A 144,179-nucleotide genomic window follows, 5' to 3' on the forward strand; every position below is an offset into this window, starting at 1 on the left:
ATTATAATAATAAAATAATAATAAAGTAATAAATAAATAATAATAATAATAATAGTTATAAAAGTTAAAATGAAAGTTATTAATATTTAAATAGAAATTATATAAAAAGTGAATGAGAGTTATAAGCTTGCATGGGAGTTAGTGTACTTCTCTATTTTTCAAGTGTCAACAACACGGGGGTTAGTGCATCAATTAAGCACATGGTGTCTACAACCCTAGGGCTCATCTTGAAGGTTGGAAAAGACCCATACTTAGTTGGTGACACATTCCAGCTGTTTCTAGAAGCATTCTAGATGTTTCTTGGAAGCTCTTTATATTTAGGCATTCATAGAAGCTTAGAGAGAGCATTTGGAGTGCAATTGGAGCATTGGAGGACTCAAGAATTTTGAAGAAGGGAGAAGCTTGCTCTGCAAATTTTCTGAGGAAGAGCATTTTAGCATCAAAATCTGGGTAGATTCTTGTAATTTTACTTATGCTATTTTCACATCATGCATTCCCTATCTTCTTCATGTCTTCCATATGTTTTCTGAGAAGTTTCATATTTATATGCATTCTATATTGCAAATATCTTATTCTTAATTGTAGATATAATCTTTGTGAAAAACATACATGGTTATATATTCAGATCTGCATACATATACATATCTATAAATATATATTTATATATATGCATATGTATACATTTATTATGAATTTATTATAAAATTTGAATATATATATATACATACATATACATATATATATATATATATATATATATATATATATACTGATATATATATACATATATACCTATGTATATATAATGCACCGAATTGAGTGATTAATAAAATCGCAGTAAAAATTTATCAATTTGCATCACGATTTATATCGCATGGAACAAGGTTTATATATAATATGTCGTGGGCACATTTTATACCCTGTGCCGACGGAAGGCAGAGGCCTGTCGTCGCAGGTCTGCGGTGATCGTCGCAGGTCTGCGGTGACAGGGGTACCACGTACCCGCTGTCAGCGCAGTGCCTATGACCGCAGGTACTACATACCGCAGCATGATTTTGGGGGGGTTTTTAATTGATGTTAATGATATGGAAAAAAAAATAACAATAACGTTTATGTTAAAATGTTATATATATATGTGTGTGTGTGTGTGTGTGTGTGTGTGTGTAATATGTAAATGTGTTATTTATAATTTGAGTTATTATTTGATCTATGGCTTATATTGATGGTTTATTTTCATAAGTTGACTCTTTAATAATTTTCAACTATTTAATAATTTAAATGTTTTAAATTATTAAATAAGGAATTGATAGTTGGGTGGGGGATGTATCAAACAAATGTTATTAATTGGAAAATGGATTTTTTTAGTTCTAATAAGGAAAACTTGTATTCAAAACAATATATGTGTTCCTCCATTCATTCTTCAGATTTGGAAACTTAAACTAAGATCTCTACATTCAATTTGTAAAAGCAAAACATGTGTCTACATTGTGTATTCTTTATGCTATTGTTTTGGGTTTTGGATTGACTAGTGTTGACTAGTATAGGACGTCTACCAGAGGCTTGGGGGTTATGTGATTGTGGTGATATGATGATGTTTTAATCTCGATCTTTATAAACCCAACCATGGTTATGTGATGGAATGCTCTATGTATTGGTTGTGATTACTGATTTTTATAGTTGAGATTCTTATGTATGAGACACTTGACTTAACCATTATTTTTGGTCATCGATCAGTTATCCTTGGTTATTTTTCTAGTTTCCATGATGGGACTATTATGTGGATTTATTTTGATGATGTCATGATGTGACATGTTTGACTCAACCGTTTTTGGAGTCTTCGATCAATATGATTGAGATATATATATTTTGGTTATTGAGAACCATTGGATATTTGATTATCAGTGATACTTTAGTTGCCAATAGAGAGCTGTTGTGTTCATGATTTTCTATGGATGTTGCTCATGGAGATTTGATGCTTTTATGCATATTTGATAATTTTGTTATGAATTATCTTTTGTGATTTTGAGATTTATGAGTCCATGAGCATTAGGGTAGGATATCTGCATGTAGTGATGAGAAGTGGCTTTCAATGGGGGCCGAGGCCCTAAGAGGCTGCCAGGGTAACTCATTATAAGTTGGATTAATAAGTGATAACATTCACACCTAATACTAACTGAATGAACCTAAAAAGATAAGTTTTCTATTCTTTCCCATGCCTTGAGTTCTTGTATAGGCTAGGATGGGAGTAGTGAGATGCATGGTTGTGACCTTGCATTTCGTAGTATGCCTCGTCAGTATGAGAGGATACTAGTGGCCGCATGAAATCAGTATGGACCCGTGGAGTTTAGCTAACTGCCAGGGTAACTTGTACGTGATAATTGCGATGACACTTTTTCGCTTGCATAGTAGGTTCCTACATGTCATTGTGTGCCTCTGGGATTAGATGTTAGATTTTGTGTTTGGAACCTTTGAGTTAGTATACTTTTAGGATTCCTGGACTTATGGAGATTTGTGCTATGTGATTTTGATAGCTTGTTTGGGGCTTGAGATTATCTCCTTAGCACGGTGGGAGTGGACCATTTAGGTACCACATGGTCGGGTGGTAGTGTATTTTCCACTCTTATTATTTTGAGATTCATTGAGACATCGTGGCTGATGCGTCCTTCATGATGGTGGATATGTATCCTTTTTCATTGATGATTAGCATATGTTAGATGATGTTATCTTATGCTTTTATTTGCATGTTAGATTACTTTCTATATATGATGTATTTATTAGGAGTGACATTCCTACTATGTAATACCGATGATCTCTTCGGTGATTTGGAATTATATGCACAGAGGGATGGCTAGGATCCACGATGGTCTAATGATGCTATTGACGGTTGGGAGGAACCATGCACTTAGTTTATTATGTTTGATCTTTATGATGGATGTATATGTTCTCTTTCATGTGTATCATGTGACTATCTCTACTTTGATGTATCATGGATTAGAATAGGATGATGTACCTTATTCTATGTATGTATATTTTTGAGCTTGTCATACCCTGTGACATGTACAGTGGATGATTAAGTATTTGAAATGTAATGTATAAACATTGGGCTTATCATTATTATTTCATGTGGATGTTGTACTAGATGGATTCATGTATGTGATTCAACGTTAAGGGATCTTAAGGAATATAATCTGTTATTTATGTTATGTTTACTTTCAGATGGACATTGCTATTGCTTCTGTTATTGTGCATAAGTTATATGTGATGTTTACTTTCATGAAAAAAAAAATGCTATTAAACTTAGTGAAATTCTAGGTTAATTCTTTGGATCGCTTGGCAGGGCATTACAATCATAAAATCTCTTCCCACAATAGTGGTTGGATATGACATGATTTCTACTAAGTTCATTTTTGTGTATACATGTTGGAATGGAGCATTAGGCTCATTGGGTTCACCAAAAATTTTGGCATGGTGCTCTTCGGAATATCCGTGAGGTATGAACTTAATGCTATTGTAGCTTGAGCTAAAGTGGATGAAAAAATGACCTTCAACCCTAACATTCCACTGTAACAAAAAAAGGTTTACTGACTCTATTCTAATCAAATATTCACTTGGTTTTGCAGTCTCATCATAGGCCTAGAGATGGACCTTTTGTAATGAACAACATATTTACCATCCTCAATTTCATCCCTGCCAATGTCTTGCTAACATACAAACTCTACTACAAAGGCCTTGTGCCAAGTCTTTGTTTTGGTGCTGTATGGACTGCCCCTTACCTTGTCTTCTATATTTTTATGAATTCGATCTTGGAAAATTGTGCAATAATGATTTGGGTCATTGTATATTCCATCATCTAGATAAATGATGAACAAGACATTGTTGAAAATTTACTTTATTCTTATGTTTACATCTGAAGGGTTTTAATGGGTCTGAAAACTTTTTCCAGGGCATAGGAGTCACCATTGGTGTGGTTGCGTATATACTAGTCCACGACGGCCTTATTGATAGATGTTTTCTTGTTGGGCCACTTGGTGATATTCCATATCTTCAAAAAGTAGTGGTGGCACATTAGGTTTATGTTATAAACCCTCTGCTCATAGACAATTTAGTTTTGTGAGTGTTGTTTTAAAATCTTTACTTCATTCATAAATCAGAATGTATATATTTGTGTAGAAAAGAAATATAACATCTATTCTTAAAATCTTAGGTTTATGAATAATTCATCTTATTTGACTTCATGTTATAAGTAAAGAAACATCTATTCTAGACACAATATTTGTAGAACAAACATACACACATGCATGTGTGACCCAATTTTCTAAGTTACTAAAGGAGATTCTTTTTTACTTTAAGGTTTAAAAAAAATGTAGAAACATAACCGGTGCATAAATAATCATAAGTTGATTTTAAATTTACATTATGAAAACCATAAGTTGTAATCAAATTAATTATATTTTTTAGAGCATCTTTTGAATTAGCATATCACCTTTGTCTTTCTTGAATTTGATATTTTGAGAAAACATTTAACCCCTTCCAATCAAACAGAGGACCAAGGTTCCTATAATTATGTATACTTCAATTTTTTTTTCCCTTGACTATGGTTTTTTCTTGTTTACTAAATCTATTTGTACTTATTGCTAATATAAATGTTTTATGTTTTATTTTTCTAGATCTCTACTTTGGCAGCAATTTGCTTTAGCAGGAGTAGTTTTGGGTGGAGCTTTGTATGCTCTTGGTGGCTTTGATGGTTGAAAATACTTGAAGTAAATTCACATTTTCAATTTTTAAGTTACATGTATGTGCATCCAAATAAGGTGATTTTGTAATCAATTTACATATCTTTGATGTGTTAGTGTTATTATATTTAGTCTAGCTGTTTACTTTAACTGTTAAATTGGGGGGAAACAATAATAAAGTGTACATAACAAATGAAAGACTATTGGTCTTCACATATACACCCCACAAGAAGTATGTATGTGTTTCATAGCAGATTGGTAGCATAGGGAAAATGTGGGGTACTTGTCGAGGTGCAAATCTTCAGTTTTTTAGCTAGTGCCCTCAGCTAGTGCTGAAACATCAGATTTGGACCATGGCATGGATTTAGACAAGAGTATAAAATAAAAGGGATATCTATCTAATATTGGAGTTGCAAGTGCCCTGATGGACATGTACGCAAAGTGTGGAAGTATACAATAGGCACATGAATTATTTGATAAATCACCCAACCAAGATGTGGTTTCATGCACTACCATGATCACACGATATGCACAAAATGGTTTTGTTGATGAGCTTTTAGGGCTTTTTAAAGAGATGCCTAAACCAAATTTGATATCATAAAATGTAATCATTGCTAGATGTACTCAAAATGGTCTTCTGAAAGAGGCTCTAATGCTATATAACAAAATTCCTGAACCAAACATGGTTTCATGGGATTCAATTATTATGGATACACAGAATGTGGTCTTGTTTGGAATTCTTTTGAGATTTTTTTGGAAAATTCTATGTAGGTGTTCAATTGAATCGGATCACATTTTCTAGTATTCTCCCATCATGTTCTCAAATTGAAGATTTAAAACACAACATCTATATCCATTAGACCAAAATTAAAAAGGAATTTTTTCTAGATGTTATAATCAAAAGTGCCCTAGTGGATATGTATGAAAAATGTAGAAGGTTGTAGAGGGCACACAAACTATTTCACAGAAAGCTTGAATGAGAAGTGGTTCCATGGAATGTAATAATTGTGGGATATGCACAAAGTGGTATTTTTGGTGATGCTTTACTTATTTTTAGAGATATACCTCAATCAAATATGGGATCATGGAATGCAATCATTGTTTGATGTCCTCAAAATGGGGTTGTGGAAAAAGTCTTGGATGCTTTTAGTCAAATGCAACAAATTGGTAATAAACCCAATTAGTTCACTTTTTCTATCATCCTCTCAACTTGTGATAAAATTGAAGATTTGAAAAAGGGCATGAATATCAATCTAAACATAATAAAAAATGGAATTTTTTCTAATATCATTTTTGGGAATTCCCTGATTGACATGTATGCAAAATATGGAAGTATAGGGAAGGCATGCGCATTGTTTGATAGAATGCCTTAGTGTGACATGGTCTCCAGGAATGCAAAGATTGTAGGGCATGCACAAAATGGTGATCTCACTAAGGTATTAAGACTTTTCAAAGAAAGGCCTCAACCAAAAGTGGTCTCATGGAATGCAAGAATATCTAGATATGCACAATATGAACTTATTGAAAAATCTATGGAGCTTTTTTAACAAGTACAATAAACTAATATCTAACTCAATTAGTTAAACCTCATTAGCATCCCCTTGATTTGTGCTAAAATAGGAGCTTTGAAAAAGGGCATGAACATCCATGAAAGCATAATTGAATGTACGTTTTCATCAAATGCTGGAGTTGGGAATAGGATAATAGACATGTATGTAAAATGTGGTAACATATAGAAAGCACATACAATGTTTGACAAAATGTGTCAACCTAACATGGTCACGTAGATTACAATCATTGCAAGATATGCACACAAAGGGTTTTTTTGAAAGGGATTTGGAGCTTCTTAAAAAAGTACAACTATAAGGTACAAAGTGTGACTCTGTAACCTTTTCCAGCATCATCCCTATCTTAATCCTATATCCAAATAATGGATCACATTATGTCTTTCTGCAAAAATGGGGAGATCTAGTAATTTTCAAAAGGTAAGAGGATTGATAAAAGATAGAGGAATAAAAGAGCTACCTTGATGCAGCTAGATTGAAATATGTAAAATGGTCCATTATTTTGATATAGGGTTAAGATTTCCCACAAACATATGAGAGTATGCAAAGTTGGAAATTTATTTTGCAACATGAAGACAATGGATATATTCTAGAATGAAGAGATGTATTCATTGATGCGGAGATGTAGTCATTGATGTGGGTACTAATGTCATCTTCACATGTGTTTTGATGACTTTTAGTCTTTGGTTGGAATATATTGTGTACATATAAATTTTTTTAGTTGTCATTTGGTTGATTCTCTTTTTTATTTTTATTTTTATGTTGGTTCATTTTTATTTAAAATTGATGAAAGATTGTAGTAATGCAAAAATGAATATTGTTCTTGATCTTATACTATTTTCACATTAATATCTTGTGGAGATTATATTTTTTTGGACTGTACAAGGTTTTCATAAGTGACCCAATATTTGATTGTTTTGCAAGAAGAAGTGATAGTGATTTAGAAGTATTTATGAAGATGAAAGTGACAAGGACACGAATCAAAAGACACCCATGGTATGATGATGGATTGGAAGGTTTCCATTTGAGAAGGTATTATTCTATTTTTTTATTCTAGCTTATAACTCATTTAAGACCTTCTTGATGAAAGGTTGAGACTGCTAACAAGAAGAGGACTTTGTTGGAATCATCTACAAACCCTAAAATTGCTACTGATAAAAAGGAAAAGACAATAGTAATTGGTGAAGCACAAAATTTAGGTTAGTGCTTAAATACTTTCTCATTAACAATGTGTTGATACTTTGAAATCTAATTTGATATTGAAACTTGAGGGAAGTTTCAATTATTTGAAAGAAAATGGCTTACACTCAATTAATAATAAATCTAAGTGAAGATAAAGTTATTTTAGACTAAATTCTAGCTGATATGGGTGATCAACCTTATTTTTGTCTACTTGGTTACCTTCTACATCACTATTCCCTAGCAAACTTCATTAAGGAATTTGTTAGATTTCGCCAATGTTAATGACTGAGTAAGTAGTTATAATTCCAATTGAATTATGTTATAGGTTTTAGCATTTGTAAGAAATCTTATGTATTCCATATGGATGATGGATTTTCCTTTGTGCTTGGTTAAAACACGACAAATAGACTAGTGGCTTTTTTGTCTATAATTGATATGAAATAGAAAAACAATGAGAATTTGTGCAGTTATTGGTCTTCCTATTATGTTTATCTTTTATGATGACAAAGAATTTCAAACAAGGAGGGACCCATTGTGGATACATTTACATCCTTTTTTTCCTTAGTCACTGATTAGTTCTTTTTAAACATATATGCACTTGAAGTACAAATATTTTCAACCAAAAAAGAGAATTATGGAAGAAAATAATAGAGCTTTAAATTGTCACATTGTTAAGCAATTAAGATTCACGAAGGAATTTACTAAGATTGCTTCTATTCGCAAATTTGTCTCCAAAGATTCAAGGGAATGATGGGATGCCATATCTTTTTTGGTTTGAACTTGTTGCAACACAAGACAAATGACAACCTATCTAAGGGTTTCACTTTGGCTTGATTAAATCATTTTGCTAAGCTTACTGCATTGAACTGAGGATATTCAAATGAACTCAAAATCTTTGTTGTTTTCATGTGTCCAAATGGAATGTATTATATATATAGTTTTCTTTTGGTGGTTGAGATTGACTCCACTAGTACATACATTTGGTAAACAATTATTTTTTGCTTTTGTACACTAATCAATTGAAATTGTAGAAGCTACTATGAACTTGGGGATATTTGATTGAGCTTAGTCTTTATTGTAGTCATATCCTTCTAGGCCAAAAGAAGCAGCCAACAATCTATTTCCTCCTAGGGTTGTACATATAATAGTTAAAAAGGATGCAATGCTACCCCTAATTACTAGACATTGAAGAATTGCCTAGTCCAAAGCCCTTAAATAAACAATGTTGACCATGTTGAGTTTAGAAACCTTATTCAACATGCTTTTACTTATTTTTTCCGCTTCAACTTCTACAACAATAGTCACATAGGGGATAGGAGCCCACAACAAAGATGAAGATTGTTCATCTATGGTGCAAGTTAATCAGTGAGAAGGAGTTCTTAAACCATATTGTGGGATCAAAAAATACAAAGTGCCTCGCACTCTTGTAAGTGTTTCAATATTCTTAGCTTCTTTGAGGCATTCTATAAAATAGTTCACATGCCTTACCTATGATTTGACATTTCACATGTATCCTACACTCTCTCATCTGACTGATGATGGATTACAGAGAGTGATCTGAAATGATGATGCTAAAAAACACACACAATCAAATCCAAAATGAACTTGCATTAAAAATGGATTGTGGAAATCTGATATTGTTAATTTTACATGCATGTCTACCAGGACAATCACAACTTAAACATGTATAAATCTATTATATATATGTTTAAGTTGTGATTGTCCTAGTAGACATGCATGCAAAATTAACAATATTAGATTTCCACAATCCATTTGTAATGCAAGTTTGTTTTGGATTTGATTGTGTGTGTTTTTTAGCATCATCATTTTAGATCACTCTTTGCAATCCATCATTAGGATGAGAGAGTGTAGGATGCATGAAAAATGTCAGATTGTAACAAGGCATGTGAACTATTTTATAGAATGCCTCAAAAAAAAATTGACCAAGCATTGGTCAAAATTTTGACCAATGCTTGGTAGAAAATTGTCAAGCATTGGTCAAAATTTTGACCTATGCTCAGTAGAAAACTATCAGGCATTGGTCAAACTTTTGACTAATGCTTGGTCAAAAATTGCAACAAGAATTTTAAAAGTTTTTGACCAACATATTGGCCAAAATTTTGACTAACCAGTAAGTTGGTTAAAATTTCAATGAGAAAATTTTTGACCAGCTAGTTGGTCAAAATGTTAACTAACCTAGGTTGAAATTTCAACCAATATTCATCAAAAAATGAGGTCAAATGTACTAGTGTAGGGTTGCCCTAGTTAACAAAATATGTTGTTATGAGTTATCTTTGTGCCTGATTACTATTACTATTTAACATTATTCTATTATTCTGTTATGCATGGTTTAAAGTAAAGAATAATATCTAGTTGATGACTAAATTTTGTAGATTATTGATTCACCCCCCTCTCACTAATCCCTTTTTCTAACAATTGGTATAAGAGCACAATTGCTTTGAAGAGGCTTAAAAGCTTGAGTAAAACCCCTATCAATATGGAATAATTGATGAACAACCTTGAAGAGGCACTTGAACAAATTGATCTCCTTACTAAAGAAAGAGATATGCTAAAGGATAGATATGAAGATGCCAAATTATATATTGGAAAATTGAAAGAAAAGATTGAACATCTCACATCCAAGCATGAATCTACTGAATCTAAAACTAGTGATGATGATTATTCTAAGATAAATATATAGTATAATATTTTGAATCATGAATTAATGATTACAAATCTGAAGTTGACTTTTAGGAGTGATCCTAGCAAAGTTGAATCTAATTTGAAGATTGAGAATGCAGATCTTAGAGAAAGTCTAACAAAGAAGACATCTGAATTTGAAACATTGATAGAAGATCATGAAGAACTTCATAAGTAAAATACTATTATGAAAGGTGAACTTACCCAGTGTAAGCAACAACTTTAGAAGCTTTATTTTAGTAGATAAAAGCTTGATGATTCTATGTAAATATAGAGATCTACTTATGATAAGATTTGTTTTGGTTATCTATTTAACATGTCTGCAAAGAAACTTGAGATTATATTAGATCAAAAAGAAAAATTAATAAATTTTATTATAAGATTGAATCTACTCAATCTTCTGATAAACCTAAAGAAGTTGAACCTGACAAGGAAGTTGAAATTTTGGATGAACCAGAGCAAGTGGAATCTCCAAAGGAAACTAGGTATGAATTTAGAGGTAAGTGTTTTTCATGTAATGAATTAGGTCATATGAAAAGAGATTTTACAAGTAAGTCATTTAATCATGTTAAAGATTTTTATTGTCATAATTGTCATGGTATGGGTCATAAAGAAATTAATTATAGGAAACCTAAGTATGATAATGGTAGAAGGAATAGTAGAATGTCTAGAAATACTAAACCTATAGATAGAAGAAGATCTAATCAAAGGACATCAAGTGAAGGAAGACCTTATGTAGAAAGAAGACATATTGTGTGTTATAAGTATAACAACTTTGGACACATAGCTCAAAATTTTCATGCACCTAATGATTAGTAGAATCCTAGAAGAAGAACTCTAGTATGTTAGTTATGCAAAAACTTTAGGCATACAACAAAGTATTGCAAAATGGATAGAAACTTTGAAGATACAAGGAAAAATGGGAGAAACTTTAGAAATAGAAGGAATAATGGAAGAAACATCAAAAATAACAAAATCAACCATGAGAGGATTTTTAGAACTAACAAAAAAAGTGAGGAACAAAGAAATGTAGTCAGTGAACTTCAAGAAGAAATAAATGAGGCATTTGTAAAAGGATTAGATATCTCAAAAGATAATCTAGAAGATTATGAGATAGGAAGATTGAAATCAATTGTCGAGTTTGATTCAATTAAGTTGAATTAAGCTTGTTCACAGCATCAAAATTTGATAACTTCACCCAAAGATTGAGGTAGGGGAAGTGAAGTTGGGAAAAGGTGTTTTGAGATAAGTTTAGATGGTATCTAAGCTTGTTTATAATTTGGAGCTTATCTAAACAAGTTATGAAGGAATTAAGAATTACTGGTATTATAGAGAAAGTTAATTCTATAGCAAAATTTTAAAAACTATGTTTTTGATGAGAATTTTGTGAAGTGAAGTCTATGGGTCTTTGACATGATAAATATGTGTTGCATAAAAATGTAACTAAAGAATAAACACTAAGAAACTAATGCACATTCCTACATTATCATGCAAAACCTCAAAATATGAAAGATAAACATGTAAAAAGCAACATGAAACAAAAAAGAGTATAAACTATCAAAATATCACTATGCAAACCTCATGAAACCATCAAGTGTAGATGATTTCATTGTTGTGGGATGTGGTTGCTCATAAGTCTAGAAGCATAACAATGAGGTAGATAGTAGATGTGAAAATGAGGAGAGGGCTCTCCTTTTATAGGAAAATGGATGGCTAAGATTGAATGCAAGATGGAAGGCTAGGATCTCTCAGGATCAATGAGGTGTCAATGAGGTGGAGGACAAGTAGACTCCACATGGATTAGAGTTTTGACCATTCAAAAGGGGCAATATGCTCATACATGTGTGAGCAACCTTTGATGGTGACATGTCAATGACAGGTGTAAGAGGTGTGTAAGATCATGTTTCCTCACACATGTGTGAGACACCTTTGAAAGTGACATGATCAATGAGGTGTGAGAAGCATGGCTTCTCACATATGTGTGAGACAACTTGATTCTCATGCAAGAGGACAAGCGTGCAAGAGGAATTCAAGATATGAGGGGTGAGGAAAGTGTGAAAATCTCTCACACATGTGTGAGGATTCCTCACACATGTGTGAGAACACACTTAGGATTAAGAGGTGATTAGCTAGGATGATTAGGAAAAGGAACCATGATTAGGAAGTGGGTAGGTTTGGCAAGATGGGTTAGTTAGGCTAGTGAGGTTAGGTGATGGTTAAATGTAGGAGCCATGTGCTCAAATAGGATTAAATGCAATATTTAATTCCTAGTGGGATTAGGAAAGGAATTAATTAAGTAAATGACATACTTTATTAAAGTGAAAGGGGTTAGATGCAAGTGGGAATAGGTTAGGATTTAAATAAACCTTAGTTTATTTAAATCAAGGTAAGGCAAAATGTAATTAAATAAATGCAAATTTATTTAATTAAAATAGGGGAATTAAATAAATAATGAATATTTATTTAATTGGCTAGGAATGGGCTTTGGACAAATTTAGGTGTCTACAAAATGATAGCTATGGAAAACGTCAGATAGCATCTGAAAATTGGATAGATGATCTTGAATAGTTATTTGATTGCAGAATGTAATTGATATTTTTTTTTATGTTTGCAAAGTATGCAATTAATGCAAGTTCAAGTTGATTAAATAAATGGAGTACTGACTTAATTTCTACTTAATTACAATCACATTCAAAGTAGAGGAGCACTCAAAAGTGACTTGTTAAGTTGATTTCAAAGTAAACCATATTTTTAGAAAAGGTATTTTATTGATTATTTGTAGAATTCTTCCAATAAAAGTTCACATTTGTTGGAAGAATGGATATGTATATAGTTCATAATTTTGAGAATGAGGATAGAACTAAGTTGAAGGTTGTTTTCATGAAACTCATAGAAGGAAACCCCAGTTTAGCATTATCCATTATGCCAAAAAAATTAGTTTATTTGGAAGATGTAGGTAGTAATCTTAACAACAAGTTTGAGTCTATTGGGAGTGAATATATGAACAAGTATATGGAATTAGTTTCCAATCACAATATGACTATGAAGCCTAGATTTGAACATTCGATGGAACTAGACCTATTCAAACATCATTTCTACAGTGAAATGGAAATAGATCATATTAAGTAGGATACTTGATGGAAAAATATGGATGGAAGATAGTGTAATTGATATTTTAGCCAACCTTATTCATGAGCTAATTGGTCTTAGTAAACAAGGTAGTGTACCTATAGGTAAGAAATTGGTCAAGAAGAAAGTTGAGCTATACATAAGTAGTGTATAATGGAAAGGCTATGGTGATCAACACCATTAAGAAAGATGATGTAAGATTCTTGGGTAGAACCATTTCCTACTTTGTATGTGCAAGTTCAAAGATTGATGAATTATCAGTTGGATTCATCTATGCAACCTACAAGATATGTGTAGAAAATGAACAAGTTAATATCATTAAAATTTTGAGAATGCCACTACTTGAGAACCTAGAAAGATCAAGAGGACTAAGAATTGTGTATTTATATTTTAGTCACTAATTAATCACATATTCTTTCATGTACTTCAAAGATTTCCATATTTTTCAGTCATAGAGATAATGAGTAGTGACAAGTGTACAATGGAGAAGATCACTGATGTATGTAGAAGACATCCAATAGATAAGATATTGGATAGTACAAACTATATTATGAAGACATTTTAGAATGAAATGAGGCAGAGATTTAGAATTGCACCTACAATTTTAGATAGATTTAAAGATGGCATTTTTATTATGGTTGATATAGATTTTACTTATATCCAAGTAGTAGAACCTTAGGAAACATTTCTTGATCCTTTAGGATATGAATTGAGTGATGATATTGCAGTTGGTTATATTGATTTGTTGTTGAAATTTGAGAAGGATAAAGAAGAATATAGATTTGGAACCTATGATGAGATTACCTAGTTAGCTCATTAGGCATCTGTGGAGAAGGCATCACATAAGGAGATAGAGTTTATAATGAAGAAAGCTTTATCAAAGGCTAGAATGACTAAGAGTGAGTCACAAGCAGTAAGGCAATACATGAAGCAAGGTATACTGAATCTGCAACCATTGTCAGTATCTATTATAGAAACATTGTCGAAACAAAGCATTCCATATGCACTAGTATCTGATGTGCAGCCAAGTGAACCAATGAGAAAATCTGAGAGATTAGTTGAAGTTGTGACCACAAAGACTAAAAGTTTCAAGCAACAAGCCACTAGACCAAGCAAGAGATAGAAGACATTGTTGACAATTGTCAAGTCTAGCAAAGAAGAAGAAGAAGAAGAAGAAGAAGCCAAACAGGTAGAGAAGGTAACAACTTCTAAGTAATTAGCAGGTAAAGCTCAACAACCCTAGAAGCCAAAGATAGAAAATATTAACTCAACTATTGCAATTGAAGGAAACTTTGTTCAAATGAACAAATTCTATGATTTATATAACAATTTTGAGAAGGATTAGATAGATATCTCTATTATGAGATATATTATAGTTAACAGTCTAAAGCTAAAGGATATTGAAGGCATAGTAAACTAGAAAGCCTATGACATACATACTAAGAAGAGGGCTCTTGCTAGAGAAGAAGATCTAGAACTTCAGAAGTCTATTCTAAGGACTATTTGTTGGATATAATTAATTAATTGTGTATTGCCTTTGATGTTACACAAATTTCATATCATTATTAGTCAATATATGCCAAGCTCACTTGGGTAGTGAAGATAGTTTTATGTGTCTATTGAGCATTCCTATGATTGCCTAGTTCAGAAGGTAGTATCTACCAAGTTCACTCAAGCATCAAAGAAAAGTATGCAGAAGGTAAGTGTTAACCAAGCTCACTCAGTTAATGAAGGAAAGTTGGATGGAACCAGTGCTAACCAAGCTCACTCAGTTACCAAAGAATTTTTGCAAGTTTGCAGTGTTAACCAAGCTTCTATTGGTTAACAAAGGAAATTGAACCTGAGTTAGTTTCTACCGAGTTAGGTTGGCAAACGAAGAATTTTCTTATTTTGGAATATTAAGATTAATTGATTTATCTATTGATTCCAGTTGACTAAGGTGGTGAATATTAATTGTTCTAAGTTGTATTTTAGCTGACTTGATAAAGAGGAAGATATAAATATAAGGCCAAGTTGTGATTTCAAAGTGTGTGGATGAAACAAAGTATGAAGATGCCATTGAAGATTTAATGATGAGAAGAGGGAGTGAATTTGAGGATAAGAAGAATATCTAAATTTCTTAATAGAGTTGACTTAATAGTTATTTACAAATACTCTAACAAGGTGGTAGTTTTATTGAATTTTCTAAAGACCTCTAACAAGGCCACTCCTAACAGGGTGATTAAATCCTTTAATAGGGTCACACCTACTATTGTGTTTTGTAACCTTTAATAGGGTCGGATCCTAATAGGGCTCACTTTAGAAGAGTGAAAATAGTAATAAGTTACAATTTGTGGTTTTTCCCAAATTGAGTTTCCATGTTAAATCCTGGTGTCAAATGTGGTCATGCTATTTTTTTTTATATTTTTGCAACTCAGTTAAAGTAATGGTAATAATAAATAACATCTAAAGTTTATATGGTAATCATTTACCAAGTTGATTATAACATTTTATGTGTGTTTACCAAGCTTTAGTAGTATTCAATTTTCTATTTGCATTCCTATATTGACTTCTAAGAGATCTGGGATTTATTTTAGTAGTAACTGATTCACCCCTCCCCTGTTAGTTACTCCTCTTATATTTCCAACAATTGGTATCAGAGCTCTTGGTGCTTGTAGAGAAAGTTTCAAGGAACTAAGCTAAATATCAAGATGTCTTATAGAAGAGAGATCCCCAAGCTAAGCAGAGACAATTTTGCAACATGGAAAGGACTTATGAGGTTACACTTGGCTAACATCAGCGACTTAGGATGCAAGTAACTTGATATTGAATACAAGAGTCCCAATTGAACATTATCGGTTGAAGATATTGTTGAAAAGAAGAATCATAACATCATGATGATTGATATTGCATATGCTCTTAGTTATTCTGAATTTGATGAAGGAAAAGACTACAAGACAACTTATTAGATGTGGATCAAGCTGAAAGATATATATGGAGGAGATGATAATGTAAGAAGAGCTAAGGCTAAAAGTCTTAGAGGTCATTTTGATTGGATGAGAATGAGAGAAGATGAGAACATTGCCAAATATGTAGAAAGAATCAAAGCAAGTGTAAGTGCAATCAAATCATTTGGAGGAGACATTGAAGAGAAAATAGTTGTAAGAAATGTACTTAGAACACTTCTTCCTATTTATGCAACTAGAGTATCTACTATTAAAGAAATGAGATGTGATCAAAAAAATAAAATATCTTTGGATGCTCTAATTGGAAGATTGACAACTTTTGAGTTAAATAAATTTGATAACTATGTTCCTAGTTCAAAGGTTATTGAATCTACTTTTAAAGCCAAACTCTCACTCAAAGAAAAGGATAAGAAATCAAAATCCAGTCAATCAAGAAGTGAAGAAGAAGGAACATCAAAAAAGAGTTCAGATAATGATCTTGAATTTGTTGAAGCCTTACTTGCAAGGAAGTATTCCAAAGGAAGAGGAAAGTATAAAGGTAAATTTCCTCTAATTTGCTTTACTTGTGAAGAAGTTGGTCACATTGCTGCTAGGTGTCCAAATAAGGAAATCAAAGATGAAAAGAAAGATAATAAGCATAAAGGCAAGAAGGATTCCTAGAACTACAAGAACTACAAGGACAAAGGTAAGAAATCTTGTTTTACACCTAAAGATTATGATAACAGTGAAGACAAAATGGTATATATTGCTGTGAAAGATGTACTTAATGATGAAGGAGATAAGATGGCACTTATCTCTCATGTTAGAAAAAATGATATATGGATTATTGATAGTGGTTTTTCACATCATATGGCTAGAGATAAAACAAAATTTGAGCACATGTAATATTATGATGGAGGTAGAGTGAGATTTGGAAACAATGAATCTTGTAACATAAAAGGAAAATGATGTATTTCATTGACTAAAGAACTTGTATGTGACAATGCTTATTGGGTTGAAGGACTAAAGCATAATCTACTAAGTGTGACACAATTGAATAACATTGGATTCAAGGTAGAATTCATGAATGGATAGGCCAAACTACTAGATGGAAAGGGAAATCTGGTTGGATCTAGCAAGCAAACAAAAGGTAATCTATTTTATCTTGATCTCAATGATTGTTCATGTTTTAATGCTCAAGTAGAAGAAAGATGGTTATGGCACAAAAGGCTATGTCATGTAAACATTGATAATCTGGTTAAGATAAGAAAACATAAAAGGGTAAAAGGTATTCCTAGATTGAAGAAACCTAATATGGGTCTATGCAAGAATTTCCAAATTGGTAAGATGGGAAAGACTAGTTTCAAAAGAAAAAACCTATCAGTTAGAAGAAGTCTTGAAAATTGTTCATACAAACTTATGTGGACCTATTGGAATAGAGATTTGTAGTGGAGAAAAGTTTATCATTCTTTTTGTAGATGATTGTTCTAGAATGATGAATGTAATGCATTTAAAAGAAAAATTAGAAGCCTTTCAAATATTCAAGTGGTATTTGGCAAGAGTAGAAAAAGAAACTAGAAAGAGGTTGAAATGTTTAAGATTAAACAAAGGTGGTGAATTCATTTCCAATGAATTCAATAAATTGTACATTGAAAGAGGAATCAAAAGACAAGTATCAACTCCTAGTACACCACAATAGAATGGTATAGCTAAAACAAGAAACATATCTATCATCGATTATGCAAGAACCCTAATTATTGAAAAGAATTTTTCTCTCAAATAATTGAAGGAAGCTATTAGCACTATAGTTCATCCCTTGAACAAAGTACAGTTGAAGAAAGATTCAAACAAAACTCCTTATTAGCTATGGTATGGCTACAAACCTAATGTAAGTTACTTGAAAGTATTTGGTAGCAAATGTTATATCTTGAAATAATCTAGAAAAGGAAAATTTGATGTAAAAGGTGATGAAGGTATATTTCTAGGATACTCTTGTAGAAGTAAAGCATAAAAATGTTTGAAATTTTCTATCCATAAATTTATAGAAAGTGCACATGTTAAAATTGATGAGTTTACATAAAGGAGTGAAGAAGAAAGCAACAAGGAGCTTGAAGATTAAAGAAGTTTTTTTACTATGAACTTGATACCTTGCCAAATCTATCTAAAAGAAAGAAAGCTTCATCCCTTGGGTCCCCAAAATCTCCAAAAGTTATCAAGTTGTAGATAGTGCAACTTGAGATATAGTCAAAAGGATTCAAGTCATAATTAGAGGCAACTAAGCTAGTTCAAACTGAGCCTGAAGGACCCAAGTCATAGATAGAAGGACCCAAGATTGAAACTATAATTCAAGATAAAGATGGAGGAACTCATTCAAAGCCCAAAGAGCTTGCGTTAGCAAGACATGATAGAAGGCATCAAGAACCTAATGAGATCATTGGAGACAAATCTAATGGAACAATGACAAGAAGCAAATTAAAAGGTACTTGTTTACTTGCTAAATTTTAACCTAGAAGTGTTAAAGATGCTTTGGATAGTGAAAGTTGGATTGAAGCAATGAATGAAGAGATAGCCTGGATAGAAAATAATGAAACTTGGAATCTTGTTCCTAGACCTAAGGATAAAAATGTAATTGGTACAAATTGGGTATTCAGAAATAAGTTGAATGAAGATGGAAAAGTTTCAAGAAACAAAGCAAGATTGGTGTGCAAAGGCTATTTTCAAGAAGAAGGTATTGACTATGTGGTGCAGGAGCACCTAAGACATTCAAGGGACACAAGGGTAAACAAAAGACTCCAAGTATGAAGATGATTCATTCATATCATGGTGAAATCAACTATGAAGTTCTAAAGCCTATTATAGCATCAAATATGCAAGAAGATGTAATTCCTAGGTACTAGAAGTCAAAAAAAAAGGATTAATTGAGCATATGGATGTAATAAGGATTTAAAATAAGTTATTTTTTCTTTAGACATGCTTAATAAGACTATTTAAGCCTCTCGACAAGGTTGGAACATTCAAAATGTTCTTATAATATCAATTTTGTAATGTTGTTAATTCAAATTTTTGACTTACAAAAATTAGTTGGATTTTGGAGGGAAAAGAGTTTTCATTATGTTTTAGGCACTTAATAACTCCTAAAATGACCAAGGGTGGTTAGTAAGGTTATAAGGAACTTTATATATTGTGGAGGAGTCACTTGTATGGACAGGGAGCAATATTTGTATGGATTGTTCACAATTTTGAAAGAAAAATCTTCATTTTTATTAATTTGCTCTTTTTTTTTGGTGTTGCTTGAAATCCATTGAATCTTGGATGATTAAAGGGAATTTATACATGTTTATACACTTAATAGTTTTTGCATTCATTGGTGTTGATTGCAACAACATTTTTAGATTTTTCTAAACCAAGTCTTGACAAAAACCTTAAAAGAATGGTCTTTCCATGAATGTATATCTAATTCTCATGGAATGAAATTAACTACATCTATATTATACTATACTAACCCTATAACATGCAATTTTGAAGGAAGGAGATGAGTTTCTTGGTGATCACCATGCCGATTTGAAGAATTTTTCATTGGAATTTCTTGATTTGCTACAACAGTAGGATTTTGGCCTTAAGGAGGGGCTACTTTTATGTTGGATTACATCCATACATGTCAGATACAAGGTGTTCCATCCATCAATTTCTAGAGAAAGCATTGGGGAAGTGTAGATTGAAGAAGCCCTAGTGTTTAGGGGTTTTGAAGCACAATTTGGGGTTTTTGCACTTGTAGGATTTATTGAGTCAAATTGATTGTATATTCCTTTGATTCAACTCATTTTATGATACTTTAAAAGGTTTCAAACTTTAGGGATAATTTTATCTTATACTTCCTTTGTAAAGTGACCTCTTTTGTGTGTTTAAGATAGGGTCATTGTGTAGAACGACCATATTGGTCCAAAAAACCACACTTAAGTTTTATATATGTTATGTATCTATCAAAAGGGTATCCAAATATGGCTTTTATTTTCCAAATCCTTTGGAACGTGTTGGAGTTAAGGGCTAAAAATTGTTGCTGTTGTTATGGTTTAAGGTTTAAGGTCTAGAAAGGCTAGTTTTGGGTTTGAAGTGTTGGGTTTTGTTGAGGGTCCTAAAACCTATTGAATCATCTTAAATTTGATGTTTTAAGATCATTTCCATCACTTTGGAATAGGGCTAGGTCTGGGTTAAACATTCTTGGTGTTGGAGGCTTGTAGGTCATTCCATCCCTTTGAAAATACATTGAAACTTGCATATTCCTTTCTCTTGTTGTTTGGACCTTTTTACCCACCACCATCCATTGAATGAAGTGGTATAAAAGATCAGTTAGTAGGTCCTTTAGTAGGGAGAAAAAAAAGATCTAGTTTCAAACATGCTTCCTAAGGGACAAATGGCTAGGGAGATGAAAGAGCTGAGACAGGAATTGGAAAGGGAAAGAAGAGAGAAGAGGGAACTTGAAGCATCTAAAGAGAGGGAAGCAAGATAGTTAAGAAGAGAAATATTTCAAATGATTGCAAGGATTGAGCCTTGGAGAAGGAGAGGCATGAACCTAGAAGGGAAGCGATCCATGAGGAAGATCTTTGAGAGAAATATAATGAAGAAGGTAATCATGATGCAAGACAAGAATGAGAGGATCATGAAGCAACAAATGATCCTAATGATAGAAGATTTTTAAAGTTGATAAAGGTAGTACAAGGTATCGGATTAAAGTCAGGAGTGGATTTACCCATCTATTGAGGCAAGATGGAAAGTGAAGAAGTGCTTGGATGGATAGAGGCACTTGAAAACTATTTTAATTTAGAGGACATAGAAGAGGACAAGAAGGTGAAAGTGGCAAAGGAAAAGTTAAGGGGAACAACCCTTACTTGGTGAACAAGTTTACAAAATGAAAGAGTGGCTAGAGGCCTAGATAAAATTTCAAATTAGGATACGATGAAGATAATGGTAAGAAGCCAATTTTTACCATCTAACTTGGCTATACAAATGAAAATGAGAAGGAATAACTTGAAGCAGAGAGATATGGATTCATGTCCTACACTAAGAAGTTTCACACCCTAAGCATAAGGGGAAGAGTTGAAGAAGAGGATGAAAAAGTTACAAGGTATATGAGTGGAATAAAGTTCAACATACAATATGAGATTGGTTTAAACATTACTAGGACCCTTGGGGAATATTTCCAATTAGCCATCATGGCAAAGGAGAAGTTGAAGAGAAAGAGTGAGAGGCAAAACAATAGAGGAGGACCTTCCATGTGAGGAAGGGGAGGAAGAAATCACGTTGATAGTTCAAGCAATCAAGATGAAGACAAAGGGTCTACATCTGAGACAAGAGGAGATTATAGAGGAGGAAGATTTGGAGGTGGAAGAGGAAGTGGAGGCTTCAAAGGAAGATGTTTCCATTGTAATGAAGTGGTCCATCAATCATTTAAGTGTTCTAAATGGATTGATCTAGATAAAGGCAAAGAAAGGAGAATAAGCCTATCAAAGGAGGAATAAGAAGAAGAATCTAACATAATACTACCTGAGGAAGGGGAATGTCTTCTTATGAGAAATGGAGGATTAGCATTACCACTAGCACAAGAAGGTATATTTAGATCTAGATGCTTGATAAAAGGTAAGGTATGTACTTTCATCATTGATTCAGGGGCACATAGTAATCTAGTTTTAGTTGATATAGTTTCTAAATTGGGTTTGGCATTAGTAAAACATCCTAATCCTTATAGTGCCACTTGGGTAAAACAAGATTTGAATGTAAAGGTTGATCAAAGGGCTCTTGTAAATTTTTAAATTGGTCCATATCAAGATCAGGTTTGGTCTGATGTCATATCAATGAATTATGGACATATGATATTAGGAAGGCCTTGGAAAATTTCCAAGAGAACCTTACATGATGGATATTTTAACACATAAAGTGTGCATAAGGGAAAGGAGAAATATAAGTTACAACCATCTACTTATAGAAACCAAGAACCCATCACTATGTGTTTCTTTGATAAGATACCATTGCAAGATTAGTATAAAGACAAGAGGGGCACTGGTTGGGCATAAATTCACAATCATAGGCCAGACTATCCTAGAAATCATAATACCTTGAGAGTATTAAAACAAGGTTTGAGGGTCATGAGTACATAAGAGTGGGCACTATCCACTATCCTATCCTTGGGAAGAAACACACTAATCAATGGAAGAAGTTATAGGTGTTTGGAAGGTAGGAAAGGTGGCATAAAGTTCAAACAAAGACTCATTAAGAAGTTGCAATAGTGGCACATTCCATTAGTCGAAACATAAACATGTTGATTTTTATGCTAATTATTTTCATAAGGTGTATGTCAGTTAGAGGAAGAGGTTGATAAAATTGGGAGACTTCATGTATCCACCAAGACATCAATACCATGGAAGGCAACATCAGTTTGGCAAGTCTAAGGCACACATTGATTCTTAGGTCAAGAATTTCTTTAAAAGTGGGAAGTATGGTGTAGGAGCACCTAAGCCATTCAAGGTACACAAGGATAAAAAAAAAACTCCAAGTGTGAAGATGATTCATCTATATCATGGTGGAATCAACTATGAAGTTCTAAAGCCTATTATGGCATCAAATATGCAAGAAGATGAAATTCCTAGGACCTAGAAGTCAAAAAAAAAGATTAATTGAGCATATGGATGTAATAAGGATTTAAAATAAGTTATTTTCTCTTTAGACATGATTAATAAGACTATTTAAGCCTCTGGGCAAGGTTGGAACATTCAAAATGTTCTTATAATATCAATTTTGTAATGTTGTTAATTCAAATTTTTGAATTACAACAATTAGTTGGATTTTGGAGGGAAAAGAGTTCCCATTATGTTTTAGGCACTTAATCACTCCTAAAATGACCAAGGGTAGTTAGGAAGGTTATAAGGAACTTTATATATTGTGGAGGAGTCACTTGTACGGACAAGGAACAATATTTGTACAGATTGTTCACAAATTTGATAGAAAAGTCTTCATTTTTATCAATTTGCTCTATGTTTTTGGTGCTGTTTGAAATCCATTTAATCTTGGATGATTCAAGGGCATTGATACTTGTTTATACACTTCATTTCATACTTGGTTTAAGGGATTCTTAGTAGTTTTTGCATTCATTGGTGCTGATTGCAACAAAATTTTCAATTTTTTCTAAAGCAAATCTTGACAAAAACCTTAAAAGAATGGTCATTCCATGAATTTATATCTTATTCTCATATAATTCCATTAGCTAAATCTGTATAATACCATACTAACCCTATAACATGCAATTTTGAAGGAAAGAGATGAGTTTCTTGGTGATCACCATGCTAATTTGAAGAATTTTTCATTGGAATTTCTTGGTTTGCTGCAGCAGTAGGAGTTTGGCCTTAAGGAGGGGCTACTTTCATGTTGGATTGCATCAATACATGTCAGAGAAAAGGTGTTCCATCCATCAATGTCTAGAGAAAGCATTGGGGAAGTGTAGATTGAAGAAGCCCTAGTTTTTTAGGGTTTTGAAGCATAATTTGGGGCTTTTGCAGTTATAGGGTTTATTAAGTCAAATTGATTGTAGATTCCTTTGATTCAACTCATTTAATGATACTATAGAAGGTTTCAAACTTTGGGGATAATTTTATCTTATAATTCCTTTGTAAAGTGACCTCTTTTATGTGTTTAAGATAGAGCCATTGTGTAGAACAACCATATTGGTGCAAAAAAACCACCCTTAAGTTTTTTATATATTATGTATCTATGAAAAAGGTATCCAAATATGGTTTTTATTTTCCAAATCCTTTCAAAATAATTGGAGTTAAGGGCTAAAAACCATTGCTGCTGTTATGGTTTAAGGTTTAAGGTCTAGAAAGGCTAGTTTTTGGTTTGGAGTGTTGGCTTTTTTTGAGGGCCCTAAAACCTATTAAATCATCTTGAATTTTATGTTTTAAGACCATTTCCATCACCTTGGAATAGGGCTAGGTCTGGGTTAAACATTCTTGGTGTTGGAGGCTTCTAGGTCATTCGATCCCTTTGAAAATACATGGAAACTTGCATATTCCTTGCTCTTGCTATTTGGAACTTTTTACCCACCACCATCCATTGCATCACTATGGTGAGAATTTTTCTCTTGTAGCAAGACTAGAAGGTGTTAGAACTTTACTAGCACATGCAAAACATAGAGGATTTAAAGTATATCAAATGGATGTTAAATCTGCATTCTTGAATGGAATTCTTGATGAGGAAGTCTACATTTAACAGCTAGAAGGTTTTGTAGATCCTAAAAAAATGGACATGGTTTTCTAGTTACACAAACCATTATATGGCCTCAAGAAAGCTCCTAAATCTTGGTATGAAAGACTTCATAAGTACTTGGTATAGATTAGTTTTCAAAGGAAAAATAATAACAATATTCTTTATATCAATGAAGGATCAGACAAAAAGATTATGTTGGAAGAAATATTTTTTGATGATACTCTATCTATAGGAAATGATTACTTGTGAAAAGCATTTTAAGAAGAAATGAGTAAAGAATTTGAGATGTCCATGTTTGATGAAACAAAATTCTTTGTTGGATTACAAATACAACATAACAAAATTGGTGTCTACATCACTCAATCTAAGTATATCAAGGAAATACTAAAGAAGTTTGCAATGGAAGATTCAACACCAGTTGGAAACCCTATGTCTACTAGACATAAAATCTCCAAAAATGATGATTCCAAAGAAGTATATCAAACTACATATATATCAATGATTAGAAAAATGTAGTATGTAGTACACACAAGGCCTGATATTGCTCTAATAGTTGGAATATTGGAAAGATTCTCAACAAATCCTAAGGAAAATCACATGATGGAAATCAAAAAATCATGAGATATCTAAAAGGTATTGAAGAGTATGGCTTATGGTATAAAATTGGAGGCAATTTGGACTTGAAAGTATTTACTAATGCTGAATGGGTAGGAAGTATTGATGACAGAAAAAACACTAGTGGTGGATCATTCTTTCTTGGTAAAATACTAGTATCTTGGACAAGGAAGAAGCAAAAAATTGTACATCTCAATCCACAATAGAGTTAGAATATGTTGTAGTAGTAGTTAATTGTTCTAACATTGTTTGGTTCAAATAATTGTTGGAAGGAATGAAGATAGAGATCAAGGATCCAATAATCATATATTGTGACAATACTAGTGCAATCAATAAATCAAATAATCCAGTGATGCATACCAAAACAAAGCACATTACAATTAAATATCACTTCTTAAGAGAGTTAGTATAAGAGAAAGAAGTCAAATTAGAATATGTTAATACAAAGGAAAAAATTGTAGAGATATTTACAAAGTCATTACCTAAGGATGTATTTCTACATCCAAGAGGTAAGGTAGGGGTCATTACCCTATTTGAAGTTCACTAAATGAAGTTTAGTGATACATCAACCAAAACCTATTGAAGATCAATCAGTTGGTGCAAAATTAGAAAAGGCATATTTCGAATGAATTAGTACTTAAGGTACATTGGTATTAACCTAATTGTTGTGTTTGGCATGTGTTGTCAAAGAGGGAGAAGTTTATTGTCGTATCTCTAAAATTCGTAGAACTAAAATAAAGTAAGGAAATAAAGAGGGAGAAGTCTTCCAAAGAAGGAGATGTTTTTTGTAAGAGGGAGAAATTTTTGAATGAACTTGGTAGCAGTTGTTGCAGATAGAAAAAGAATTCAGTGAAAGGAAGAGCTCATAGTGGTAGAAGGAATTCTCAAAGAACCATTCCAAAATTTCATTGTGCTATGATATGTTGTGTTGCCATCAATGCCAAAGAGGGAGATTGTTGGATACAATTGATTAATTGTGTATTGTCTTTGATGTTACACAGATGTCATATCATTATCAATCTATATACATCAAGCTCACTCAGGCAGTGAAGACAAATTTTTGTGCATACTGAGCATTCATGTGATTGCCTAGTTCAAAAGGTAGTATCTATCAAGTTCACTTGGACACCATAGGAAAGTATGCAGTAGGTGAGTGTTAACTAAGCTCACTCAGTTAATGAAGGAAAGTTTGATGGAACTAGTGCTAACCAAGCTCAATCAGTTACGAAAGGATTTTTGTGAGTTTGTAGTGATAACTAGGCTTTTGTTGCTTATCAAAGGAAATTGTTTCTAAGTTAGTTTCTACTAAGTTGGGTTGACTAATAAAGGATTTTCTTATTTTGGCATATTAAGATTAATTGATTTATCTATAGATTCTAGTTGACTAAGGTGATGAATATTAATTATTCTAAGTTGTATTTGAGTAGACTTGAAAAAGTGGAAGATATAAGTATAAGTTAAAGTTGAGATTTCAAAGTATATAAATGAAAAAAGTATTAAGATGTTATTGAAAATTTAATAATGAGAAGAGGGAGCAAATTTGAAGGATAAGAAGAATATCCTTGTGGAGCAAAAAAGCTATATTCAATTAGGAAGGATCAAATACAAGCCAAAATAGAGATTTGTTATCAAAAAATTAGTTGCATCCAAATCAGGTCATCTCATTGTTACTCTCTAGCCATTGTAGTAGTGATCTAAATCTCTTAACAAAGTTAGCTTAATAGCTATTTGCAAATCCTCTAACAAGGTAGCAGTTCTATTGAATTGTCTAAAGACCTCTAACAACGCCACTCCTAACAATGTGATTAAATCCTTTAACAAGATCATACCTAATATTTTGTTTTGTAACATTTGATAGGGTTGCCTCCTAATAGGGCTCACTTCAGAAGAGTGAAACTAGTAACTAGTTGCAATTGGTGGTTTTTCCCAAATTGGGTTTCCATGTTAAATCTTGGTGTCAAATGTGATCATGTTATTTTCTTTTATGTGTTTTCAACTTAGTTAAAGTAATGGTAATCATAGATAACATCTAAATTTTATATGTTAATCATTTACTGAGCTAATTACAACATTTTATGTATTTATCGAGCTTCAATAGTATTCAATTTTTAGTTTGTATTTCTGTACTGACATCTAAGGGATCTGGGATTTATTTTAGTAGTAACTAATTCACTCGTCCCCTCTTAGTTACTCCTCTTATATTTCAAACACTATTTTCAAGATTATATCAGCTTAAGGTAGAAGGTCAACATTTCTAACAATAGATTTTGGATAGTTTTTGACATTTTGACCTTTGCCATTGATGTCAAAGGGGGAGAAGTTGTAGAAAATTGAGAAGTACTTAAGAGAATTGTCAAGGGGGGGGTGGTGGTGGGGGGAGGATATTGTGGAAAAATGTAGAAATTTGTAAAGGGGATAAGTACATAATAAAATCATATTGTAAGGGGAAGCATATATGTAAAATGGACAAATTGCAATAGATGTGTATTTGTTGTTTATTTTTGTTAAGTTTTTGTCACTTAGCTAATTTTCCCTTTTTTGTTTCCATCAATGCTAAAGGGGGAGATTTTTGACAATTGACTAATGAGGATATGTATTTTTTTTCATTTATAGAAAAACATGATGTGCATGCTTATAGGAAAGCTCAAAAATAAAGATACTTAGCTTTTCGTAATCAAAAAATTGTCTGTATGGAATTTGGTATACAATAGTGTATTCTTTTGTTTATAACTTACTGCTAACATCATATTATGACTAGAAAAGTTAGATGGAGATAGTATACATGCTGATGATGATGTGTATAACCTTTTTAATTCAATATGGACAATACAAAAAGATATATTCATATTTTAATGAAACAGGACAATGGAATTAAAGGAAAGGAATTATTTTGTTTACAAAACAATTACTTGTCCATTTAGAGCAGACATCCTAGATGTTTACTATAAGTTGGAAAAGTGTATTATGCTCTTAGCTGACCTAGTAGAAATTTTTTTAATAGCATGATATTTATGCAAAGGACATCTTGCGATAAGAAGTGTAGCATTATGATGATAAGTTGTGTTGAGCAATTGTATGTGATCTTTTCTAAAAGTGATATATGAAAAGTTTGTGAAGCTATTTTGAGATCAAAGATTGAACTAAGAAAGAAGCTATATTCTAGAAGTCTAATTACTTGTTTGGGCAGTGAGTTCTTCTTATAATTGGAAGTTCATGTTTGGGCAATGGGCTCATTTTGCATCTACTATACTACAACTCCTAACAGGGTTGGAATCTCCTCATAGGGATTCAAAGTCTACTAATAGGGATTCCTTATACTAAATTTTATCAATGACTCCTAAGAAGGTCCATCCTCTAACTAGGAACTTATATATCAGTATATTATCTAGTGGATATCATCCCCACTAGGGTTTTCCCTTGGCTAGGGTTTCCCTAGTTAACAAAATATGATGTTATGAGTTAACTTTGTTCATGGTTACTATTACTATTCAACATTACTTCATTATTTTTTTTTACATGGTTTAAAGTAAATAATAATTTCTAGTTGGTAACTAAAGTTTGTAGATTACTGATTCACGCCCCCCCCCCCATTATAATCCCCATTTCTAATAGTTTGCTCAATCTTGGAAATCCTTTGACTCTTTTCATCTTACTAATTCTTATCAAATCATCAAATTTCACATGATATAGTGTCTTATTCTAGAAGATAATATTTTCAAATTGTGCAAATAGATAAGTATCTTCAGACACGTCTAGATAGAACAATTTCTCTCTTGTTATATTTAAAACCATCAACCCAATATGCATTTGTCACATTTGATCTTATCATTCAGTAAAATTGATCCTTTACCTTTTGCATAACATGGTGCATCACTTCCAAGATTAATATTACTTCCATTATAATATTTTATCTTTTCAAACTTACTTGTATCATTAGTCATATGATGCAAATAACCACTATTAATTATCCATTTGTCATCATTATTCACTTGTGAAATCAATGTAGTTTTATCATCTTTGTTAGATTCATATTTTATTGTAACATAAACAAATTATTCACTAGTTTCACTAGAATCACTATCAAAACCATCTTCTTCAACAATGTAACAAGATTTTTTTACTTTTACCTTTATAGTATTTATTACCTCAACCATCTTTGTTTTCTATCCTTCCTCAATATTTCTTGTCCTTTATCTCTTCCTTTTCATCTCTGTCATAATATCTTACACCAATATGACCAACTTTATTACATATAAAAATAATAATAAGGAGTTTACTTTTTTATTTTCCTTTTCCTCTTGGTAGCCTTCTTGCAAATAATGCTTTGAACTCATCTAGTTTGTCATCTAATTTACTATCACTATCCACTTACCTACCATTTTTCTTTCTCTTAGATCCATTGAGGGTTAGTTGAGACTTAGAAGAACATTTAATACTAGATGGTGTATAATTATCAAAAATTGATAATTCAAATGCAGAGTGTCTACCAATCAGACTATCCAAGGTTAGATCATTACTAGGTGTACATCTTAGTTCTTGAATTACAAATACTCTAATTGCATATATAAGCGGTAAAGTCCTTAATAAATGACTTATCTAGTCTCATCAAATATGATTCCTCCATCTCCTCTGATAACATTCACAACCTCCTTATACTATGCAATAGTTTCACCTTTTTTTATTCTCATGTCATCAATCTTTTCTCTCAATATTTTTTCCTTAGCCCTGAACACATTTTTGTCTCCTATATGGATTTGAGCCAACTTGTCCCACATCTTCTTTGTATTAGTGCATTCTTTCACATCATCAACTTCAACATAAATTAGGGAAGATGCCAAATCTGTCATCATTTGATTATGCTCCTATTTCTCATTCATTTTTTCAATAGTCATATGTCTAGGAACTTCAATGTATTCATTTTCTAGATAGTAAAATGCAAAATATCCAACTCCAGATAGATGCCATTTCATCAATGTTTTCTATGCTAGGAATTTCTTCTTGTTTAGCTTATGTACGTCTCACTTGGACATCTTGATCTTTAGCTTAAGTCCTTCAAACATTCCTTACAAGAAAAAAAATCTTTGATACCAATTGTTAGAATAATTAGAATAATTGACGGGGGAGGGAGGATGAATCAATTATCTCTAGGTCTATATGTACCAATACAAATTTTACTAACTTTAGACAACTTAAATAATCTCACTCAACTCATATGACATATCATTAGAAATTTAACACATCAGTCATCACTTAACTCTCTATTCAATATCTATTGATTAACAACAAATAACATGCATCACACATATGACATTCACACACATATGATACTATGATTTAACATGGAAATCCAATTTGAGAAAAACCACTAAGTAACATGCTACCACTTTTGACTCTTGTAAAGTGAGCTCAGTTAAAAGCCAACCCTATTAAAGGTTACAAAACACATTGTTAAGAATAACCTTGTTAAAGGATTTAATCACCCTATTAGGAGTGTGTTGGTTAGAGGGATTTGGATCATTCCATTAGAATATTAGCTTGATTAAAGGACTTACAAGGTTTCTGTTAGGTCAACCTTGATTAGAAGATAATTGCCATAATGGTTAGAAAGTAATAAACATGTTTGATATGTTAAGATACAACTCAATCTATAAATTTAGACTTCCATTCACTCATTTGTTAATCCATTGATTGGTCTTCATTAAAATCTCCATCCTTGATATTCTTGGCAACCCTTCAAGTAATCATCATTAACCAATCTTGACACTTTTCCTATACTATTTTGTTCTTCATTGGTTCTTCACAAAATCAGCAATCAACAATCAACTGACCTTAGAAAAAATATCGTATATCTCCTTAAATAGGTGATTTGATCTTTTTCCACTTAAACATCATTGTAGATATTATGGTTAGGTTAGAGTCAAAAAATCTATCAATCATTTAGTCCTACTCCTTTCTTGATACTTCTAGAAAATTTGCATTAAATCCTTTCCTTTCATCTCATAAAAAACTCAATTCGTGCATTAAATATGTCAACCCATAAATCCTTACCATACACACATTTTAACTAATCTAAAAATTCAACTATATTGGCCTCAAACTCAATTCTTTCACAAACTATTATTTTCTAGCAATTGGTCATCATTGTGTTCTTCTTCTCAATCAAAACAATGTAGCTTGATCTCTACTATTCAATCTCACTCAACTTTCACTTTCTTTTTCGATCTTCATTACACTTGGTCATTACTACATTTTCATTATTCAAATTTCTCAGTCATAATAATCACTCGACTAATATTTTATACTTGGTTAACTCATAAGTAACTAAATCTTCTTCTTCAACTCCTACATTGACGTAGTGAAACTATCACTCAGTCAAGCTTAATGCTTCACTTAATTTCTTGTCTTGTCTTCAAATCATCTACCAAATTGTCTTCTTTACTACATATGATGATTATGTTATCATTTTTAGAATGAATTGGAAGTGGGGGGGGGGGGGGGGGGGGGGGGAGGGGTGGGGGCGGTGGTTAGGGGGTGAACTAGTTATCTAAGGTCTAGATTTATCAATTCAACAAATAAATATTTTAACTACTTTAGAAATAAGCATCCATTAGCTTAGTCTCTATAGAATATTATCAACAACATCAACTAATAGTCTATTTTCCTAATTATAAAAGACATGTTGAATGTAAAAAATTGACAATAAATCATCACAAATAACATCCACACAAGTTGGTACTAGAATTTAATCTAGAAACCCAAATTGGAAAAAACCACCACTAACATGTCACCAATTTATCACTCTTCTGAAGTGAGCTTTTTTAGGATTCGACCCTATTAAAGGTTACAAATACTCATTTAAATGTGTTAGCATGAATGCTAATGATACTACTTTAGGGGAGCATCCTAAGCATTGAAGAGTATTGACATGTTGCATTCATGACTTTATTTTTTATTGATGTCAACATAGTATGGCTTCTATAAAGATTGGTTAAGTAACAAAAAAAGATCATTATGGTATAGAAAATGGTTTGATTATCTAGTGATGTGTTGTTATGGACATGTTCAATATAGTGTCTTGATGATGTGGTCAAGTGCACAGAGTGTAAATCAAAGACGTATGGAAGTTGTACCTGATTTACAAAGAGCAATTTTGAGACAAAGTATTGGGAAATTAGTTCTTGATGTTTGTTTGCTATCTTACATATGAGATGTAGCAAGAAGATGCAAAATTAGACTATCAATAATGTTGCTAATTATGATATTAGTTGGATAACTAATTCACCCAAAACCCCCCCCCGACTATATTGGTGGACTATATATTCTAACAATTGGTATAAGAGCATCAGGTACTTGAAGGATAAGATTAAAAAATTTGGGATATCGATGAAAAATATTTTCAGAAAGGATAGTCCTAGATTTGATGGGGCCTATTGGATACAATTTTCTAATTGTGTGTTGTCTTTGATGTTGAAAAAATGTTATATCAGTTGTCAGTCAATGCTTACCAAGCTCACTTGGTCAACAAGACAATTTTTTGTGTCTACTGAGCTCACTTAGGTGTCGAAGGGAATTATGGTAGAAAGCAGTGTTAACTGAGTTCTCATGGTTAATAAAGGAAAGTTGGACAGAGTTAGTGCTAACCGAGCTCACTTGGTTACAAAATGATTTTTGCAAGTTCATATTATTAACCAAGCTTTTGTTGGTTAACATAGGAAATTGTCTCAAAACTAGTGTTTACCAAGCAGGGTCGGCTAATAAAGGATTTTTTTTTTTGGCATGTGAAGCTTAATTATTTTAAGTATTGGTTCTAGCCAACTACGGTAATGATTATTGGTAATTTGAATTTGAATTTGGGCCAACTTGACAATTTGGAAGGTATATATATAAGGTCAAGTTGAGATTTCTAGTGTTTGTGCAAGTATGTTGATTGAATTAAGATGGAAAAGAGTGAGAGAAAACTTGAAAAATAAGTAGGTATTCTTGTGGAGCAAAAAAATGTTATTTGATCAAGAAGGATCAAGTATGAAGTAGAATAGAGATCTATAATCAGTAATTTAGTTGCATCACAATCAGGTCATTTCATTGTTACTCTCTAACCATTGTAGTAGTGATCGAAAATCTCTTAACAGAGTTGGTTTAACAGCCAATTATAGATCATCTAACAAGGTGGAAATTCCATTGAATATTTTTAAGACCTCTTGCAAGGACACTCCTAATAGTGTGATTAAATCCTAAAACAAGGTCACACCTAACAGCATGTTTTGTAACCTTTAATAGGGTTGGCTCCTAATAGGCTCATGTCAGAAGAGTAAAAAATAGTAACCAGTTACATTGGTGGATTTTTAGATATTGGGTTTCCATGTTAAATTTTGTGTCTCATGTGTTCATGTTATTTCTCTTATACTTGCAAATTAATTACTATTAATTTTTTAGGATATGTTAAATTTACACTCTGTATTTATTGAGTTACAACATTTTCAGTGTGTTTACTGAGTAACAGCAAAAATCAATTTTCTCAATCTAAATTTTATTGTTAACATCTATGGGTATGAGATTTATTTTAGTGGTAACTGATTCACCCCCCCTCTTAGGTACTACTTCTATATTTCCAAAAATTGGTATTAGAGCTTTTGGTTCTTGCAGGAAAGGTTTCAAGGACCTAAGTGAAAGATTAGGATGTCTTACAAAATAGAGATTCCAAAGCTAAATAGAGATATCCTTTTAGCATGGCATGGACTCGTAAGACTTCATCTGGCCACCATTAGTGATTCAGGCTTTAAATACCTTGATAAAGAATAAAAAAACCCCTATTGGGACATTTTTTTGGAGATCTTGCTAAGAAAAAGAACCATAACATCATGATGATTGATATTGTACCTACTCTCAACTATGATGAATTTGGTGAGATCAAAGACTAGAAAATTGCTTTTGATATGTGGAACAAGCTAAAGGGAATCTATGGTGGTGATGAAAATGTAAGGAGAGCCAAAGTAGAGTATCTTCTATTCAAGAAAAGAGATGTGAAATTAGAGTATCTTCTATTCAAGAAAAGAGATGTGACCCAAATCACAAGTTAATTTTGGATGCCTTAGTAGCAAGATTGACAACTTTTGAGCTAGACAACTTTGACAATTATATTCTAGCTTCTAAAAATGTTGAGCCTACATTTGAAGCTAAAATTTTACTGAAAGAGAAAGGAAAGGAAATAAAGGACATTTAGTCAAAAAGTAAAGAAGAAACAAAGGAAAGTTTTGACAGTGATTTTGAAGTTGTTGAAGCTTTACAAGTTAAGTTTGGATGCCTTAGTAGGACGATTGATAGCTTTTGAGCTAGACAAATTTGACAATTATATTCTAACTTCCAAAAATGTAGAGTCTACATTTGAAGGTAAAATTTCTCTCAAAGAGAAAGGTAAGAAAATAAAGGACATTCACTTAGAAAGTAAAGAAGAAATAGAGGAAAGTTCTAATAGTGATCTTGAAGTTGTTAAAGCTTTACTTGCAAAGAAATATTCTAGAGGAAGAGAAAAAAAAAAAGGTAAGGTTCCTCTAATCTACTTTTCATGTGAAGAAATTGGTCATATTGCTATTAGGTGTCCAAACAAAGAGAGCAAAGATGAGAAGAAGAGTCACAAGTACAAAAGAAAAAAGGATTTCAAAAATCACAAATCATACAAGGACAAAGGTGAGAAGACTTGTTTTATGGCTAAAGATTCTGATAACAATGAAGATGAGATAGTATACATTGTTGTAAAAGATGAATCTAATGAAGAAGAAGATAAGATGACACTTATCTCTCATGTTAGTAAAAATGATACGTGGATTATAGATAGTGTATGTTCACATCATATGACTAGAGACAAAATAAAATTTGAACATTTTGAACACTATGATGGAGGCAGTGTAAGGTTTAGAAACAATGAACCTTGTTGAATGAAAGGGAAAGGCCAAATCTCATTAACCAAAGAACTTGTATGTGAAAATACCTACTAAGTTAAAGGACTAAAACATAATTTGCTAAGTGTAGCATAGCTAATCAACATTAGATTCAAGGTAGAATTCATGCATGTTAAGTCAAGACTGCAGAATGACAAAGGGAATCTAATTGGATCAGGCAAACAAAGAAGACGTAACATATTTTTTTAAGAATTCTTTTAGAATAAATGAGAGGGGGGTTGAATCAGTTATTCAAGGTCCAAATGCCCTATTAATAACTTTTTAATAGATCCATACACCCATACATTCAAGATCAACACATAACACAATGATTTACGTGGAAATCCAATTTGGGAAAAACCACCAGTAACATGCTACTTGATTGTCACTCTTCTGAAGTGATGCCCTATTAAAAGACTGCTCTATTAAAGGCTTACAACACACTGTTAAATGTGACCTTGTTAGAGGATTTCACCAAACTATTAGGAATGGGCCTGATTAAAGGTCTTTAGAACATTCACTAGGAATGTCACCCTATTAAAGGATTTATCTAATGTTTGTTAAACCAACCTAAGTCCATAGGATTTATCTTACTGTTACAATTGCTAGAAAGTAACAATATTGGTCTTTTGATCTGACATAACTTACAACATACTTTGCAGATTTCAGATCACTCTTTTAGTTCAATCCTTATGCTTGGCTTCAATCACTTCAGCTTTGATTGCTTGTTTCCCTCTCAAGCTTCATCTCCTTGAGTCTTATTACTCATTTTGCCAATGCAATCATTCTTGTGGTCATCTATTTAAATAGAGTTCCTGTGCTTTCTTCTCCTTAGCACATTCTACAACACTTCATGCTTTTATGCTTGACCACGGCTCTCTCTCTCACTATCCCCTTTTTTCCACTCCTTTTTTTATTAACTTATGTCTTCTTATATAGAAGTCTAATTTGCCTTTTGCTTCTCAATTTTTCCTTTCCAATCTTAGGGTTTCAAAATGGATTAGGTAGGATACAATGTATCTACCCCATATCTTGTTCTCTTCTAGAAACTTTGCCAGTTGTATCTTAAAAATTCTCTACATGGTGTTCTATGCCACCAACTCATCATTCTTATCTTCTTTTTAATTCACAGATTTCTAGATAACAACTTTGTCGACTTAGATCTGATGAATCTTCGATTTCCAAAATAATGCAGCAACTCGACATTATTAAGTTACTGGTGCTCGACACCTCTGTGTTACTCAACACCTATACCTTCTCAACACTTGATTCTACTCAGCACTTGATTCTGCTTGGCACTTGATTTTGCTTGGCACTTGATTCTGCTAGGCACTTAATTCTGCTTGGCACTTGGTTTTGCTCGGCACTTGATTCTTCTCGGCACTTGGTTTTGCTCGGCACTTGATTTTGCTCAACACTTTAACTAGGAATTTTCTCGGCTCTTACTAGCTTGCTCGGCTCCTTCTCTCTAATGAACTTAGTTTGAGCTTTACAAAAGACTTAGCTAAAACCTTAGATCTTTGATATGTTTCAGTGTGCTCATTCTTTTTATCTTTTAGTATGTCATCCAATACACTATTTCATCAATGGCTTAATTGATCCTTGTACTTCATTACAACATCATAACTTCAACCTTTCTCTAGGTGTTCTAGTTACATCTTATTGATTGCCTCCACCTTGACAATCAACTAATTGATAGTATTTAGATCACTAAAGCAATTGTCATCCCTGCAAGTAGCAAGTTTGACATCAATGACAAAACAATGATTGAGGACATTCTTTACCAGTTTTATATATTATTCCAACAGCTCTCCTTATGATCATTTCAATCATTTCCAACAATCTCCCTCTTTGGCATTGATGGCAAACTAAACTGATCACATATATCTCCCTCTTTCATATATATCTCCCTCTTTCTTTGCATTGATCAGTTTTTTGCATATTTCTCCCTCTATGACATAAATGCCAAAGATGTAGCATCTTTATCATGCAAAATATAAGCTTTGGCTTCTTGTTGTTCTTCTCCCTCTGTCACCATGCTTGTAACTAATTTGGAGTTTTTTTTCCTGCTGTCATCCTTTGCATCAACCTATTAATATTTCAATGATTTATTCCTATTGATGCAAGACAGCTTCCTTGTTGCCTTAAACTGCTTGACTTAGGGGTATAACCCCCAACTTGCCTCTAAGATATTCATAGGAATCCTTGGGTAATGGTTTGGTGAAGATATCTGCAGTTTGTTCCTTTTTGTGAATGTATTCCAACTTCACTTGTTTGTCTTCTACCAATTCTCTGACATAATGATACTTGATTGCAATATGCTTGGTTTTTGCATGCATCACTGGATTTTTGGATATGTTTATAGCACTTGTATTATCACAATACAATATCATCAATTTTATTACTTCTTCTTTCATTCCATTCAATAGATGTGTGAGCCATACAATGTTTGTACAATTGACTGCAGCTGCCACATATTATGATTCTGCAGTGGACTGGGATATACATGTTTGTTTCTTGCTAGTCCAGGTAACCAGCCTTTTGCCTAGAAATAATGCACCTCCACTTGTGCTTTTTCTATCATCAATGTTTCCTCCCCAGTCTGCATCTATATATGCATTAAGTTCAAATTTTCCATTCTTTTTGTAGTATAGACCAAAGTCATCAGTCCCTTTGAGATATCTCATTATTCTTTTTACTGCTATGAGATGATTTTATTTAGGATTAGAAGAGAACCTAGCCACTATTCCAACTGCTAATGCTATGTCTGGTCTACTATGTACAACATATTGTAGTTTTCCAATCATGGATTTGTACATTGTTTGATTGACTTCAACTGACTCATCATTTTTGGATAGCTTATTTCTTATGGCCATTGGTGTGTTGACTGGTTTGGATTCCTCCAATCTAAATGTTTTAAGAATTTATTTGATGTATTTTGATTGTGTAATAAATATTCCATGTTTGAGTTGATGTACTTGCAATCCAACAAAAAATTTGATTTCTCCAAACATAGAAATCTCAAATTCATGTTTCATTTTGTCAGCAAAGTCTTTGCAAAGTACTTCCTTACCACCAAATACTATGTCATCAACAAAAATTTTAGATATAATAATGTCTTTAACTTCTTTAGCTTTGATGTACATGTTGTTGTTATCATCAGTTCTTTCAAATCCAATTTGCACGAGATACTTGTGAAGTCTCTCATACCATGCTCTAGGTGCTTGTTTCAAACCATAGAGTGCTTTGTGTAACTTACACACCATATCCCTGTTGTTTTCATCAACAAATCCTTTCAGTTGTTCAATGTAGACTTCTTCTTCTAGTATACCATTTAAGAAGGCATATTTTACATCCATCTGATAGACTTTAAAATCTTTGTAGGCAGCATATGCAAGTAAAGTTCTTACTCCTTCCATTCTAGCAACAGGAGCGAATGTTTCTCCATAGTCTATTCCTTCTTCATGAGCATAACCCTTGCATACTAATCTAGCTTTATTTCTGGTAATCTCACCATTCTCATCTAGTTTGTTTCTGAATACCCATTTGGTGCCAATCACTTTCTTGTTAGTTGGTCTAGGAACCAAACTCCAGGTTTTATTTTTTTCTTATTTGATCAATTTCTTCTTCCATAGCTTTATACCAGTCATTATCTTGTAATGAGCCATGTACTGTCTTGGGTTCATTTTGGCTAATCAGACATGATTCATGTCTTAGTCTGTTCCTTGTCATTGGTCTTGCATCTTTGTGACCAATTATTTGTTCAGCAGGGTGATGTCTTTTTACATATTTGGATAATCTTGGCTCTGTCCTTGTTTCCATGTTTGATCTTTTGGATTCAGGATCACTATGTACTTCATTGTCAGGTTGTTCTTCATCATGTATACTATCTTCAGAATCAGATTGTGCATTTTCTTCATTCTGTAACTCAGCTTCTGAATGCAACTCGACATTCACTGGTTGTGAATCAGCTGAAACTGACACTTGTTGATTTTCAATTTGATTGACATCATCCTCATCAGCAGTCATTCCTTCATAGGAATATACAAAGGTTCTGTATTCTTCCATTTTCTTTGGTATTTCAGCTTGGACTTCTGTGTGCTCATCAAAATTTACATTTGCACTTTCCACAATTTTGTTAGTGTTAATATTCAAACACTTATATGCCTTACTTCTAGTGGAGTAACCAAGAAATATACCTTCATCACTTTTTGCATCAAATTTTCCATTTCTAACATCTTTAAGGATAAAACACTCGCAACCAAAAACTTTGAAATGTTTTACATTTGGTGAGTAACCATACCATAATTCAAAAGGTGTTGTATTTGTACCTTTCTTAACTTGTACTTGGTTCAGTGTATGAATAGCTATGCTTATAGCTTCTCTCCAGTATTTTAGAGCCACATTCTTTTTCATCATTAATGTTCTGGCACAGTCAATTACAAATCTATTTCTTCTCTCAGCAATTCCATTCTGTGGGGGAGTTCTAGGAGCTGACGTTTTTCTTTTGATTCCATTGTCATTATAGAATATCTCGAATTCATTTGATATAAATTCACCACCTCTATCTAATCTTAGGCATTTCAAGCTTTTTCCAGTTTCCTTTTCAAATCTAGCCACATTCCACTTAAACATTTGAAAAGCATCAGATTTTTGTTTTAAGAAGATAACAGTCATCATCCTAGAATAGTCATGAAAAAATAACATTATGTATTTATCTCCTCTATAGCTTTGTATTTCCATTGGACCACATAAGTCAGTGTGAACTAACTCAAGTATCTCTTTAGATGTATGGTTTTTGCTTTTGAAACTTGTTTTTGTCATCTTTCCTAACTGACATTGTTTGCACATGATATTATCAAGCTTCTTTAATTTTGGTAAACCTTTGACTTTCTTCATTCTACTGATGTTGACTAGATTGTCAAAGTTGACATGACATAATCTTCTATGCCATAACCATTCATCATCAAATTTTGCAAGTAGACAAGAAACATCATCCATATCAAGGTAAAACAAATTACTCTTTGTTTGTTCTCCTTTTCCTATCAGTTTACCATCATTGTCATAGATTTTTGCAATTTTGTTTTCAAATTCCACTTTGCAACCTACATTGCCTAATTGTGAGACACTCAGTAAATTGTAGTTTAATCCTTCAACATAGTATGCATTGTCACATGAATTTTTTTTTGTGAGCATAATGGAACCTTTTCCTTTGATTTGACATGGAGCATCATTACCAAATCTAACACTATTTCCATCATACTGAGTAAAGTTAACAAACTTACTTTTGTCTCCTATCATGTGATGTGAGCATCCACTATCTATGATCCATCTGTCATTCTTGTTTATACATGTCACGAGTGCTATGGCTTCTTCTTCATCAGATTGGTCCTTCATGGCTACATAAACAACTTCATCATCATTGTCATCAAAATTTTCTTCAACAATATAACACTTCTTATCTTTTTCTTTGTAATCTCTCTTATCATCATCTCTTCTATTCTTGTATTTGTTGCCTTCCTTGGAATCCTTTTTCTGTGGACATCTTGCAGCAATATGACCTACTTCATTGCAATTGAAACAAATGATAGGCATCTTACCTTTGAATTTTCCTTTGCCCCTATCAAATCTTCTAGCAAGCAATGCTTCCAATTGTTCCACATCTTCCTCATCAGTGCTACTGTCACTAGATACATACTTCATTTTTCTTCCTTTCCTTGATTTCACCTGTTCGGCATCTTTTAGTGATAACTTGGCCTTAAAAGCAGATTCAACATTTTCAGGTTTGTAGTTGTCAAAGTTAGATAACTCAAATGCAGTGAGTCTACCTATTATACCTTCAAAGCTTAGATTATTTCCTGGTATACATCTTAGCTCTTGTATTGCTGATACTCTAATAGCATAAATAGGGAGCAAGGTTCTTAAGAACTTACTATTAACAATATCTTCATCCAGTTGACCATTCAAGCATCTTATTGCACTTACCACTTCCTTTATTCTTGCACCATACTGAGCACCATTCTCATTTTCTTCCATTTTCATGTCATCAAATTTTCCTCTGAGACTTTCTCTTTTTGCTCTTTGTACATTCTGATCTCCTCCATAGATGTCTAATAGGGCTTTCCACATTTTGAATGCAGTGTCACATCCTTTAATATCATCAAATTCAGCATAGCTGAGTGTAGAGGCAATTTCTAGCATTGTCTGGTTCTGTTCTTGCTTGTTTTTCATGTCTTCAACAGTAGGAACACCTGTTGGATCTACATATTCAGTGATAATTGAATTTTGGGCATAATCTCCTATGGATCCAAGATGTAGCTTCATCAAACTTTTCCATGCAACAAAGTTGTCTTTGTTGAGCTTGGGAACTTCTCTCTTTGGCATTTTGATCTTTTCTGCTAGTAGTCCCTTTAAACTGAATCAGCAGTCAGGCTTTGATACCAATTGTTAGAATTCAACAGTCCAAATGCCCTATTAATACCTTTTTAATAGATCCATACCCTTTTCATCTGTTCAAACTTAAATCAGTCATATAAGCAAATTACTATAAATCAACATGCAAAGATAAAACATTCAAGATCAACACATAACACAATGATTTACGTGGAAACCCAATTTGGGAAAAACCACCAGTAACATGCTACTTGATTCTCACTCTTTTGAAGTGATGCCCTATTAAAAGCTTGCCCTATTAAAGGATTACAACACACTGTTAAATGTGACCTTGTTAGAGGATTTAACCAAACTGTTAGGAATGGGCCCGATTAAAGGTCTTTAGAACATTCGCTAGGACTGTCACCCTGTTAAAGGATTTATCTAATGGTTGTTAAACCAACCTAAGACCATAGGATTTATCTTACTGTTACAATTGCTAGAAAGTAACAATATTGGTCTTTTGATCTGACATAACTTACAACATACTTTGCAGATTTCAGATCACTCTTTCAGTTCAATCCTTATGCTGGTCTTCAATCACTTCAGCTATGACTACTTGTTTCCCTCTCAAGCTTCATCTCCTTGAGTCTTATTACTCATTTTTCCAATGAAAACATTCTTGTGATCATCTATTTAAATAGAGTTCCTGTACTTTCTTCTCCTTAGCACATTCTACAGCACTTCATGCTTTTATGCTTGACCATGGCTCTCTCTCTCACTATCCCCTCTTTTCCACTCCTTTTTTTTATTAACTTATGTCTTCTTATATAGAAGTCTGATTTGCCTTTTGCTGCTCAATTTTTCCTTTCCAATCTTAGGGTTTCAAAATGGATTAGGTAGGATACAATGTCCCTACCCCATATCTTGTTCTCTTCTAGAAACTTTGCCAGTTGTATCTTAAAAATGCTCTACATGTTGTTCTATGCCACCAACTCATCATTCTTATCTTCCTTTTAATTCACAGATTTCTAGATAACAACTTTGTTGGATTAGATCTGACGAATCTTCGATTTCCAAAATAATGTAGCAACTTGGCATTATTAATTTACTGGTGCTCAGCACCTCTGTGTTACTCGGCACCTATACCTACTTAGCACTTGATTCTACTCGGCACTTGATTTTGCTCGGCACTTGATTCTGCTCGGCACTTGGTTTTGCTCAGCACTTGATTCTGCTCAGGACTTGGTTTTGCTCGACACTTGATTTTGCTTGACACTTTAACTAGGAATTTTCTCGGCTCTTACTAGCTTGCTCAGCTCCTTCTCTCTAATGAACTTAGTTTGAGTTTTACAAAAGACTTAACTAAAATCTTAGGTCTTTGATATGTTTCAGTGTGCTCATTCTTTGTATGTTTTAGTATGTCATCCAATACATTGTTTTATCAATGGCTTAACTGATCCTTGTACTTCATTACAACATCATAACTTCAACCTTTCTCTAGGTGTTCTAGTTACATCTTATTGATTGCCTCCACCTTGACAATCAACTAATTGATAGTATTTGGATCACTAAAGGAATTGTCATCCCTACAAGTAGCAAGTTTGACATCAATGACAAAACAATGATTGAGGACATTCTTTACCAATTCCATATATTATTCCAACAACTTTTCTTATGATCATTTCAATCATTTCCAACAATTTTATCATGATTTTGGTGATTACTCATGTTTTATTTCTCAAATGGAAGAAAATTGTTTATGGCATAGTAGACTATGTCATGTAAAATTTGATAATATGGTCAAGATAAGAAAATTCAAAAAAGTAAGAGGTATCCCTAGTTTGAAGAAGGAATTGTTATATTCTTAGGATATTCTTGTAGAAGTAATGCATATAAATGTTTAAATTTGTCTACTCATAAAATCTTAGAAAGTACACATGTAAAAATTGATGAGTTTGCAAGAAAGATTGAAGAAGAAAGAAAAAAGGGAACTAGAAGATTACAAAAGATTTGTTTATTTTGAACCTAATCCATTTCTAGACACATTTAACAATAAGGAGACTTCACCTCCCAAGTCTTCCTCAACTACCAAGTTGCAATAAGTTCAAACTGAGTTGTAGGGACCTAAGTCACATTCTAAAGCTACAAAGTCAATGCCTACTATGTCTGAATGACTCGAGCCAGAAGTTGAGATTCAAAATGAAGATAATGCCATTCATTCAAAAGGTAAAGAACCTATATAGGCCAAGTATCTTGGAAGGCATCATGCACCTAATCAGATTATTAGAGATAAATTAGAAGGTACTATGACAAGAAGTAAGCTAAAAGTTACATGTTTACTTTCTAATTTTGAACCTAGAAGTGTTAAAGATACATTGGAAAATGAAAGTTGGATTGAGGCTATGAATGAATAAATAGAACAAATAGAGAAGAACAAAACTTGGACCCTTGTACCTAGGCCCAAAGATTAAAATGTGATTGGAACAAAATAAGAATTCAGAAATAAGCTAAATGAAGATGGACAAGTATCAAGAAATAAAGTGAGATTGGTGTGTAAAGGCTATTCTCAATAAGAAGGAATTTATTATGGTGAGACTTTTGCTCTTGTTGCAAGATTAGAATGCGATAGGACCCTACTTGCATATGCTTCTCACAAAGGATTCAAAGTATATCAGATGGATGTTAAATCTACATTTCTTAAGTCTGCATTGAATAACTAGAAGGTTTTGTTGATCCAGACAAAAGAGACATGGTCTACAAATTACAAAAAACATTGTATGGTCTAAAACAAGCTCCTAGAGCATGGAATGAAAGGTTACACAACTGCCTTATATAGATTGGTTTTTAAAGAACAAATGATAATAGTAGTTTGTATACCAAGGAAGGACAAGATAACAAGATTGTATTGGTAGAGATATTTGTGGATAATACTCTATTTATAGGGAATGATGATATATGCAAAGAATATTTAGAAAAAATGAACAAAGAGTTTGAAATGTTCATGTTTGGTGAGATAAAATTCTTTGTTGGATTACAGATACAATAGAATAAGAATGGTATCTACATTACTCAATCTAAGTATATCAAGAAGATATTAAAGAAGTTTGGAATGGAAGATTCAAAACCAGTTGGAACCCTTATGTGTACTAGACTCAAGCTTACCAAATAGGATGATTCCAAAGAAGTAGATCAGACCTTATATATATCAACGATTGGAAAATTATAGTATGTAGTTCACACAAGGCTTGATATTGCTTTAGCAATTGGGATAGTGGCAAGATTTTTAGCTAAACCCAGAGAAAATTATATGATGGCAATCAAAAGAATCTTGAGATATTTGAAAGGCACTAAAGACTATGGATTATGGTACAAACTTGGAGGAAACTTAGACCTAAAGGTATTCACTAATGCTGATTGTACAAAAAATATTGATGACAGAAAAAGTACAAGTGGTGGATCATTCTTTCTTGGTCAAAGGTTGGTATCTTGGACAAGTAAGAAGCAAAACTGCACATCCCAATGTACAGTAGAAGCAAAGTATGTAGCAACAACATTGAATTTTTCTAACATTTTTTGGTTTAAATAGTTGTTGGAAGGCATGAAGGTTGAGATCAAATAACTAGTTGTCATATTTTTTGATAACACCAATACAATTAACATATTAAAGAACCCAGTGATGCACTCCAAAACTAAGAACATTGCTGCAAAATATCATTTTATTAGAGAACTAGTGTAGGACAAAGAAATTAGATTGGAATATGTTCATACAAAAGAATAGACTGCATACATATTCACCAAGCCATTACCTAAGGATGCATTCTTATATCTGAGAGGTAAGCTAGGGGTCATTCCCCTATCTACAGATCACTAAATGAAGTTCTAGTGATGCATCAATAGGAATCGAATTGAAAATCAATCAGTTGATGCAACATAGTCAAGAGAATATTGCATATGAATGAGTACTCAAGGTACATTGATACTAATTTGGTATGTGTTGTCTTTGGCTTGTATTGTCAAAGAGGGGGAATATTACTGTCATATCTTTTTGAAATTTGTTTATATCTTTTGGAGGGAGAAGATTACTATCATAGAAGTTATGCAATTCCTTCATAGAGGGAGATTTACTGCATGAAGAAGTTTTTGGTGAAAAATTTCAGAAGGATAAACTTTCTATTAGAAAAAGCCTTGTTATCAAATTTCATTATGCTATGACATGTTGTGTTTCCATCAATTCCAAAGAGGGAGATTATTGGATGCAATTGTCTAATTGTGCGTTGCCTTTGATGTTACAAAAATGTCATATTAGTTGTTAGTCAATACTTATCAAGCTCACTTCATTAGCAAGACAATTTTTTGTGTCTACCAAGCTCACTTGGGCATTGAAGGGAATTATGGTAGAAAGCAGTGTTAACTGAGTTCTCATGGTTAACAAATTAAAGTTGGATAGAGTTAGTACCAACCAAGTTCACTTGGTTACCAAAAGATTTTTTCAAGTTCTTAGTGTTAACCGAGCTTCTATTAGTTAACACAGGAAACTATCTCAGAACCAGTATCTACTGAGCAGGGTTGGCTAATAAAAGATTTTGTTGTTTTGGCATGTGAAGCTTAATTATTTTCAGTATTGGTTCTATCTGACTAAGGTAATGATTATTGGTTATTGTAATTTGAATTTGGGCCAACTTGACAATTTGGAAGGTATAAATATAAGGTCAAGTTGAGATTTCTAGTGTGTGTACAAGTGTGTTGATTGAATTAAGAAGGAAAAGAGTAAGAGTGAACTTGAAGGATAAGTAGGTATCCTTATAGAGAAAAAAAATGTTATTTGATTAGGAAGGATCAAGTATTAAGAATAATAGAGATCTGTAATTAGAAATTTAGTTAGATCACAAACAAGTCATTTCATTGTTACTCTCTAACCATTGTGGCAGTGATCTAAAATCTCTTAACAGAGTTGGTTTAACAACCAATTGTAAATCATCTAATAAGGTGAAAATTTGGTTGAATTGTTTTAAGACCTCTTGCAAGGCCACCCCTAAAAAAGTGATTAAATCTTGTTATAAGGTCACACCTAATAGTGTGTTTTGTAACCTTTAACAAGGTTGGCTCCTAATAGGGCTCACTTCAGAAGAGTGAAAAATGATAACTAGTTAAATTGGTGGTTTTTTCCATATTGGGTTTCCACGTTAAATTTGGTGTCTCATGTGTTCATGTTATTTCTCTTATGCTTGCAAATTAATTAATGTTAATGTTTTAGGATTCATTAAATTCACACTCTACATTTACCAAGTTACAACATTTTTAGTTTGTTTACCAAATAATAGTAGCAATTAGTTTTCTCAGTGTACATTTTATTGTTGACATCTAAGGGATTTGAGATTTATTTTAGTGGTAACTAATTCACCCCCACTCTTAGATACTCCTCCTATATTTCCAACAAGATCCAACTATGAAAATTGGAAGGAGAAGATGAAGAATGATCTATTGTGCATGGGTTAGGGTTATTAGATCTTGACAAAGAGTGGGAAGACGGTTGTGGAAGAAGAATAACTTGAACTATGTACTGAAGAAGAAAGAGATCTATTAATGTGTAACATGAGAATTAGAGAAGCTCTATTATCATCTCTTCTAGAGAATGAATAAAATTAGGTAAAGTTGCTTCAAACATCTCATGAAATTTGGAAAGTATTAAAACATAATTTTTAAGGTGATACACATAAAAAAAGGAATGAGATTGCAGAATCAGATATGTGCATTTAAAGATGCTAAGATGGAAGATGAATCTATAAGAAGCTATATTGGTAGAATATCAAAAAAATTTGCAATAATTTAGTATCGTGATGGAACCAAGGAAGAAGATGAAGTAATATAGAAGATCTTGAAAAATTTGACATCACCATTCAAGCAAGTTGCTTAAATGATTTAGCTAGTAATGCCCTAGACTAAAGATTTCACAAAGGGAATGTTTCTTAGAAGATTAGAATGTGTAGAAGTAGATATGAGATAGTTTGGAGATCTAGCTAGAGTTAAAACAACTTTTAGTGTATTGAACATTCAACCTAATCTGATAAGGAGTGTAATCACACATGAAGATTTTGTTGGTAGCAATAGATTTTTTGAAGAAAAGAAGATTGAGGAAGGAATATCCCTTCTTGTGAGAAGAGAAAAATATGCTGAGAAAATCTTTGAATGTTGGACTTATGATGAATTTGGTCATTATGCATCTAAATATCCTAAAAGAGAGAAAAAGCATAAGGGAAATTTTAAGCCTAGAAGAGAGAAATAGTTTGTATACAAATGAAGATGTAGAATATAATGAGAAAGGTCAAATTAGAAGTGATGATGAATTGGGATTTGTGGATATCAAGGAAGATGATCTTGATTGAGAAATTAGAGAAGAAAGAGATCTAGTTTCCCAAAGGGAAAAGAAATCTGATTGGATAATTGACAATGGTTGTTGACATCACATGGTTGGTGATATGAATAAGGTTTCCAAGTTCAAGAATCATGATGGCAATAGTTTTAGAGTTGGAAATAATGCAACCTATCCTATAATAGGAATTGGAACCATTAATCTTAATGGTAAAACTAACACTAATGATGTTTATTTTGTTAATGGATAGAAGCATAACTTATTGAGTGTTAAATAGTTGGTGGACAAGGGTTATTAGTTGAAATTCATTGAGAAGACTTGCATTATCAAAGAAAGAGATGGAAAGATGATTGGAATAGATAAAAGATCTAGAAGTAATGTCTTTAAGTTAAATCCTATTGAAATGACATGTTTGGTAGCTAGCTAAAGTGGACAATAGTTTGGTTGTGGCATAGAAGATTCAGTCACATAAACTTGGATAATATCGTAAAGGTTAGTAGTACATTTGTAGTTAGAGACCTACCTAAGATTACAAAGCCTACTAATGTTATTTGCAAAGAATGTATTTTGGCTAAATAGAAGAAAGTATCATTTCCTAGAAAGAATTTCACTACCATAGAGAAGCTAGATATCATTCACATAGATCTAAGTGGTCCCTTTAGAACAAGAGGAGTCTATGGTGAAAGGTAATTTATGATTTTAGTTGGTGATATTACTAGAATGATGCTAGTAGCATTTCTTAAAGAGGAATATGAATCTTTTGAGAAGTTTAAGATATTTAAGAATAGAGTTGAGAATGAGTGTGGTGTTAAGATAAAGTGTTTGAGATCATATAGAGGAGGAAAGTTCACCTCTAGAGAGTTTAATGCATTTTGTGAAGAGAATGAAATTAAAAGACAACTATCTTCACTTAGAACACTTGAGTAGAATGAGATTTCAGAATAAAGAAATAAGTAAATAGTAGAGGCAGCAAGAGTGATGTTGTTTCTTAATGATGTTTCTAAGATATTTTGGAGAGAAGAAACCAATACAATGATGTACACTCTGAACAGAGTAAAAATCAGAAAAGGTATGAGAAAGACACCTTATGAACTATGGTTTGGTCATTCACCATTAGTTAATTATTTTAGAATATTTGGGAGAAAATTTTATATTAATAGGGATGATGACATTGGTAAATTTGATCCAAGAAGTGATGAAGGTATGTTTCTTGGCTATTCTTTGAAAAGCAAGACATACATATTTTAACGAAAGAACTAAGACAATAGTTGAATGTGCAAATGTATGGATTGATGAAAAGATTGGAACTAAGGTAAAGATGGTAGATTATAATTTAGATGTAGAAGAAGAGAATTCTAGAATTGTTAGACAAAATGCATAAGTTTTCTTTGAGATGAACAATGATTTGCATAATGATGGGCTAATTATTGAGCAAATAGGAGAGCAAAGATCTAAACCTAGAGATGAGATAAGAGTTGACATGTAAAATCCTACCCCTAACATGAGTTTGAAAAAGAATCATGCTCTTGAGCAGATAATTGGAAGCAAAGACAAAGGTGTGATGACAAGAAATAGAGTAAATGAGGAGATATGTTCAATATCTAAAGTTGGACCTAAGAGCATAGATGAAGCACATAAAGATGATCATTAGATTCAAGAAATGAAAGAAGACTTTGATTAGATTATGAAGAATGATAAATGGGAATTAGTTCCTAGAATGAAAGACAAGAATGTGATTGGAACATAATAGATATTTAAAAACAAGATGAGTGAGCAAGAAAAAGTTGTAAGGAACAAGGCTAGACTTTTATGCAAGGGATATTCATAGCAAGAAGGCATACAATATGAGGAGACATATGCACCTATAGCCAGAATGGAAGTAGTAAGGATGTTCTTGGCTTATGCAGCGAATAAGAAGTTCAAGGTTTATTAGATGGATTTTAAATCAGCCTTCCTGAATGCAGAACTTGAAGAAGAGATATATATTGAGTAGCTTGAAGGTTTTCCTTTATCAGAAGACAAAGACATGGTATGTAGACTACAGAAAGCTCTATATTTCTTGATGCAAGCACCTAGAACTTGGTATGCAAGGTTTTCCTAAGTGTGTAGACAGATCACCAACTGTGAGGCAGTTTGCACCAAGACTATGTAGTTGTGGGTTTGAGACAAGAAGATGCCTCCATGAAGGGAGCATGGTGGAAGGGTTAGAGTTGTTACTTTTGAGGTTAGATCCCTCTAGAGACAAGTCCAAGCATTGTTGAAGGAGATTTGTAGAGGGATGAATGTTGTCATAAGTGATGAAAGTGAGGAAGAAAGTGAAGAAGAAGGAAATATTGGGCCAGAAGGGGAAGGAGATGCAGAAGTCCTAAAATAGGTAGAGGAGAGGGTTTTTATAGCCATTTCTAAGCTCAGAAAAAGACCTAAAATTAATGTGGGAATGTTTTCAGGAAGTTTAAACCTGGATGAATTGATCAACTGGATCAATGAACTAGAGGAATATTTTGAGTATGAGGATATCGAGGACCTAGATAGGGTTAAGTTTGCAAATTTCAAACTAAATCCCATGCCAAAATCTGGTGGCAAGAGATTCAACTAGAAAGAAATAGAAGAGGAAAGGAGAAAACCACAAGATGGGATTGCATGGTGGACAAACTAAAGAAGAAGTTCATTCCTATTGATCATAAGCTTGATTTGTTTAAGAAAATGCAACGGTTAAAGAAAGTAGGAAAAGATGTCTAGGAATATACATAGAAATTTTATCATGTTCTCATTAGGGTGGGAGATGTAGAAGCAAACAAGGAGAAGGTTGCTTGTTACCTTGGTTAAGATCTAGCATTTAGGAGGAGTTAAGTCTAGTTAGAATGACTAGCATTGAAAAGGCATACCAGTTTTCCTTGTGAGTTGAAGAGAAGCTAAATGAAAGGTTTGATGGAAGGAAAAGAGGGCACAATCAAGGAGGAAGGGGCAGTGGTAGGTAATTTAGAGGCTGAAATGAGAACCAAAGGAAAAATGAAGATGTGGGTACTAGTCGAAACTATAGGAATGAGGGTTTCAACTACTCCCATGATCAAAACTTTGGAGATCAAAGAGGAAGAGGTAAAGAACATGGAAAATCTTCAAGAAGAGGAGGCTTTTGTGGTACCTATTTCATTGCAATGAAGAAGGTCATTGTGACTTTGAATGCCCTCAATGCACGGGAAGGATAGATAGGAGAGTTGATGGTCAAGCAAGGGTTGCTCATGTGGACGAGGATGCACAATAATCACATTTAGAGGATGCAAAAAAAGGAGAGGTTCTAGTAAATGAAAGGGTCTTACTAACTAGTGAGACTGAACCTAGAAAAAGGAGGAGTTTGTTTCGTACCAAGTGTAAGTACAAGGGTAAATGTTGTGATGTGATTGTTGATGGTGGAAGCATTGAAAACTTGGTGTTAGAAGAGATGGTATCAAAGCTAAAGCTCAAGAGGGAGAAATGTCCCCAACCTTTTTGGATTGCTTGGGTGAAGGATGATCATAAGGTCCTAGTTAGTGAACAATGTTTGGTGAAGTTCAAGATTGGGAGTTACCATGATGAGGTTCTAGGTGACATCATTCCAATGGATGTCTACCATTTATTATTGGGAAGGACATGGAAATTTGATAGGCATGTTGTATATGATGGTCATGCAAATAAATACTCTCTGACAAAGGATAGAGTTCTCCACAAACTGAAACCCTTGATAAAGGAAGGTGAAAACGTATGCAGTTGTCCTAGGGTATTTCTTGTTGATAGAATAAATTTTTTGGATGGCATGAAACATCAATGTATGTGTTATGCTTTGATTCCTAGAAAATATAAGGAAGGTAGTTGTGAAATTTCACTTGAAGTTTTAGGTCTATTAAGTGAGTATGGAGATGTTATCTCTGATAATGTTCCAAAAGGGTTGACACTAGTAAGGAAAATCAGTCATCAAGTATATTTAATCCCTAGAGATAGTTTTCCTAACAAGGCTGCTCATAGGATGATTCCTATTGAAACTAAGACGCTAAAAAAACAATTTTTGGAACATTTAAGGTAAGGTTTGATTCAAGAGAGCTTGAGTCCATTTGTAGTACCTGTAGTGTTAGCACCAAAGAAGGATGGAGAGTGGAGAATGTATATATAATCTTAGGCTATAAATATAATAACCATCAAGTTTCAGTTCCCTTTGCCAAGAATGGATGATCTTATGGACTGTTTGAGTGGAGCTTAGTACTTCAGAAAGATAGATCTCAAGAGTGGCTATCACTAGATATGGATATGAGAGGGAGATGAGTGGAAGACTATATTCAAGACCAAGGATGGTCTATATGAGTGGTTAGTCATTCCCTTTGGACTGACCAACGTGCCAAGCACCTTCTGTTGGAATTATGAGTGAAGTAACTAAGAGGGGGTTTGGGGGGGGGGGGGGGGTTAATCAATTACCACAAAAATAAATCTTGATCCCTTAGATGTCTTAAATAACTAGTTACTATTGTCACTTGGTAAACACATCACAACAATGATGTAACTTGGTAGATTAACTGTTACTGATCTTTAGCATTCATAATTATTAGCATGCATGCAAAAGTAAATAACATGAGCACAAGAGATAGTAGATTTTACGTGGAAATCCAATATGGGAAAAACCACCAAGTAGCTAGCTACCAATTTTCACTCTTCTGAAGTGAGCCCTATTAAGAGCCAACCCTATTAAAGGTTACAATAGACACTGTTAGGTGTGACTATGCTAGAGGATTTAATCACCCTATTAGGAGTGGCCTTGCTAGAGGTCTTTAGAATAATTCAACCTAACTATCACCTTGTTAGAGGATTTAAAAAAGACTGTTAAACCAACTTTGTTAAGAGATTTGAAATCACTACTACAATGATTAGAAAGTAACAATGAATTGACCTGAATAAGATGCAACTAAATTTGCTGATTATAGATCTCTATTCTACACCATTAGATCCTCCTTAATCAAATATAGCTTTTCTACTCCTCAATAATCTCTGATCATTCTTCAAAATTTGCTTTCACAAAAATCAATCCTCCTTAATTTTGATATCACATCAAATCCATCACACACTTAGAATTCAAAACTTGACCTCTTATATATACCATTCAAATTATCAAGTCAGCTCATTCACATGTTACATTTACCAATAAACCATACATCATTTGGCTACAAATATTAAATTGAACAAATAAACTTTAATTCACAAAACAATGAAATCCAACATTGGATGACCCTGCTCGGTAAGCACTACTTCCAGAAACAATTTTCTAAGTTAACCATCTTAACTCAGTTAACATTGCAAAATTTGTAAAGTTCTTTAGATGCCAAATTAACTCAGTAAGAACTAAATTTCCTTCATTTTCCATGAGAGCTTGGTAAGAACTATTTCCAGTACTATATTCCTTTGATGACTAAGTGAGCTCGATAATAACTAAATTTCCTTTGTGAACCTTGAAAGCTTAGTAAGAACTTTCTGCACAAGGTAAAGCCTGATAATGCTTGGTAGACAATGTAAATCTTCTTTGCTAACCTTTTGAGCTCGATAGATTCTATCTTTTGCCTTGCTAACTAACTGAGCTCGGTTGACTCTGTTTGATGATTGATATGTAATTTGTGTAACATCAAAGACAACACACAATTGAACAATTGTATCCAACAATCTCCCTCTTTGGCATTGATGGCAACACAAAATGTCATAGCAGAATGAAATTTGAACACACAATTGAACAATTGTATCCAACAATCTCCCTCTTTTGCATTGATGGCAACACAAAATGTCATAGTAGAATGAAATTTGAAAACAAGTCTTTTCTGAAAAAATGCTTCTCCCTCTTATGTTTAATTCCACAAAACTTCTCAAATACAGTGATCTCCCTCTTTCATAATAATTTCTCCTTCTTACATAAACTCTCTTTTTCTTGCAAATTTCAGAAAGATATGATAGTGAAATCTCCCTCTTTGACAACACATGCCAAAGACAACATAAATCAAATGAATAGCAATGTACCTTATGTACTGATTCATATGCAATATCTTCATTACTTTACTGCATCAACTAATAGATCTTCAATTCTATTTCTATTGATGCATCACTAAAAGTGTATTTTAGTGAGCTTCAGATAGGGGAATGACCCCTAACTTACCTCTTAGATACAAAAATGTATTCTTAGGTAAAGGCTTTATGAATATGTCAGCAATTTGTTCATTTGTATGGATATATTCCAATCTAATTTCCTTATCCTACACCAATTCTCTATTAAAGTGATACTTTATAGAAATATGCTTGATTTTTGAATGCATCGCTAGATTCTTGGATATATTAATTGCACTTGTATTGTCACAAAACATAACAATAGGTTCTTTGATTTCTTGCTTCATACGTTCCAATAATTGTTTGGACCAAACAATGTTTCAATAGTTTACTACTACTACAACATATTCAGCCTCTACTGTGGAATGGGATGTACAATTCTACTTTTTACTTGTCCAAGAAACCAACATCTTTCTAAGAAAGAAAGCTCCTCCACTTGTACTCTTTCTGTCATCAATGTTCCCTGCCCAATCTACATCAGTGAACACTTTTAAATCCAGATTTCCTCCAAGTGTATACCATGATATTTAATCTTTATTTCATTTCAAATATCTCATGACTCTTTTGATTTCTATCATGTGATTTTCTTTTGGTTTTACTGAGAATCATCCTACAATTCCTACTGCAAGTGCAATCTCTGGTATTCTATGTACTACATACTGCAGCTTTCCAATCATAGATCTATACAATGTCTGATCCACTTCCTTTGATTCATCATTCTTAATAAGTTTCAATCTAGTACACATAGGAGTCCCAACTAATTTGTAGTCTTCCATACAAAAAAAATTTAGTATCTCCTTGATGTATTTGGATTTAGTTATGTAGATGCCATTCTTGCTCTGATGAATTTGAAGACCAACAAAGAATTTGATCTCACCAAACATTGACATTTCAAATTCCTTGTTCATTTGTTCTAAAAATTCTTTGCAAAGATCATCATTTCCTATGAAGAAAGTATCATCTACAAATATTCTTATGAAAATAATCTTATTATCTGGTCCTTCTTTTATGTAAAAGCTACTATTATCATTAGTTCTTTGAAAACCAATATGAATAAGATAGCTATGCAATCTTTCATACCATGCTCTAGGGGCTTGTTTTAGACTATATAATGCTTTATGTAATTTGTAGATCATGTCCTTCTTGTCTAGATCAAAAAAACCTTTAGGTTGTTCAATGTAAACCTCTTCATCAAATATATCATTGAGTAATGCTGACTTGACATCCATCTAACAAACTTTGAATTCTTTGTATGCAACATATGCAAGTAAGGTTCTGACACCTTCCAATCTTGGAATAGGAGCAAAGGTCTCTCCATAGTCTACACCTTCTTCTTGAGAGTATTCTTTGCATACCAATCTAGCTTTGTTCCTTGACACCTTACAATTTTCATTTAACTTGTTTCTAAATATCTACTTAGTTCCAATCACATTTTTGTCTTTAGGCCTAGGTACAAGAGTCCATGTTTTATTTTTCTCTATCTGTTCTATCTCTTCATTCATAGCTTCAATCCAATTTTCATTTTCTAATGCATCTTTGACATTTCTAGGTTCAAAATTAGCAAGTAAACAAGTGCCTTTCAACTTACTTCTTGTCATTGTTCCTTTAGATTTATCTCCAATGATCTGATCTGGTGCATGATGCTTCTTGACATACTTGGTTAGCATAGGCTCCTTGTCTTTTGAGTAACTTGTATTGTTATCCTTCTATGCTTCAACTTTTAGTTCTAGTTTTGGTTGCTCAGGCTTGGTAGATTCTATTTGCAACTCGAGTCCTTGCAACTCAGTAGGCATTAGCTCAATTTGAACTTCTTGCAACTCAGTTACAGAAGATTTTGGAGTAGAAGATTTCTTATTTACAATTGTGCCTAGTACTGTATTAGGTTCAATGACAACAAATCTACTGTAGTCTTTAGGTTCCCTTTTACTTTATTCTTCAGTTCTTTTTGCAAACTCATCAACTTTTACATGTGCACTTTCTATGACTTTGTGAGTAGACAAATTCAAACATCTATATGCTTTACTTTTGCAAGAATATTCTAAAAATATTTCTTCATCACCCTTCACATCAGATTTACCTTTTCTAGATTCTTTCAAAATGTAACATTTGCTTCCAAATACCTTTAGGTAACTTACATTGGGTTTGAAGCCATACCATAACTCATAGGGGGTTTTGAATGAATCCTTTTTCACCTATACTTGGTTCAAGGTATGAACTATAGTGCTGATAGCTTCCTTCTAGTATTTGATATCAATGCTCTTTTCAATCATTAAGGTTATTGCATAGTCCATGATAGATCTATTCCTTCGTTCATCTATTCCATTTTGTTTAGGAGATCTAGGTGGTGAAACATATCTTTTGATTCTCCTTTCAATGCAAAAGTTATTGAACTCATGTGAAATGAATTCACCTTCTCTATCTAACCTTAAAAATTTTAGTCTTTTGCCTATTTCTTTTTCTACTCTGGCCAAATACCATTTGAATTTTTCAAATGCTTTTGATTTCTCTCTTAGGTACATGATAGTCATCATTCTTGAATAATCATCAACAAAAAGAATGAAGAATTTTTCACCAGTATAACTTTCAATGCCAATAGGTCCACACAAATTATTATGCACAATTTCTAAAATTTCTTTAGACTGATAGTTCTTTCTTTTAAAGCTAGTCTTTCCCATCTTGCCAATTTGATAATTCTTGCATAGACCAACCTCAGGTTTCTTTATGTTTGGAATGCCAATTACTTTCTTGAATTTGCTTATTTTTACCAAGTTATCAAAGTTCACATGACATAACCTCCTATGCCATAACCAACCTTCTTCAACTTGAGCAATAAAACATGAACATTCACCAAGTTCAAGATAAAACAAGTTACCTTTTGTTTGAGTGCCTTATCTAATTAGCTTACCTTTTCCATCCAACAGTCTTTCTTTTCCATGCATGAATTCCACTTTAAATACATTATTGAGTAGATATGCCACACTCAACAGATTGTGCTTTAGTCCTTCTACCTAATATTCATTATCACATACAAGTTCTTTGGTCAGTGAGATTCTTCCTTTTCCTTTTATACAACAAGGTTCATCATTACCGAATCTTACACTGCCACCATCATAGTCTTCAAAATGTTCAAACTTAGTTTTATCACTAGTCATGTGATGAGAAAAACCACTATCTATAATCTATGTATCATTTTTTTCTCACATGAGAAATAAGTGCCATTTCTTCATCATTATTAGACTCATCTTTTACAGCAATGTAAACAATTTCATCATCTTCTTCATCATCAAAATTATTAAAATCTTTAGCCATGAAACATGTTTTCTTACCTTTATCCTTGAATGATTTGAAGTCTTTCTTGCTATTGCACTTGTGACCTTTCTTCTCATCCTTGTTCTACTTAATTGGGCACCTAGCAACAATATGTCCAATTTTTTCACAAGAAAAATAGATTAGAGGAACCTTACCTTTGTATTCCCCTTTGCCTCTTGAATATTTCCTTGCTAGCAGAGCTTCAACTACCTCAAGACCATTTTCTAAACTCTATTATGATTCTTCTTCACTATCTAATTGAGGATCCTTTATCTTCTTGCCTTTCTCCTTGAGTGAAAGCTTGGCTTCAAATGCTGATTCAATGTTCTTGGTATTTGGAACATAATTATTCTAGTTGTCTAGCTCAAATGCAGTCAATCTTCCAACTATGGCCTCTAGATTTATCTTATGATTTGCTTCACATCTTCTTTCTTGAATTGAAGAGACTCTGATTACATAAATAGGAAGTAGAGTTCTAAGAACTTTACTTATAACTGTCACTTTCTTGATATCTCCTCTAGATGCTTTGATTGCACTAATGCTTTCTTTAACTCTTTCAACATATTTTGCTATGTTTTCATTCTCTCTCATCCTCATCTGATCAAATTTTCCTATCAAACTTTCTACCTTGGCTCTTCTTATATTATCATCATGTCCATAGATCTCTTTCAGTTTGTTCCACATTTCAAAAGTAGTTTTATAATCCTTGATGTCATCAAATTCTTCATAACTTACATTAGATGCAATATCTATCATCATGTTGTTGTGAGTCTTATTTTCAGCAATATCATTGATAGATAATGCATATTTTTTATCCAGATATTTCAGCCCTAAATCACTAATAGAAGCTAGATGAAGTCTCATCAATCCCTGCCATGCTAAGAAGTTGTCCCTGTTAAGTCTTGGAATTTCCCTCTTGTAAGACATCATGATCTTTAGCTTAGGTCATTGAAAATATTTTCCTACAAGCACCAAAAACTCTAATACCAATTGTTTGAATTATGAGTGAAGTAATTGAGGGGGGGGGGGAGGGGAAGGGGGTGAATCAGTTACCACAAAAATAAATCTTGATTCCTTAGATGTCTTAAATAACTAGTTACTATTGTCACTCGGTAAACACATCACAACAATGTTGTAACTAGGTAGATTAACTGTTACTGATCTTTAGCATTCATAATTATTAGCATGCATGAAAAATTAAATAACATGAGCACAAGAGACACCAAATTTTGTGTGGAAATCCAATATGGGAGAAACCACCAAGTAACTAGCTACCAATTTTCACTCTTTTTAAGTGAGCCCTATTAGGAGCCAACCCTTTAAAAGGTTACAATACACATTGTTAGGCGTGACCCTATTAGGAGTGGCCTTGCTAGAGGTCTTTAGATTAATTCAACTAAATTGTCACCTTATTATAGGATTTAAAAATGGCTATTAAACCAAATCTGTTAAGAGATTTGAAATCATTGTTGCAATGATTAGAAAGTAACAATGAATTGACTTGAATAAGATGTAATTGAATTTTTTGATTACAAATCTCTATTTAGTACCATTAGATCCTCCTTGATCAAATATAGATTTGCTACTCCTCAATGATCTCTAATAATTCTTCAAAATTTGCTTTCACAATAATCAGTCCTCCTTCATATTCATATTACATAAAATCTATCACACACTTAGAATTCACAACTTGACCTTTTATATATACCAGTTAGATTATCAAGTCAGCTCATTCACACGTTACATTTACCAATAAACATTACATAAGTCAGCTACAAATATTACATTAAACAAATAAACTTTATTTCACAAAACAATGAAATCCAACATTAGTTGACCCTACTCGGTAAGCACTACTTCTAGAAATAATTTCTTGAGTTAACCATCTTAACTTGGTTAACATTGCAAAATATGAAAAATCCTTTGGCTACCAAGTTAACTCGGTAAGAACTAAATTTCCTTCATTGTCCATGAGAGCTCGATAAGAATTGTTTCCTGCACTATATTCCTTTGATGACCGAGTGAGATCAGTAACAACTAAATTTCCTTTTCTAACCTTGAAAGCTTGATAACAACTATCTGTACAAGGTAAAGCCTGAGAATGTTCAGTAGACACTATAAACCTTCTTTGCTAACCTTGTGAGCTTGGTGGATTCTATCTTTTACTTTGCTGACCAACTTAGCTTGGTAGACTTTTTCTGATGACTAATATGAAATTTGTGTAACATCAAAGATCACACAATTGAACAATTGTATACAACACCTTCATGCATCTTATGAATGAGGTACTAAAGAAATTCTTAGGAAAGTTTTTTATTATCTACCTAGATGATATTTTAATTTTTATCAATTCTTTGAATGAACATTTATTGCACATTTGTAGTGTCTTTGAAAGGTTGAGGGAAGATAAATTGTTGATTAATTTGAAGAAGTGTAGCTTCATCAAAAAGGAGTTAGTCTATTTGGGGTTTGTTGTATCAAATAAGGGTCTCAAAATGGATCTAAAGAAGGTAAAGGCCATCCTAAAATGGCCTACTCCAAGGTCTACTATTGAGGTGAGGTCATTCCATGGTCTAGTTTTTTTTTATAGGAGGTTCATTAGAAATTTCAGCAGCATATGTGCACCCTTGAGTGAAACAATGAGGGTGGACAGAAAAGAGTTCAAGTGGACTACAAGAGTGGCCAGGAGTTTTGAATTGTTAAAAATGAAGGTGATAGAGAAACCTGTGTTGGCACTTTGTAATTTCAATAAAGTGTTCTAGGTGGATTGTGATGCTAGTGGCAGTGTTATTGGGGCTATATTGAGCCAAGAAGGTAAGCCTACTACCTACTTTAGTGAAAAACTAAATGATGCAAAGAAGAAGTATTTTGTTTATGATCAATAGTTTTATGCAATAGTTCATTTTGTTTATGATCAAGAGTTTTATGCAATAGTTCAAGCCTTAAAGAAATGGAGGCATTATTTATTGCCAAAATAATGTCTTGTATACTAATCACCAAGCATTGTAGTACCTAAATACCCAAGGTAAATTGAATCAAAGACATTTGAAATGGGTAGAGTTCATGCAAAGCTATAAATTTTTGTTGAAACATAGAAGTGGAAGGTCTAATAACAAAGAAAATGAATTGAGTAGGAGATAGTTGTTGCTAAAAGCAATGTAGGTTGAAGTGGTTGGGTTTGATGAACTCAAGAATGTGTACCTTGAGGATCTTAATTTTGCTGAATCATGGAAGGCTTGTAAAGAACCTATTACTCTAGATAGGACCATGTGGCTAGATTATTTGATGCAAGATGGTATGTTGTTCAAGGGTAGTCAATTATGTATTCCAAGGAGTTCTATGAGGGAGAACTTGATCAAGGAGAAACATAGTAGAGGAATGGAAGGACACTTTGGTCAGCATAAGACTATTGCCATTATTAGAGAACATTATTTTTAGCCTCAATTGTCACAAGATGTAAAGAAGTTTGTGTAAAGTTGTCAAGCATGTCAAGTAGCCAAAGGATTTAGTCACAATACAGGACTCTATCATCCATTGCATGTTTCGTCAAATCCTTGGGAGGACATAAGTATGGATTTTGTTCTTAGATTGCCAAGGATACAAAGGGGTAATGACTTAGTATTTTTGTTGTCTTATAGATTCTCCAAGATGGCACATTTCATTTCATGCCACAAGACTCATGATGCAATACATATTGCAGATTTTTTTTCTAGAGAAGTGGTGAGACTACATGGTCTCCCAAAGAGTATTGTTTCTAACAGAGATACTAAATTTGTAGGGTATTTCTAGAGGACTTTTTGGAAGAAGTTAAGGACAAAATTGAATTTAAGGATAGAATTGAACTTTAGTTCTACACATCATTTGCAGACTAATGGAAAAATAGAAGTGGTAAATAGAAGTTTGGGCAATTTGTTGAGGTGTTTAGTGGGAGATAAGCCCAAGGGATGGGATTTAATTCTACCACAAGAAAAAATTTCTTAGAATAATTTTGTAAATAGGAGTAATGGTAGATGACCATTCCAAATTTTGTATGGGAATAGTCCAAGGACTGCACCTAAGTTGAGAAGGATGGAGCAAGGGGAGAAGACAAGTGCTGAGGTAGAAGAATTTGCTGAACATGTCAAGAATCTACTTGAGGAGGTACATGCACATATTACCAAGATGAACCAATAGTATAAGGCTAGGGTAGATAAAAAGAGGAGACATAAAGAGCTCCAAGTAGGGATATGGTTATGGTATACTTGAGGAAGGAACAATTTCTAGTGGGTACCTACAACAAGATGAAGATGAAGAAATTTGGTCCCTAGAAAATTTTGAAGAAACATGACTCAAGAAATGCATATGAGGTGGAGTTACTAGATGGGATTCAAATTTATCCTATCTTCAATATTAAAAACTTAACAAAATATCATGATGATGGTGCAAATGAGGGACTAATGCTAGAGTCGTGTCCAATTCCTACTTCAGCGAATGAAGAGATTGAAGAAATTCTAGATAGTCATGTGGGCCAGAGTACCAAAAAAAATAGTATGAAGAGTACCTAGTGAAGTGGAAAGGACAACCAATAGAAGACTCAACTTGGATATCTACCATAGAGGTTTCCCATTTGGGTTTCCCTCTACCAGCTATAAAGTGATAGGGTCACTTTTCAATCTACCTTGGGTGTCTGATATAGGAGCATCTAGTGGTGTAAGGGCAATCCTGTATCATCCAAAAACATGCTTAGTTTTTATTTTTATTTAAAGTGATTTCATTTCTAGATACCCATTTGGGTCAAATAAAGATGCTAACTCACATAGTTCCACTTTTGGTTTTTTGGGTTAGAGTTTTTTAGCACCTTGTGATATGTACCAATGTAGAAAGTGGGTTATTTGGTAATTGAACCATAATTATGATGAGTTAGAGGGTGTAATTTGGAGGCATGATTATATTTTTAATTTAAAACACTCTAGAAAAAGAATCAGGTCAAAAGGCTTTATGATTTAAAAGTTATTATAGTTTTAAGCTGCCTAGAGACCTCCTAAGAGTGCTTCAAAGTCAGATTTGAGGCACTAAATGACCTTGTATGGGCCCAAAAAATGGGGAAAAGCTAAGCTCTTCCATAAGGCTATAGAGAACTTCAAGAGCTTTCCAAAAATGTAAACAGTTCATCAATTAGAATCCCAAATCAAAAGTTATGCCTCCCAAAAGTTGGACTGCCATTTCTAGATTCTTCTAATTTTACATCAAATTCTAACGTGATTTCTAGAACCTTCTGTTTTGGTGGTGGATACCAAATAAAATATTCTAGAATGTATTCCTAACCCTAAACCTAATTGGGGTTTATTTAAGAACATTTATGGCAATATAAAGGTAGTTCTTGGTGGAGTTTGAGAGAATGTACTATGAGGAGAACTTTTCTCTAGGATCTAACAATTGTAAGCCCATAGGGCATGTCTTTTAGTCTATTTGAATGTATTGAATGTAATAAAATATTTTACTAGTAATAATATTCCCCTTTTTCCTGTTGCATTCATTTTTGTTGTGGCTTGTGCCTTCATCAATATGGATGACAAAAAGAACACCAGTGGTGGAGCATTATTTCTTGGAGGAAGATTGGTTTCTTGGATAAGAGGAAAGATTATATTTCTTAGAGTAAGATTGAGGTAGAGCATGTTGCAACAACAAATAACTATAATGAAGTTATGTGGATGAAGTAGATGTTGAAGGATATTAGAATTGAGTTTGAAGATCCTATGATCATTTACTGTGATAACACAAGTAAAGTAAGTATGTCTAAGAATCTTGTATTACATTCTAAGACTAAGGATATATCTATTAAGTATTATGTACTAAGAGAGAAAGAAACATAAAAGGAGATGAAATTACAATGTCTTTATGAAGCCTTTTCCTAAAGATACATTTGAGTACTTGAGAGGTATGCTTGGGGTTATGCCCTTTCCTACTTCTAAGTAGATGACATAGAGAGTGCATTAGTCTAGTGGTATAGAGCACAATTTTTATATTTGACTAAATGATTATGATTCCTTCACAAGGGAGTATCTATGATGAGAAACGTTATTGAGGACTCTTGATATTTGGTTTTATAGTGTCTTTGGGCACTCGAATTGGTGGAAGATTTGGAGTAGCATGTTGGCAATTGGTATTTAACAATCGACACATTGGAATGTTAAGGCCTTTCACATTGATGTCAATGGGGGAGAGAATATGCATGAAAAAAATATCCTAAGAAAGGGGGGAGAATAAATCCTAAGTATGAATGGGGGAGAGATATCTCTTTGGGGAGAATTAGTAATATTCATGAAAGGAAGTAGGAATATGCACCTGATGTGTTGTGAAATGTTTAGTTTAAAGTAAACCAGTTATTGTCAAGGAAGTAGGAGTATGCTCCTATTTGTTGAGACCTTTTAACATATGGATAATTGATGCTAGTTAGCAATAGTAGCATAAAACTATTTGGTATTGTTAGAGCTTAGATGGCTTTTTATTTATGTTTCCATTAATGCCAAACTGGGAGATTATTAGCTTGAATGCTAATGATATGACTTTGTGGGAGAATCCTAAGCATTGAAAAGTATTGACATGTTGGATTCATGACTATGTTTGTTTTTGATGCCAACATAGTATGGTTTTTGTAAATATTAATTGAGTAGAGGAGATAGATCTTTATGGTATAGACAATGGTTTGATTTTGTGGTGATGTGTAGTTATGGACATATTTGGTACAATGTTCTAATGACATGGTCAAGTGTGTAGAGTCTAAGTTGAAGACACACAAAAGTTTTACCTAATTTACAAAGAGAAGTTTAGAGATAGAGTATTAGGAAAGTAGTTCCTAATGTTTGTTCAATATCTTACATCTGAGATGTGGTAAGAAGATACACAATCAAGAAGTGATAGAGGATAGTCTATTGGCAATGTCAGAAAGTGCACAAGCCCTATTATCACACATGTGAAGTTTTATATAGACTGTGCTGTTATAATTTTAATTAATTAATTATCTTATTATAATTAACTGGGAAAGCCTAAAGGTGAACTCAAGGAATTATATTGAAGATGTCATATAAAGGAAAGATGGTTTCCTTGTATGTGTATAGTAGTGAAAATGTTATGAAGTGTGAAGTGCAAACAAGAGCAGAGTATTTGAGGAATGTGTGTAAGTGATCCAAGGGACTAGCTAGATGCAAGTTTTGTGATCTAGTTACAAAATCAGAAGGAGCAGAGGTATGGTTGACATGACATAAGAAGAGTAAGTAAGTACATTTCATTTCTACTATTCTATAAGGAATAATAAAAAGATCATTTGGATAGTGGGTTCATTTTCCTTTCCCTTGAAGCTATTTGGGTAGTGGGTCTAGTTGTCTTCCACAACTCCTAATAGGGTTGGATTCTCCTAATGGGGATTCAAAGTCTCCTAATAAGGACTCAAATGTACTAAATGTATTCATGGACTCCTAGTAGGGTCCCTCCTCTAACAAGGAATATTTATATTAGTACATCATCTTGTGGATACCATCCCCATCAGGGTTCTCCCTCTAATCAAGGGTTTCCCTAATTAACATATTTGGCATTATTGTGTATGAGTATCTTGTTGTGGTTTTTGATTATATTTCTCGTATAGTTAAAGTTAAATAAGGTTTATAATTGTGATATTAGTTGGATAAATAATTCACTTCCCCCCTCCTAGTTATATTGTTGGACTATATATATTCTAACAAAATGTGACCATGTTGAAGGATTTATTCACCTTGTTAAAAATATTCTTGTTAGCAGACATTAGAACACTTGATTAGAATGCCACCTTGATAAATGGATTTATATATGATTTTTAGGTCAACCTTGATTAAATAATTTCAATACTAATACAATGGTTAGAAAGTAACAATAGGTTATGATCTGACTATTGCAACTAATTTTGAAAATAAAAATCATAATTTGGTTAACTTATTGATCCATAGACCGATCTTCATTGTCATCTTTGTCTCTAATTCACTTGGAAACCCTTCAAAAAACCATTCTTTACCTCTTCACACTACTTCTTATCCTCTTGTTTAGGTTCACCAATTAATAACATCAACAACTACACCAACTCCTTTACTTTTTCCCTTGTACCTCCTTAAATGGGTAATTTTGATCTTTTTCCTCTTAAAAACCAGTATAGACCTTATGGTTTGGTTAGATTCATTGAATCTTTCCATCATTTAGTCACCTCTTTTCTCTTCTATAAAATTCTACAAAATTCTCCTTCAATCCTTGCATAGAAATGTTGAAACATGATTTCCACTTATTTGAATGCTCCAGGTCATCCATCCTTATCTTCAACACAATTTACTATGGAACTAACAATGGGAAAGTAAGTTTTGAGAGAGGGGGGCAAGTGAATCAACACTTATCAATTTTACCTCTAAAAAATTTCACCATGCATCCATCTCATAACTTAACATGTAAACTGAAATGTTTAAGCATTGATTACATCTAAATAATGAAATAAATCAACACATACCACATAAGACTTTGGTTACCCAAAAACTCTCCAATGAGAAGGTAAAACTAGTGTGGAGATGACATCCACAAATCTTCACTACTATAGTTGTAAAGTGTGGCCTATTGTGGGTACAAATTTTTGATCATAAACTTTGATCTAACCTATTAAAGGTTTATAAAGACTATTAGGTCTCACCTTGCTAAAGAATTTAAACTCACAATGAAGTAAGCACTGGGTTAAGATATTTAAAAAATCTTGTTAAGACTACTCTATTAAGAGATTTTCTTTGTATCACTATTAGAGTGATTCAACACCTAATCCTTCAGTTAGTAGCTTATTGCTTGATGTCAGATCTCCTCTTTACTGGTTATCTCTTGATCCTTCTAATTAGATCTATCTTCTCTAACCTTTTACTGCTTGTCTCTATTCTTCTTAGATTAATTCTTCATTGTAAAACTTTATCTTAGCCATCGTCTCCCTATTAAAGGCTTACAAAGACTATTAGGTCTCACCTTGCTAAAGGATTTAAAGTCACAATGAAGTAAGCATTCAATTAAGATATTTACAAAATCCTATTAAGACTACTCTATCAAGAGTTTTACTCTATATCACCTATTAGAATGATTCAACACCCAATCCTTTAGTTAAAACCTTATTGCTTAATGTGAGATCTCGTCTTTACTTGTTATCTCTTGATCCTCCTGATTAGATCCATCTTCTCTAACCTTTTGTTGATTGTCTATGTTCTTCTTAGATTGATTCTTCATTGTAAAAATTTATCTTAGCAATCTTCTCCATGTTTCTTTTGCACCAGATACTCTCCTTAGTATCGTCCTTCAAAATATGTGTTACCCTTAGGGCTTACTTATTTTATAAACACCATGGAGACAAATTAGGTTAGAATTGATGGTTGCACTTGATCCATATTGCCACCTAATGCTTCCCTTAATCTAATTTGTTGCATCCTTAGCATGGGGATGCATAATATGACTCTCTCCTTATGTCTTATAATTTAAAATTCATGTTCATCTCGGAAAAAAATGGTTTACATAGAAATTGTTGCCATTAAAAACATCTATGACATAGACTATTCACTTGACATCAATAGGCTCTGATGCTCAACCTTCACTATTTTCTATGTATTGATACTTGGCTTCTGAATGGCTTGACACTCACTCTTTCTCGAAAATTGAATCACTTGGTACACTATTTTTTCTTAGTTCATTCTATTTTCTTGACAACTAAATGACTCAACACACACTAACTTCTCAACACATACTAGTTCTTGATACTAATTATCATATTAATCAACGTTTATTGTTTGGAAACTTATGCTTGACATCCTCTATTCACTCGGCTCACACTAATCACTCATCTTTCTCTATTCACTCGGCATGCACTATGCATTCAGCTCATACTATTCTTTGCTAGTTAATGGCTAAGTTTTTTGTCACTACAATATCAAAACCACAATGAGATTAACAATCTCCCCCTTTGACATGGTGGAAAAAAGACTTTGTCATGGCATATACATTCCTTCATGCATAACTCAGACAATTTATTTTCTTTTCTTAGCTTGTATGCAAAATCTCAAAATCTCAAAATTTGAAAAAATGTTGTCATTACCTTAGTAAATACTTCATTTCATTTTTGTGACTCCTCTTGAGTAGATATCTAGCTTGACAAAATCTTCAAAATTTACAAAATTGATATAATCCCCCTTTTTGGACACTTATGTCATTTGGGTGGTACACTTAAAGTGTATTTGTCCAAAAATGGCTTATGCACTTGCATTATGATTCCCAATGTAGAATCCCAATTATCTCTTATTGCATCTAGTGTTTGAATCTAGATTTCTAGTTTGGTAGCCATATCAACTAAGCCTTCATGAGTAGAAAGATGTGGATCTTTCTTAATCAATGCTTCTACTTGGGCTTATTCCTTTTCTAAAACTTCCATGTGTGGAGTCAACAAGGACTATATGCTAATAAGAGTGTATCTAATATTTGCATCTTTTTTTTATAGCTTGACAAATTAGGTAGTTGTAGGAGATACCTATAATGAATTTCCAGTAGGTTTCAACTCTCCTTGCAACTTGTCAATTGACTGTTGAGTCTCTTGGGTAGAGATATCAATGTCACATAGTTTTGTGTATAGAGAATAAATGTGTGCCAAAATTATCTTTACACCCTCTATCTCATTTCAAAATAAACTTGAATAAGTACAATGGTACTAGATATCTTATCCATAACTTTGGTGTGAAATTTTCTCTCAAACCATTCCAATAACTTAACATTGGTTTGTATATCTTAATCCTTTATCTTGTCAGCTATGTGGACAACTTTCTCTATAATAGGCTTATCAGATAATGAATCTAAGAGACTAAAGTATTAATGAAAATGTCTTCTATTTCATAGAAATTTTTCTTTTTCTTGTGCTCTCTCCTTAAAATTTCTTGCTTTTTCTCCCTTTATAGATCCTCTTGAAGAAAATTCATTTCTTCAAGTGTGATTGCTGTCAGATCATATGTTGGTAATACAATTAGCTCATCTAAACTTACATCCTCAAATGATGTAGCTTCAACACTTGGTTTTGTGCTTGAAGTTGACCTTGAAATTTACAATGGAGTAGCTTGTGTACTCAACCTATGAAGAGTCTAGCTATTGGGAGGAGGTTTACTAACTAGTAAGGTAACTAGTGTTTGAATGGAATTTTTTTCCTCTGGCTAAGAAGTCGTCATTTTTTCTTCCTTCTATTCATTCCCCTATTGTTCTTTACTAGGTTTTAGTGGGGCTAATGTTGGGTTTTCTTCTTTATCATTTCTCTTCACATTTTTGTCTACATCAACTTCTACAATAGCTAGTAGTATTGAACTTAGTAGACTTGGCAGTGATATGACAGGTGGTATTACCTCCTTCTCTTTCATCTTAATGAAAATTGTTTGCGTTAAAGATGGTGCTTGATTTAGCTCTTTTTTATGTTCAAGAGTTATACTTTGAATTGTGCTCTTTTCTTTGGCTCATTTTCTTTCAGCTTAGCAATACTTGATGGCTCTAATGATGTATCTTTCTTTTTCTCATTCTCAATAGATATAACCTTATCCTCTTGAGATGCATCAATCATTACCAATATGAGATTTGTGCATGGTAGAACAAGTATTGGTGGATTCTTGTTGCAGTGACTTTATGTCCTCCTCACTCAATTAACTTACATTCTAAGTGGATTTATTAGGTATGTCTTCAATAGTTATAGACTATTTCTCTTCATGTAGGGGACTAGTGCTTAGAACTTTAGCATCCTATGCATCTTGTGCATTTTCCTCAGCTATTTCATCCTTTTCTTTTACTGTATCCTCCTTTTCTCCTACTACTACTATGTTTTCATTTTCTTGGTCTCCCTTCTCTTCCATAGCTTTGGAGGATAACCCGTAGATAAATTTCCATATTGAATTTCTCTGGGTTACCACCTCTTCTACTTTATTCCTCAAAATGTTAAATACTTAGTACTTGGGAGAAAATCTCTCTTTTTGTTTCTCTACAACCTTTGTAATTATTCTTTTGTCAAGTTCAAGAATGATTGTGACTAAAGTAGCCTCTTTGTTTTGTTTTTTAGTCTCTAAACTAAACTTCCAATTTTTATGAACTCTCTCATATAGGCTTTTAGGAATAGAGTTAGCAATATCTAATGGAGTGGTCTTAAATGTGGCAATAATATCATAAATATTTTCTTCTAGATTATGCTTATCTCCATTATCTAACTTATCAAAATCAATATATGATAAACTAGATAAATCTGCATTGGTCTTTACATTTGCACATAAATTGTCAATGTTAGATGAGAGATTGTGGCGTACCACTTTGAATGGACTTAAGTTATCAGATTTTGTCTTCTCATCATCTAATCCACCTTGAGTTTTGTACTTTTTCCTTAGCTTCTTAGTAGGCTAACTCAGCTTTGCTGTGGCATTTTCTCTTTTTCCTTTTTCCTTTGTCTCTTTGTAAATTGCAATGGAAACCCTTGTGCTTGACCTTGTCAAAAGTGTAGCTAGATTCCTTTTAGTTTTCTTTTCTATTTTCCTTGGTTTCTATACTACCTTCTATTGTGATTTCCCATTCTTGCTATTTTCTTTAGTTTCTTACTCATCATCATCTTTTTATTCACCTAATCCTTGAGCTAGTTCCAATGGTGATTGACCTTCTTCTTCTTCTTCTTCTCCTTCACCAAATATTTCTTTTAACTTCTTCACCATATTTTTCTTCTTCCTTATAACTGTGGTAGTTTTCAAATCAATGGTGATACTTGATTTTGCTTCCTCATAGTTCCCAAAGGATATAACATCCTTGTCAATCTCTCATGCTAATAATGTAGTAATAGTTACTGAAGTTTATCAACATTAATTTCATATGGTATTTAGGTCTTAACCATCTTACCCTTGGAACTGCTACCTATACATATGTGTAGTCAACATCAACTACAAAACATACATCATTATTTTTTTTCTAACTAGTGACAGATGAATTCTTGACCTCTTCTTCATATGTTTCTTAAATTATTCAAAATAATTGGTCATTATTAATTCAAAATTATCACCTAATCTCTCATTGAGCTCTCTTATCTATTGAGTAACAGATCGTTTTGTCTTCTATGCAACCTTGCCAAATCTAGGAAATGTATTTTGCACATAAAAGAATATGTAAATGATAAGTGATCCAAATTTACATGAGACACTCTTTGCTATCCTAATAGCTTCCAAATTTTTAAATAGTTGTTGAAGTTGTAGCTCAACCAAGTCATAGTTGTGATCTCTCATCACAATCTTATAGTATAGGTCAATGATAATGCATGACATACTATTGAGTCAACTAGACTGGTAGAATCTTTGTGCAATCACTCTTATTGAAAACACTATAATAGGGTCTATGATGGTGTTAATTGAAATTCCAAATTCATTTCACATGTCTCCTATATTCTTCTCAATAATATATTTTGCATCACTTCTCGATGTCTTTGGTCTATCTTGGATTGAATACCTTGTCACTCTGTGAATGATGTGCTTAGATATTCTAACTAGTCCATCTTCTAAACAAATCTAATTGCCAAGAATCTAGCTTAGCACAATCTTTATCCATTCATCTTTGAACATTTGTAGGAAATCTATGGCTTGTGTTAACCATTTTTCTCTAAAATCTTGTTTTCTTCCCTTAATACACCATTCTTGCACAACTTTTGATAAGTTTCTCTAATTTCTAAATCTCTAACCTCACCTACCATGTAGGTATAACAACATCATACATCCTGGATCATTAAAACCTTTAGTTGTATCATTGATAGCACACCAGATGGATCTCCTTAATTTGTAATCTTAGGAATGACATGAAATGGAGGTTATCTCACATCGTTACTAATTAATTAAACATTAAAAGTTCCCTTCTCCTCTTTTCTAGGTGCTACTAAAGAAATTTATACCATCTTAACTCTCTAGGTTTTTCAAAACATGAAACAATGTAACTTGGCACAATAAAATGCCTTTCAAATCCACTATATCACATTGTTTTGCAGTATAATCTAGTTTGCAAACACTTGAATCTCCTTTCACAAATTGCCTCTATACTCTTCAAACTTTGGTAAGTGAAAATGACTCAAAAAATTTAGTATATAGACTTCAAAAGCTTGCATTTAATTCTTAGTTCATATACATCTATTCACTTAGCTGCTATAGGGGTTTCTAGTATGCTTGACTATCATAGCGAGTTTGACTATCACTACAATACCTTCATTACCCGATAGTAACTATAAAACTTTCAATGCTTGATAGTAACAAAAAGTTATATTTTCTCTTTGTTATTATCACTTTATTGCATCTTAATACATGCTAATATACCATTTGCATTACTTAAATACTTGGAATTGATACAAAATGTATTATTCAAATGTCATTTCCACACATACCTTTGATTGCCTAGTTGGGGGTGATGTGATCACCTGAGCCATTGGATGAAGTGACCTCATCTTGGCTTGATGTGTTTCAATCTTCTTTATTTTGCCATGCCTTATTCATCTACATATTTTTCTTTTCAACATCTACCTTTTCTTTTCCTTTTCTAAATTCATTGCTCAGTGCAGGTGATTGAGTTGGACAATTTTTGCTCACATGACTAGACAACTAAAGCATATAATGTCATTCAACCATCTATTGTAATTACCTTTGAAATGTGTCCTAATGCAATTTAAAAGAACATAACCATGCCATAATAATGACAGTTGTACCTTGTATTGTAATTCCAATCACAAATATTCACATGATGATGTATCTTGGTTTTCTTGTTTGATGTCCACTTGGGTTTAGATCTACATTCATATCCCTTGTGTCCATACTTCTAACAGTTGTAATAGTATCCTTCAAATCTCTAAGTTTTGATGGTCTTTGTTCTACATTCATGTGCCTAATTTCCTTGCTTCTTGTAGTTATGAGAATGTCCCTTGAATTTCTACTTAGGGTTTTGATTTCCAATATTGCTTATGTATACATTTTTTATGTGACCCAATTTTCCATAGTGATGACAAGTGGTCTTGTTGATCTTTCCATTATATTTCCTTTGTTCACCACTTCTAGATGATGGTCCTTTCTTAGTGATACAATAGCCCAAACTAGCAGTCTCATTGTTTGACCTTGGTGCTTCCATCAATTTTTCAAAATAATTTATGGCTTCACTAGGTTTGTTAAGCTTTTCTTTCTTAGTCTTCAATTCATTCTATAGAAAGGCATTCTATGTTTCAAAATTTTTAATCTAAATTTCTTTCCTATTCATTTCTTGATTTGTAATCATTAGCTAATTCATTAGATTTAATTGAATGCTTGATAACTTTTGCACATCTAATGATTTCTCCTTAAGTCTATTAGCTAGTAGTCTTTTGTCTTCTTCAATCATGATTCTATCTTCTTCAACTTTCTTTTTTAGTTCAGTTGTCTCACATAAAAATACTGATCAAGTTTCTTGTTCCCTTTAAGATTCATGACTTCTTCATTTAGGGAACTATTCTTTTCCATTAGATCTGCAATAGCTATATCAAATTCATTTGAGCTTGTGTCCTCAAACAATTCAATAATGTCTTCTTCTTGATATTGAGTGTCATTTTTTTAAATGGCCAATTCCTTTCTTCCTTTCAATGAATGTTGCAATTCATTTGTTGCCTCCTTGAGTTGATGTAGGGCAAGCTATATTTCAATCTTCTAGTTCTCAATAGTCTTTCCCAATCCATAGAATTCCATCTTCAAGATCTTACCTCCAAAGCTATCAAACTTTATTTTCTAGAGAACAAATTTGTGATACCAATTTTGGAATTAACAATGCAAAAGTAAGTTCAGAGTGGGAAAGGGGGGGGTGGGGGGTTGTTGAATCAATAGTTAAAATTTTTACATGTAAAACATTTCACCATATATCCATCTCATAACTTAACATGTAAATTGAAATATGTAAGCATCTATTACATCAAAATCATGAAATAAATCAATACATAACACATAAGACTTTGGTTATCCAGAAACCCTCCAAGGAAAAGATAAAACTGATGTGGGGATGACACCCACAAATCTTCATGACTATATTTGTAAAGTGTGGCCTATTATGGCTACAAAGTTTTGATCATAAACTATGACCTACCATGTTAAAGGTCTATCATGTTAAAGGCTTATAAAAACTATTAGGTCTCACCTTGCTAAAGGATTTAAACTGACAATGAAGTAAGCACTCAGTTAAGAGATTTATAAAAGCTTGTTAAGACTACTCTATTAATAGATTTACTCTATATCACCTATTAGAATGATTCAACACATGATCCTTTGGTTAGCACTTTACTGCTTGATGTTAGATCTCCTTTTATTGGTTATATCTTGATCATCCTCCTGATTAGATCTATCTTCTCTAACCTTTCACTGCTTGTGTCTATTCTTCTCAAACTAATTCTTCATTACAAAACTCTATCTTAGTCATCATTTCCATGTTTCTTTTGCACTAGATACTCACCTTAGTACCCTCCTTTTCAATATGTGTTACCCTTAGGGTTTAATTATTTAATAAACATCATGGAGATAAAATTAGGTTAGAATATATCGCTATGGTTGATCCATATTACTGCTAATGCTTCCCTCAATCTGATTGGTTGCATACATAGAAGAGGGAATGCATAATATGAATCCCTCCTTATTTCTTATAATAAAAAATTAATGTTTGTGTCATCCAAAAATGGTTTACATAGAAGTTTCTTCCATTACAAACATCTTTGATAGAGACTATTCACTCAACTTCAATAGGCTCTGATGCTTGACCTTCATTGTGCTCTATATACTAATACTTGAATTTTGAATGGCTTAACACTCATTCTTTCTCAGCACCTCAATCACTTGACACACTCTATTTTCTTGGTTCCTTCCATTTGGTCAACACCTAAATGAATCAACATGCACTAATTGCTTGACAAATACTAGTGCTCATCACTAACTATCATATTACTCAACATGTATTGTCTAGAGACTTATGCTCCACATGATTTGTTCACTCAGTTTGCACTATTCACTCAACTTGCTCTATTCACTTGGCATGCACTATGCATTTGACTTACACTATTCTTTGCTAGATAATGACTTAGTGTTTTGTCACTACAATGTTAAAACCACAATGAAATTAACATTTACATATTCCAAGAAATTAAGTGTGTCGATCATAAATTATGATTTCCTTGTAATTTTTCAAATGTTGTCCCTTGGCCAACACTATGTTCTAATGCTTGGTCATCACTAGCTTACTCAATTAATACTAAATTATTTTTTTGGCACCTATATTGACACTCGATCAACATTGATGTTCGACTGACACTACTTCTACTATGCACATACTAGTGCTCGATTTCCACTAGCATTGCTCAACATATACATCAAGCTTCTTAATCTTCTTCTTCTTCTTTTTTCTATTCAAGCCTATGCATTTAGTCATTCTTTTATCACTTCTTCAAGGCTTCAATATAATTTTCTTCTTTACTTGTAGCATGATTAAACAATCACTTTATCTTTTAAAAGTCTAACTAATCAAGTTCCCATTGTAGTTTCCTCTCATAACTCAACCTTTCCTCTAGGTTCTATTGCTATAACTAATTTCTCAAATCCTCTTCATCAATCATCTAGATACAACACTCAAATTAGATAGTAAACTATCTTACCAATAAGGTTTGACATAAATGAAAACATAACAATTGTTCCAATTGTAGTTTCAAATAATCTCCCTCTTTGGCATTGATGGCAACCCTCTAGTTACTATGCGATCTAAAACATGTACTACTTCAAGAAATTTTCCTTTGTTTTTAGTATCAAATCTTCATTAATATCCTTAGTTTCTTTTTTATTCTTATCTCTATGTCCAACAATCTCTCTCTTTTCATTTTTATTATGATTCTCATCTGTGCAACTCACATAATATCATATAAGAGCATGAAATATGAGCTCCCTTTTTTATATGAATTTTACCAACACCTCACCTAAGTTCTTATTATTTGCAATATCTCTTGCTAAATAATATTGCTCCCTCTTTCATGTATGACTTTTATTCATTGTTCACTTGATATAATCTCCCTTTATATGGTAACTCATTCTCTTCCTCTTTGATAACAATGACAAAGAAACTTTAACTATCTTATTATAGATCTTGATCTTGTAGATATCCCTATTTCAGTACTAAATTCATCATCTCTCATATTCTTTCACTCTTTGCTTCTTCCTTTACTACTTTAGGAAGCTCCCAAATTAGGATTATCTATATCAACTTGTAAAATATTTTGATCACCACATTTGGTGTAGAGCTCCATCTCAGCTTAAGTATCCTTGTCTAGGGGAATCACCTATAATTTTCCTCTTAGATATTCATGAGCATCCTTAGGTAATACCTTAGTGAAAATATAAACTATCTACTCCTTAGTGTTCACATGCTCCAATCTCACTTCTTTATCTTGAACTAACTCTCTCAAGTAATGATATTTGATAGCAATATGTTTAGTCTTTGTGTGCATCATAGGATTAATTGATATGTTTATAGCACTTGTGTTGTCACAATAGATAATAATTGGATCAGTGATCTATTACTTTGTCCCTTTCAACAATTGCTTGATTCATAGAATATTCAAACAATTCACTATGGCTACCACATATTTAGCTTTAGCTGTTGATTGGGAAATCTAGTTCTCCTTCTTTATTGTCCATGAAACTAGTCTCTTTCCTAGAAAGAAAGCTCCTCCACTTGTACTCTTGTTTTCATCAAAATTCCTTCCCAATCACCATTTGTGTACACTTTCAATTCCAACTTGTCAATATTCTTTTGATATTAGCCACAATCTTTTGTTTCTTTCAGATGCCTTAGTATCCTTTTCACTACAATAATGTGATTCTCCTTAGGATTTACAAAAAATATTTCAACAATTCCATTTGCCATTTAATATTAGGTCTGTTATAAACAACATATTTTTAACTTTCCAATCATTGATCTATACAATGTCTAGTTCACATTAGTAGAATTGTTATTATTCAATAGATTATGTCCTGTAGCCATAGGTATAGTGATTGGTCTTGAATATTCCATTCCAAAGGTTTTCAATATCTCCTTGATGTATTTTGATTGATTAATGTAGATAAATTTCTTCATTTGATATACTTGTAAACAAACAAATAACATGATCTCACCAAATATAGACATTTCAAATTCCTTCTTTATTTCATCTACAACTAATTTGTATAATGCATCTTTTCCTCTAAATATGATATATCAATAAATATTTTAGATAACAATATCTCAATATTATTACCAATCTTTGAATAAAGATTTTTATTATCATTAGTTATAGAAAATCCAATCTTCACCAAGTAATTGTGCAACCTCACATACCATGCTCTAGGGGCTTGTTTCAAACCATATAGAGCCTTGTGCATATTACATACCATTTTTTTCTTGGTAGGGTCAATAAATCCTTCTATCTATTCAATGTAAACATCTTCTTATAATACTCTAGATTTGGAAATCTAGATTTGATATCCATTTGGTACACTTTAAATCCTTTATAAGAAGAATATGCAAGTAGTGTTCTAAGTCCTAATCTTACAACTGGGGCAAATGTTTCCCCATGATCAATTCTTTCATATTGTGCATATTCCTTGTGTTGGCATTTTAATATGATGTTAAAACAGTGCTAAAACTACTAAGCGACAAAAGGCTTAATACCTAGATATCAGTACATACACAACCTAAAGAATAGCCAATTCTCATTATCACTTGTATATGCAAAGTACTAGGACCCAACTTCAACAAAACCTCAGATGGTTTTCTACTCTTTTGGCTCTGTACAAACCAGGGCGGGTATACCCGGGGATGGTTCAAAAATGGAACAATTGTATGAGAATTATTCTTAGTTTCATTTTGATTCTCATTTTTAAATCCTCAAACATATACGTAACTCTTACCAAATTGGTAAACACATCCCTTGAACAGATATGGCCAAGAAATCTTCTATAGCTCTGTAGATGTTTTCAACAACAATGGCTAAATGAGGCTAAAACGATCCATGCACGCAAGTGCTGGCCAACTTCGAATATCTTATAGGAAATAAAAGTAAAAATTGATTTTATGATGTACTTTGAAAAACCCAGTCATAATATACTTCTCTTTTGGCTAAAATATTTTTGATCAGTGCCTAATCCATTGGGGATTCAGAGTCTATAGTAAATTCTTAGATCTAATTTTTTGCTTTGCCACAAATTCTTATCAGCAATTCTTATCAGAATTTATCATTCAAAAATCCTTTTTAATACCTAAGCAACCTCATCACATTCATCAGATCCTTTATTTAATCCATTGAATTAACAGCAATAACAAATGGATGTACAACCTTACTATATTGCAATCAATTGCATAAGCTTTTACTCACACAACATCAAGGTAGCTAAGTATTTAAAAGGAGACAAAATTCCGAAAGAACTGATATGGGGACAGTTCATAATTTGTATTCATTTCCTTTGAAAATGGTATATCCTTTACAATAGACCCAAAAAGACCTTTAGAAAAGAAGCACAGTTCTTTCTACATTCATCTATATCTCAGAAATTTTGACAGAAAAGTATACTACAAACTTGCTTTCCAAATGTTTGGACCAAAAATAGAACTAAGCACAATACTTAGTAAAAATAGAAATCAGACCATTCTTTAGCCTTGGGATCTCACTTAAATAGTGTGAGATGCAACAAGCTTCAGGCTAAAGAAGGTGATAGGTGTCCTTTCAAAAGAAAGACAAAAACAAAATAACAGAAAAATTAACAACATTTCTTGGCGGGTTCCTTTCTGTTATGCTTCTGAATTGTTGAGACAAGAGCACGATCTGACCTTACAATCATTCTTCACTTTCGGAGTACATACCCATGAGGTTTGTAAGTGATGTATCCTCTTCTGTTACCTGCAAACTCACTTTAACCTGGGGGTTTTCCATGTCATCGTTGTGATTACAAGGGTAACTATTACTTTTGCATCTTCTTCCTCATTGTCTCCTGACATCTCTTCACTAAACTGATTTTTCCACTTATTAAAAGTATCATCATCTGGCCAATCAAAACTTAGAGTTTCTCTTTGTATCTTTATTAAAGAATTTGTATTTTCCTCTAAATCATCAAATTCTTTTATCATAGCAGTATAGTAAAATTGTACTTTTACCAGCTCTTTGTTTGTCTTTACCCAAAACCAATGGCCAGTCTCACTGATGATGTTTATTATTCTGTTATCGAATAATTCATCCATTTCCTTTTTCCATTTTTCTTTTTCCTTTACTGTATGAATAGATTCTAAAGCACAAGGAAATAGGGTGAATTTTTCAGCAAGATATTTTGAAAAACAGAGTATTAATCTTCTCTGTAAAGAATCTCTTTCATTTTCAAAATTTTCTAACTTATTCAATAAATCAAAAATCTTTTCAACCTGATGATAAGGCATTTGGATTGCAAATATACATATAATTGTAACATCATTATTTCTCTGTCTCCATTTATGTGCAAGAGAATCTAGTCCATCCTTTTCTTTATTCAATTCATCCATGAGGGTTACAATCCTTGTCAACTAATCATAAAAAGTCGACCATTGTATTTTATCCCTCAAATATGTCACACCCTGCTTCCATTTCTCTTCCTGCTGATTTCTAAATTCTATCTGACACTCATGTAATTTGGTTTTTTCTGTTTCAAATTCCTCTGCAGTATAGAATTGGGGTCTTTCAGGGGTGTCAGGTATCTCAATAATAGGGGTTAATCCAACAGATGACTGTGGAGGATATGCAATTCTCAATGTACTGGATTCTCCCACTTTCCTCTTTCCAAGTATCTTCTCCAATTGAGATACCCTGTTTTCCAGCTCAATTCTCCTTTTTACCTCTTGATTATAAGCATCCACCACTATTTCATATTTACTGTGCAAATCAATCATTTCCTTCTCTTCTCTTTTTGCAGTAGCCAAGGCAAATTTAGAATAATCCAAATTCATGTGGGCTGCCTGTACATTTGAAGTATCAGCAACTCTCCTTACAATGATACTCCCTGTTAGTCCTGAATCATCAGGCTGTGATGAAGTAGTCTTGGATCCTCTTATCAGGGACCACATAACAAGGGCAGCTTCATCATTGTTGAATGCTGTACCCAAGAATTCCTCTTTATTTGGATCCTGGAGTCCTAAATTATTTGATACAGAATTAAAAATTAATGCATCAGCAATATCCCAATTGGGAAATAATAAAACATTAGCATTTTTTACCATCTATCTACCCTCATCAGGGGTTATATTTTGGAACTCTTTCACCATTTGTTTTTTTATTTGATTTTGGATGGAGGCCTCATCCATTTCTGGATGTTCTATTTTCATATTCTTACACCTTTGCTCAAAAATGTGCATGTTTACCCTCCATGCAAACTGATGGAAAGCCCTAGATCTTACAAAACTGTTATCAGACAAAAAATGCTGACTGGCTTGTTCCAAAATAGGGTCCAATTCCCTTCCTCTGAAATCTGCTATAGTTAATTCAAAACTTGGCACAGGAGGTTCCTGGGGGTTCCCTTCATCAATTTCTGCTTGTGTAACAAAAATTTCTCCTTGTGACCCCAATTGTTTGAATTGCTCATTGGTGAGCTGCTCTTCCTCAATTCTCATTGGGGTTTGAGAAGGTGAGTAACCTTCATTAGGGGACTCTTCCTCCCTTATTATTTTTCTTCTTTTGGGAGAAGGTTCAGGGGGTCTTTCTTTCAGGACAGTACTGGTGGATTCAACTATTTGTTTTTCTTTGTGTACAATGGGCACCTGCTGTCGAACAATAGTATATCCTGTCTTCTTTCGTACCACCAGCGGACCCATTCCAATGTTGGGGGTGAAACCCAATTTTCTCATAACCTCTCTAGCTTTATCTGGAAAAGAATCAATAAAATGTTGTTTCTTCTCATTCATTACTTCCATTATCTCAGAGAAAGTACTCATGAGCTTATTTATCTTATCTGCATTGGTTGCAGCATTACTAAGAGGACAGTAATCTTTGTCAAAAAAATTAATGAATTCCAAAACTTTTGAATAGGCTCTCCATTTTTCTTTCTTTATTTCTTGTTCATGGAGAGAATATTCATTTCTTATTATATCTTTAGGAAAATAGAATTCATGCTAAACTGGACGAAGCTTGATTATAAGTCTAAGAGCAGAGTTAAAGAAACCTTCTGTATCACAAAAATGAGCATGAGACACTGCCATCTTATATTGATCCAAAATTTTGTGGAGAAAGATCCACCCTTCTTTAGTTATCACAAACTGGTGGGCTATAGTGCAAGTAGGAAAAATTGATCCTGTCCTCCACTCCTCCCAACTGCCACAAAAATTCAGCTATCCCTACCTTTAAAGGTACCTGATAGGGTAGTACATGGGGTGTTCCTTTGAATCCATAGACCCTAATGATAGTTGAGACTGAATATGGGATAATATCTCCCCAATTATGTGAAACTTTTAGATTATGGGGTTTGTCCATAGGTCTAACAAGATGCATTAGTGCCTTAGGAATTATGGGATTATCACTCAATATGAGGCATCTTAGTTTGGAGGCAAAGTGCCTATCAAATCTAACAAAGCTAGCATTTTATGCTTCCCAAGTCATGTCTGCACTCCATAATTGGACTGGTAGTGCCTCCCCCTCTTGTTCCCTATTTAAAACCATTTCTTTACCAAAATAAGTGGCCCCTTTAAAAAGAAACATATGCATCAATAGGGGGTACTGACCCCAAACCTTTTCCACCTTGCCCTTTGCAATCCCCACCAATCCCTGGTGAATCTCATTAGCCAAGTAAGATGCAAAATCAAAAATTATTTCCACACCAAAAGAGGAGATTTGGGTGATCATATACATGAAGCTCACCAGAATAAAATCTTCTTCGCCCTCTCCGAAGACTCTGCACAAGGTCCTATATATCTCTACTGCCCTGGCATTAAAGCATGATTTCTTGAATGGTTCTTTAGAAGATGATGTTATGGTTGGGAGGCCTCCAATCCGGCCTATGTGGGCTTTCAGTGCACCCTGTCTAACTACATCCCTTTTGGATATATATTCCTTTTCTAACTCGATCAAATTAATGGGCACATGATACATAGTGAGAGGTCCCAGACTGAAAACCTTCCTAATCTCCTCGGGACTGATGGTAACTAAAGCCTCACCATCCATTCTTCTCACTACCTTAGTGGCTTGGTCATAATTTTTCGCTATAGGTTCAAGATTATTGGCATGAGGGGCATATAACTTCCTTTCCGCAAACCATTTTTTGAATAAACTCAAACCACTTTGAGAAGTTTGAGCATCTTGAACCCAATTACCCTTATCATACAATCCATCAGCTATCCTTAGCCTAGGGTTCAGTGAGGTTAACCTCTTAACTTGCACCGTTTCTACAGTAGACTCAGGAAGTAACTCAAGCAAATCATCATGCACATTTCTATCCAAGTAGTTTATTGCACCTGAAAATCCCTTCTTCAGAGGCATCTTGGGCTATCTTTTTAGAACTTAAAAGCTCACAAAGATTATGGTAGTTTTACTTACTTGAATTCTGTCTCTGTTTTCCTCTGTATTTCTGCAAATTTTCCGCGAATAGACAACTTGACAATTTTCATCAAACCTTGGCACGCTTTTCTTTCAGTAATGGCTTCTGCACAAGAATGGCTCCAAATCTTTTCTCGCGTGAAATGAAACTGATGAAATTTCTCTGTATTATACTCTATTTTTCCTCACGGACGAAGCTTTCTTGTCTAATTAATACAGAGAGTGGCACTACATTTTTCATTTAAAACTGCGTCGTCGATCTTCAAAGATCCTACGATCATGTGGTATAGAGAGAACAACTAGGAGTTATATTTGCCATGTCAGTTATTTTACCCAATGAGAACTTGCCACGTACAAAATTCTTTCTTTGATGGCGCTTATATTTGGACCCACTAACGACGGAGAACACGTGTCAGCATGTCGCTACTTCGTTATGCATAAAGAACAAGCACCTTGCCATGGCAAAGCGGCAAAAATCGTTGATCAGATCAAGAAATGATCGAAAGATATGCTACAGGGCTTCTTAAGAAAGAAGGCGGCGGGCCCAACTCGCTATGTCTCTATAATTATCTCCCTTGCAACTCTTCATAGCGAGGAGACGACAGCCGTTGATCACTTACCAAATCAAAGGTGAAGAAGAAACACAAGATCTCCTGATTTATATTTGCTATGTCGCATGGCTTAACAAGCATGCAACTCGTGATAGCGAGGTAGCGAGCTTTGTTGATCCAATTCAAGCTAACGTTCAGGATTTTTTGTACATTCAGTCAGATAGGCATTAATGAGAATCGGATCTCTGCATAGTTGGCACATGTCAAAATTTATCATAGTCATTTGTCATTCCACGTCACCAAAGATCTTGCTGATCTTTTACCACTTTACGAGGCCTCGCTAACTCGCTAACGGTAAAGCACCTAAATTTTCTGATAGCAAGGTAGCGAGCTCCGACACTTAAAAGGATTCCGTGCCGAAAAATGCAAGGGTTACCCAATAATCACTTCTATCAATTAAAACTGATTCTGACAACGGTATTTATGACTGGTCATGCCACCTAGTGTAATTATGATACAAGCAAGATGCAATGTCATCATCTTCAGATTTTCACGTGGCCTCGCTACTTCGCTAACGGTGAAGTGCCTGAATTTTCCGATAGCGAGATGGTAGAATGTTCGGAAAAACCATCATTCCAGCTCTGATGTCAGATATTCTAGTGGGTCCCTATCCTTTTTGGATGGTAACTTGCAAAGTGTACCTACACAATAAATCATTTAATAAGAAAATCTTCGATCGCCGTATCTTCACTTTATGGTCCCGCCTCTTAAAATACTCAATACTCGTTACCTCGCCATACTTAATAAGCATGCAACTTGTCATAGCGAGGTAACGCCAATGGTAGATCTAGTCGGATCTGACGGTTGGGACAAATAGGAAGAAAGGTAACCCGGGAGAAAAGAAAAGGAATATAACAGCATATTCATCTCTTTTGAAAATTCAAAATTTTGCGCCCGACAATTTATGAATAGAGATGATATAGGGTTTACATGATGATTATTTCTTATGGATGATTTATCCAAAACCCTATGCTTCACTTAGGAATAGAACATTTGACTTTTCTATGATTTAACTGAAAACTTCTACTACACAAAAAGTCAGACCAACACTTTGCATACTAGTCTACCCCTATTCCTTGTGACTTAAACTTTTTCATTTAGCTTGTTCCTAAATACCCAATTTGTTCCAATGACATTTTTGTTTGTAGTTCTATGTACTAGTGTCCAAGTTTTGTTCTTCTCTATATGCTCAATTTCTTTATTCATTACATGAATCCAATCCTCATTTTCCAAAGCATATTTTACTAATTTAAGTTAGAACTCACAAAGTAAATGTTTATCACTTCTTAGTATTTTCTATGTCATAACTCTATATTCTTTTTTACTAATAATTTTCTCAAGGAATTGTGTCTTCTCACATAGTTTGCTACTATAGGTTCCTTCTCTCTTTTTCAATAGGTTCATCTTGAAAAATGATTTCAAGATCATTTTGTCTATGTGGTTGAGGTTTCTAGTTTCTTGACATTGTCTTCCTTATGTTTGGCATCTTCTACTTATACATCAACATCATTTTGATGTTCCTTGGCACCTACAATTCGCTTCTCAGAAACTTGTTGTTGAAACTTGACATTCACATTTTGTTGCTGATTTACAACTTTTTTCTCTTTCTCAAATAGGGTGCAAGGTGTTATAGGACTAGAAAAAGGGTTTGAACTTAGCATACTATGAGAAACCACAATAACTCAATCAAAATACACTAAACCCTTCTAATCTGCCATGAAAACCAATTGAAATAAAGGAAGCAAACATAAGAAAAACCCATTCTTCAATTGTAGCTCTCATGCCTTCTTTGTTCTCCATTTGATGTAGATCCAATTTCCTATAGTGCACACAATTGAATGAAAATACTATGATGGGATGATGCTATTGAGAATACTACAAGTGAGGTTCAAGCCTAATGGGTTCTAAGAAATTAAAAATGAGAGCAATGTGGCTCAATTTATAGCCAACATGCAAGAGGTGAGACATGAATGAGAGGATGGAAACTTGTCAACTTGAATGTGCAAGTTGGCATGATATTCCTTAGAATATCTATGAAAAATATAGCACAATATGCCAAATGTAAGATTCTATGATGCACAAAAGTTAACATGGCTAAATATGGAGGAGAATCTATGACGTGCATATGGCACCTCAAAGCCACTTGTAGACAAGAATCTATGATGAAGGTGGCTTATTATAGATGTGCATAAGGAATAAAATATATCAAATATGACACATATTAGCCAAGTGTAAATGGAGAATCTATGATGTAAGATGTCCACATGTCAAGGTTATATGGAATATTTGAATTAAAATTTGTTATTCCACACAAATGGAAATTAATAAAATGGAAATTAAAAGTGGAAAAAAGGACTTAGGAAATTGAGAAATTCTCATGATTTGCAAAGGTGAATCAATTAATTAATAAATATGAATTAATTGAGAATGCTTGGTTAGTGAGAATTATTAGTAATGTGGGATAAAAATGATTGAAATGACATAGGAAGAGATTATGGGTTATCTAATCCTATAGGTAAAATTAGTAAATGATTAGCCAATTTGATTAGATAAGTGTGAGATTATTCCTTTGATGAAATGTGATGATTATGCAAATCAACTAGGATTATGATGGGTAGATCATAGCCATGATCAAATTGATTGAGTGATTAGAAGTGATAACATGCCAAGGATACATGACATGGATTAAGGTAATATAACATTTAATGGAAACTATAAATGCCACAAGATCAAAATTAATAGATAAGAATGATCATAGTAACATCAACAGACATTTTCAATCTTATTAAATTGACAGGATAAGGCCACAATATGATACTCAAGGACTAAGTGATGTAAAATAAATGTGTTTCGGGTCCCCTCAAAACTAGTTTTTACCTTAATCTAAGAAAACATCAATAGACATTGTCAATGTTATTAAATTGATAGGATAGGGCCATAATCTAATACTCAAGGACTCAATAATGTCAATGATTGGATGATAAAAATGATAGTTTGACCTTAAGCTAAGGGACATGATAGTGCTAAGGTCAAATTTGATAGGTTTGATTTATTTCAAGGGCACTGAGGGATACAAAAATTCCTAGGGTTCAATAGGTGATGATATATTTGATGCATTTGACACATTTTAAGTTGATTAGGGCTGATTTACGATAATTTTGGGTTGATTTGGGGTGATTCTATGTTTATTTGAGATGATTTTGGGTTGATTATAACTAATTTTGATGATGTTGAAATAGTTTTGGGTTGATTAGATGTGATTTTGATGATGTTGAAATGATTTGGAGTCAATTCCATGAATTTTGGATAAAATAGGATCTGACTCTAAAATGATCTACAATTGATGTGGAAGAGGATATGAATGATGAAGGATACCATCAAAATATTCTCGAATGATAATCAATTTGGCCAAAAGATCAAAATTAGTGAAATAAGAAAATGGGATGTGTTAGTATGAAAATATGATTACATTAGAAGTTTGTTCAATGCTTCCCTCAGGATTCATGACAAGGGCTTAACTACCTCCTATTTACTATAAGTTGAGTGGTTGTATTGAGAATTGGAAAATCCATCTTTTGGTTTTGGTATTAGAGCTTGGTCATAGGTTCAAATCCATAGACCCCCAAGTAATGTTGAGGGGGAGATTGTAGGGAATTTGTTTAGCACTCCCATTGAGATTCATGACAAGGGCTTAACCACCTCTTGTGTACTATAAATTTAGTGGTTGTATTTGGAATTGATAGATCAATCTTTTGGTGTAACAAAACCCCCCTCTAATAGATTGAACCATAGATATGGGCCATTTTTTAGTGTCTACAGTTTTCCCCACTTTGATATAATGTGATTTAGAATATTGTGTCAAAGAATACTAATGAAAAAGCCATAAAAGCATGTCCTAGTAGGGGTAGTATATAAGGATTCACCCTTGATAAATTGACCAAAAAATGCATATGATAGGTCAATTTGTAGACAACAAGAAGAAAAATCCATAACAACTGATGGGTCACAAATTAGAGCTCAAATGAAAAAGCTTTGGGGTCTAGAGTGTAAAAAAGAATTATAACCAACATTCAAAATGCCTCTTACATGTCCATCTAGGCAACAATAGACTATAAAAGGGCTTAGAGAGGGGTTTGCAAGTCATTTTGATCCTCACATTTGGAAGAAAGGAGCTCTAGAGTGAGGAAGATGGATAAAAACCTCAAGATGGAGGGGGTCATTGTGGTTAGGTCCCTCTCTAGGAATATCCTGGGGTGAAAAGGTGATATGTTGTGATGTGGATAGGTTCCAAACCATGGACTAGAACTAGGTAACATCAATGTTATCTACTGCCACTGACTCTTTTATGGCTTGATCATGGATCTTATGATGCTAGGGAGATGCACACAGTAAGTTTAGGATGGACATTTACATAGGAGTTTCACCAAGCTAGTCAACAAGGTTGTAATCAAAAGAAGTAGGAGCATAAGGTCTACTAGAGGGTGTAGGTTTAGTAGGGGTAGTAGGTCTAGAAGGAGGTCCAAGTAGGGTAATCTGAGTGTGACATGTGGTGATAGCACAATGAGGTTCTTTGGCCTTTAAGGTGAATGTGGATATGCAGGAGTTGGACTCATTGAAACAATTGATGGCGTACTCATCTCCATTGCATGTGTAATTGACATTATCCTATGAGATTGAGTTTGAAATAGAGGATTTCCCTTTGTCATGATTACCAAAAATATCTTTGAAAATAGTATGATCAAATTTAGATGCTAGTAGTGAAGTATTGGTAGTACTCACATTGTCATTGATAAGGTCTTGGATTTCATGTTTAAGTTGGAAACATGAGGTGGTCTTATGTCCCTTGGTGTGGTGGAATCAAAGAATTTATTTTCATCCCACCAAGGGGGCTTAGTTGACGATTCATCCTTGGGGTGACTTGAAGAAGTTATTGCCAAGTTATTGTTGAAGTTTAGTCTTGAGTGGTATCCCCAAGGGTGTGAAGTGGTATCCCCAAGGGTCTGAATTTTCTATCTTTATTTCTAGGGCATCTTTGTGGCCTATCCTGTGTAGAAGTCATAGTTTTCTATTATTGAGGTGGAGTTTGTTTAGGAGTTTGTGAGTTTGTAGTATTTGCACCTTTAATTTTTAGTTGAGGTTGTACCACGCTAATCATTTGGGCATCAACAATACCATCATTAGTTACATTCTTATTTTTGGATAAAAATTTCACCTTGTCATTCAATGAGATTATATTACTTGTTTTTTTTTAAGAATGCCTTTCTGAATGAGGGCATCTTCAATGCTAGCTCTCTTTTTCATTAACTTAGAAATGGTGCTTGGAATTTTGATCTTGAGTTCATACATTAAATTAGGGACTAGGTTTTCAATTCACAAATTAACTTGTTATTCTTTGAGAATGTCTAGTAAGCATTTACTAACAAGGTTTCCCAATGTAATAAGAATGTTATGAATGATTCTCCTATCTTTTATTTCATTGAGCATAGATAAGATAGTGTCACCTTCTTTTTTATGTTGAAGTTGAAGTGGGATATGAATTTATTTGCTAATTTTGACCAAGATTTGATATTACCAGGTAGTTTGGAGTACCATTCAAGTACTAGCCCACTAAAAGAATGAGGGAATAGTCTCATAAGATAGGTGGGATCATTAGTGAGTTTAGTACAAGAGGCACAAAATTCCTTGATGTGTTCAATTGGGTTTCCTTTTCCTTGGTAATTTTTGAATCTTGGTGCCTTGAAATGTTTTGGGAATGGAAGCATATATAGACTTTTTTCAAAGGGATTAGGATGCAAATCCCTTTCTATGTATAGAACTTGCTTCTTCTAAACTTCCAATGCCTCAACTTGTTTGGATGGTTATTTTAATTGATGTAATAAATCCTTATTCGGGTTTTGAGTGGTAGTCCTTCCTTTGAGTCTCTTATGTTTTTGATTGGATCTTCTACTATGGTGAGAACTATGTCTACTCAGTTTTGATATTTTTATATCTAAAGACTCAGGCGATGTGTCACTAGGAGGTGGAGGTATGTTGGCACCTTAGAGATGGAAAGGTCCTTGTTGTTGTACTTTCTATGGTACATGTTGTGGTATTGATTGTGATTGTTGTACCATGGATTTTGTTCCATCACTTGTTTTCTTTGTTGGTGTGCCATTTGTTGTGGTTGTTGTTGAGATACCTCTATTGGTTGAATGTAAGGCCATGTATGTGACTCTTTTTGTGGAGGTATATGTTGAGTTCATTGTGGCACATATTGTTGTTGCAACAAGTGTTTTTGATAGAAAATTTGTTTCTCTAATAATTTTTGATATTTAAACTATTATTTTAGTTGCTCTTGTTGTTGTTAGAATTATTTTTGGTACATTGTGTGTAATTCAAGTGGATTTAGACTAGGTTGTGTGTTAGGGATGTTAAGTCCTTGCATGACTTGATGTTGTTGTTGTCTTAGAAAATGATTCTGTCCTTTAGAGGTGAACATTGAGTCAAGGTCTTTTTTTTGATACATTTGGGTGTTATATGTTTCACCTTAGTACATCATATTGATTTTAGAAATGGGGCATACTCCTTTGGGGAATTGGTGAAATATCAATAAGACTCTTTTTTTGTGTGTCAATAGGGGATTTTGCAATAATTGTTGATGTATCACATGGTATACTTATAGGGGGCACCATGGTATTTGATGTCATGATAGTTGGTAGAGTTAGGAGAAAATGTGAACTTTATTGATTTTCCTCCAATGGAGGTACATTTGGCATCCCTCTGGTGCAAATCTCCTTAGGCACTTTTTGTTGTTTCATTATTTGATTGAGGTAAATTCTTAGTGTCCTTTTGGGGTACTTTGGAAGAGTCTTGTTTCTATTGATTGATGGAGGCTCATCAAGAAAGGGGTTGATATTAATGTGTTCAAAGGTAGCTTGGATAATTTTAATGGTTGATTCTTTATGAGGTCTCCTAGGTGTTACCTTTGTAGTTGAATGCTCTAAAGGTTGTTTCCCCTTTTCCAAGTATAAATTAATCATAGGCTATAGATTTTCAAATGTGAGGTTGTCTTGATATTTAGACTTAGGTCATTCAAAATTTGGATTAAATTTGATGATTTCTTGGGCCACCAAAAGTTTAAAGTTCTTTCGAGATTTTTTTTCTTGAAAAGCCCTCTCCATTTCTTCATTAGTGATGTCATAGTCTATGTCGAAATTGCCACTTAGGTGTAAAGTACCTTGTTGTATGTTTGAAGGATTGAAGGTACTTGTGCTAGGTTTTTTGAACTTAAAGGAGTGGGTTTGTTTGTCCTTGAGTGTTGTAGGTACACTTCCATATCTAGGTGGTATAGCTACAAATATGGGTTCAAACATTTGAACTCCATTGAACCATTAGGTGTGTAGGGGAAGTGTTGAGAGGAAACTTCATGGTAGACAAGTTGTTAAGGGTTGGTTATTTTGTGTCTTGAGGGTTAGAATTTGGTGGATACATTCTTAGTGGTTCCACATGTAATGGTTGTGATACTTCAGTTTGATTTATATCAAGTGTTTGTTGAGATTTATTGGTCTTCTTTTGTCTTGGATGTTCTTTTGGTTGTGTTTGTACCTCAGAAAACAAGGGCTGATATAAGTCTTCTGATCTCTAAGCTAATTGTGTCCTTGTGAGTGTTGGAAAGATACCTAAAGATTTAGATGCAATGGGGAAATATCAAAATGGACTCTTTGTCTCCCAAGTGTGCACCTAAACTACCAACTATGATCTAACAGTACCAACTATGCCTTATGTGTGCACATGGTAACCAAAAGGGTGTAGTTGGTAAAGGAGATGTGTTTAGGTGAAAAATGTAGGGTATGAATGATCTAAGTGCTTTGAGGTGTTTTCTAGGATTTAGGGATGTAGTGAAAGGTGTGAGAATATACTTTATGGTTATGGAACCTAAGATGAACTTCCTAGTTACCAAGTGCACTTTAAGACTACCAAGTGCGCACTAAAATTACAAAAATTACCAACTATGCATCTGAGATGTGTGGTGGGTAAAATAGGGACACAATTGGTCAAATAGGCCAAAACTTGATAATTTGGAAGTGGATATGCAAAATATGAATTTTTTTTGGACTTTTAAGGGTTTATGTATGTTATGCAACCTAAGTGTAAATGACTTATGGTTATGATATGCAAGATGTAAATGACCTAAGGGGATGATGCACAAAAACAAATATGAGTGACATTTTGGATTTTGGCTATGGGGTGAGTATGACCTAAGGTATAAAAAATGTAGATTGGTGTTGGGATTAAGACTTGGAAATGATGTTAAAGTTTGATGTATGCAATGTGGATTATGTAAAGGGAGGTATGTTAAGGTTGATAATGATGTTTAGGATATGAAAGATAGGGATGTGAGATCAAGAAAATTGGTGGTTTTGACAAATGATTAAGAAAAATGATATTTAGGGAGAATAAGGATATGAAAATTTTATGAAAAGGATTTATTTAAGGTTTTGAACTTAGGAGAAACCTTTGGCTAGTATTAATCTAAGATTTTAACCTTATGAAGATGGACTTTTGATCTTGAACAAAAGAGACAAAAATTGAAAAGATCAAATTGATAAAAATGATAAGGTTAAATTAATCAAGACATGGATAGGTTTTGATCTAAGAAAATGACAAGAAAGATGATAGAAAGACTATGGTCAAGATCCATCATCCATCGATATAATGAGATACTCTAGGATTCATGCTTTGTTCTAATTTTTTTACTAAGTTCAAAGGGGTTTTAGGTTCAAAATGAGGTTTATGAAGGATCAAAATGAGGGGTATGTGAATTGGATATGCAATATGTAAGGATCCTAGGATGCAAAATTATGTATAGGGTGCAAAATGATGTTCAGGATTATGATAAGAGTGAGGACCTATACATGCATCTAGAAGCAATTCTAGGGTCACAAAATATAGTCTAGAAGTCCAAAATGGTTATTGTAGAAGCCAAGTGCACTCTAAAAGCACCAAGTGCACTCTAATAGTACCAAATACTCTTAGGGTGAAAATGGGGCCAATTTGAGCATAGTTGGTAGTTTCATAGCACAGTTGGGAACTAGGTTAAAAGTTTGTTGATCTTGCATTAGGTGACTGTTAGACTATTATGCTTGAGAAATAGTTGACTAGGGATGATGTTATGATAAGAATGGAGATGAAAAATGAGGGTTAGGACATGAGAAAAAAATCCTAAGATGTGAAAAGTGAGGGTTAGGACATCCAAAATGAAGTTTAGGACATGATCAACATGACGGCCTATACATTAATCTGGTGGTAACTCTAGGGCTCCAAAATGCTATCTGGAAGTCAAAATTGGTTGTTATGGAAACCAAATGTTCTCAAATAGAGCCAACTATTCTTAGGGTGTAGTAAGGGCTAGTTAGAGCACAATTGGTAAAGTGGGTTGAAACTAGAGAGATTTTGGCCTTGGTGATTTCCAAACTATTGTTCCAGAGAGTTAGTTGATAGGGGATAATTCTATGATTAGAATAGTGATGAAAATGGGGGTTAGGACATGGGAAATGAGGACTAAGATGCACAAAATGAGGATTAGGGTATGCAAAAATGTAAGGTGGGGGATGCAAGATTAAGATTGAGGGCTGAATGTTGAAGACTAGGAGATGTAAAATGAAGCCTAAGGGATGCAATATGAGAGTTAGGGTATGCAAAATGAGGACTAATAAGATGAAAAATGAGGCATAGAGGATGCAAGCATGAGGCTAAAAAGATGAAAAATGTAAGGGTATTTTATGAAAAGGTAGAATCTAAATCATGCCAAGGACTTCTAAGGTCATATTTTCAAAGTCTCAAGTGTTTGAACAAAGGTTGCAATTTTTTGAAAAGAGTTGTAATGTTTTGAAAATGTTTGATAGTATCCAATGTTCATATGTGTTTTGGTCTGAGTTTTGAAAATTTGGCTTTATCTTGATTATGTTATTCACACACAGTTAAGACACAATAGATAAGAATAGATATTGTTAAACTTAAAGGACACATCACAACCTAAACTTTAAGACTATATCCATTGAATTACCACTTGAATGAATTTCATTCATGCTTATCCAAAGAAAAAAACCTAGGATCTTGGTACCATAGGCTCCCTCTTATAGTGCACTCACTTCTTGGGGCTACCAAGATCCACTTCCCAAGGGTCATCACTTCCTAAGGGATTCGTGCCTCTATTAAAGACCATGAGAATGTGGGATTTCTTCATGGGAATGGGTGACCCCCTTAGCTAGTGGATAGAAAGGATTTTGGCCACTAAGAAATTTTTTTTAGTTTAGGCACTCTGTTTGAAAAGTAAATAATAGTATTTTAAAGGTTGACCAGCCTTGAGAACTGGGATTTGATGCACCACAAGAGTACTATAGGAGAGCTATCACACAAAAATGCCACTAACATGATATTAATCATATCAAGTCTATTATAGTGACTAGAGTGTAGACCTAGCTTAAGTACATTATCACTTTGAGGTCAACCCTTGGGACTCACCAAGTGGTGAGTCTTGGTTCCAAGATAGGTCTCTCTAAAGAAATTACACAGATTTCTCTTGCACCCAAGATCCAAAAATGGAAAGGGGAGAGGATATGTAAATTCAACCCTATGGCTCTAAACAATGTGGAGACACCAAACAAAAAATAAAGTTCATTTTATATCACCAAACTTAGTGTTATCTAATCTAAGAAATCCACACACATAGTTTGAACAAGCACATGGGTCTTCTACAATGTCCTATAACAAAGAATTAATAGTTTTGAATGGACATGTCCTCTCCTAGAAAACACCACATACTACAAACAAATAATCAGTAACACAAAAACACCTACTCTAGGTCCTAGAATGAAAGTGTAACCCTAGATGTGAATTGTGACTAAAATATGACCTTTCAATGAATCAATTGTGTCTTGATAGTTCAAACTATGCCCCAAAAGGCCAGAAATGCTTAGGGGGTCCCCAAGTGCACTTGAATAGTGCCAACTATGATCATGGTTCAATTGGGGTTAGTTAGAGCATAGTTGGTAACTTTATAGTGCATTTGGGAGGGTGGGTGTGGAATAGGGAGACATGAGTTCAAAATGGTAGCCACAACATGAAAAACTGAAAGAAAGACTACCAAGTGCACAATGACAATATAGAGTTCACCCTTGGTGCACTTAGAACCCAGAAGGGCACAATGGATTGTTATGGAATGTATTTGGTCAGGTGGGAAAATCAGACAAAGGTTATGGTGATTCCTAAGCCCTTAAAAAAACTTCCCAATACCCCCAAGTGTGCCCTAACAAAGCCAAGTGCACACATAGGATAGAAAGCTACAAAAATGAATGAATATAAGCTAAAAAGATTATTATTGGGTCCCCTAAGTAGACTAGGTGTGATAAAAATGATTAGACAAGCATTAAAATCCTTCCAATGAGCCCCTTTCTTGCACCTACAAGCACAAAATAAAGAAACCCAAGTTAGTAAGCATGATCTGCACATTGCGTTCACCAATTTTATGACTAGAAAATGTGTTAGAGAATATCATATTATGAGAAACCATAATAACTCAATAAAAGTAAACCAAACCCTTCTAATATATCATGAAAATGAATTGAAATAAAGGAAGCAAACATAAGCAAAACCCCCTCTTTAATTGTCACTCCAATTTCCTTTCTTCTCCATTTGATGTAGCTCCAATTGCCTATAGTGGACACAATTGAAATCAAAAGACTATGATGGGATGATGCTATTGAGAATACTAGAAGAGTGATTCAATCCTAATGGGTTCCAATAGACAAAAAATGAGAGCAATGTGGCTAAATTTATAGATAGCATACAAGAGTTGAGACATGAATGAGAGGATGGATACTTGTCAACTCGAATGTGCAATTTGGCATGATATTCCTTTGAATATCTATGAAAAATATGACACAATATGCCAAATGTAAGATTCTATGATGCTCAAAAGTTAACATGGCTAAATGTGGAGGAGAGTCTATGACATGCATATGACATGTCAAAGCCACTTGTAGAAAAGAATCTATAAGGAAGGTGGCTTATTATAGATGTGCATAAGGAATAAGATATGTAAAATATGATACATATTAGCCAAGTGTAAATGGAGAATCTATGATGTAAGATTTCTATGTGTCAAGATTATATGGAATATTTGAATTAAAAATTCATTATTCTAACAATTGAAATTAGTAAAATAGAAATTAGAAGTGGAAAATATGACTTAGGAAATTGAGAAATTGACATGATTTTTGAAGGTGAATCAATTAATTAATCAATATCAATCAATTGAGAATGCTTGGTTACTAAGAATAATTAGTAATGCAAGATGAAAATGATTGAAATGAGATAGGAATAGATTATGGGTTATCTAATCCTATAGGAAAAATTAATACATGATTGGCCAATTTGATTAGATAAGTGTAATACTATCCATTTGATGAAATGTAATAATTATGTAGATCGACTAGGATGATGACAGCTACATCAAAGCCATGATCAAATTGATTGAGTGATTAGAATTGATAACATGCCAAGGAAACATGAAATGGATTAAGAACATGTTACATTTAATAGACATTTTAAATTCTACAGGATCAAAATTGATAGATGAGAATGATCATAATAACATCCATAAATATTATCAATGTTATTAAATTGATCAGATAGGACCATGATCAAACACTAAGGGACTCAACAATATCAATGATTATATAATAAAAATAATAGTTTGACCTAGTGCTAAGAGAGATGATAGTGCTAAGGTAAAATTTGATAGGTTTGATAGGTTTTGAAGACATTGAGGGACACAAAAATGCCTAAGGTTGGATAGATGATGATAGATTTGAGACATTTGACACATTTCAGGTTGATCAAGGCTAATTCAAAACAATTTTGGGTTCATTTGAGGTGATTCCAGGTTGATTTTAGGTTTATTAGAAAGAATTTGATGATGTTGAAATAATTTTGGGTTGATTAGATGTGATTTTGATGATGTTGAAATGATTTCGAGTCGATTCTATAAATTTTGCATAAAATAGGAATCAACTCTAAAATAATCTGCAATTGATGTGGAATAGGATATGAATGATGAAGGGTACCATCAAAATATGCTCAAATGATAATAAATTTGGCCAAAAACTTAGAATTAGTGAAATAAGAAAATGGGGCATGTTTTTATGAAAATGTGGTAAACCATAGACACAAACCATTTTTTAGCATCTATAGGGGCACCTTAATTCACATATGTGAATGTTTTATAATTTTCATGTTCTATCTTACATTGAACTTCGTTTTTTTTTCATATTCATCAACTTTCACATTTGCACTTTCCAAAACTTCATTAGTGTTAGAATTGAAACATTTATAAGATTTTCTCTTAATATAATATCCTAAGAATATGCCTCATTACTTTTAGCGTCAAGTTTTCTATTTCTATTATCCTTTAGTATGAAACATTTTTTTTCCAAAACTTTAAAATACTTCACATTAGGTTTATATCTATACCACAACTTAAAGGATGTAACATTTATGCCTTTCTTGACCTGTACTATGTTCAAAGTATAAATTGATATACTTACAACTTCTCTCCAATATTTTTTTGACACATTCCTTTCCATCATCAATGTTCTAGCATAATCCACGATTGATCTATTATCCTTTCAGCTATTCAATTTTGGGGAGGATTCCTAGGTCCACAAAGGTTAGTATGAATCAATTCTAAATCATCATTATATTAGTATGTCTTGATCTTGAAACTAGACTTTGTCATTTTTCCCTATTGACATTATTTACACATAGCATTATCAAGTATCTTTAGCTTTCGAAAACCTCTTACTCTTTTCATCTTACTAATTATTACCAAATTGGTAAAAGCTCACATGACATAATCTCTTATGCCATAACCATATATCTTCATATTATGAAAGCAAATATGTCTCATCAGATAAATCTAGATTGAACAAGTTATCTTTTCCCCACTTACAATCGATTCACCAAAAACATCAAATATCTTGGCCTTCTTGTGATGGAATTAAGCCCTATATCTTAATTTTTCAACCATGAAACACTCAAGAACTTATAGTTAATTCCTTAAACTCAATAAAAATTGTTACAGTTGATATTATTAGTCAAATGTATTGATCCTTTACCTTTCATAGGATATGGTGCATCATTACCAAACTTAATATAGCTATGTTTGTATGGTTCCATGGTTTTAGATTTACTTTTATCACTAGTCATGTGATGTGAAAAACTACTATCAATTATCCATCTATCACCTTTACTCACATATGAGATTAATGCAGTTTTCTCATCATTATCAGAATCTTCTTTCATAGAAACATAGACAAATCCTTCATCATTATAACTTTCAAATTTATTATTGGTTTCTTCTTCATAAATGTAAAAATATTTCTTACCTCTATCTCTATCACCTCTTCTAACTTTCTACCTATTTTACCTTCTTTCATCCTTGTCTTCTCTATCAAGATATCTTGTAGCAATATGACCAACTTTTTTACATGAAAAATATATTATAGGAATTTTACCTTTTTATTTTCCTCTACCTCTTGAAAGTGTTGTAGCCATCAGTGCTTCAAGCTCATCAAGTTCATCATCAAAAACATAATTATCACTTTTCGCACAATTTCCTTTTCCTTTTTTACTAGGAACTAATTATGATTTAAAAGAAGATTCAATAGTTTTAGGGGTGAAATTATCAAAATTTGACATTTCAAAAGAAGTAAGTCTACCAATCACAACTTCTAAAATTAGGTTATTACTAGGAGTACATGTCAATTCTTGTATTGCAGAAACCCAAATAACATAAATAGGAAGTAATGTTCTCAATACCTTGTTGATCATAGTCTCATCATCAATCTTTCCATTTTCTCCTCTTATGGAATTAACAACCTCTTTAATTCTTCCACAATACTAGACAATATTCTCACCTTCCATCATCCCTATTTATCACACTTACCTCTAAAGATTCTTTATTTCACCCTCATGACATTTGTGTGTCCTCCATAGATGGTCTATAGTGTATCCCACATTTCATTGGCATTTTTATAGTCTTTTATGTCATCAAACTCATTGTATCTTAGGGAAGATGCAATCTCCAACATAGCTTGGTTGTGTTCTTTCTTATCTTTCAACTTATGTGCTATCAGAAAAAGAACTATTATCTCCACATATACATTGTCCACAAAGTGTATTGAACATATCCAATTTCTACTAGATGCAACCTCATCAAAATTTTCCATTAGGGAGGTTTTCTTTCTTCAATCTTGGCACCTCCTTTTTGTAAATCTTGATCCTTAACTTCAAATACCTTCAAACTTTTCTTTATAAGCACCAAAGCTCTAATACCAATTGTTAAAATGTTTAGAATAATTGAGAGGGGGGAGGGAGGAGGGGGGTGAATCAGTTTTCAACATCTAAATCTACCAATTCAACAAATAAAACTTTAACTACATTAGATCTAAGCATCCATTAGCTCAGACTCTATTGAAGATTATCAACAACATCAATTATCAGTCCACTATCCTAATTATAACAGACTTGCAAAATGTAAAACATTAGTAGTAAAAATTCTCACAAATAACATCCACACAAGTTGACACTAGGATTTAACATGGAAACCCAATTTGGAAAAAACCACAAATAACATGGAATCAACCATGGTAAAGCTTATAAACCACACTATTAAACATGACCTTGTTAAAGGATTTAATCACCTCATTAAAAGTGGTATTGTTAGAGGAATTTAAAACATTCCATTAGAAATCTACCTGGATTAAAATATTTATATATAATTGATAGGTCAACCTTGATCAAAGAATCTCAATATTGATACAATGGTTAGAAACTAACATAGGGTTTTGATCAAACTAATACAAATCACAATTCAGCTCAAATATTGATCAATAGTGGTGCAAGAGCACCCTCAAAAAATGAAGAGTCTTGGTACATCTAAAAGAGTTATTTAAGGTCTTAAGAACCTTTAGGGTAGGTTATAAAAAGTGGCTATGTATTTGGACCCACTTGTAAGGCCTAGTTCCAAGTTTGGCAAAAATATAAGCCCTTGGTCAACTATAGTCAAAGGTGTCTAAATAATCTAAAATCTTAGGGTAGATTTTTATTTTCATGTTCTAACATGTTTTGGTCCTATTTGGATCATTTTGATGAGTTTTGATCAAGTTTTGATAAAAAATTGCAAAAGTTACACAAAATTGCAAAATTGCTAAAATGTTGTCAAGCAACTTTTTGCAAAAAGCTGTATATTTTGTACTTTCACCCCCCAATGGCCAAATTTGGTTCGAAAAGATGTTATCACCATTGGGGATGCATACATAAGACCTTTGAGGCAGGTGGTAGGATATACTATGTACTTTTTCTTTTGAATCAATAAAAATATCATTTTTTTTTACAAATTCCATGTTCTAGTAGATTGTAAGGCCTAGTTCCAAGTTTGGCACAATTATAAGCCCTTGTTCAACTATGGTCAAAGTTATATAAATAGACTTAAAACTTAGGATATATTTTTATTTTCATGTTTTAATTTGTTTTAGTCCTATTTGGATCATTTAGATGGGTTTTGATAAAGAAAAATTGTAAACGTTGCACCAAATTTGCAAGATTGCAAAAAGGTTGTCAAGCAACTTTTTAAAAAAAGTTTCATATTTAGTATTTTCACTCCCTAATGAAAAAATTTGATTTGAAATTTTTTTATGAGGATTTGGGATGCCTACATAAGCTCTTTTAAGAGGGTGGTAGGGTAAATTGTGTACTTTTTCCTTTGAATCAATAAAAATAACAATATTTTCCTATAAATTCCATGTTGTAGTAGATTGTATAGATGTGTATCAACAAACTAGGAGGATCAATCTACATTTTATGATTGGGTAATGAATCAAATTTTAGATTCATTTTTTTTGAAGTCTAGGTTTATCTTTTAACTCAAGATATCTTAGTTTTTATAGTAGTTGTCACAATTAGTTGTTATACCTAGGGTTTTAAGAAAAATTAGTGACATCTTGAGATTTCAACATGGGAATTTAATGGTGTCTGGTAAAATCTATTGGAGTTGATAAAATCCAACTCTAAAGATGACCAAGATCACTTGCATGTAAATAACCTATCAAAGGGAAGCCAAGCAAGGAAGAGCATGGAGCTAGGGAAAAACCCTAAATAGACATGAGAGAGAACAAGACATGCAAACACAAGAAATTATGTATTTACAATATGCAAGAAGTGATGATGTGAAATACAATGAGGGAGCTCAAATATAAAGAGCTCAAGGAATCTCCTAGAACAAGCTAGAAGACACTAGGAGATAATTGTGACAACTAAGCATACATCCACATGAGGTGGAAAGTCCTCAAACAAGGTGAGAGGATAAGTATGACTTAGGAGAGAACAAAATCTTGTATTATCAACAACTTATAACAAACTCCTAGGCTAAAACTAATAAATAAATTCATTTACCTAAGTAAGCTTAAGTAATAGAATAAATAATTAATAATTAATTATTTACTCTAACACCCCCCTTAAGTGCAAGTTAGGGAAATGCCTCAAGCTCCCAAAACTAAGAAATGTAGAAATGGGTCCTAGCAACAAGGCCATGTTAGGTACCCATGTACAAATGAAAAAGATGCAACCTACGAAAATGGGGAAAGAGAGAAAACCATGTGGGAAAAACCCTCCCCCAAAAAGAAGTAAGAACCTAGTGAAGAACTGAATAAGCCTCCAACTAGGAAAATGCCCCCTAAAATAGGAACAAAGAGTGATCATGAAGAGCATCATTGAAGCATGAAGAAGCTGCAAAATCTACCATTAGAAGGAAATTGTTGATTTGAAGAACCTCCATGGAAGAAGAAGGCACGAACTGAGTGTGTCTATATGGTAAATGATCCATCTCACTGAAATGCATAGGTAACCAGCCGCTGCAATTGCCTTGTATATAGGATCAACAACTAAATACATAGCTCACACTAACAAACCATCAAACCAAAGAAGCATTAGAACAACAAAATAACCCCCCCTTAATGAATACGGGGTGAGATGATAGGCAACTAAAAAGGTTAGCCAAAGATTCTTGCAGACAAACCAAGAACGAGGAGAAAGATGAAGAGGTACAAACACCTATAAAGACATGCTCACACCGACGCTACATGGGGTTGATGTCATGGAAGGGACACTCACTTGACAAAGGAAGACAAGACAAACATGGCAATTACTATCCCCCAATGGTGCTTTATGAAAATAATGCAAGTACAACTATCTCAAAACAACATTCATGACCCCGAAATGAAAAAGTGGCACTTTATCTCAGTGTGATACATAAAAGTGCTTCAAAATGATAGCTACAGTGATCAAAACCAAAAAAAAAGAGCGACAAAAAAATAAAGTACAACCCAAAACAAAGGAAACCATGCCAGGAAAGTGACCCTCAGACCTAAAACACCCAAGATATCCACCATGGACCAAAAATGCCAAAATAATGATAGAAAGAGAATGGGTAGAATCTAAAGGAAATGATAGCATTTTTGAAAAGTAGACAAAACTAGCTTTCTAGAAATATAATGTTTTCAAAAAATTGACATGGGATGCAAAAGATATGCATGTCAGAGTCAAAAATAGAACTTTGGACTTCAACTAAAAAAAAAGGCAACAAAACTACATCAAAACCTTAAAATACCTACACCAATGTCTTTGTCTTAGAACTAGCTTTTTGGTGCTTCTTTCAGATTGGAAAAATACCTCTGTATGCTCAAGTTATGGCCAAAAAATTGAAGGTAGGTCAAAATGACCTTGGAGAGGTGCAAGGGCTGATGTAGAGATGATGTCATGCTGATGTCAGCTAATCATGGGCTTAAATTTGACAACCTGTGGTCCATCACAACAAAGAGAGGCCATGTGGAAACCACATGGCAAACAGGCTAATGTGGCAGGGGCCATGTGGCAAAGTGCCACATGGCACCCCTGCCATGTGTCTCATGTTGATTGGGCTATGAATGTGCAAGAAATGCTAATTCTACTACTAATAGTACCAAAATGCTGATTGTACTACAAAATAAGTAGAGGAGTGGTGCACTAATTAAAAACACTGGTAGAGTGGCAAGATTAGAGCAGGCACCGATGGAGGCATAGAAAGTAGGACGAGTCACTACATTCAAGAGATGAGCCACTGGTGGAGCTCTACGGGTGGGTGGTGGCTGGTCTGAGGCTAAGCGCTGGTGGTGCGGTGGCCTATGGGCTAAGTGCTAAGTCCTGGTGGTGCAGTGGTGGCCACACAATGGCAAACTACTAAATTTTATATATTTTTTATTTTTTATGCCCCATGTCCATACGATCTATATGCAAAAGCCCTGGAACAAATAAAAATTTGCCTCCTGGAGCTCTATCTCCAAAATTGAAAAGTTTTATATGAATGCTGACTATAAACAGCCTTTCGGATCCAATGGACATGTCTGTTTGGGTCCAAAGTGCTCCAACAAAATGTTTTTCCCTCAATTTGAAGAAAAATGCATAAACAAACTAGGGTTTGTGACTTCAAATCATAGCTTCAAAAAACCTTCAATGAAGCAGCAGTAGGGAGGCTCTAATACCATGTTGGAGTTGATGAAATCCAACTTTGAAGACACCCAAGATCACCTACATGAAAATAACCTGTCAAAGGGAAGGCAAGAAAGGAAGAGCATGGAGCTAGGGAGAAACCCTAAACAGACATGAGAGAGAACAAGATATGCAAACATAAGAAATTATGTATTTACAATATGCAAGAAGTGATGATGTGAAATACAATAAGGGACCTCAAATATAAAGAGCTCAAGGAATCTCCTAGAACAAGCTAGAAGATGCTAGGAGATAGGTGTGACAACTAAGGATGCATCCACATGAGGTGGAAAGTCCTCAAACAAGGTGAGAGAATAAGTATGACTTAGGAGAGAACCAACTGCCATATTGTCAACAACTTATAACAAACACCTAGGATACAACTAATAAATAAATGCATTTACCTAAGTAAGCTTAAGTAATAGAATAAATAATTAATAATTAATTATTTACTCTAACAAAATCCAAGTGCTAACCATGTAAATTAAGATGAATTTAGTATCAAAATTTTATATTTAGTTGGCAAAGAGAAATTTGATGCCCTAAGCATGCAAGTCCCATGTGCATGCCCTTAGTGTTGGACAACATCTCCCATAACTCACTCCAAAGGAGTCATTAGGATCTGAAATTAGGTTTATGACTTGTTTTTGTATGCCCCTTCATGATCCAATTTTTATATTGGGGTTTTGGCATTGAAAATTTTTACTTCCTTTGTTATTTGAGGCCTAATATGGCTAATTGTCTAGAGGAAAAACTAGGTAAAAACTAATTTACTTATACCAGCACATCCTAGTGCTTTGGCATGTTAAGTAAAACCCAAAAGGGTATCTAAATATATGATTTTACTATAGGTTTATGTGGAGATTTCTGAAGTTAAGTTTGATTTTTAGAATTAAGAGCTATAAGCCTAGAGTGTGGATTTGTGAAGCAACTATTGGTTAAATATTGTACAATGTGTTTTTAACCATCAATTCACTTTTTTATGGACCTAAAATGACCATAAGTTCATCCTTGAGTTACCCCTAGTCTAGTTGAATTTTTTTGGGGTCTTGTGTCAAAAGTTTTTATTGTGCTTTTAAGGCAATTAGTGATTGATTATCTTTTGGTAAGGGGTTCTCCTTGTGATTGGGATTTCCTTTTTTGGGTTTAGGTTTTGATAACATTAACCTTAAATTTTGAACACTTGTGATTGGTGTTTGAGCATATTGGTAGGAGTAAAGACACTATTGTTGGACATTCCTTTAGTGAAGAGGATCTTAAGCGTTAGTTTTTCATTAAGACTTTCTATACTAGGCTCCATTGCATCACATAGACTAGCTTCCATTGTAATATTTATCTCTAATTCACTAGAAAACCCTTCTAGCAATCACTCTTCACCTCTTCAAAATACTTCTTAACCTCCTGGTTAAATTTTCCAATCAATAACATTAAAAACTTCTTGAACCAATTTAGGTTAGCCCTTGTACCTCCTTGAATAATTAATTATGATCTTTAGCCTCTCAAACAACACCATAGATATTAGTATTTGGTTAGATTCATTGAATCCTTCCACTATTTAGTCTCCTCTTTTCTCTTCCAGAAACTTCTCTAAACTTCTCCCTTAATCCTTGCATAGAAATGCTCAAACACATATTCCCCTGATTTAAATGATCTAGGTCATGCATCATTATCTTCAACATGCTTTACATATTCTAAGAAATCAACTGTAAGGCCTCACCTAATCCATCATAGTATAGATGACATATTTGCATTATGAAACTTCTGACTTGATGTATTGATATACTTTTGAGACTATGGGATTATGTTATTTTAATATATACATTTTGATGATTTACACTTATGCTTGCACATTAAGACCTAAATGATATAATTAATAATTTCATTCATGTACTAACTCCTTTCAATTGCTTAGATAGAAGTTGAATTGCAAAAAATCCTATAATGTAATGTTTAAGTGGGGGTATGTGACTTGCCTTTTGATATTTAGGATTTGGATACTTTGACATTATTCAAGATTTAGTAGTAATATAGCTTATTTGATCTATTGATTGGAAATTTATAGTATGTTTTGCATCTATGATATGTACCATGAACCTAATATTGTGAATGGGATGATCGAACACATATGGATGCAACTTTATGACATGATAGAATTATATTATAGTATGATAATTATGATTTAATGTGATATGAAAATAAATGTTAATTTTATCATATGATGATTTATGATTTAATAAGATATGTAGATAAATGTTGATTGGATTATGGTGGGTTATGATTTGTAGATCTTGATATTTTAACATTTTGAATGACTTATTTGAAATGATTAGGAAAGGAAATTTAATTGAAGTATGTTAATAAGATTGCATAACAATTGAAATTATATGCATTTATGATATTTATTTATTTATTTATATGACCACCTTGGACTACTGATGCTTGAGTTTAATGTGCAGGAAGTAGAACCATGGAAAATTTTGGGGGAAACAAGATCCAAACCTATGTGAATATAGTTTAACCAAGGCAAGTCTTTGGAAGATTTGAAAGCCTCATTGTGATGTATTTTATTTCATAAATGTATGTTTTCTTTGTTGGAATTTACAAGTGGGAAGATTTACTTCTAAGGGGGGGGGGGGGGGGTTGAATCAGAAGTAACTAACTTTAACCTTTTCAAAACCTTTTAGCTGATATTATTTACATGCATCTAATTCATCTAATAAACATGAAAGTAAAGACATGCATGAAAATAGATAACACAAGATTTGGTAACCAAGAAACCCTCCAAAATGAGAAGGTAAAGCTGGGATGGCGATGACACCCACAAAGTATCACTGCAACAATATGTAACTATTTAAGATTACAAAGTTTGACCCCTTCCAATGGTCTACCCTATGAAAGGGCTATCATGTTAAATACTTTACACCCTATTAAAAGTGACCTTGTTAAAGGATTTACAAACATTCACTTGTAATGTTACCCTGTTAAAGGATTTAGCACCTTGTCTAAAGGCTTACAACATGGCTACCGAACCAACCTATCATCATAGGATTTTCATTCCTAATACAATTGATAGAGGGTATTAGAAAGTCTTGAACTAATGACTTTTCATCCTTAATTGTTGATTCCAGATCCTTGATCTACTTTGTCCACTCTAATCCTTTCTTGATCTGATATGTATCCCTTCAAAACTTTGATACTCTATTCTTGATCAACTAGATTATGCAATTTTGCTCTACTCTTCTCTAAGTCTTTACACCCTTCTTTACTTTTCTATAATTCACCCATGCACTTATCATGTATGCATACATAATGGGGTTTTATCCTCCTTTTAAAGGCTTCTAAGACTTAGGGTTAGATATGAATCTATGATCAATATTTACTCTTCATTTCCCACTCAATTCTTGCATTTTCCTATTGGTTGCATGCATTCCTTTTTTTTCTAATTGGATGCATGATGATTACATAGGTAATGCAAAATATTTGATCTTATCTTCAAGATCCTTTGAGACTCATCCTAAGTTGGCTCAAAAATAGTTTACATCTGAGTTTGTGAAGATACAAACTCATATGTTGATTTTGTGTTACTTGACACTTACTAATTGCTGATGCTCAACACATTTAGGAATTATGTCTCACTTGGTTCCTATAGTAATTATATCTCACTCAAAATCTATTCTTTTATTGACATCTATAGTGATTTGACATCACTTATCACTCGACACTTGAACTTTGCTTAGCACCTAAAGTTCACTCGGCACTTGAAGTTCACTTGGCACCTATTGAATTCTATGGCTTGGCATACACTGTAGCTTGGCTTCTATATTATACTTGGCATCATCTTGAGAATTGGTTCAATGTGTTGGAACTCACCAATCTAAGACTAACAATCTCCCCCTTTGACATGAGTGGCAAAAAAACTTAAGTAAACATTATGAATCTGATCTTTATGAGTATACTACACATTTTGTATGGCACATCTACAAAACTTCAAAATCTTCTTCCAAATTCTATATACCTCAAAAATTTTGTAACTCCCCCTAAGCTAGTGTGCCAATTCTATAACCAAAATTCTATTCCTGCAACCAAAGATTCTTTTGCTAAATTTGTCTCATGCCGATGTATCTAATACTCTTTGCCTTGTATGTGCTATGTATTTGTTTGTACTCTCCCTTTGTTTCTACTCCCCCTTTAACATCTTCTTGTAGTTTTTGCATCCTTTTGGCTTTATTCCTTTATTACTTCCTCAAAATGTGAATTTGAATATCTCCCCCCTTGGATATTGTTTATTACTTCCATCAAAGAATGTATTATCTCCTCATTCTTATTATACGTAATAATAAATGTGAATATCTCCCCCTTTTTACCACTTATGTCAAAGGGTCTTAAGAATGAATAGAATATTTAGCCAAAAATGTTTTATTTACCTCCATTATCATCTTCAAAGAAGCATCCCAATTATCTAAAGCAATTTCTAGTGATTTGTGCTTTATGGTTATCTCTACTACAAGATGTACTAGGCCTTCTAGAGTAGAAAGATTGGGGTCGTTCTTTGAAATATTTTATGCATAGGCCATTTCCTTGTGTAGTACTTCTAAATGTGGGGTAATAATAGATTGAATCTATATCAATTTTTCCTTGACATTGGCCTCTTCTACTATCATTATAGCTAACTCCTTATGGGTGTGAAGTGTAGTTCCAAAATGCTTCTCACTCTAAGCTGGATCTTTGTGTAGCTATGTGCTAGAAATCTTAATATTGTGTTCCAAGTTCAATATCCTTTGGCTAATTTCTTGTGTGAAAAATGATAAATCACACAATTTTGAGTACAATGAGGATATGTTCTCAAGTACTATTTTTACCTTTTCTATATTCTTAGCCAATTCTACTTGTGAAAGTGCTATTTCACTAGATATCTTTTCATTAACTTTCATTTGAAACTTCTTTTCAGATCATTCTAATAACTTAACATTTGTATCAAAGTCTTCATTTTGTACCTAGTCCACTATGTTGGACAATTGCTCCATGATGGGCTTGGTTTCATCAGGTACTAGCAAGCTGAATGCATCAAGGAATATGTCTTTGATTTCCACCAATGGTTGCTTTTTTCTATACTCATTTTTTAGTATCTCTTGCTTCTTCCTTCTCTCCAGTGTCTCTTGCACTTCATTTATCTATGCTAGGTTCATTATCTTGGAGTCATAACTAGGTATGACTATTTCCTCATCAAGTGCAAGGTCTTCATAGTGAAGTACCCTTTCTACCTTGGTGGAGTTTGAGCCTGGTGCTAAGATTTGTAGTAGATTGCATCAATGCTTGTCTACTTGGTACGAGTCCCTAAGGTAGGCAAGTTCACCAATGTTTGTATTTCCTCCTACTCTTTTTCCTTAGGGGTTTTCTCCTCTTCCTTATCTTCTTCTCTACTTCCCTAATCAATAATGATGATTTGAGGAGGTGCACCTTGGCTTTGTGTTGTAGGAACACCTTGTCTTGTCTACTCCTTTGCTTGCTCCTTGATAGTTGTTGTTGCTATGACTGTATGATCAACCTTAGTAGTTGTATCCTTTGCTTCTTGCTCTTTTAGTTAATCTTCTATAGATGTGGGAGGTTTTGAAGGTGGTTCTTGTGTGTTCACCTTCTCCCTAGTAATTTTTTCTATAGCCTTTATAATTCTTCCACACTCACCAAAACAAGATTTGTGCATAGTTTGTGACTGTAATGTGGTTTGGTGAAGGATCATTTTGAGATCCTCTATAGTCAATAGATTGATGTTCTAACCTTAACTGTTAGGAACATCCTTAACTATTATAGTTTCTATAGGTGTTGTATGTGGAGGACTTGGTAGTGCCAGTTGGGTGTCTTGGACACTCTATTCTAACTATTGCTCTTTAGTTGTTGCTTCTTCACCTTATTTCTTCTCCGCTGTTGTCTCTTCTTTCTCTTTCTCTCCTTCCTCATCTTTTTCATTCCCTTCTTCTTCCTCATCATTTCTTCCTTCAAAAGGGTCTTCCTACCCTTCATTTACTATAGTCAATCCATAAATTAATTTCCACATTTGTGTGGAATTTTTCACATCATCAATTTGATTTTGCAAAATTCTAAAGGCTCTACATTTAGGTGAAAATTTGCTCCCATGTTTCTTACTAGCCTTAGTTATTTGACCTTTTGTAAGGTCTAAAATTACATGAGCCAATGTTGAATCCCTTATTTCCTTCTCCATTTTAAGACAACAATGTCATTTATTCTCTACAATGGAGCTTAGCTCCTTAAGCATAGAATTATCTAGTTCAAGTGGGGTGGTCTTGAACTTAGCCATCATAGTGTAAATGGAGTCTTCCACTATGTTTTATTCTTCTCTTGAAAATTTATTGAAACCAATGGTCTTTAAACCAATTAGATTTGCATTATCTCTAATTTCATTAAAAACATTTTCCAATTTAGACTTGGTAGAATGCTTTACCAATATGAATTGTTCATTATCAGACTCCATCTTTTCTTCATCTGATTTTGGAGCTGCACCATATTTTCTTCTCTTCTTTTTCTCTACAGGCCCTCCTTGCTCTATGGCCTTTGTCTTTCCCTATTCCTTTGCCACTTGGGTTGTTTCCCATGTATCTACCCTTGTAGTTGGCTTGGTTGGGCTTGGCTTTGTTGCTTTCTTCTTCCCCTTAGGTTATACAACTAGTTCTTTTTGTGCTTTTCTCTTTTTTGGCTCTAGCTTTGGTGCTTCCTACTCATCACTGTGCTCTTCTTCTACATCCTCCCCCATGCCTTGGGTTAATACAAGTGTTTCCTAACCTTGTTCCTCATCATCATCTTCTGCTTCTTCATTGTCTTCTTCTACTTTTGCAATTCCATGGCCAAATTTGGCCTTTAACTTCTTTACAAGTTTCTCTTTCTTTTTTAGTGTGGAGGCAGTCTTTATCTCCATATCTACCTTTGACCTGACCACATCATAGATTCCAAAATTTGGTGCACTTTTTTCTAGTTCCTCTACTAATAGTGTAGTTATGGTCACTGATGCCTCATCTATGTTTGTTTCATAGCCAAGAGGTCTTAACCATCTAACTCTTGGTATGGTAGCTTGTATATGGGTGTAGTCAATATCTAAAAGAAAGCATAGATCATTTACATGTTTCTTTACTAATGAAACTCATATTCTTATCCTTTTCTTCATTTTCTTCTTGAAGTCTTCAAAATAGCTAGTCATAAGGGTCTCAAAATTAACTCTCATTTGTTCAATGTATTCATTAACTTGAGCTATGATAGACCTATTTGTCTTCCAAACTACTTTACCAAAAGAAGGAAACTCATTCTAAACATAAAAGAATATACAAATCAAAATAGCACCAAACTTGCACTATGCTCCCTTGGTTCTCCTTATTGCTACTAAATTCTTAGTAATTTGCTACAATTGCAATTCTGCAAGATCATAAGTATGAACCTTTTTCACTAATTTGTAACCCACATCAACTGCAATGTAAGGCACACTATTATGTCTGCTAGATTTGTAAAATTTGTGTGCAATGACTCTAAAAAAAAAGTCATCAAGAGGGTCTTGGATGGTGTCTATTGTCATTCCTCTCTTGTTCCATTGGGCACCTATATTTTTCTCAATTGCTTCCTTAGAATCACTGCTAAGGATCTTTGGCTGATCTAGGGTTGGGTAACCTATCACTCTATATATAATTCTCTTTGTGATTTTCACTAGGCCATCCTCCAACCATAAACTTCCATCATGTATCCTACTAAGTACTATCCTTATCCATTCAATCTTAAAAGCTGTAGGGAATTCTAAGGCATGTGTTAAACCCTTCTTCTCAAAAATTTGATATTCTTCTTTCAACACTCCATGTTCACACAATTTTTCATAGGCTTCCCTCATCTCTATGTCACCTATGGCTCCAATCTTGCAATTGTAACATCTCCTAACATCCTGAACAATAACTACCTTAGGGGGTATGATAGATAGGACTCTAGCTAGGTCATTTTTATACACCACTTTAGGGATTGGGTAGAAATCAGGTTGTTTTACTTCATTTGACACTAGCTAGACCTTAAATGGTTCCTTCTCCTATGTTTTCCTAGAACTAGAAGCCATTTGTGCAATTTAGGGTTTGAACACAAAGAAACTATGAAACTGTGTAACTCAACACAAACATAAATACCTTAAAATTGATGAAACTATGTCGAAATATTTTTGAAATCTACTTAAACACTGTATTTTCTACTATGAGGTTGTTCTACACTCTTCTTCATCTTTGCTCTTCATTTGTGATGAAGAAAAATGATTGAAAATGTGATAATATACCCTATTTTCATTACATTTAATGCTTAGTGTATTTATAGCAATCCATTTAGCTTCTTAAGGATTTTTGTATTCCTCAGCTTCCATTTTTTTTCAACCACTTAGCATCCACAGGAGTATCCTTTACTTAACTTCAACTGATTTTTGCTCTTTACTCAGTTTCCACTACCAACTCAACTCCAACTAATCATTCAACTTCTATTGTTTTTGACAATAAACTTGGCTTGTACTATAATTTTAGTCAGCTTCTCAGGGCAACTCGATAACACTTGTAAAATCTTGAAATTTTTGCATCTCTAATCATGTTGATCTCTTCTTTTTAGTATTTTCTTGTTTAGGAACTAATGTATGATAAAGCTTTGTAAATTAGTCCCTCGTGCCTTCTCTTTGCTTAGTTTGATGAAGTGTGACCACTTGACCTTTTAGGTGAAGTGATCCCTTCATTTGATGTTCTATACCCATCTTTCTTCTTCCATGTCTTATTCATTTATCCTTTGATGTGTTCAAAATATGCCTTCTCTTTACCTTTGTTATTCTTTGAGTTGGGTGCCTTTGTCCTATTTGGGAAATTTTCATTGATATGACCAGTCCTCAAGCAACTGAAACATGTGGTTTGGCTCAACCATCTGCTATAGTTCTCATTGAAATGTGTTCTTATGAAATTTTTAGGAATGTGTCCATATTCTTGATAGTAATGATAGCTATACCTAGTGTTGTAGTCCCAATTGTAGTGATGTCCATGGTTATTTCCCCTTGTTGGATGATTTGGTATCCACATAGGCTTTGATCTATACTCAAAAGCTCTATTTCCATACTTCTTACAAGTGTAGTAGTGACCTTCAAATCTTGGTGTTCTAATAGTCCTAGTACTATAGTTATGTGCTTGATGTCCTTGCTTGTTGTACTTATGACAATGATGATTATTAGGTTTTCCATGTTGATGGGCATTCTTACTCCTCCATACATTAGAGGATGTCCCTTTTTACCATAGAAATGACAAGTAGGTTTAATGTTCTTACCTTTGTTACACCTTTCTTCTGTAGTCTTGAATGACTCTCCTTGTTTAGTGTTGATGTATCCTAGTCCTAAAGTATCATTGCTAGCCCTTGGTGATTTTAGTAGCTGATTAAAGTACTTGATGACCTCATTAGGTTTGTTGAAGCCCTCTAAAATCTCCTTCTCTCTTTTCAGGTCATTTTTTTAGTTGTTCATTTTGCATCTTTAGTGTAGAGATCTCAATGTCCTTGACATTTAGTTCATGATGTACATTCATCATTTGGCTTAGGGTGTCTGGCTACATGTTTAAAATTCTTGCAAGCTCAATTGACTTTTCTTCCAGTCTATTGGCTAAATTTCTCTTGTCTTCTTCTAGCATAGCCTTGTCTTCAATGGCTCTTTTCTTTTGTTCAGTCACCTCATAGAGCATCATGGCTTGTGATTCTTGTTCAAGTTTGAGTGTCCTAATTTCTTCTACTTGAGCTCTAGTCTTCTCCATTAGGTATGCTATTGCTCCATCAAAATATTTGGAATCTCCATTTGCAAATAATTTTGAGGTGTCAATCTCCTTGTATTGTGTATCATTCTCACCTATGGAAATCTATCCTCTTCTCTTTAAGGATTTTCTCAGTTCCTCCCTGGCTTCTTCTAAAGCATGTAATGAAAGTTTTATATCAATTGCCTAATTCTCTATGATCTTCCCAATTTTGTAGACTTCTAATTCATCTAATAAACATGCATCTAATTCATCTAATAAACATGAAAGTAAAGGCATGCATGAAAATAAATAACACAAGATTTTGTAACCTAGAAACCCTCCAAAATGAGAAGGTAAAACTAGGGTAGGGATGACACCTGCAAAGTATCATTATAGAAATATGTAACTGTTTAAGGTTACAAAGTTTGACCACTTCCAATGGTCTGCCCTATGAAAGGCCTATCCTATTAAAGACTTTACACCCTGTTAAAAGTGACCTTGTTAAAGGATTTACAAGCATTCACTTGGAATGTTACCTTGTCTAAAGGCTTAAAACATGGCTATTAAACCAACCTATCATCATAGGATTTTCATTCCTAATACAATTGATAGAGGGTATTAGAAATTATTTACCTAATGACTTTCAATCTATTGATTCTAGATCCTCATTCTGCTCTAACTACTCTAATCCTTGCTTGATATGATGTCTCCCTTTGAAACTCTGATAATCTATTCTTGATCAACTAGATTATGCAATGCTATTTTTCTCTTCTCTAAGTCTTTACACCCTTTTGCACTTCACTATAATTCACCCATACACTTCTCACATGTGTATACATAATGGGGTTTCATCCTCCTTTTAATGCCTTTGAGGACTTAGGGTTAGGTATGAATCTATGATCAATATTTACTCTTCATTTCCCACTCAATTCTTGCATCTTTCCTATCGGTTGCATGCCTTCTCCATTTTTCTTATTGGTTGCATGTTGATTATGTAGGTAATGCAAAAGATTCAATCTTATCTTCAAGATCCTTTGAGATTCATTCTGATTCAGCTCAAAAATGGTTTACATCTAAGTTTGTGAAGATACAAACTCATATGCTGATTGTATGTTACTCAAGACTTACTAATTGCTTATGCTTAGCACATATAGGAATTCTATCTCACTTGGCTCCTATAGTAATTCTGTCTAACTCAGCATCTATTGTTTGCTCGACATCTATAGTGGCTCGACATCACTTATCACTTAGCACCTAAAGTTCACTTGGCACCTATTGAATTCTCTAGCTTGGCATACACTATGGCTCGATTTCTATATTATACTTAGCATCATCTTGAGAATTGGTTAAGTGTGTTGACACTCAATTATCAAAACTAGTCTGAGACTAACATGCTTGTATGTAGAAATGTTTAGGCATTGGGGACATGTCATAGTGATGTGGAATGTGATTTTATGTGTTACTTGACACATGTGGATTTTATGTGTAATGACATGTCAATTAGGGTTTTGGTCATGGTGGCATTTTACCCTTAACCTAATTACCTTGTTAATGAGTAAGTAAACCCACTTAACAAGGGGTAAGATGGGTCACAATCAAAGGAAATTCGAAATTAGACTTGGTTAGGGATTTGAGGGGTTATTAGGTGGTCCTAGAGTGAATTTAATGTTAAAATGAGCTACCCATGTGATGGTATAACATGTTAGGGACCTAATTTTAACCATGATAGTGACTAGACAGCCTAGGGGGGCCCTTTACCCATGCATTGTCCCACCAATTCGAAATTTGAGTTATCACATGTTTCCTCTTCCATGTTTCCCACTAAGTCCAATATAGAAAATTTAGAGGAGACAAGTTTGGAAGAGGGAGTAGGTTAGCATCCTTGCTAAAATAGTTAGTGAGAAGGCCTTATTAGAGGGTCTTGGACAAACTAGTGGGGTTTTCATGCACTCTCTAAGTTTAGAGATAGTTAAGATTTGGATAAGGACTAAGGGAGCTCAACAAAAAATATCATTTCCTTAGCTTGGACCAAGGTTGGTGTTTCAAACCATGTATATTTTCTTCCTTTTAGTATTGCATAGTAAATCTACAAGTATGGAGCATTTGTTATGGGATCTTGCATTGTATTGTGAATCTTTGGATGGTAGATTTTGGTATTGTGTTGTGCCATTATGAATCCTTGTATTGTGTTGTTGTGGTATGAATTTTCATTATGTTTCTTGAAATTTCTTGAAATTTCTTTCTTGATCCTTTTGGTTTTGATTTGAATGTCAAGTGTTGTTATGGGTGTGATGGCTTCACTCACCCTTTGGGAAGGGAAGAGAAGTGCAAGGTGAAGGACTTAGTTGGGCTTGAAATATAGTTGAGAACCTTGGAGTATGGGCTCCATTGTATGCCATATTCATTCATATCTTTCTTTGGGGGTGATAAGGAAAATAATGGTGTAGAAAGGAAGATTATGGAGTATGGATTTTCAAGGATGCTATGGTTAATAGTAGTACATTGGAGGATTTTTGTGAAAACCCTAAAGGGGCATGAAATGGTTGAATTGTGAAAGCCCCAAAAGGGCATGAAAATTATTTATTGTAGGTATGTGATGATATGGAAAGTCTCCTTTTTGAAAGCACACCTTCACCCTATTTTTAATGGTTCCAATGGTGAATCATAGTGTAAATCTTGGAAGGGAGTATTATGTGTTATCTTGTAAGTTTCTCATACATTATCATATGTTTTATGTGTGTCTCCCAATTTGGTCTTCTTTCCCCTATTCGGTGGGTGGCTTCATAGAAGCCTAGGATGGGAGGTGAGCCTCCATGGTTCCTAGTTTGTGTGTGGTTGTAGGTTTTGTGAAGATGGGTTCCTTGAAGATATTAGGGTTTTCACTCTTGGACAATGTAGAAGAATCAAGTGTTATGAGGAGATTAATCTCTTCCATACCACCTCTAAATGTGATATGTTATTAAGGTTCCATTATTGTGAGGTTTTAATGTAAACAGGGAATTTATTTATGTTGTCCATTGTTGCAAATTACATAAGATTGAGCTTTTGCATATAGATGTTTTTGTAAGAGACTTATTGTAGCACTATCATAGTTGTGTAGGAGGGAAAAGATAAATTCATATAGAAGCATATCCAATGTTGTGGGGTAACATATTGAAGCCATGTATATTTTCTCATTGATCTTGTTCTAATTTTATGATCAATCAATAACTAAAACATATGGAATTCTCAATAATAGAAGAATATTCTAATGATCATTTAATGTAGTTTAGAAGGTTTCATTTAAAGACTCTTTGCTATGCATCTTGAAGAAATGGATAGTATTAAGTTTTTTTAATGGTTTCTATGTATGTATGGTGAAATGATTAGATAGGCATTAAAAAAATCATATGCATCTTCTCATTTCATTAGACCACTTAGTTTTGATTTTGGGTAATGTAAATAAAGAGTTAGATTTTGAGTACCATAAACTCATAGGTTGGATGAATGCAAGAATTGTTATCAACTTGTAAATAGGAGTGGTAGAAGATGTAAAATCATAGTATTCATGTCCTATATTTGTGGATTCTAAAAGAAATTGGAAGCATAAGCCATATAATACAAGTGAGAAAAATTGTTGTAGGTATACATTTCCTATCTAGAATTTTTATGGAGGAAGTTAAAAAGTGTTGAAACTTATTACAAATTAATATTTTATTCAAAGGTCATATACCCAAAAATTTTATATAAAGATGTAATTAAATGACTAATTTAGAGCAAGAAAACCAAATGATAATAATATAATCGAAGGACCTACCTAGGCATCTAGGCTATGTGTAATCACCTTGGGAGGTGGTAAAACACTCCATCTCTAAGTGAGGTCACATGGGTAGAAGTGCCACCTTTAAAATTTGAGCCATGCTAGAGAAAATATAAACTCATAATACTTTAACCAAAGAAAATTAAAAGGTAAAATATTTATATCGAATCTAATTATATATAAATCTTTGCTACCTAGACATCATCTTTAAAGAAGGGAGAAAACCATGTTCAAAACCTAAAAAAATCTTACCATTGGGAAAGAAGATAGTGGACCCCACTAGGAGGCCATGTTATTATCACTACTTTGGCTTGGGAAGATCAGAATTACATTGACTTTCCATGTTTGACATATGTCAGCAAACACCCCATGCACCTAATCTTTCTTGAAATAAAATATGGTATAACTTATACATTCCTCACCCAACATAACATGCCTAGCGAGGAGGAGATAGAATTTTGGGAAAGTGGGAGGAGTAGATTGGTGTGGGGAAAGAGGAACATGTCAGATTTTACTTTGGGATCATAGTTGATAAAACACTTCCATCTCTAGGTGCATTAGGGGGAGGTGATGCAAATTATGTCTACACATCATTGGAGAGAGGATAAAGAGGCGCATGATTCATGGCAAGAGGAATTCAAATTTGGGAATGAGGTTTGCAAATAACAAATGGGGATATTATACATTTAAGTTTTAAGACAAGATCCACATTAGGATTATGGGGTGATTAAAAAGAAAAAAAATTAAGTAAACTCTAGGTACGTAAAATTGTTGGGTTAATGTTAGTAAATATGAATAGATATTAAGATGTCATTGAATGGTTAGAAAAAAGTTAGCAAGTGGGTTAAGGGAGTTAGGTTGATAGTTAGTAAAGTATGAAAGGGGTGGTAGTAGGGCATAAAAGTAAGTTTTTCTTAATTTAATTGATTTGTTATTTTATGCTATGTGTAGGTAAGGGATGTGTCTATTTTATTTAGTGGGGTCATTGAGATATATAGGACTAGTTATGTATTAAACTTGGTAGGTAAAATTTGTGATTTATTGCCAATTAGATTATTAATATAGGGTGTTAAATTGGATTATTAAGGAATTTGCATTAATGCATGGGTTGTAGTTTTGTTTTGGGGCAAGCGTTATTAGGTGAGTAAGAAATTTAGTTAGGTGATATAAGGAGTAGTAAATTATAAAATTAGCTTACAAATGAGATAGAAAAATTTCATTGATTGGTAAATATTTAGTTCTTTAATATTATATGTATGGGTAGTTGTTAAATAGTGACTATATAAAAATTCAAACTAATGTGTAATTTTGTAGTTAGATATAGATATATTTATAGTTTGACCTCAGTGTTAGTTCATGCATATATATATGTTTAGTAATAATATTACTATATGTTCTTAATATATTTAAACATATTAGATATTATATATTCTCGATTCTAATTGTAAATGAATACATTGAGAATATATGAATATAGTCCTAATATAAAATTCAAGCTATTCTCCATTAGTAAATTAGTAGAAAGTTTGTTCGAATTGAAATGAACTTGTAGGCTAGTTAATATAATTGAATATGAATGAGAAGAAAAACTATCGATGGTCCCATAATAATGTAGGCATGCAGTGGAAGAATTAAGATAGCTTCATCTAATAGTTATACATTATTAGTAAATAAAATAAATTTTAAAAAATAATAAATAAATAAACAAATAAAGAGTGGTATTTATGACAATAACATTGGAATGAATATCCTAATAAATAATCTACATAATATCAAAATTGCATACATGAATCTTATATAGGAGAGGTTGTGCAATATGTATGACACATTATAGTGGAAAGATAAATTTTATGAAGGCATCATAATTGAGCACTAACAAAGATGTTAAATGAAAGGGGACAATATAATGATCATGAAAATAAATAACCTTATAAATATATGGAAATGACAAATATGAATGCACTATTACATTCATGAGTTAGGGATACATTTGACCTATGTAATTTGCCGATATGTCATCTCAATATAAGGAAAATCCAAGTGGTCAAACTCCCATAGAGGATAACAAGTATTAGTCAGTCATTATTTTCTCAAAGGAACCCTATGCATACCTACACCTTATATAATATAATAATAACAATTAATTTATTAATGCTTTGCTGCAACCTAATGATGTCGCATGTACACCTCCTATGTGAGCTCTTACTCATCACCTTGGTTTTATATTCCAAAACAAAATAAATTGAAATGAAATAAAAATAGATATGATAACATCTAACAAAATATATATCCATAAACTTTAACTTGGAATACTAGCATCCTAACCCAAACACCTAAGGCCTAGTTAGAGTATCAACAAACCTACAGATTGCTAAGTATTACTTCCAACCCATGATTGAATTAGTGATACCCTAATGTCCTTATGAAACATGTATTGTACATTTCCATCTCTATGTAGTTCATTAGAGTATACCTATTATACATAGCTACATGTGAATTATCCCTTGGTGAGACTATAAAAATTTTGTTTGTGTTTTTTTCTATTAAATTTAGGGAATGACATCAACTATGTCAGAAAAAAATCATGATTTCCTCATAATTTGTCAAATATTGTCCCTCAGCCAACATTGTGTTCAGACGCTCAGTCACCACTAGGTTACTCAATAGCTACTAAGTTTTCTATTTGACAGATATACGGATGCTCATTCAATACTAATGCTTAGTCAACACTAATTATGCTTGACACATATTGGTGCTTAGTTGACAATAGGTACGCTCAAAAAATACTTCAAGTTCCTTAATCTTTTGTTCTTTTTCTTAGTTAAGCCTATGCATTTAGTCTTTCTTTGATCACTTCTTCAAGGCTTCAATATCACTCTCTTCTTTACTTGTATCACAATTAAACAATCACTTTGTCTTCTCAAATTCTAAGTAATTAAGTGCCCATTATAATTTCCTCGCATAACTCAACCTTTCCTCTAGGTTCTTTTATAATGACCAACTTCTCAAATCCTCTTCATCAACTAGCTAGATATAACACTCAAATCAGATAGCAAACTATCTTACCAATAAGGTTTGACATATTTTGCATGATGATGATGGTATGTGATAGCATTAGATACTATATTTTGGTGTGTCATTATTTCTATGTTGTCATTAGTAGAAACTAGATTATCTAAATGTATTAGATAAGTTAAATTGGTGATTATATTGATAAGATAGATGAAATGCTCAAGTTTTTCTTAAATTGGTTAAAGAAGAATAGTTTTGATTCTTTTAGTGTGTGATAATTTATCTCATGAATTGTAATGCATGAGTCACACAATATGTTTACCAAATATGTTTAAAGATTATTGTAGAATAATATCTATCAAAAATACATATAGAATGATTATTTGATGTGATTTATATGACATAAATTGCAGAATGTTAAACTTTCAAAGAACATGGTTTTAAATCAATTAAACTGGTACAATTTATGATGATGATCAATAAAGTAAAAGGTTAGTTGTGAAGAGAATAACATGAAGGAACACATTTTGGAGATTTATCTCTTTCTTAGAATATTTGAATTTTGGTTTTTGAGGATGACTTATAGAAACACATTTAAGGTTTTCCCATCACATCAAGAATAGTATAAAGATGATGAAAGATTAATGTGTTATTTTTTTCTTATATGAATTGTGAGGTTTATGAAGGAAAATTATAGTATTGCACATATTTTCAATGATCTAGAGAAGAGAAGTGATTAGAATCATAAAAGACCTATCATGAAATTAGTATAACCATTACATCAACATGTTCTTATTAATTTTAATAGGTTGCCAAGGAAAACTCTCTAACAAGGTCACTCCTAACAAGGTGTGTCAGACTCTCAAAGGCCTGTAAAAAAACTATTTAACTAGGTAACTCTTAGAAGGAGTTTTAACTCCCTTAATATTGTAATCCTAATAGATCTTATTTGTAAAGCTTATAAAATGGTTGAACACTCTTAACAAGGTGAATCATTAATTGAGTGAATTGTGAATCTACTAACATGTCAAATTTATTACTATAGTAGTGAATAATTATGGGTGAATATTCCCACCGATGGTTTTTCCCTCTAACCAAGTGTTCCACATGAAAAATACTAGTGTTATCATGTGTAAATATTTGAATAATTATTTTGTTTCTTAGTTATTACATTTTCGTATTTCATATTTCATATTAAGCAAGTTAGTGGCCATTTTTTTAGATTAGTAACAAAATCGATTCACCCCCTCTTAGTGTTAACTATTTTAACATTAAAATTTATTTAAGACATTTTATCTCCTTCCCATTAGAAGCTTTATGGAAAATGGATGGATATGTCCTCATTTAACTCTTTCTCCTTCTTAGTCTCATTTATTCTATTTTATATGTGCAATTTTTGAGACCTTAGGGTTACCCCTTCTCAAAATAAAACCCTATGGTATGAAATATCATCAATTAGTGACAAACCACTTAAGCTATCTAGGAAGGTCAATTAATAATGCATCCAAGATTTCTACTAGGGATCAAACTTCACTATAGTCTGAGTAGATGAAGGTATACTATATTAACTGAGCTCACAATATGACCCATGCTATTTAGTATTTTCAGTGGAAACAAGCTTCATGTGTGAACCGAGTTCAAAAAGTTGTATGTTACAAGTGTAACAATCCTAGACATATTGAAAGGAATTGTAGACCACCTAAAAATTAGAATGGAACTAATCAAAGAATAAATACACTTGTATGTCAGTTATATAATAACTTTGGACACACAACAAGATTTTGTAAAATGGAAAGAAGGAATTTCAATAGGAATCCCAATTGTAGCAAGAAAAATAATAGGAATGAAAAAATGAATGATAACAACAATGATAATAGTTAAAAAGAAGCAATAAAAGAGCATGTTGATGAACTTAAAGAAGTATTTGTAAAATATAAGGATCCAAAAAGTTCTTGTATAGTTTTAGATGAACAATATTTTGATGCATCCAATGAGAAATTGAAGCAAAAAATTATTTGTATTCATCCTATTTGAATTAAGCATTTCTAGTAGAGGTAGAGCATCATTTGATTAGAACTGATGAGATATTATGAATTAGAAGTTGCACAGTCAATAGAAGGTAGAGGGTATAGAGTGGAATCTATGGACAAGTGCTCAACCATTTGTGTGATGGTAGTAAGTTGTATGAAAGAAAATAAGTTCACTAGTATGCAATGACAACTTTTTGAAGAAGAAATAGATGTAGATTTAATTGTTAGTATGTGGTGACTAGTCAAGAAAGTATTGTACATACTTTATAAATTCTTTGGGGCTTGGGGCATTGCCTCAAAAAAAAAATTGGTACTATTCGTAGATTTTCCACTAAAGTAATGGCTAATTTATGGCTGACATGTAGTAACCCTAAAGTAGTTTAATACTTGTATAAAAGGGCTTAGGGTTAGGGTTGTTTAATAGTGGTAATGCAAAATTGGTTCTTGTAGTGGTATTGAGTTGTAAGGGATTACGGATTGTAATCAGGTTGTAATCACTAGATCATAAAAATATCAAACTTACTATTTGGTGGATATAGCCTAGGGATTGGGTGAACCATGTTAAATCTCGATGCCTTGTGTTCTTTTTTGTGTGATCTATTATTTTCTTTTATTGGTTATATTTGCATGCAATTGTTATTTTCTATCTGTGGTTTAATCCTAACAAGTGGTATCAAAGCCTAGATGTTTTTTAGTTATTCTTTGCAAGAAAGTATCACGATTGAGTGGAAGTCTCATGGTTGAGTGGGAGCGATGGCATATGAGGGTAAGTTGAGGGTTGATAGGTTTAATGGGTAGAGCTTCTGGTTATGTAAGATGAAGATGGAAGACTATCTTTATTAGAAGGATTTATGGAAGCCATTAGAAGGAAAAACCAAGAATTAGGGATCTATGTCAAATCATGAATGGGATCTTTTGGGTAGAAAGGCACTTGAAAGCATTCGATTATGCCTAGTATCATCAGTGGCATTTAATATTACAAAAGTGAAGACAACAGAAGAATTGATGCAAACCCTAGTGAAACTATATGAAAAGCCCTCTACTTCAAACAAGGTATTTCTCATAAAGCATTTATTTAATATGAAAATGGTAGAAGGTGGATCTTTTGCAGATCATTTAAATGAGTTTAATACTATTACTATTTAGTTATCTTCTATGGGTATCAATTTCGATGAAGAAATTAGGGCTCTCTTGATTTTGTGTTCTTTGCTTGAAAGTTGGAATGGCTTGGTAATGGTTGTGAGTAATTTTGTTCTTAGATCTAGTACCCTAAAATGTGAAGATGTGATCAATGTTGTTTTGTGTGAGGAAACTTGTAGGAAAACCTTAGGTGGATCTACATTAGGAAGTGCTTTGAATGCACAAAGCAGGGGCAAAATGACCGAGAGAGGAAGTAATTCTGGAAATTTAGGGAAATCAAGAGGAAAGTCAAAGGGGAGGAGGTCTCAATCAAGAGGACCGAATGACTACTAGTATTGTGAAAAACTAGGGCATAAAAAGAAAGATTGTTGGAATCGAAAGAAAAATGGAGATAAATCAGATGGAGAAAAGGAGGCAAATGTGTTAAGTAAAAAATCCAAAGAGGATGCTTTGCTTCTATCTTTAGAAAGTGTTGATGATTCATGGGTTTTAGATTCTGGTGCTTCATTTCATGCTACACCTCATAGAGGTTATTTCATTGATTATGTCCAAGGGGATTTTGGACTTGTTTATTTGGGGGATAATGAACCCTATCATATTGTTGGAAAGGGAGAAATTAAGATTAAATTGTAGAATGGGAATCATTGGCTACTACATGAGGTGAGACATCTTCCAAGGTTAAGTGGGAATTTAATTTCAGTAAGGCAACTCGGTGATGAGGGTTGTGTAGTTACTTTTAATGATACAAATTGGAAGGTTTCAAAAGGTTCCCTTGTAGTATCAAAAGGTGTGAAAGTAGGCACCTTATATCTTTGTACAAGTCATATTTTTCCTTCTACTTTAATTATTTCAAAGAAAAATGAATGTTCAGGAACAATTGCTATAGTTGAGCAGGGAGAACAAATAGTTGTTGTAGACTCTAATACAACGTTGTCGTGCAATAGACTTGGGAACATGAGTGAGAAAGGTACAAAAGTACTTCATTCAAAGAAAGTTTTACTAGGTTTGAAAATGAGTTAATATGGATTTCTGTGAAAATTGTGTGTATGGAAAACAAAAGAGAGTGAGTTTTGTAAAGACTAGGAAGGAAAACAAAAAGGAGAAATTAGAGCTTGTGCATACCAGATTATGGGGGCTGGCTTAGGTATCTTCCCTTGGAGGATATCATTATTATGTTACATTTATTAATTATGCAACTAGAAAAGTATGGGTTTATTTCCTTAGACAAAAATTTGATGTATTTCAAACTTTTAAGAAATGGAAATGTTTGGTTGAAAATGAGACTAGTAAGAAATTAAAATGTCTCAGATCTAATAATGGGGGTGAGTATTGTAGTCATGAATTTGAAGATTATTGCTCCACTAATGGTATTTGTAGATAGAAAACTATTCCAAGGACTCCAGAGGAAAATGGAGTGGCTAAACATATGAACAAGACTATAATGGAGGCATAAGGAGCATGAGGTTGCATGTTGGGTTGCCCTTACACATGTGGCTGGAGGCTATCAATACTATTGTATATTTGATTAATAGAAGTCCCTCTACTCCTTTGGGCTATGGTATTCTAGAGGGACCATGGACTAGTAAGAAGGTGAGTTATTCTTTTCTCAAAACCTTTGGTTGTGAAGCATTTGCTTACATAGATTCTAAAAATAGAACCAGGCTAGAAGCTAAGTCAAAGAAATGTGTATTTTTTGGATATGGCATTAATGAATTTGGTTATAGGCTTTATGATTTTGAAAATTAGAAAATTTTAGGAAGCAGGGATGTCATATTCAATGAGAATGTGTTGTACAAAGATCTATTTCAGCAACATGAGAAGAAAGAAGATGATTATGTAGTGCTAGATGATACTCCAAAAGCTGATGTTCTAGCCATTCTTCATGATGTTCAACAACTGCAACAAAAAATACCACACACACCACTAAATGTTAGATGATCAACAAAAAAAATTAGACCTCCACAAAGATTTTCTCCCTCTTTGTATTCTATTTTACTTATTGATGCTAGTGAACCTGAATGTTGTGATGAAGCTATGCAGGTGGATACTAAGATTCAGTGCGAGTCTACAATGAATGATGAAATAGAATATTTGCTAAAGAATAAGACATGGGATTTGTGCAAGTTACCTATAGGTAAAAGAGCTTTACAAAATAAGTGGGTTTACAGGTTGAAAGAAGAGGAAGGAGGTCAGAAAAGATCTAAATCTAGGTTACTTGTAAAAGTATTTGCATAGAAAAAAGGAATTGATTTTGATGAGATATTTTCTCTTGTTGTTAAGATGACTTCTATCTATACTATTTTAAGTCTTGTGGCTACTGAAGATTTTCATTCGGAGCAGCTTGATGTTAAAACAACCTTCCTTCATGTTGATTTGGATGAAGAGATATATATGGCTCAACCAAAGGGATTTGTGGTCAAATGGTAAGGAGAACTTAGTGTGCAAATTGAAGAAAAGTTTATATGGCTTGAAGCAAGCACCTCGGTAATGGTATCTGAAATTTGACAATTTTATGCATGAGCATGGTTATAGTAGGTGTCATTTAGATCATTGTGTCTACTTCTAGAGGTTGGATGATGATAGCTACATTATTTTATGTTTATATGTTGATGATATGCTTGTAGCTAGGTCTAACATTGATCACATTAAGAGGTTGAAACTCCAATTAGCACATGCATTTGCAGAGATAGGAAGATTAGAACATTGACGCTATCTTAGGCTGATTATGTTGAGAAGGTGTTGCAATGTTTCTCTATGGAGAATGCTAAAGCTGTCAGCGCACCTTTACTTGGTCATTTGAATTTGACTAAGGATATGTTTCCTAAGACACAAGAAAAGGAGGCTAAGATGTCCAAGGTACCCTATGCTTCAGCTATATGAAGCTTGATGTATTCTATGGTATTTACTAGGCCAAATATTGCACATGTAGTGGGAGTCATTAGCACATATACAAGTCATCCAGGAATTGAGCATTGGAATGTCATCAAATGGATTCTCAGATATTTGAGAGGAACATCCAACAAGTGTTTACATTTTTGGGGCTCTACTACTAATTTACAGGGTTGTGTTGACTCAAATTTGGTAGGGGATATTGATACCAGGAAAAGTACTATAGGTTATGTCTTTACTATTAGTGAGGCATCTGTGAGCTGGGTTTCTAGGTTACAAAAGGTTAATACTTTATCCACTACAGAGGTAGAGTATGTAGCTGCTATAGAGGCAACCAAGGAGATGATATGGCTTCAATTCTTCTTGAAAGAATTGGGACATCCTCAAAAGGATAATTATTTGTTCATAGATAGTTAGAGTGTCATTCATCTTCTGAAGAATTCAACTCTACATTCAAAGACCAAACACATACAGTTGTGGTACCATTTCATTTTTGTCCATTTTTGAGGATGAACAATTAAAGCTAGAGAAGACAAATACACATGACAATCCACTAGATATGTTGACAAAGGTAGTAACAAAGGAGAAGCTAAACTCATTTTTAACTTTGGTTGGCCTTCTAGACTTAACGTGAATAAGAGAATGAAAAATTCTAGGGTGGTTTGATATAGTGGGAGCCTCATGGAGTAGTGAAATCACTATAGGATTAGTCTCCAGGTGGGAGATTGTTGTTTAGTGTGGAGACTGATCAATCCCCAAGTGGGAGATTGTTAGTATGTGGTGATTGATCAGGAAAGTACTATACATACTTCATAAATTCTTTGGGGCTCAGGGCATCACCTCAAACAATAAATTGGTACTATTTGTAGATTCACCACTAAAGTAATGGCTAATTTATGGATGACATGTAGTAACCCTAAATTAGTTTAATACTTGTATAAAAGGGCTTAGGGTTAGGTTTTTTTTATAGTGGTGATGTGAAATTGATTCTTCAAGTGATATTGAGTTGTAAGGGATTATAGATTGTAATCAGGTTGAAATCACTAGATCATAAAAATATTAGACTTGCTATTTGGTGGATGTAGCCAAGGGATTGGGTGAACCACGTTAAATCTTAGTGCCTTGTGTTCTTTTCTGTGTGATCTATTATTTTTTGTTATTGGTTATATTTACATGTGATTGTTATTTTCTATTTGTGCTTTAATCCTAACATTAATGCACAGTAAAAATTGAAGAAATTTAAGGATTGTGAGCAAGATTTTGAGTTCCATTTATTCGTGTGAAAATATTGGAGTGATTTATGAATGATTTGATAAAAAATGAAGTGTGAAAAAAGTTGTTTGATGTATGAATTTCAAAAGCCCTAAAACATGATATTAAAGGTATTTTACAAAGATTTTGTTGGAATGTCCACTGTATTCTATAAGCAACATGGTAGAATAGTTAGTGTATGATGTTAGTGATAGACCCAGATATAAGTTCAAGAAATATCCATTTGTATCTATCATAGATGATCTACTAGGAGCATTTTCCTGAATCTTATCAAATGCACTTCACATAGAAGATTTTTGAAGCTTCATTCATTGTAAATTTGAGAATATTGGTGATGAGGATACCCATAATGATTTAGGAGTTATCTGTAATGGTGATTTAACCCTCAAGTCTTATTATGCATACCTAAATGAGCTAAACTTGATTAAGTATATATTCTACACATAATTTGACAATGGACCAGAATCATTTTAAGTAGAGTTCACGAAGAGTTTTTTTGGATAGGTAATGCACTAGTTACAATTGACAATGACCTAATTCTTAAGGTCATAGGTTTGAGTAATGAAGGTTGTAATCTAGTGAATGACAAAAATGTAAGAAAGACAATTTAAATAAACCTATATACTAGGTTTGATGGAAGGAATATGAAGGTGGACATGATTTAGGACAAAGGAGTCAAGGTGTTGAGTAAAATTTTAGGATACAAGTTTAACCACAGTTCTAGAGTAAACTTAGTGCCAATAAGATTCATGCATGCAACATATGTTATGATAGTTGAGAAAAGGAAGGTAAACTTATGTGATATAGTAAAAACCCAATTGTTAGACAACATTGCAAAGATGAAGAAGACCAAGACTATAGTCTTAAGATTTGAATCTTTGTTAAGACATATATTTTTCTATGCAATCAAGTAGTTCCATGGTGTGACAAGTTTGGAAAGTGATGAATGTTCTATGAAGTTGGTAACACAATATTATAGGGCTAGATTGGAGAATGCTAAGAAGAGTGACATTGACAGAATGATGAATAAATTTCAATCTAAGATGAAAAAAAGATACATAATTCCTCCTTCCATGGTGAAAAAGTATAAAGATGAGATATGTTTCATGGTGGAAATTGATACCACGTGTATGGAAGTAGTTGAATCTAGGGTAAAATTCATTGAACCCATGGGATATGAAATGAGTGAAGAACTCATTAAAGGTTATACACAGATCATATTGTAGTCTAAGAAGGACGTTGAAAGTCCTAGATGGGGTACATATGAGGAAAAGGTATGGGAAGTACATTATAAACTTCACAAAAAGGAAATTAAGAAAAAGGTGGAGAAGAAGATAGATTCCATTCTCAAGGAATCTAGTATGACTAGAGAAGAATTTAATGAAATCAAAGGTATTACACTAGAGATGAAAGCCAATGGATAGACTAAGGTGATAACAACAACACCAATTTCTATTGCAACACCATATGAAGGTGTAATAGTTGGAGGACCTACTGCACACCTAATATACATTATGCATTAGTTGCACAAGTGCAACCAATTAGAGTACACCATGACTAGCCAAAGAAGTAATTAGAGGTTAATACACCTATTACGTGGAGAAATTTAGAGAGATTGGTAAAGGTCAAACAAGAATGTACACCATCCTCCAAGAAAAGGGTCAAGAAGACCACTAGTGGACCAAGAAAAAAGAGAAAGATACTACAAAGTAGTGATTCTAAAGAATTTGATATGAAACTAAGGAGAAGTTAGTTGAGCAAGTAGTAGAAGAAGGAAGGAAACCAACAGGAAAGAAAGCATAGAAATCAAAGGTAGAGAATATGGACATGCAGATTATAAATGATGACAATTTTGTACTTTTGAATAAATATTATAGTTTATAGAATAATATGGATAGGAGACAACTAGAGAATTCTATTATAAGGAATATGATCTTAAGAAATAATAAATTTGATAGCATACAAGGTAAGATCCTAGAAGATCTTTACAATAGGTTACTAAACATAAAGAAGAGAGTAGTAGAAGAAGACACCAAGCTAAGAGAGAGTATGATTAACAAATTGTGTGAAGTAAACACAAAGGAAGATTTGGACAAAATTTTGAAAGGCATTGAACCCATGCTAAGGAATAAAAGAAGATCTATTATTCTTATAGGATGAAATTATGAAGAAGTTAAGAAGGAAATGAAAGAATCTATAGTAAAATATATGATTCCTATGCATAAGGTCACCAAGGAGAGTATGTAATAGAAATCACCAATTCTATTTTATGTGGAGGTTAGTACTCCTACTAATGGTGAAGAAGAAGCTAAAGATATACAACAAGCACTTTCACCTCCTCTCATAGTAATTAAAACTAAATCCATGCAACTAGAAAGTACACACATATTGTTGATGTCAAAGAGAATCCATTTACTCTATATGGAACAAACATTGTTGGCATATTAATGCCTACACCAATTCTAATGAACAGGGTGAGGAAGAAGTAAGAAAGAAGGTAGTAGAAAGGAAGAAGAAAGAAAAAGAAGGGAAGAGGAAAGAAGAGAAAAGGAAGAAGCTAGATGATGAAGAAAAATAAAGAAGGAAGAAGAAAGGAAGAAACTAGAAAAAGAAGAGAAGAGGAAAGAAGAGGAAAGGAAGAATCATGATGAAAAGAGGAAAAAGAATAGAGAAAAGAAGAGGAATGGAAAAATAAAGTAGAAGAAGAACTAAATAAAGAAGAGGATAAATGAAAAGAAACTAAGAAAGAAAGATAAAGGTTAGAAGAAGAGAGGAAGAAGGTTGAGGAAGAAAAGAAAAGTACAGAGTTGAAAGTAGTTACACTTATTCCCACAACAACTCTAGCAGTCACAACAACAACAACAATATCTAATGATGATGATGATCAGAAAGGATTGATGAATTCTTTGAGAAAATTACTTCAAAAGAACAAATTAGTTATGTCTTTGGAGAAAACATTGTAATAAGTCTTGGATAGGATGCACAGGATAGTTCACACAACTATCACAAATCTAGACTTGTAGACCAAGGAAAAATAATTAGGGAAATCTTTTGATGAAGAATTCACAACCTTGTCTAAAGTATCTTTAGTACAAGCACAAGCCAAGAATGATGTATTACTATTTGATATAGTATGCACTAATGTGAGAAATGATATAAAAACATTAGATGTATGCATCAAGGAATTAAGGAAGAACATTGATGAAGGTAAGAAGTTTTATGGATAGTACACATAGTCATACAATTACCTATCATATTTTGAGATTATGATAAAAGGCCAAATGAGTGATCTTCATACACTCACTACTACATTGCAACAACCTGAGGCAACCATTGAAGATCTCAAAATTGAAATGAAGAAGATTTACAATTCTATCAGAGGAATTGAAACTAATAAAGAATAGGTAATCAAAAGGTTCTCTACTCTTAGAGAAATTTTGTCACCAAAAATTAGTATTTTTCAAAGGCAATTGGAGGAGTGTCTTGCAACTAAGGCCTCCTATGACAAGTTTTCCTATATTGACTTAAGCATGGTAGAAGTTGCATCCTATGCACTTTGCACACTCACCAATATATCTAATAAATTCAAGGAGAACTAGAAGAAATATCTCGAGCAACTAAAACATGGTTTTGTAGATTGTTTATCTAGAATGACAAGTTAGTCAACAAAAGGAAACATAGTTTTTGTATATAGTTTTTGACACCTTTTCCATTGATGTCAAAGGGGGAGAAGTAATATAAGTAGGAAAAATTGTATATGTTTGTAAAAAGAAGTATGTATATGTAAGGGGAAGGACACCTATATACCATAGTAAGGAGTCATAAGGAATGTAATCATCCATCTAAACATGAATAAAATCATTTTTGTTTCGGAGGCAAATTTTGTGTAGTTACTTTTTATATTCATTTATGTATAACATCATTTTGGGAGTTAGCCAATTTTTCCAAATGATTTCATCAATGGAAAAGGGGGAGAATGTTGGAAATATGACTAGTTATATGTTTGATGTATTGTGATTTATGGCAACATGTATTTAGCATTTTAGTTATGCAATCACAATTAGAAAACTATCTAAGTGTTAGACAAATTACAATAGTACGGAGACAAATATGGCATGTACGAATGAATAATTTCAAGTTGGGACATGTGTATTGAAGGATCAATATTTTATAGTATCATGATGATGTATTTCAGTACACAAACTTGTATGGATGGTATAGTGCAAGTTATAGTCAAGATACCAGTTTGGGCATTTATCAAAACATGACATAGCATATTAGAGAATGGGATTGTATGACTAATGTGAGAACCAACCTTTTTATTTCCCCATGCTCTCTCTTGTGGTCTCCTTAGCTCATAAACTTGACCAACTAGGTTTTCTACACACCCTATTCTTCTTAGGATTCTAACCAATAGATCCTAACCATTTAGTTGGTGTACATCAATTAGGTAGAACACACACTTGTTTACTACTCTCAAGCAACAGAGGTAACCCCAAGCATGTAAAGAACATGATTGGACTACTAAGATTTCTATAATTCTCTTTAAGAATCACAATCAAAATCAAGATTGAATTCTTGATTGAGTTCCCACTTTCAAGAAAAAATGCACCTAAGTGCTTGCAAAAAGTCTACAAGAATTAGCTCTCCAAATATAGTAAAACTAGGATATCTTGCAAAACTCCTTAACAAGTACCCAAAAAACTACAATTCCAAATACCCTCTTTAGAGTTCTTGGACATTTTGAAAGTCTAGGTTTCCCAACTTGTCCATACTATATAGGTACAATTTTAGCCTTGAATTAAGGGTCTCAAGGGTTTACATGTTCTCTTATATAAAAACATGTTTTACATTCCTTGGGGTCCTCACCAAAGATTATCCTTAGGATTAGGGTAATTCCACAACACATTTTAACTCTCCAAATATGTGGATTGAAGTATCAATAATTTCAACCCTCTCCATAGCTCTTTCTCTACTCTATTATCCCTAACCAAATTGAAATGAATTACCTAGGGCATCAACTTAAAAATCATTGTTTTGCTTTCCATGGGCCCACATTTACTATACATGGAATACATGGAGTCTAGTTTTAAATCCTAAGAAATTGTTTGATGCTAATGGTGGGAAATGGCCCTAGGACTCCATCTTGCACTCACACCTTTGTTCAGAATAGCAAACTAGTAAATATCAAAATATTAATCTTCAAACCTACAAAGTAAATGAAAAATCAAAAAAATGTTGTATAAAGATTTAAAAAAAAAAAAAAACTATACTTGTCCAACACAAAAAAAAGAATTACTAATCCATCTTCCCACAAATGCACTACAAAATCATTAAACTAGTAATACTTTGTTGTTGCACAGTTTGTACGATGCCTTCCCAAATTTCAACAACTGATTGAAAAGGTTGGATTTGGTCCTTTATAGGTTCTTCCCTCATGATCATAATTATTTTAAAAAATTAGAGTCTCTCCAAGACAAAATTTCACAAAGTTGCAAAAATGCAAGAAAAAGTTGTCATTGTTATCATTAACAACATTGACAACATTTGAGCAACTTTTCTCACTAGTGGACTTAGACTCTTAAACTTGTTTCAATGAACATGTAAAAATGTAAGATGACTAAAAAGAACCTGAAATACCTATCTAAGGCCTCAATAACCTCATTGGACCCATTTACCCTTTTAGGTCTTGAGTCACCTGGTTTGGCCTAGTTGGCAACTATGAGAAACTTGACCATTTTGGGCTCTTCCAACCTACCTATCCATACCTTAGGACCAATCTAGTGATGTGGATAGAATAAATACAAGCCAAAAAAACCTAATAAGCCCCAAGTCTACCACTAGCCTACCTAGGTGTTTCTACACCATACTCCCCCTCCATATAAAAAACTAAGTTGTGCCTAATCTCAACATGTCTAGGGAAATTCCAACCTTTTTGAATTCTGTCTTAGTAACCCAAGTAGCCTCTAAAGTTGGGTTTCCCTTCCATTTGATGAGGTGCTCCATATACAACTTGTGCCTTATAGACTTCTTCACTATTGAATCTAACACCTTCTCTTCCTCCAACCTTCTCACACTAGGTGTTGCAACATGATCAATGTCATCTTGAACACCTAGAATAGTCTAGGGTAATGTGCCTTTGAATGTCACCAAGTCTTGTACATTGAAAATAGGGGATATGCCGAGATCTGATGGTAAATCTACCTTATAGGTATTTGCTCCATACTTTTCCAAGATTTTGCAAGGCCCTACCCTCTTCATCTGTAGCTTGGTAGACACACCTTTTTGTAGCCTTTCTCTATTCAAATGGACCATAATATAGTCACCAATAGAAAAATGAAGATCTTTTTGCTTTTCATCCACTTAGACTTTTAGAATTTGAATGTTAGCTTGGATGGTCTTCTTGACTTGCTCTTGAATCTCCTTCATGGTTTGAACAAAATCTTTAGCTTGACCACTTCTTTGAACCATGTCTCCAAAATTCTTCAATTCACATACACCCCTTGGATGCATTCCATAAATAATCTCAAAAGGACTCTCGCCGATAGTCCTATTCCTACTATCATTATAGGCATATTCTACTTGTGAGAAGATAACATCCCAAGTTTGACCATATTCTTTAGTTAGGAACTTGAAAAGGTTACCTAAGGTTGTATTAACCACTTTAGTTTTACCATCAGTTTGGGGATGGTAAGATGAAAAAAAAGACATACTTGTGCCAAGCTTTCTCCACAAGGTCTTCCAAAAGTGGCTCATGAATTTTACACCCCTATTTGACACTATTCTTAATGGAAGTCCATGAATCCCCACAACCTCTTTGAAAAATAAATGGGCAATATGACTTGCATCATTAGTTGTCCTACATGGGATGAAATGCCCTATTTTACTGAATCTATCAACAACAAGTAAAATTATATCATACCCTTTCTTGGTCTTGGGTAAACCTACAACAAAATCCATACTTACATAATCACATGGCCTATTTGGAACTGGTAAAGGCTGATAAAGACCTACATTTGTCATTCCTCTTTTGGATTTCATGCATACCATACACTGCTTAATGTACTTAGTTATATCCTTTACTAATTTGGTCCAATAATATAAACTTTTCATGAGTTTTATGGTTTTACTCACACCAAGGCATCAAATTAGGCTACCATTGTGTTTCTCCTATATTAGGTTCTCTCTCATTGAACCCCTTGACACACACATCTAGTTACCCTTGAATAGTAATCCATTTTTCAAAGTATACTCTAAAAATTTTCTATTAAAATGATTCTCAAAATCAATGCATACCTTGTAGGCTTCAACAAAGTCCTCATCTTCCCTGTAGAGGTTCTTAAAACTCTCTATCCCAATGCTATGGAATTGAATCTCTTGAACTATCATGATCCTTTTACTTAGTGCATCTACCACTTTGTTCAATTGCCCTTTCTTGTTCTTGATTATGAAGGTGAAGGCCTACAAGTACTCCATCCACTTCAAATGTCTATTTCTCAACTTCTCTTGAGTGTTGATATAGCTAAGACCTTGATTATCTATAAACACAACAAATTCTTTTGGAAAAAAATTGTCTCCACTTCCTAAGACACTGAATTAGGGCATAGAGCTCTAGGTCATAGGATGAATACTTCTTCTTAGCCTCATTAAGTTTCTCACTATATAAGGCTATTAGCCTACCCTCTTGACTCAAAACCCCACCTAGTGTTAAGCCACTTGCATCACATTCTAGGCCAAATAATTTTTCAAAACTAGGAAATTATAGGATAGGTTGAGTAGGTACTTGTTTTTTCAACATGTCAAATGACTTCTCAGCTTCTAAAGTCCACTTAAACTTAGACTTGATACCAACCTTTATAGTATCAAGCAAAGGTGCACAAATACCACTAAAATTCCTAATGAATTTCCTATAGAATTAGGGTATTCCATGAAAACTTCTTACCTTAGTAGATTTGGTTAGTGTTGGCCAATTTATTATAGCAAAAACCTTCTCCTTGTCCATCTTCAAAGATCCTTTGGAAAACCACAAAGCCCAAATACACAATTTCTTTCTTGAAAAGTCAGACCTTTCAAGGTTGATGGCTAGCTTTTCTTCATGAATTCTTTGCAAGACTACCTCTACATGCTTGATATGGTCCTTGTTAGTCTAGTTGTAGATGAGTATGTCATATAAGTACACCACAAAAAATCTACCTATGAAGTCCTTAAGTACTTCATTCATGAGCCTCAAGAATGTGCTAGGAGTATTGGAAAGATGAAATGGCATAACGAGCCATTCATAAATACCATTATTAGTTTTAAATATTGTCTTCCATTCATCTTCCTCATTTATCCTAATTTGATGATAACCACTCTTCAAGCCTGATTGCTGAAATACATGGTGCCTCTAAGACAATCAATAAGGTCTTCAATTCTTGGTAAGGGAAACCTGTACCTAATTGTAATTTGGTTAATAGCTCTTGAATCAGTGCACAACCTCCATTTTCCTCCCTTTTTGGATGCCAATACCATAGGGATTGTACATGGGCTTATGCTCTTTTGGATCAAACCTTGGTCTAACAATTCTTGGACTTATCTTGCCACTTCCAAGTTTTGGTCTAGAGTGAGCTTGTAAGCTACTTTATTTGGCAAGGACACACCTAGAAAACAATCAATTTGGTTTCTTATAACTATCCTAGTAGGTATGGTAGCTGGAGTACAATCACTCACTATGTCCTTGTAATTATAAAGAAAAGTTTGGAGTTCAATTGGTAAGGGTTCCTTGACTGATTTGTGTTCATATTTGGACTTCAATACCACTTCATATCCTTGGCTTTCTTCATTTTTGAGGTACTTACAAACTATTTTTAACTATATAATAGTACACTAGGTACCTTAGACTATGATTCATCCCCTTCCAAAAAATACTAAATTTTAATGGTTTTACCTTCCTTTTTGAAGGTTATGGCATTATCCCTGCCATCATGCACAACCTCCCTATAAAATTTCTAAGGTCTACCTAGAAAAATATGGCAAGCATCTATGGGTAAAGTATCATACAATAATGTGTCCTTATGACCTATAATAGAAAAATCCACCATGCCTGCTCATTAACTAAGATGCTCTTCCCTTTGTTAAGACAAGTGATTTTATAGTGGCTGTCATGGAGAATCTTCTTTAGTTTCAACCTAATAACAACCTCCTCTGATATCACATTATCAATGGACCTTGAATCCACCACCACTTTGCACACTTTCCCAAGGATTTCACATTTTATCCTAAACATGGCCTTTTTATGTCTAGGTTCATTAGGAGCTAGTTGTTTGATAAGTACCCTCCTATACATGAGATTCTAACCTTTATTAGATTCAATGTGATCTATATATGTATCCTTGCAACGTGAATTATCTTCTTGAGCATAGGCCACCCTTTTATCTTAATTTGAGGAAGAAGGCTTTTTTGGGCATCTATAGGCTAGATTTCCCAATTGATCACAGTTATAAAATTTCATACTTGCAAAGTATGAATTGGTTCTATTTGATCCTCTTCCCCTATTTCATCCTCCTTGGTTAGATCTCCCTCTATTATAAAAACCTCTTGAGGATTTATCACTTGTTTTCTCTATGGGCTTGTTCTCACCTTGATTCATTAGCTCATTACCTCTACCTTGGTAGCCTTCTCTTTGTCCTCTTTGATTTCTTCCCTTGTCTCTATCTCTAAAGTTGGAATTCCCTTTTATTTTTTTCTTTTCCTCCACCTTCAGAGCTACCTAATGGGACCTTTTGATAGTGGTAGGTGCCCACAAACTAAGCTCCTCTTGCATATTCCACTTCAAACCACTAAAATATCTAGCCACCTTGATTGGCTCCTCTTCTTTATTTTTTGATCTTAGATATAGCCTCTAAAATTCCTCAATATAAGAGGTTACATCTAGGTCTTTTTGCTTCAGCCCTTGTCTTCTTTTGTGGATTTGGATCTCAAAGTCTTTAGGTAAGAAGTTCTCCTTCACTTTAGTGACCATAGCATTCAAATTAGCTATAGGTCTCTTACCCATGTTGACTCTTTCATCTTGTACATATTTCCACCATGTTAGAGTAGAGCCTATGAGCCTTGACTTTGCCACTTTAACCTTTTGGGCCTCTTCACACTCAAAATGGTTCTCCATGCCATCTATCTAATCCATATCTACATATGTGTTCATCTTCCCACTAAAAAGTGGCAGACCTTCCAAAGCTTCTCCTCCTAGGGCTTTTATAGCCTTAAAGAAGGGCTCTTCATTCAAGACAATGTCATGTTCAAGTACAACATCATCTTTATTGGATACAATTGTCTAATTGTGTGTTGTCTTTGATGTTACACAAATGTCATATCAGTTGGTAGATAGTGCTTATCAAGCTCAGTTGGTTAGCAAGGCAATTTTCTGTGGCTACTGAGCATTCCTAGAAATTAATTTGCATAGACAGTGTTTATTGAGCTCACTTAGGTGTTGAAGGAAATTGTGGTAGAAATAAATGTTAACATAGCTCTCATGGTTAACGAAGGAAAGTTGGTCAAAAATTAGTGTTGACTGAGTTCACTTAGTTGCCAAAAGATTTTTGTAGATTCACAATGTTAACTAAACTTCTGTTGGTTAACATAGGAAATCTTTTTAGGACTAGTGTTTACCAAGTAGGGTTGGCCAATGAAGGATTTTTTTAATTTGAGAAATAAAGTTTAATTATTTCAAGTATTGATTCTAGCTGACCGAGGTAATGATTATTGGTAATTGTAAGTTGTAATTGGGCTAACTTGACAATTTCTAAGGTATAAATGAAAGGTCAATTTGAGATTCTAAAATGTATGAGTGAGTATGCAAGTGTATTGATTAGGAAAGTGTGAGTGAATTTGAAGGATGGTTAGATATCCTTGAGGAGCAAAAAAGTTATATTTGATTAGGAAGGATCTAATGTGAAGCAGAACATAGATCTGTAATCAGCAATCTAGTTGCATCTCATTCAGGTCATTTCATTGTTACTTTCTTACCATTGTAGTAGTGATTCCAAAATCTCTTAGCAAAGTTAGTTTAACAACTATTTGTAAATCCTCTAACAGGGTGACAGTTCCATTGAATTGTTCTAAAGATCTCTTGCAAGGCCACTCTTAATAGGGTGATTAAATCCTCCAACAAGGTCACACCTAACATTGTGTTTTGTAACCTTAAACTAGGTTGGCTCCTAATAGGGCTCACTTCAAAAGAGTGAAAATAAATAGCTAGTTACTTGATGGTTTTTCCCATATTGGATTTCAACATTAAATTTGGTGTGTCACGTATTCATGTTATTTCATTTATGCTTGCATGATTAATCACTGTGAATGTTTAAGATCTGTTAAAGTTAACATACACTATATTTACCAAGTTACAACATTTTAAGCATGTTTACTAAGTGATAGCAATAAATAGTTTTATCAAACATCTAAGGGATCCATGGATTTATTTTTGTGGTAACTGATTCACCCCCCCCCCCCCCCCTCTCAATTATTCCATCTATATTTCCAACAATTGGTATCAAAGCTTTTGGTGCTTGTAGGAAAGGTTTCAAGGACCTAAGCTAAAGATTAGGATGTCTTACAAGAGAGAAATTCCAAAGCTTAATAGAGATAACTTTTTAGCATGGTAGGGTCTCATGACACTTCATCGAGCTTCCATTTGTGATGCATGATTGAAATACCTTGATGAAGAATATACAACTCCTTCTGCTACATTATCTATTAATGACATTGCTAAGAAGAAGACTCATGACACCATGATGATAGACATTGCATCTTCTCTAAGCTATGAGGAATTTGATGATATCAAGGATTGTAAAAATACCTTTGGTATGTGGAACAATCTAATGGATATCTATGGTGGTGATGATAATGTGAGGAGAGCCAAAGCAGAAAGCCTAAGAGGAAAATTTGACTAGATGAGAATGAGAGAGGATGAAAACATTGCCAAATATGTTGAAAGGATCAAAGAAATTTTTAGTGCAATCAAAGCTTCTAGAGGAGAGATCAAGGAAGAAATAGTTGTAAGTAAAGTTCTGAGAACATGGCTTCTCATTTATGCAATTAGAGTATTTGTAATTCAAGAAAGAAGATGGGAGACAAATCATAAGATAACTTGGGATACCCTTGTAGGAAGATTGATAGCCTTTGAGCTAGATAACTATGATAATTATGTTCCAGCTTCCAAGAATATTGAATCAACGCTTGAGGCCAAGCTTTCACTTAAAGGAAAAAGGTAAGAAAATAAAGGACAGTTAGTCAAAAATTAAAGAAGAATCAAAGGAAAGTTCTGAAAATGACCTTGAGATTTTTGAAGCTCTACTTGCAAGGAAATATTCTAGAGGTAGAGAAAAATACAAAGGTAAGGTTCCCCTAATCTATTTTTCATGTGAAGAAATTGGTCATATTGCAGCCAACTGCCCAAACAAACAAAGAAAGGATAAGAAGAAAGGTCACAAGTGCAATGGCAAGAAAGACTTCAAATCATTCTAGGAGAAATGTAAGAAGACATGCTTTATAGCTAAATATTTTGATAATAATGAAGATGAAATAGTTTACATTGCTATCAAAGATGAATTTGATGATGATGAAGAAGATAAGATGGCACTTATCTCTCATGTGAGAAAAAATGATACATGGATCATGGATAGTGGATGTTCACATCATATGACTAGTGACAAAATAAAGTTTGAACATTTTGAAGACTATGATGGTGGTAGTGTAAGGTTTGAAAACAATGAACCTTGTTGCATAAAAGGAACAGGTCAAATCTCATTAACCAAAGAACTTGTATGTGATAATTCCTATTGGGTTGAAGGACTAAAACATAATCTGTTAAGTGTGGCACAACTAATCAATATTGGATTAGAGGTGGAATTCATGCATAGCAAGGCAAGACTACTAGATGAAAAAGGAAAACTAATTAGATCAGGCAAACAAACAAAAGGTAAGTTGTTTTATCTTGATCTTGGTGAGTGTTCATGTTTTATTGCTCAAGTTGAAGAATGTTGGTTATGGCACAAAAGGTTATGTCATGTAAATTTTGATAACATGGTAAAAATAAGAAAATTTAGGAAAGTAAGAGGCATTCCTAGTTTGAAGAAACCTAATGTTGGTCCATGCAAGAATTGTCAAATTGGTAAAATGGGGAAGACTAGCTTCAAAAGTAAAAACTATCAGTCTAAAGGTATTTTGGAAATTGTGCATACTAATCTGTGTGGAACTATTGGAATTGAGAGCTATAGTAGAGAAAAATTCTTCATTGTTTTTTTTTATGACTACTCTAGAATGATGTTTGTTATGTATTTAAGAGAGAAGTTAGAAGCATTTTTGAAATTCAAATGGTATTTGACCAAAGTAGAGAAGGAAATAGGAAATAGATTGAAATTCTTAACATCAGATAGAGGCGGTGAATTCATCTCCAATGAATTCAATAACTTTTGCATTGAAAGAGGAATCAAAAGATAGGTATCAACCCTTGAAATTCTTGAGCATAATGGAATAGCTAAAAGGAGGAATGGATCTATCATGGATTGTGCAAGGACTCTGATGATTAAAAAGAACATTGCTATCAAATGCTAGAAGGAAGCTATCAACACCATAGTTCATACCTTAAACCAAGTACAGTTGAAGAAGGACTCATTCAAAACCCCCTATGAGTTATGGTATGGCTATAAACCCAATGCAAGTTACCTAAAAGTATTTGGAAGTAAATTGTATATCTTAAAAGAATCTAGAAAAGGAAAATTTGATGTGAAAGGTGATGAAGGTATATTTTTGGGATATTCTTGCAAGAGTAAGGCATATAGATGTTTGAATTTGTCTACTCACAAAATCATAGAAAGTACACATGTGAAAGTTGATGAGTTTACAGAAAGAACTGAAGAAGAAAGCAAAAAGGAACCAAAAGATTATAGGAGATTTTTTACATTGAACCTGATACAATGCTAGACACATCTATCAATAAGGAGACATATACTCTTGAGTCTTCCTTAGTCACCAAGTTGCAAGAAGTTCAAACCAAGTCACAGGGACCCAAGTCACATTTTGAAGATACCAAGCCAATACCTACTAAGTTAGAGCAGCCATAACCTAAAGTTCAAGTTCATGATAATACAATTCATTCAAGAGGCAAGGAACTTGTATTGGCCAAGTATGTTAGAAGGCATCATGCACTAGATCAAATTATTGGAGATAAATCAGAAGATACTATGACAATAAGTAAGCTAAAAAGTACTTTTTTACTTCCTGATTTTGAACCTAGAAATCTCAAAGATGCATTGGAAAATGAAAGTTCAATTAAGGCTATAAATGAAGAGATAGAGAAAATAGAGAAGAAAAAAATGTGGACTCTTGTACCTAGGCCTAAAGATAAAAATGTGATTGGAACTAAATGGGTATTCAAGAATAAGGTGAATGAAGATGGTAAGGTATCAAGAAACAAAGCTAGATTGGTATGTAAAGGCTACTCTTAAGAAGAAGGAATTGGTTATGGTGACACTTTTTCTCCTATTGAAAGATTGGAAGGTATCAGGACCTTACTTGCATATGCAACACACAAAGGATTTAAGGTATATCAAATGGATGTTAAATCTACATTTCTCAATGGTATTCTTGATGAAGTCTACATTGAACAACCTAAAAGTTTCATTGATCCAGACAAAAAGGACATGGTTTGCAAATTACACAAAGCATTTTATGGTCTAAAATAAGCTCCTAGAGCATGGTATGAGAGATTGCATAACTACCTTATTCAAATTGGTTTCTAGAGAACTAATGATAACAATAGTTTATACATCAGGGAAGGACTAGATAATAAGATTTTTTTGGTAGAAATATTTGTGGATGGTACTTTGTTTATAGGAAATGATGATGTATGCAAAGAATTTTTAGAGCAAATGAACAAAGAATTTGAAATGTTTATGTTTGGTGAGATTAAGTTCTTTGTTGGTCTTTAGATACAACAGAGCAAGAATGGTATCTACATCATTTAGTCTAAGTATATCAAGGAGATACTTAAATAGTTTGGTATGGAAGATTCAAAACTAGTTGGAACTCCCATGTGTACTAGATTAAAGCTTACCAAAGATGTTGATTCAAAGGAGGTAGATTAGACCTTATATAGATTAATGATTGGAAAATTATAGTATGTAGTTCATACAAGGCCTGCTATTGCTCTTGCAGTTGGTATAGTGGCAATATTTTCAGAAAAACCTAGAGAAAATCATATGATGACAATCAAAAGGATCCTGAGATACTTGAAAAGAACTAAAGACTATGGCTTGTGGTATAAACTTGGAGGAAATTTGGACTTAAAGTGTTTATTGATGCTGATTAGGTAGGAAATATTGATGACAAAAAAAGTACAAGTGGTGGAGCACTCTTTCTTGGCAAAAGGTTGGTATCTTGGACAAGAAAAAAACAAAATTGCACATCCCAATCTACGATAGAAGCAAAGTATGTTGCAAGAATAGTGAACTGTTCTAATATTGTTTGGTTTAAATAGTTGTTGGAAGGAATGAAGGTTGATATCAAAGAACTAGTTGTTATGTTTTGTGATAATACAAGTGTAATTAACATATCAAAGAATCTAGTGATGCATTCCAAAATCAAGCACATTGCTATAAAATATCACTTTGTCAGAGAATTGGTGTAGGATAAGGAAATTAGATTAGAATATGTCCATACAAAAAAATATATTGTAGACATATTCAACAAGTCATTACCTAAGGATGCATTCTTGTATCTTAGAGGTAAGTTAGGGGTCATTCCCCTGTCTATAGCTCACTAAAATAAAGTTTTAGTGATGCATCAATAGGAACCAAATTGAAGATCTATCAGTTGATGCAACATAGTCATGGGAACATTGCATATGATTCAGTACTCAAGGTACATTGATACTCATTTGGTATGTGTTGTCTTTGGCATGTGTTGTCAAAGAGGGAGAGTTTACTATCATATCTTTCTAAAATTTGTTTGAGGGAGAGTTTTTTGTTTGGAAAATAAGCTATGTAATTCCTTCATAGAGGGAGACTACTACATTAGAGAAGTTTGTGGCATAAAAATCTAAGAGGCAGAAAAATTTTTGTCAGAGAAAGACTTGTTTTCAAATTTCATTGTGCTATGACATGTTGTGTTGCCATCAATGCCAAAGAGGGAGATTTTTGGATACAATTGTCTAATTGTGTGTTGTCTTTGATGTTACACAAATGTCATATTAATTGGCAGACAATGCTTATTGAGCTCAGTTGGTTAGCAAGGCAATTTTCTATGCCTACTGAGCATTCCTAGAAATTACTTTGCATAGACTGTGTCTACCAAGCTCATTCAGGTGTTGAAGGAAATTGTAGTAGAAAGTAGTGTTAATCGAGCTCTCATGGTTAACAAAGGAAAGTTGGTTAGAGGTTAGTGTTTACCAAGTTCACTTGGTTGCCAAAAGTTTTTTGCAGATTTGTAGTGTTAACCTAGCTTCTGTTGGTTAACATAGGAAATCTTTTTAGGATTAGTGTTCACCAAGCAGTGTCATTGAATAAAGGATTTTGTTAATTTGAGAAATAAAGTTTAATTATTTCAAGTATTGATTCTAGCTGACTGAGGTAATGATTATTGGTAATTGAAAGTTGTAATTGAGCTGACTTGACATTTTGTAAGGTATAAATGAAAGGTCAAGTTGAGATTCTAAAATTTATGAGTGAGTATGCAAGTTTATTGATTAGGAAAGTGGGAGAAAATTTGAAGGATGGTTAGATACCCTTGAGAAGTAGCAAAGTTATATTCAATCAAGAAGGATCTAGTGTGAAGTAGAATGGAGATCTATAATCAGCAATCCAGTTGCATCTCATTTAGGTCATTTCATTGTTACTTTCTTACCATTGTAGCAGTAATTCCAAAATCTCTTAGTAGATTTGGTTTAATAGCTAGTTGTAAATCCTCTAATAGGGTGACAGTTCTATTGAATTATTCTAAAGACCTCTTGCAAGGACACTCTTAATAAGGTGATTAAATCTTCTAACAAGGTCACACCTAACAGTGTGTCTTGTAACCTTTAACTAGGTTGCTCCTAATAGGGCTCACTTTAGAAGAGTGAAAATCAGTAGCTAGTTACTTGGTGGTTTTTACCATATTGGATTTCCACGTTAAATCTAGTGTCTCGTGTGTTCATGTTATTTCATTTATGCTTGCATGATTAATAATTATGAATGCTTAAGATCTGTTAAAGTTAACATACACTACATTTATTAAGTTACAACATTTTAAGCATGTTTATTGAGTGATAGTAGTAAATAGTTTTATTAGACACATAAGGGACTTGTGGATTTTTTTTGTGGTAACTGATTCACCCCCCCCCCCCCCCCCCCCCAACACTCTTCTATTACCTCCTTACCCTTTTCATTGCCTTCTTCTTCTTTCCTTTTTCCTGCATCGGTAACTTGCTCTAATTTTTTCTTCACCTCTTCCAAGGCTACTTCAATGAGCATATTCTTCTCCCTCTACTCACCAAATTCCTTGACTAGTTTTACATTATTCATGATACTAATTCCATCCATTGATTCTCTAGTAGCTGCAAACACACACCAATTTTCCCAAGTCTTTAACTTGTTCTAATACCACTATTATATGACAACACTTGACCAACTTTCCCCACTTTCCCCAAGCTCTATCTGAGGATTTCCTTAGGTCATACACTTGACCAACTAGGGTTTCTACATACCTTATGCTTCTTAGGATTCTAACTAATAGGTTCTAACCTCGGTTAGTGTACATAAATTAAGTAGAAAACACAGTTTTTTACTACTATCAAGAAAAAGAGGTAACCCCAATCCTATAAGGGACATGATTGGACTCCTAGGAGTTCTCTAGATTTCCTTTAAGAACCACAATCAAAATCAAGAATGAAATCCTGATTGAGTTCCCATTTTCAAGAAAAAATGTACCTAAGTGCTTGCAAAAAAGGCTACAAGAATTAGCCCTCTAAATACATGAAAAATAGGATATCTTGCAAACTCCTTAACAAGTACCCAAAAAAACTACCATTCTGAATACCCTTTTTTAGAGTTATTGAAGATTTTGAAATTCTTGGGTTCCCAACTTGTTAGAACTATACAAGCACAATTTGAGCCTTGAATTTAGGGTTTCAAGGGTTTACATGCTATCTGATACAAAAAATTCATTTACATTCCTTAGGGTGCTCGCTAAAGCTTCTTC

Source organism: Cupressus sempervirens, chromosome 3 (assembly GCF_028749045.1).
Source record: "Cupressus sempervirens isolate cs-2001-9-10 chromosome 3, ASM2874904v1, whole genome shotgun sequence".
NCBI lineage: Eukaryota > Viridiplantae > Streptophyta > Pinopsida > Cupressales > Cupressaceae > Cupressus > Cupressus sempervirens.